Source organism: Leucoraja erinacea, chromosome 38 (genome assembly GCF_028641065.1).
Source record: "Leucoraja erinacea ecotype New England chromosome 38, Leri_hhj_1, whole genome shotgun sequence".
NCBI classification, from domain to species: Eukaryota; Metazoa; Chordata; class Chondrichthyes; order Rajiformes; family Rajidae; genus Leucoraja; species Leucoraja erinaceus.
In genome coordinates, this window is record NC_073414.1 from 3781427 (window position 1) to 3925605 (window position 144179).

Below are 144179 nucleotides of genomic sequence, written 5' to 3' on the forward strand. Positions count from 1 at the left end.
ACTTCATTCTCCACCCCTTGAGCACATGTACAATTGAGCCAGCTCGGTGGCGCAGCGGTAGAGTTGCTGCCTCACAGCACCAGAGACCCGGGTGACTACAGGTGCTGTCTGTACGGAGTTTGTACGTTCTCCTCATGAGTTTTTTCTCTGGGTGCTCTGGTTTCCTCCCACGCTCCAAAGACATGTGGGTTTTTAAGTAAATTGTCCCTAGTGTGTAGGAGAGAACTAGTCTACGGGTGATCAATAATCAGCACGGACTCAGTGGGCCGAATGGCCTGTTTCCACGCTGTATCTCTAAACTAAACCAATCTTGTCATAGAGTGATACAGCATGGAAACAGGCCCTTCGATTCAACTTGCCAACTTGTGCCATCTACACTAGTCCCACCTGCCCGCGTTTGGCCCATATCCCCCCAAACCTGTCCTAAATGTTTCGTAAATGTTGGGATAGCCCGCCCCATATTCAACGACCTCCTCTGGCAGCTCGTTCCATACACCCACTGCCCTTTGTGTGAAGTGGTACCTTGTGTCCAGTGGCATATTGTCCTTGGAGTGTTGATGTAACAAAGGGGTTCACACACGTTAAACCACGTCCCCGCATTTAGACCGGGCCCCTGCGATCTCGCCACGACACGGTTTGTGAAAGCAGAATTGATTGTACAAGAGAGACTTCTCTGGATCAATATTTTCCCTCTCAGTTTGTGAGCACATGCCGTGCCGAGCTTCACTGTCAAACTTGCTTGCACAGACTAGAGGCATTGCTATCTTATTTATCGCCTTCCTAGTTTCCTGTTCTGGGGCTCCAAGTCATAGATAACCAACGACTTTACCTCTGGCCTAGCTAGATAGCGAGGCTTGTGAAAGGGTAAAAGCTACGGACATCCACGTCTCAGTCAACATGATTACGTTTAACTGTTTAGTTAAAAGATACAGCGCGGAAACAGGCCCTTCGGCCCACCGAGTCCACACCGACCAGCGATCCCCGCACACTAACACTATCCTACACACATTAGGGAAAGTTTACCTTTATACCAAGCCAATTAACCTACAAACCATATAACAATTACAGCACGGAAACAGGCCATCTCGGCCCTTCTAGTCCGTGCCGAACACTTATTTTCCCCTAGTCCCATCTACCTGCAGTCAGACCATAACCTTCCATTCCTTTCCCATCCATATACCTATCCAATTTATTTTTAAATGATAAAATCGAACCTGCCTCCACCACTTCCACTGGAAGCTCATTCCACACAGCTACCACTCTCTGAGTAAAGAAGTTCCCCCTCATGTTACCCCTAAACTTCTGTCCATTGATTCTCAAGTCATGTCCTCTTGTTTGAATCTTCCCTACTCTCAAAGGGAAAAGCTTGTCCACATCAACTCTGTCTATCCCTCTCATCATTTTAAAGACCTCTATCAAGTCCCCCCCTTAACCCGTATGTCTTTGGAGTGTGGGAGGAAACCGAAGATCTCGGAGAAAACCCACGCAGGTCACGGGGAGAACGTGCAAACTCCGTATAGACAGCGCCCGTAGTCAGGATCAAACCCGGGTCTCTGGCGCTGTGAGGCAGTAACTTTACCGCTGCACCACTGTATTGTTCCTGCTCTGTTGAAGGGTGGAGATTTGGTCCCAAGAGCATAGAGTGGTACAGCATGGGAACAGGCCCTTTGGCCCATAATGTCGGTGCTAGACACGGCACCAAGACCAACTCTGATCTCTTTAACCTAGTTTATTACGGCCACGTGTACTGAGGGCGGCACAGTGGTGCAGCGGTAAGAGTCTGGACCCGGGTACAGAGACCCGGATTCGGTCCTGACTACGGGTGCTGTCTGTGCAGAGTTTGCATGTTCTCCCTGTGTGGACCGCGTGGATTTTCTCCGGGTGCTCGGGTTTCCTTCACGTTCCTGAGATGTGCGGGTTTATAGGTTAACTGGTTTCGGTAAATTGTCCCTAGGGTGCAGGAAAGTGCTAGTATACGGTTATCGCTGGTGGGAGCGAATCGGAGGGCCGAAGGGCCTCTTTCTGCGCTGTATCTCTAAACTAAACTGTGAACCAAACTGTAATCTCTCCTTTTAAGTGGCTTGTCATCGCACCTGATGCTACATCTTGCAATGTGGGTGGACAAAAATGCTGGAGAAACTCAGCGGGTGCAGCAGCATCTATGGAGCGAAGGAAATAGGCAACGTTTCGGGCCGAAACCCTTGCGGGTTTCGGCCCGAAACGTTACCTATTTCCTAAAACAGGCAACGTTTCGGGCCAACACCCTTCTTCAGACTGAAGAATGTGGGACCTTCTACAAGGCCTGGACAGAGTGGATGTGGAGAGGATGTTTCCACTAGCAGGAGAGTCTAGGACCAGAGGCCATCAGCCTCAGAATAAGAGGATGTACTTTTAGAAAGGAGGAATTTCTTGAGTCAGAGGGTGGTGAATCTGTGGAATTCATTGCCACAGACGGCTGTGGAGGCCATCATTGGTTATTTTTAAGGCGGAGATTGTCAGATTCATAGAAAAATAGAAAATGGGTGCAGGAGTAGGCCATTCGGCCCTTCGAGCCTGCACCTCCATTCATAGAAACATAGAAATTAGGTGCAGGAGTAGGCCATTCGGCCCTTCGAGCCTGCACCGCCATTCAATATGATCATGGCTGATCATCCAACTCAGTATCCCGTACCTGCCTTCTCTCCATACCCTCTGATCCCCTTAGCCAGAAGGGCCACATCTAACTCCCTCTTAAATATAGCCAATGAACTGTGGCCTCAACTACCCTCTGTGGCAGAGAGTTCCAGAGATTCACCACTCTCTGTGTGAAAAATTCAATATGATCATTCATGATTAGTACGGGTGCATGATCATTCCTGATTAGTACGGGTGTCAGGGGTTTTGGGGAGAAGGCAGGAGAATGGGGTTGAGAGACGAAGGTAGATCAGCCATGAATGAATGGCGGAGTAGACTTGATGGGCCGAATGGCCTAATTCTGCCCCCAGAACCTGGAAACACGAATAGTGCCACAAACGTGGGATATGGTGTTGTTCCGGGCGCTATGTCAATGCAATTTGTAGTTGTTGAACGCGGTGTTTGATCTGTCCCCACCCCTGGGGTAGTGTTGAACCAGCCACCGTCTACTATGTTTGACTGGACTTTACCTAGCACTAAACGTTATTCCCTTTATCCTGTATCTGTACACTGCGAATGGCTCGATTGTAATCATGTATAGAGTTTCCTCTGGCTGGTTAGCACGCAACAAAAGCTTTTCACTGTACCTCGGTACACGTGACAATAAACTAAACTGAGACTCGACTCTAATCCCGCATTGCCTCTGCTGCTCACTGCTGTGTGAGGCTGTTTTGTGAGCCGCGCTCTAGACTAATGCTGTCTGTGTGTGTGTGTGTGAGCCAAGCCCGTATATATGCTGTGTTATTTTTAGCGTCTGACTCAGAGGGCAGCTGCTTGCTGTCTCGTGATCTCTCTCCCTCCCTCCCTCTCCCTCTCCTCCCTCCACTTGTCTGCCTCTGTGTCGGGACCTGAGCCTCTGTTCATAAACAAACCGATCGCCACTGGTTCGGCACGCTGCTTGCGGTTTTGGCAGCGCCCACGCCTGCTGAGTCGAAACGCCCTTAAAGACACAGTCCACAGCTACTGAGACACAGCGGGTGGGGAAATGGTGTGGGGGGGGGGGGGGGGGGTCGTCAAGACAGGAGGGGGTCAAGGAGCAGGGGCAACCCATCCCCTTTTGCTGGGGGGGGGAGGGTGTCACTTAGACAGTTACATGCATGGTACACAAAAATGCTGGAGAAACTCAGCGGGTGCAGCAGCATCTATGGAGCGAAGGAAATAGGCAACGTTTCGGGCCGAATCCCGAAGGGGTTCGGCCCGAAACGTTGCCTATTTCCTATTGCCTCTTGCCTATTTCCTTCGCTCCATAGATGCTGCTGCACCCGCTGAGTTTCTCCAGCATTTAGGCAAGAAATAGGCAAGAGGAAATAGGCCAGGAAATAGGCAAGAGGCAATAGGAAATAGACAACGTTGCCTATTTCCTTCGCTCCATAGATGCTGCTGCACCCGCTGAGTTTCTCCAGCATTTTTGTGTACCTTTGATTTTCCAGCATCTGCAGTTCCTTCTGAAACAGTTACATGCATGGGACAGGTTTCACCCCAGGGTGACGAATAAACTGGACTTGACTTGACTTGACCCATGGGTCTAAGCAAGCTAAAGTCGAGGAAGGAACTGCAGATGCTGGTTTTAAAGTGAAGGTAGACACAAAATGCTGGAGTAAGTCAGAGGGACAGGCAGCAACTCAGGAGAGAAGGGATGGGTGATGTTTTCGGTCGAGACCCTTCATCAGTCTGAACTTTCCGTTTTACTACTTCAGACTGAAGAAGGGTCTCGACCCGAAACGTCACCCATTCCTTCTCTCCAGAGATGCTGCCTCTCCCGCTGAGTTACTCCAGCATTTTGTGTCTTTCTTCGGTTTAATCCAGCATCTGCAGTTCCTTCCTACACACGCAGGTAAGAGTTGGTCTTGGCATCATATTCTACACGGATATTGTGGGCCAAATTACCGCTTCCTGTGCTACGCCCTAAGGAACTGCAGATGCTGGAATGTTGAGCAAAACGCAAAGTGCTGGAGGAACTCTTTGGGGGTCAGGCAGCCTCTGTGGTGTGTTTAAGAAGGAACTGCAGATGATGGAAAATCGAAGGTAGACAAAAATGCTGGAGAAACTCAGCGGGTGCAGCAGCATCTATGGAGCGAAGGAAATAGGCAACGTTTCGGGCCAAAACCCTTCTTCAGATTTCATTCCTGTCAGTAAGCTGGAAGTATTTTCAGTGTGAAGAAGGGTTTCGACCCAAACTATCACCCATCTTTTTTCTCCAGGATTGCTGCCCTACTCATTGACTTTGTGTCTAGAGAGAGACAGAGAGACTTGTCAGAGTCTGAAGAAGGGTTTTGGCCTGAAACGTTGCCTATTTCCTTCGCTCCATAGATGCTGCTGCACCCGCTGAGTTTCTCCAGCATTTTTGTGAGCCTCTGTGGAGTGGATGAGCAGACAACGTTTCGTGTGGGGACCCTTCTTCACCTCTTTGTGGACCCCCCCCCCCCCCCCCCACTTCGTCTGATTTTATTTCAGACTTACAGCATCTGCAGCATTTTAGTTTTCAAAATCTGCTCCCAGAACACCACCTGGTGGCCAGAACCAGCAATTGCACTGTCACTGTCGCCACGACCAGCCCATGAATGCTCATGGTGACTTTAAGACACAAAGTTTGAGTTTGGGAAGATGTCATAGTTGCTTAAGGATTGGAAACTGACTACTTACACCAAACACCAGGGCAGCAAGGGTAGAGTTGCTGCCTTACAGCACTTGAAACGTCGGAGACTGCGGTTCGATCCCGACTATTGCCGCTGTCTTTACGGAGTCAGCACGTTTTTCCCTGCGACCTGCGTGGGTTTTCTCCGAGATCTTCGGTTTCCTCCCACACTCCAAAGACGTACAGGTTTTGTAGGTTAATTGGCTTGGTGTGTGTGTCAATTGCCCCTGTGTCTGAAGTAGGGTCTCGACCCGAAACGTCACCTATTCCTTCACTCCATAGATGCTGCCTCAGCCGCTGAGTTTCTCCAGCGTTTTTGGTCCACCTGTGTAGGAAAGAACTGCAGATGCTGGTTTAAATCGAAAGTGGACGGAAACGAGGAAACACTTTTTCTCACAGAGAGTGGTGAGTCTGTGGAATTCTCTGCCTCAGAGGGCGGTGGAGGCCAGTTCTCTGGATGCTTTCAAGAGAGAGCTGGATAGGGCTCTTAAAGGTAGTGGAGTCAGGGGATATGGGGAGAAGGCAGGAACGGGGTACTGATTGGGGATGATCAGCCATGATCACATTGAATGGCGGTGCTGGCTCGAAGGGCCGAATGGCTTCTACTCCTGCACCTATTGTCTATGGACGCAGAATTCTGGAGCGGGCCAGGCAGCATCTCTGGAGAGAAGGAATGGGTGATGTTTCGGGTCGAGACCCTCTTCAGTCAGAAGAACGGTCTCGGGTTGAGACCCAAAACGTCACCCATTCCTTCTCTCCAGAGATGCTGCCTGTCCCGCTGAGTTACTCCACCTTTTTGTGTCAATCTTCGGGTGAAACCAGCATCGCAGTTCCCTCCTACACAAGCGCTTTTCACTGTACCTCAGTGCACGTGGCAATAAATTAAACCGATCCTCTCTCTCGGCGGCAGGTGATGGAGAGGGACCAGCGACATTGGCCCGTCTTGTACTGGATGTTTCTCAACTTCTGCACGCACACCCTGGCCATCTTCCGAGCGCCCCGATGGTGGTGAACTTTCACGGAAGGAGCGGGCGGGCGGGCGCGGCGAGGAGTGGAGTTCGCCGCCCCCCCGCCAGGAACATTTGGGACAAGCCCCGGGATTTCGGGAATGTCTCCTTTCTCGACAAACCTTGGCTCCGCTGGACGGACGCGACAAGGGAGCGGGAAAAAAATTCCCGCTGTTTCGGGACCGGACCTGTGGAATTATTTTGTGTTGTGGGGGGGGGGGGGGGGGGGGTGCCCAGAATCTGGAGGCTGTTGGAACTGTGGACCTCCATGTTCTGGGATTGTGGGAGGGGGGGGGGGGGGGGGGAGATGGATGGGGGGTTAGGGTTGGGGGGGGGGGGGGGGGGGGGGTGGGTGGGTTGAGCCGGTCAGTAGCGATTTCTTCCCCCCATCCTCCCCCTGATGGGACTTTCCCGAGGGTGGGGGACAACTCAGGGTCCAATATCATCACTGCCCTTACACTGAGGGGACTCCACGAGGGGCTTTGAGTAGCTGGGGAGACTTGGAGGGGGGTCGGGGGTGTATTCTTGGCACTGGATGCTCCATGCATTGTTGAATGTGTGTGGAGTTTGGGTTTTGAATCTGGGTACCACCCTTCTAGGGGGGAGAGGAGGTGGGTGGGGGGGAGGAGCAGGGAATCAATGTGTCTGAGATTCGCACTTACATCTTTGCACTGATGGCCGGGGTCTTGTCAGTCGGGGAGCGGGTACATCCATATCTCCCGAGGACGATCAAGAGGGGTCTCCTCCCGGGGACCTCTCTCCTCATGGGAGACAGGAACAGCCTTGACCCGAAAGGTCGCCCTCTCTCCAGAGACGCTGCCTGTCCCGCTGAGTTACTCCAAGCATTTTCTTGTGTCTGTTTTCAGTGTGAACCAGCATCAAACTAGTTCCTTCCCAAACACTTGATCGCTCAAGCTGGTGGAGTCCAACACTCTCGGGAGATGTTCCCATCGACTGAACGAGAATGGCTTCCCTAGGTGGAGGCTTTAGGGGAAAAAGCCTCCTTACCTCTTAGCTCCCTGTACCCCTCCCTCACTCTCTCGTCTCCCACTTCCAACTCCCCCGAAAATGCATTTAGTCTGAAGATTGGAGGGGCAGACAACAAACTGGAACAGGTGATGATAAAAAACAGTTGAGTTGACCACTCCACGGTGCTTCCCCTTGCACTCGAGGCATCTATCTAATCATTTGCAGGTTTAGTAAAGGGATGGGCAGCTAAGGTTGTAGCACTGGGGACCACTTTAACAGACGCAAGCGACTGATGGGGTCCATTGCACCAGGCGTGCCCACTCCTCAGTTTCTTCCCCCCACCACTGCTTGCAGTGTAAAAGTGGCCCCGTGATATTTTCAAACCCAGTTAAGACAAAATGCCTTTTTAATTAATGCAAAAGGTTTTGATAAATGTAGCATTGATGAGTCAGCCAGTCTAATCCAGCTCAGGGCCAAAACCTGGTGGAATCTTTTCGTTCTATGTCTGTGTAATATTTTTTTTAGTGTCACCTGCCATGTGTTCTGTGCTCATTCTGTTTTGAACAGACTGCTATTTATTCTCTGTGCGATTGTTCGGTTTGAGTCCTCGTTTCACTGCTGCCCTCAGCTGAACTGATGAGGCTTTGGGAGAAATTTGGAGGAAATAAATTTAAGGGCGAGTCTGTAGCTGTGACTGACATCCCTTCCCCTCAACCCCTCCCCCCCCCCCCCCCCCCCCCCCCCCCCCCTCCCATCCCCCCACCTCCATCAGACGTGCGATGTTGCCGGTCAATTGGCCCCCCTGCAAATCACCCCCATTGTGTAGGGAGTGGATGGGAGAGTGGGATGATGCGTGTCCCGAAGGGCCTCTTTCCACCCAACCCCTAGTTTTGTACACTCAGCCAACCCCCCCCCAGCATTTAGACCCACTCCTATCCCCCAGAGTTAGAGGGGGGGGGGGGGTGACTGCCGGGGGTGATGGTGTTAATATCCCCCTACTCATTACTGATCTGATGAGACCGTGCGGGATTTGAACCTGCGATCTTTCTGAACTCCCCCATCTCAAACACTAGCTGTGATTCAAGCTGTGACTGAGCCACTAAAGGGAGAGAAAACACTTTCATTTTCCCCCCCCCCCCCCCCCCCCCCCCCCCCCCCCCCCCCCCCCCCCCGATGAGGGCTCCCCTTTAAGGCAAAAGCTACGAGACTGATAATTGCAGAATAATTTGGTCTCAGGAGTAGACGGGAGGTGAAAGATCAGATGACTAGATTACAAATCATTCTGCCCCATATCCTCCACCTCCCATTCCCCAGGTAACACAAAGCCTCCACAACAATCTGACCCCCCCCCTCAATGAAGGCAGTCAACAGTGAAGGGTGAAGAGGGAGGGGGGTGATCTCTGGGACTCTGTACAGTGATGTTTTGTACATAAATGACTTTTGATTTGTAGCTACACTCTTTAGATTTTTCCTTTTTTTTTTAATACATTGTTGTTTTTGGAAGATTCGTTTTTGTAAAATAATTTTCCAATAAAAGTCCACGCAAAGAACAGCGGCCTGTTGTGTTCTGTGGGGGGGAGGGGGTTGACTCCTGCCGACGGGAAGCCAATAAAGTCTGAAGAAGGGTCTCGACCCGAAACATTGCCTATTTCCTTCGCTCCATAGATGTTGCCTCACCCGCTGAGTTTCTACAGCAATTTTGTCTACCTTCGATTTTCCAGCATCTGCAGTTCCTTCTTGAGGCCAACAAATGCAACCCTGATAAAAAAAACTTGCCACAAGAAAGAATTGCGTTTGTAAAGAGCCTTTCTCATCTCTTTAAGGCACACTTTAGACTTTGTGGAGATATAGCACAGAAATAGGCACTTCAGCACACCCAGTCCACGCCGACCAGCGATCACTAGCCTGCACACACTAGGGACAATTTCAGGGAAGAAAGTAAAAAAACTCAAAACAGATCTTCCGACCTTTCTGTCCTGGGCCTCCTCCATGGCCAGAGTCAAAGATCCTATAGCGATAGGGTATTTGGCCAGAGTGAGTACCACTGGAAACTGGAGGAGCAGCACCTCATATTCCGCTTGGGCAGTCTGCACCCTAGCGGCATAAACATTGAATTCTCCAATTTCCGGTAGTCCTTGCTGTCTCCTCGCCTTCTCAGCCCACGGGCTCCTCCTCCTTTCTCCTTTCCTCCCCCACCCCACATCAGTCTGAAGAAGGGTTTTGGCCCGAAACGTTGCCTATTTCCTTCGCTCCATAGATGCTGCTGCACCCGCTGAGTTTCTCCAGCACTTTTGTCTACCTTCGATTTTCCAGCATCTGCAGTTCCTTCTTAAGCACCTAAATCCCAATAATCATCTCCTTTCGAAAGGTACGTCCTTTTATTCTGAGGCTGTGACCTCTGATCCTAGACTCTCTAACTGGTGGAAACACCCTCCCCACATCTACTCTACCCAGGCATTGTGGAAGGTCCCACATTGCAAGATGTTGACAAAGGTGATAACCCAACACCAAACCACATGTGAGGAGAGATTAAAATTAAAAGCACATCTTGAAATGGAAGAAGCAGAGAGATTTAGAGACTGAGTTTCAGTCCGTGGTCTGGGCAATTAGTTTAGTTTAGTTTAGAGATAAATAGTGGAAACAGGCCATTCTACCCATCGGGTCCATGCCAACCCCTGTATACTAGCATTATCCTAATAATAATTATAATAATTTTATTTATAGAGCACTTTAAAAACAAACATAGCTGCAACAAAGTGCTGTACATCACTAATCATTGACAAAAAAGTTAATACACACCAAAAATAACAATCAAAAGAAATAGTAGGAAAAGACATGTAAAATAAAGAAACATCAAAAACACCACAAACAGAAGCAAAGTCTCAGGCATGGTCAAAAGCCAGGGAGTACAAATCCTACACACCAGCGACAATTTACAATACACCCACAAACCTGAACATCTTTGGAGTGTGGGAGGAAACCAGAGCGCCTGGGGAAAACCCACGCAGGTCACGGGGAGAAGTTACAAACTCTGTACAGACAGCAGCTGTAGTCAGGATCGAACCTGGGTGTCTGGCACTATGAGGCAGCAACTCTACCGCTGCCCCACCGTGATGCCCTATAAGGTATATCTTAACGTCTCTCTCTCTCCCACCAGGTTCATATCCTGGTAAATGTTCCCGATGCTGGGGTTAGTCCAGAACTAGGGGTCACACAGTTTAAGAATAAGGGGTGGGCCAGTTAGGACTGAGATGAGGAAAAAACTTTTTCACCCAGAGAATTGTGAATCTGTGGAATTCTCTGCCACAGAAGGCAGTGGAGGCCAATTCTCTGGATGTTTTCAAGAAAGAGTTAAATATAGCTCTCTCAGGGCTAATAGAATGAAGGGATATGGGGAGAAAGCAGGAACGAGGTACAGATTTTGGATGATCAGCTTGGACACGCTAGAGGCAGGAAACATGTTCCCGATGTTGGGGGAGTCCAGAGCCAGGGGCCACACAGGTTAAGAATAAGGGGTAAGCCATTTAGAGCGGAGACGAGGAACCACTTTTTCTCACACAGAGTGGTGAGTCTGTGGAATTCTCTGCCTCAGAGGGCGGTGGAGGCCGGTTCTCTGGATGCTTTCAAGAGAGAGCTAGATAGGGCTCTTAAAAATAGCGGAGTCAGGGGATATGGGGAGAAGGCAGGAACGGGGTACTGATTGGGGATGATCAGCCATGATCACATTGAATGGTGGTGCTGGCTCGAAGGGCCAAATGGCCTCTACTCCTGCACCTGTTGTCTATGTTTCTAAATGGTCATATCGGAGTTTTGTTTGAATAAGCTACTGTAAAAGCCTGATGTGAGTTGTTGAATGGTTGAGGAAGATGAGGTGGGGACTGTGGGCGTTGTGTGTTGTTGAGCTCAAATAGGTTGCGATTATTCTTGGTTATCTTGTGACTTGTTACTGTTCATTGTTGTTACGGAGAGAGCCTCGACCACATGGAGCTGTGCAGCTGAACGTCACCTGATGCCTTGGTACAGAGGGACTTGGTGACGGAGGGGGGGGGTGGGGTGGGGAAGGCAAGTCACAGCTGGGGCTCACAAGACATCGCTCTCACCTCTTGAAGCAGTTGGCGGTTCGCGATGTTCCTGATGTTGGGGGAGTCCAGAACCAGGGGCCACACGCACACAGTTTAAGAATAAGGGGTAAGCCATTTAGAAAGGAGACGAGGAGGAAACACTTTTTCTCACAGAGAGTGGTGAGTCTGTGGAATTCTCTGCCTCAGAGGGCGGTGGAGGCCGGTTCTCCTGGATGCTTTCAAGAGAGAGCTAGATAGGGCTCTTAAAGATAGTGGAGTCAGGGGATATGGGGAGAAGGCTGGAACGGGGTACTGATTGGGGATGATCAGCCATGATCACAGTGAATGGTGGTGCTGGCTCGAAGGGCCGAATGGCCTCTACTCCTGCAACTATTGTCTATTGTCTATTGAGTCCCACTCTGGCAACATGGATAATAAATCTGGGTAGCAGAGGGCCTGTTTCCGCGCTGTGTGAAGATGTGACTCCCCGCTCCACTTTGTCAAGGGGCAGATGAGGATTTAGGAAAAAGACACCTCGTTCTACAGGCAGCCTCAGGAGGCGGTGGAGGCCGGTTCTCTGGATGCTTTCAAGAGAGAGCTAGATAGGGCTCTTAAAGATAGCGGAGTCAGGGTATATGGGGAGAAGGCAGGAACGGGGTACTGATTGTGGAAGATCAGCCATGATCATATTGAATGGCGGTGCTGGCTCGAAGGGCCGAATGGCCTCTACTCCTGCACTTATTGTCTATTGTCTGTTGAGACGGGGCACAAGGTACAGAAGTGTGAAAACGCACACCTCCAGATTCAGGGACTGTTTGTTCCCAGCTGTTATCAGGCAACTGAACCATCCTGCCACAACCAGTGAGTGGTCCTGAACTACTTTCTATATCTGGTGCCTTTGATCTCACTTTATTAGCTTTACCTTGCACTAAACGTCACACCCTTTTCATGTATCTGTACACTGTAAATGGCTGGATTGTAATCGTGTAATTTAGGTCTAGGTTTAGAGATACAGCGGGGAAACAGGCTTTGGCCCACCGAGTCCACACCGACCAGCGATCCCCACACAATAACACTACCCTACACACACTAGGGACAATGTTACGTTTACACAAAGTGAATTAACCTGCATTCTCTACGTCTTTGGAGTGTTGGAGGAATCCGAAGATCTCACAGAAAACCCACGTAAGTCACGGGGAGAACGTACAAACTCCATTCAGACAAGCACCTGTAGTCAGGATCGAACCCGGGTCACTGGCGCTGTGAGGCAGCAACTCTACCGCTGAGCCGACCATTGTCTCCTCAATTGTGTTTCCCTTGACTGGATAGCTACATCTCTTCACCAGATAAAAGCTGTCCAGGATTTGGCCTCCCCAGAGGAACATGGGGTGAAGCTCAACAGACTTGGTACTGGAGTTGGGCGTTTCAACGCCAGCGTGTGGAGATGGGGACTCCCTCCACCAGAGCCCAGCCTGTGAATGTGGAGCAGAACAACACACAGCCAACCATGTCATCTCTGGGTGCCCGCTCTACCACCCACCAAATGGAGCTGTGTCTGTCAGGGCCTTAAGGGGTTGGACAGGCTAGATGCAGGAAGATTATTCCCGATGTTGGGGAAGTCCAGAACAAGGGGCCACACACACAGTTTAAGGATAAGAGGGAAGTCTTTTAGGACCGAGATGAGAAAATCATTGGTGAATCTGTGGAATTCTCTGCCACAGAAGGTAGTTGAGGCCACAGTTCATTGGCTATATTTAAGAGGGAGTTAGATGTGGCCCTTGTGGCTAAAGGGATCAGGGGGTATGGAGTGAAGGCAGGGATGGGATACTGAGTTGGATGATCAGCCATGATCATATCGAATGGCGGTGCAGGCTCGAAGGGCCGAATGGCCTACTCCTGCACCTATATTCTATGATTCTATGGCCTGGCAGATATTGACGCCAACAACCTGGCTGCTCAACACCCGGCTTGAGATCCAACTATTCCTTTAGTTTATTTACGTTTCACTTGCAAGAAGAAGATAGCACGTGACAAAGGCTTGCCACTAAACCTTGGTGCACATGATGAACTGAGACGGGCAGAGAGGGCTCCACCGTGGCACAGGTTCCCACGCTTGCCAACCTCACCACAGCCAGCGGTGACAAGACACCAGCGATCCCCATCATTACAAGACCCATTACGCCATCTAATTACAGCTTCCAAAATAAAAACACACCACACTATGGAAACGTTCTCAAGACTTGACGGTTATTTCTGAATGTGGCGACTGGCTTTGTTTACCCTCAGTAGAGGGAACATCATGATCTGGGGAACATCATGAGCTGGATGGAGTTGGATGTTTTATGGCTCATTTTGTAACAGGTCACAGATGAATGTATCGTTGTGGAGCAGGGGAAGCTTTGTCCTAGAGACACGTGGTGGACACAGGCCCTTTGGCCCTTCATCCCACACCAACCAGCCAGCGATCACCCCATTCACACTAGCTCCATGGACCTACTAGTCCACACCTCTTTGGGAAGTGGGAGGAAAGAGATACAGCGTGGAAACGGGCCCTTCGGCCCACCTGTTCTATACTATTCCGATTGTGCCTGATATGCTATCCTGATTGTGGATGATCAGCCATGATCACATTGAATGGCGGTGCTGGCTCGAAGGGCCAAATGGCCTCTACTCCTGCACCTATTGTCTATTATCCCGCTTTCTCATCAACTCCCTGCACGCTGGGGGCAACTTACAGAGGGCCAATTAACCTACAAACCCGCACGTCTTTGGGAGGTGACAGGAAACCCGGGCACCTGGAGGAAACCCACGCGGTCACAGAGAGAACATGTTGGTAGAGCTTCTGCCTCACAGCACCAGAGATCCAGGTTCAATCCTGACCTTGGGTGCTGCCTATGTGGAGTTTGCACGTTGATTAATCGGCCCTCTGTAAAGTGCCCCTAGTGTGTAGGCAGTGGATGGGAAAGTGAGGTAACATAGACTAGTGTGTACGGGTGATCAATGTTTGGCATGGACTCGAGGGGCCGAATGGCCTGTATCCTTTGCTGTATCTCTAAACCGGTTCAGCTTCTTCCCAACTCTTATCAGACTACTGTACTGTCCACCCAAAAGCTCGGGTGCAGCCCCAATCTTCCAACCTACCCCATTACAGTTATTGATCTTTTTCTCTGTCACTGTCGGTTTGTTTGCCCTCTCGTGTGCTTTTTATTGTTCCCTCTCCCCTGACTCTCAGTCTGAAGAAGGGTCTCGACCCGAAACGTCACCCATTCCTTCTATCCAGGTCCTGCTGAGTAACTCCAGCATTTTGTGTCTATCTTCGGTGTAAACCAGCATCTGTAGTTCCTTCCTGCACATGTAGTTTTTATTTGGAAGCAGTAATTTGATGGCGTAATGGGTCGTGTAATGATGGGGATCGCTGGTGTGTTGTCACCGCTGGTCCTGCTGAGGTTGGTGAGCGTGGGAAACCTTCTCTGCCCATCTCGAAGCTGCCTTTGTGCATCTGTATAGGCATGTGCCTCAGTATGTCTGTGTATGTGTGTGTGAGAGTCAGCCTGTGTGTATTTCTGTGTGTCTGAGTGTGGGTCTCTGTATCTGTGTGTATGTGTGTCTGTGTCCGTGTCTATGCCTCTCTGTACGTGTGTCTGTGTGTATGTGTTCATGCGTGTTTGTGTATGTCTGTGTGCAAGCTGTCTTTGTCCCAAGCCCTCATCTGCCCCTCACTCACGCACAATATGATGTGACCAGATAGCGCACACACACAAACGCGCGCACACACACACAAACGCGCGCACACACACACACGCACACACACACGCGCGCACACACACAAACGCGCGCACACGCACACACGCACACATGGACATACAGACACACACACATACACACACACACACACACACAGACACACACATGCACACATAGACACACACAGGCATGCACACAGACACACAGACGCACACACACTTAGGCACAGACACACACACACATATATACAAACACACACACATATTCAGACACACACAGGCATGCACACACAGACAGACAGACAGACAGACACACACACAATCTCTCTCTGAGCTATCAACTCATCCCCTGCACCCTCCCCAACCTGACAACGTGAAGCAATCTCCATTCTGCCGCCAGGGCTGTTACGGTCAGGCAGAAAGAACATGGAGATTAATAGCCTGTTGGCGGGGAGCCAACAGCCATGAGCCTGTGACCTCGGGTGGGATTGGCAGGGCAGGCGTGACCTACAGACTCCCTCTCTGTGGGGCTGAAGTCACCAGTCGCCCCGACCTGCTTAATTCCCCACACAACCTTGACCCAGGACCTGGTGACACGTAGTGGGCAAGTCCCCAACTCACCCTCTACACTGAGCAGCCCTGCCAACAAAGGTCCCATTGTCTTAATGTTTAAGAAGGAACTGCAGATGCTGGAAAATCGAGGGTAGACAAAAATGCTGGAGAAACTCAGCGGGTGAGGCTGAAACGTTGCCTATTTCCTTCGCTCCATAGATGCTGCCGCACCCGCTGAGTTTCTCCAGCACTTTTGTCTACCTTCAATTTAGTCTGCCTCACTTCGGTTTAGCTTAGCTTAGAGATACAGCGCGGAAACAGGCCCTTCGGCCCACCGAGTCCGCGCTAACACTATCCTACACACGCTAGGGACAATTTTACATTTACACCAATTCATTCGTAACTGTCATGTTGTTACTTGTGGGGCGGAGCACCAAGGCAAATTCCTCGTATGTGAATACTTGGCCAATAAACTTACTTACATATACATTTACACATTTACAGTGTGGGGGGGAAACGGAAGATCTTGGAGAAAACCCACGCAGGTCACTGGGAGAATGTACGAACTCTGTACAAACAAGCACCCGTGGTCAGGATCGAACCCGGGTCTCTGGCGCTGTGAGGCAGCAACTCTACCGCTGCACCACCGTGCCTCCCGTACTGTGTTGTTGAATTATTATTACATGATCTCTATGGTACGGCACAATGGATAATCCGGCAAGGCTCTGGAACAAAGGATGCCGGAAAATCGGTGACGGATCTGTCCTCATAATTATTTATTTAAGAAGGAACTGCAGATGCTGGAAAATCGAAGGTAGACTGACAAAAGTGCTGGAGAAACTCAGTGGGTGCAGCAGCGATGGAAATAGGCAACATTTTGGGCCGAAGAAGGGTTTCGGCCCGAAACGTTGCCTATTTCCTTCGCTCCATAGATGCTGCTGCACCCGCTGAGTTTCTCCAGCACTTTTATCCACCCTCATAATTATCTATATGTTAATAAACAGTGTCGGACAAAACTTTTCGAGGTTCGCTGCTGAACAAAACAAATGCACCTGCCAAGTGATTAGTGAATGGCTCAGGAATTTGAAAGGATCTTCGGAACAAAAGGCAATTGTAAAGTTCTCCGTTTAGTTATTCAATAGTCTCCACTTATCTTTAAACTGTGATTATTGTTACTGGTTTATCCTTGTCACATGTACCGAGATACAGTGAAAAACTTCATTTCCAATCCAAAATAAATCGTGAGTTCAAATGTAACTGGGTCAAGCATTCTTAAAGGAGTACGGAACATGGAACAGTGCAGCAAAAGGAACAGGCCCTTCAGCCCACAATGTCTATGCTGTACATAAAGCCAAGATGAACTAGTCTCCCCTGGATTCTGAAGAAAGGTCATCGAACCATAGACAATAGGTTGAGGAGTAGACCATTCGGCCCTTCGAGCCTGCACCGCCATTCAATATGATCATGGCTAAAGGGATCAGGGGGTATGGAGAGAAGGCAGGTACAGGATACTGAGATGGATGATCAGCCATGATCATATTGAATGGCGGTGCAGGGGGCCGAAGGGCCGAATGGCCTACTCCTGCACCTATTTTCTATGTTTCTGTTTCTATGGCTGATCATCCAACTCAGTATCCCATCCCTGCCTTCTCTCCATACCCCCTGAACCCTTTAGCCACAAGGGTCACATCTAACTCCCTCTTAAATATAGCCAATGAACTGTGGCCTAAACTACCTTCTGTGGCAGAGAATTCCACAGATTCACCACTCTCTGTGTGAAAAATGTTTTTCTCATCTCGGTCCTAAAAGATTTCCCCCTTATCCTTAAATTGTGACCCCTTGTTCTGGACTTCCCCACCATTCGCTTTCTTCACTGCCTGCTGCACCTGCATGCCTACTTTCAATGACTGGTGTACAATGACACCCAAAAAAGTTACCCAGCCTTTTTCTCCAGAGTTGCTGCCAGACCCTCTGAGTTATGCCAGCACTATGTTGATCTGCCTTTACTCATGTTATAGCATCAGAATTAGACCATTCGGCCCATCAAGTCTACCCCGCCATTCAATCATGACTGGTCGACTTTATCTTTCCCTCTCAACCCTATTCTCCTGCCTCAAGACACCGTACTAATCGAGATAGCGGGAGTGCAGAGACGGTTCACCAGACTGATTCCTGGGATGTCAGGACTGTCTTATGAAGAAAGACTGGATAGACTTGGTTTATACTCTCTAGAATTTAGAAGATTGAGAGGGGATCTTATAGAAACTTACAAAATTCTTAAGGGGTTGGACAGGCTAGATGCAGGAAGATTGTTCCCGATGTTGGGGAAGTCCAGGACAAGGGGTCACAGCTTAAGGATAAGGGGGAAATCCTTTAAAACCGAGATGAGAAGAAGAACTTTTTTCACACAGAGAGTGGTGAATCTCTGGAACTCTCTGCCACAGAGGCCAGTAGTTGAGGCCAGTTCATTGGCTATATTTAAGAGGGAGTTAGATGTGGCCCTTGTGGCTAAGGGGATCAGGGGGTATGGAGAGAAGGCAGGTACGGGATACTGAGTTGGATGATCAGCCATGATCATATTGAATGGCGGTGCAGGCTCGAAGGGCCGAATGGCCTACTCCTGCACCTATTGTCTATGTTTCTATGAGAGTCTGAAAATCCTTGCCTTAAAAATATCAATTGACAGCCCCCACAGCTGTCTGTGGCAATGAATTCCAGATTCACCACCCTCCGACTAAAGAAATCCCTCTGTTCTATAGCCCAGATATGAGCTTTAAAAACCACATCCAGCATTTGGAAAAGAAAATATAAGCTCTGTATGATTGATTGAGCAAATAAAAAGAATATTTTTTCTCAGAATGCTTTTAGGAATGCTTACAGCCACAGAAGGCTGTGGAGGCCAAGTCAATGGATATTTTAAGGCAGAGATAGATAAGATTCTTGATTAGTACGGGTGTCAGGGGTTAATGGGGAGAAGGCAGGAGAATGGGGTTGAGAGGGAAAGATAGATCAGCCATGATAGAATGGCGGAGTGGACTTGATGGGCCGAATGGCTTAATTCTGCTCCTATCATTTAGAAACATGTTTGTGTTTTATTCATTGACAACCCAGGCCCCCAGTCCCTTGGTAATTTGGACAGCAGCTTCTAATGGCCTGTTTGTGTGCTCTAATTACCATGGAATCATTTCACCCCCTGCCATCGGGAAGATAACTCCCCATTTATTCTAAGTCTGTGTGGCCCCTGGTTCTGGACTCGCCCCACATTGGGAACATTTTTCCTGCATCTAGCTTGTCTAGTCCTTTAATAATTTTTTTATGTTTCTATAAGAAAACCCCTCATCCTTCTAAACTCCAGTGAATACAATCCAGTGATAATATTAGCACCAAACAACTTGAGGTTCTCAACCATTGATGCTGACTGGGGATTGATCTGGTGAGGAGATGAACAGATGTCTTTATTTTCAAAGCTAATGAGGGCATAATTCACACTTTCATATCACGGAAAAATCAATGGGGCATTTTTAATTCTCAGAAGGGGTGGGATGAGCCGCCCCTTTATTCTAAGACTGTGGCCCCCGGTTCTGGACTCGCCCCACATTGGGAACATTTTTCCTGCATCCAGTCCTTTGTCCAAACGTTGCCTATTTCCTTCGCTCCATAGATGCTGCTGCACCCGCTGAGCATTTTTGTCTTCCTTCGATTTTCCAGCATCTGCAGTTCCTTCTTGAACAAGGGGTTAAGTCTGCCGGGCTGTGCTGCACAGTAAACAGTGACTGACGCAAGGCAGGGAGGGAGCACTTTTATTTCGGAGAGCTGTTTACTTTTGCAAGGAGACAAGCCACAAGACTAGCGATGAGCTGATATGGCCTCGTTGTGTTTGTACCGCGTCTCATGGCAACGGTTCCGTGCGCTTTCGAACCAAAACAAGGCACGGTGCGGAGAAACCACTAGCAAAAACAAAAAAAACCTGTTCCAGACAAATTCCTACAAGGAAGTGCAGCTTGAGATAAAAATAAACCACGAGCCGCAATAAGCTGAATATTCACAACAAAAGGATTTAAGTATAAGAGCAGGGAGGTTCTACTGCAGTTGTACAGGGTCTTGGTGAGACCACACCTGGAGTATTGCGTACAGTTTTGAGAAAAATCATTCTTGCCATAGAGTGAGTACAGAGAAGGTTCACCAGACTGATTCCTGGGATGGCAGGACTTTCATATGAAAAAAGACTGGATAGACTCGGCTTGTACTCGCTAGAATTTAGAAGATTGAGGGGGGATCTTATAGAAACTTACAAAATTCTTAAGGGGTTGGACAGTCTAGATGCAGGAAGATTGTTCCCGATGTTGGGGAAGTCCAAAACAAGGGGTCACAGTTTAAGGATAAAGGGGAAGTCTTTTAGGACCGAGATGAGAAAATCATTTTTTTTACACAGAGAGTGGTGAATCTGTGGAATTCTCTGCCACAGAAGGTAGTTGAGGCCACACAGTTCATTGGCTATATTTAAGAAGGAGTTAGATGTGACCCTTGTGACTAAAGGGTTCAGGGGGTATGGAGAGAAGGCAGGGATGGGATGCTGAGTTGGATGATCAGCCATGATCATATTGAATGGCGGTGCAGGCTCGAAGGGCCGAATGGCCTACTCCTGCACCTAATGTCTATGTTTCTAAGCCTCTGAAACAATAAATAACTCCTCACCTATTCCTTTGCTCCATAGATGCTGCCTCACCCGTTGAGTTTCTCCAGCATTTTTGTCTACCTCCCATTTTCTGAAGAAAGGTCTCGATCCGAGTCTAACGAAGGGTCTCGACCCATTCCTTCTCTCCAGAGTCACTGCCCTTCCCGCTGAATTACTCCAGTATTTTGTGTCTTTTTTCGGTTTAAACCAGCATCTGCAGTTCCTTTTTCTATCCCATCCTTTCATGACATTTCAAAGTGCTTCTTAGCCGTGAAGTACTTTAGAAGTGCAATCAGTATATTAATGTGGGGAAATGCAACTTAAGCTCCCACAAAGATCAATGATAACACAATTGCATCATCTGTTTAATGATATTCATTAGTTCTACGAGCAGAATTAGGCCGTTCAGCCCATCGAGTCTACTCTGCTATTCAATCATGGCTGATCGAATGGGGTTAATTGAAGAAATCAATATTGATACCCAAGGTTGTAAGCTAACAAAGGCGAGATATGTTGCTCCTCCAATTTGCGTTTGGCCTCACTCCGACAATGGAGGAGGCCCAGGACAGAAAGGTCGGTGTGGGAATGGGAAGGGGAATTAAAGTATCCCGCAACCAAGGGATCAGGTGGGTCCAGGACGGACTGAGCGAAGGTGTTCAGCGAAACGACCGTCCAGTCTGCGTTTGATCTCGCCGATGTATAAGAGTCCACACCTTGAACAACGGATACAGTAGATGAGGCTGGAGGAGCTGCAAGTGAACCTCTGCCTTACCTGAAAGGGACTGTCAGGGTCTCTGGACAGAGTCGAGAGAGGAGACAATAGACAATAGACAATAGGTGCAGGAGTAGGCCATTCGACCCTTCGAGCCATTCAATGTGATCATGGCTGATCATCCCCAATCAGTACCCCGTTCCTGCCTTCTCCCCATATCCACTGACTCCGCTATTTTTAAGAGCCCTTTCTAGCTCTCTCTTGAAAGCATCCAGAGAACCTGCCTCCACCGCCCTCTGAGGCAGAGAATTCCACAGACTCACCACTCTCTGTGAGAAAAAGTGTTTCCTCGTAGGTATCATTCCTTTGCAGGTATCAGGAGGGATCATACCGCTGGGTTGTAAGTTGCCCAAGGGTTTGTCCAGGTTGAATTGATCGATGATTGACACAGGACTCTAGTTGAATAAGTGAGGTTGTCTGAAGATCAAGCAGAGTGAGGTAACAGGGAACAGCACTCAGATTCACTCTCTGCACAACCCAAAACCTTACAGAGGCTTAAATGAATACAGGTCAGGGCAAGAAATGGAGTTTTAAATTAAACTTTTATTTACAGAGCAAAGACTGCCCTGCAGAATTACAAAACTTAAAAAACAACCAAGCAAAACCTTGGGAGACTGACAAAATTATCCCTGAACTCAAAACTGCCGAAGGAACAATTTGTTGTATGGGGAGAAGGTGGAAGAGTTGAGATTCATTTTGGGGGAAAAACTTCTTGCGATTTTTTCGGCGACTGTCATAGTCGCAGCAGGTGGCCGAACATTTTCAACGTGTTGAAAACCCAGCGGTGACCAAAAAAAGATACAACTCTTTGGGCGACTACTCACGACCATACAGGCGTCACCATGGCACGTGGCGCCTGTATGGTCGGGAGAAGTCGACCAAAGAGTCGAACTTTTTTCTGGTCGGCGTTAGTTTTTCAACTCGTTGAAAATCTTCGGCCACCTGCTGCGACAATGTCGAGTGCCGGCAAGTTGCCGAAAAAAATCACGCAAGTGGGACAGCCCCTTAAGAACGGCAATGTTACATACTATTCCCCTCTAATGGTTCTGCGCAGTGGACAGATGCAATGGGCTAGAATGTAAAGCCTGTATTTAATAACTGGCAAGGTGACCAAAGAGTAACACATTTAGTCCACAGTTTCATGACAAGTGGTAATCGCATTATTTGCACATTGGAGATTACTTCACCACAGCTGAGCAACGGAGTCATCAAGCCCATTATGCCCAAATAATTTCACTTTCTTTTAAACGGTAATGCTGCTTTGGGCATGTTAAGTGTTACTGTTTGCTGGCGGTCCTGTTAGAGGCAGTGAAGGTCGCCTGTCCTGGGATCACGTTCCACACCTGATCTTCCTCTGGCTTCCCTCATTTAGACGTGATGCAGTCCACGATCCCAATGCTCTTCAGTCCGTCGAAGAAGAAGAAGTTGTTGTGTGGAGGGTCTCGCTGGGACAGGGCCTGTGAAGGAGACACACGGTCACCGTGACCCGCTGGGAAGAGCAGCAAGGAGGCTTTGCGTCCCGCGCCACGACCCGCGGCCCTGGCGCACGGTGGGTGGGTGCGGGGAGACGAGGGGACGGCGCGATTGCGGGTCGATCCTGACGGTGGAGGCGGGGAGGGCCGCTTGGGAACCTGCAGTAGCCGGGAGTTCGATTGGACGGGGCGCCACTGGAGGCCAAGCGCGCGGAGTGACAATAGACAATAGACAATAGACAATAGGTGCAGGAGTAGACCATTCAGCCCTTCGGGCCAGCACCGCCATTCAATGTGATCAGGGACGACAGATGGCGCAATGGGCTAAGTGTTCGGCTGGCGACCGGAAGGTAGCCGGTTCGAATCCCGCTTGGAGTGCATACTGTTGTTGGGGCAAGACACTTCACCCACCTTTGCCTGTGTGTAAAATGTAATGTAATTATGTGAAGCACTTTGGGGTCAATGCAAGTTGACTAAAAATGTGCTATATAAATAAGATTATTAATATATTATTATTAATAATATTAATGGCTGATCATCCCCAATCAGTACCCCATTCCTGCCTTCTCCCCATATCTCCTGACTCCGCTATTTTTAAGAGCCCTATCTAGCTCTCTCTTGAAAACATCCAGAGAACCTGCCTCCACCGCCCTCTGAGGCAGAGAATTCCACAGACTCACCACTCTCCTTGAGAAAAAGTGTTTCCTCGTCTCCGTTCTAAATAGCTTACCCCTTATTCTTAAACTGTGTGTGTGGCCCCTGGTTCTGGACTCCCTGGTTTTCTCCGGGTGCTCCGGTTTCCTCCAACACTGCAAAGTGTTCACATTGAATGGCGGTGCAGGCTCGAAGGGTCGAATGGCCTACTCCTGCACCTATTGTCTATTGAGTGTGGGAGGAAACCGAAGATCTCGGAGAAAACCCACGCGGTCACGGGGAGAAGATACAAACTGCGTACAGACAGCACCCGTAGTCGGGGGGCAAACTCGGGACTCCGGCGCTGCAGGCACTGTAAGGGAACAACTCTACCGCTGCGCCAACATGCTGCCCCAGTGGGTTAAACGTTTGCTGGTGAGCAGTTTAGGGACTGACGTACCTTCACAATCTCCTGGCTGAGTACTCCTCCCACAACAGCACAGACCGGAGCCAACTCCGAGAAACAGGTGCTGAGGAACCAGAGGCAAGATTTAGACATTAACCACAGAGAATCATCTCATTGCAAATCAGCTCAATGTTGTTCTTTAACAATTAAAAATAACCTTTGTTTTTTATTTCTCTTCCCGCTTGTCTTTATGAGATCCTACATATAGGAGCAGAATTAGGCCATTTGGCCCATCAAGTCTACTCTGCCACTCAATCATGGCTGATCTATCTCTCCTTCTCAACCCCATTCTCCTGCCTTCTCCCCATAACTCCTGACACCCATACTAATCCAAGAATCTTGGCAGTGACCAAGCTTGTCACTGTACCTTGGTTCACGAGATAATTTAGTCTACTTTAGTTTAGTTTAAAAATACAGTGCGGAAACAGGCCCTTTGGCCCACCGAGTCCGCACCGACCAGTGATCCCCGCACACTAACACTATCCCACACACACACACACACACACACTAGGGGCAATTTACATTTACACCAAGCCAATTAACCTGGAAACCTGTACGTCTTTGCAGTGGGGGAGGAGACCGAAGATTTTGGAGAAAACCCACACGGTCACGGGGAGAACGTGCAAACTCCGTACAGACAGCGCCCGTAGTCGGGATCGAACCTGGGTCACTGGTGCTGTAAGGCAGCAGCTCTGCCGCTGCATCTGTACAATAATAAGCCTGAGATCTGGTCAGATAAGGACGTTGGAAGGAACAGGTACAAAACACTTCCTCCTGGTCATCGTAACTGAGGGCACTCGGCCGCAGTGAGTCGAGTGACGGAAGACCTGACTTACCTGGTAAACTCATCCGTCAGCAGGTCACTCTTCACTCCCAAGGAATCCAGCACATCGTTCCGCATTTGGAGCAACAGTTCAGAATCATCCGCGTAGCTGTCAGGAGACGGATCGCGGGCCTTCACAGTCCGGAACTTCAACAGAACTGCCGGAGAAAACAGCACAGTTCTTGCTTAGAGATACAGCGTGGAAACAGGCCCTTCATCCCACCAAAGCTGGAGTAACTCAGCGGGTCGGGCAGCATCTCTGGAGAAAAGGAATAGGTGACGTTTCAGGGGAACGACCTGACCCAAAACATCGTCTCATCAGAACCTGCCTGACGTGCTGAGCTCCTCCAGCACTTTTATTTTTTTGCTCTTCGGGTGGCACGGTGGCGCAGTGGTAGTGTTGCTGCCTTACAGCACCAGAGACCCAGGTTCGATCCTGACTACGGGTGCTGCCAGTATGTAGTTTGTATGTTCTGACCGTGTGGGTTTTTCTCCGGGTGCTCCGGTTTCATCCCACATTCTGTCAACGTACAGGTTTGCAGGTTAACCGGCCCAGTAAAACTGTGTAGCATAGCGCTAGTGCACGTAAGGCGGGAGGCCACAACCGCTGGAGGACAAAAAAGGGAAGAGATTGAACTTTTGTTTCGCCTTCCATCACAGTGAGGAATGTGGAGGGGTCACTGTGGTGGATGTTTTTGTTAAAATGTATTTTGTGTGTTTGTGCTTCTTATCAAAGATCCTATAGCAAGATAGACCACTCCTGCTAAATGCAATGGGCTGATGTGTAATACGCAACGGAGCGGAACGTGGGCCTTTTTTCCATCCATTTCAGTAACCCGACCCGACCCGACCCGCAGTGTAATCAACGTTGCGGGGGAACAGTTTGTGTTAATAAATTAAAATTCTGAAAATTAGAAGATTTTTACCAAAGAACTTTGATTTTTACGAGGATGTTTCCATAACCAGCTTCCGTCTCCGCACTAGTATCTTTGCTCCACTACGGGATCTATGGTGCGGAGACGGAAGCCGGTTACGGAAATGGGGCTGAAAATTACCCACGGATCTGCCCATGAGCGTACTACGTCTTTTTCGTCGAGTGGACTATCTTGCTCGCTGTAGGATCTTTGCGTTTTATTAGTATGACTGTATGGCAAATCAAATTCCTCGTATGTTGCAAAAGATACTTTGCTAATAATGTAAGTAAGAGGAGGAGTATAATGTGAGCAGAAACTCCGTGAATAAGGGACAGTTTCACTGGCATTGCTCCAAGCAGCTGTGTCTCCAGTTGCAATTGTAGTTTTGTCTCCCTGCGTCTCCTTGACTCTGGGGGTGGAACCCAAAGTCATTGGAGACAAGGGAGAGCCGAGTTCACTTTGAGTACAAAGTGACTGGTGTTACATTTGCCCTGGAGTGAAGGGACAGGTCTAACAGGTAACGAACGGCAGTCACACTCAATGCAAATGCAACTACAGTGAAGTGCATTATCTGATTAACGGTAGAGGATGATTCAAACACACCACCGCTCAACCCTGAGATTCCTTAAGCGTTTTCTTTTGTTGTTTATTTAAAGGGTGTTGAAGTCACTGGCAGGATTTGGACCAGTGGTAACAATGAAAAGACCAGTACATCGAGAACCAGTATAGGTTTAAGGTTTAGGGAAAGATTGAATAGAAACCTAAGTTCATTAGTTCATAAGTTATAGGAGCAGAATTAGGCCATTCGGCCCATCCAGTCTACTCCGCCATTCAATCATGGCTGATCTATCTTACCCTCTCAACGCCATTCTCCTGACACCCGTACTAATCAAGAATCTATCTCTCCCTCCACTGAAAATATCCATTGACGTGGCCTCCACAGCCTTCGGTGGCAATGAATTCCACAGACTCACCACCCTCTGACTAAAGAAATTCCTCCTCATCCCCTTCCTGAAGGAACTCCCTTTAATTTGGAGGCTGTGAGCTCTGGTCCTAGACTCTCCCACTAGTGGAAACATCCTCTCCACATCCACTCTATGTCAGGGTACAAAATGGCAATGTTCATTCCGTCCTCATTTAATGCCCTTTCCACAGGAAATTAATGAACACACGTTGCCATTCAATGTACCTCCTCATCTTTTCATTTAGTTTGGAAATACAGCGTGGAAACAGGCACTTCAGCGCACCGGTTCCATGCCAACCATCGATCCCCGCACATTAACACTATCCCACATAGCCTAGGGACAATTTATATTTATACCAAGCCAATTAACCTACAAACCTGTACGTCTTTGGAGTGTGGATGGAAACTGAAGACCACGCAGATCACGCACGGGGAAACATAGAAACATAGAAATTAGGTGCAGGAGTAGGCCATTCGGCCCTTCGAGCCTGCACCGCCATTCAATATGATCATGGCTGATCATCCAACTCAGTATCCTGTACCTGCCTTCTCTCCATACCCTCGATCCCCTTGGCCACAAGGGCCACATCTAACTCCCTCTTAAATATAGCCAATGAACTGGCCTCAACTACCCTCTGTGGCAGAGAGTTCCAGAGGTTCACCACTCTCTGTGTGAAAAAAGTTCTCCTCATCTCGATTTTAAAAGATTTCCCCCTTATCCTTAAGCTGTGACCCCTTGTCCTGGACTTCCCCAACATCGGGAACAATCTTCCTGCATCTAGCCTGTCCAACCCCTTAAGAATTTTGTAATCTTCTATAAGAGCCCCTCTCAATCTCCTAATTATAGAGAGTATAAACCAAGTCTATCCAGTCTTTCTTCATAAGACAGTCCTGACATCCCAGGAATCAGTCTGGTGAACCTTCTCTGCACTCCCTCTATGGCAATAATGTCCTTCCTCAGATTTGGAGACCAAAACTGCACGCAATACTCCAGGTGTGGTCTCACCAAGACGCTGTACAACTGCAGTAGAACCTCCCTGCTCCTATACTCAAATCCTCTTGCTATGAAAGCCAACATGCCATTCGCTTTCGTACGTACGCGAACGTACAAACTCCGTACAGATGGCACCCGTGGTCAGGATCAAACCCGGGACCCTAGCGCTGTGAGGTAGCACCTCTACCGCTGCGCCACTGTGCCGTCCTAAGGGAGCAAGAGCAAGAGTGCAGAACGAGACGGTCGGTAGGACCCCTACACCATGGAAGGAGGAGTGGTGAAAGCACGCAAGGTCACTCTTACAATAACAAAAAGATTAATTCTATTCAGGATTCTGCATGTGAGGATTACATGGACAATACATGTCAAATACTGATCACAGCACAATCGTTAATCTTTCAATGAAGCACACCAACTGCATGAGGTGGCTGGCAGACACACTTGCCAACAGATACTAAAATGCAAACAAATAACAACTGGGCAGGTCTCTTCTGTGGCATTGTATCTCAACAGGGGCAGCACGGTGGGGCAGCGGTTTTTACTCTGGCGCTGTAAGGCAGTAGCTCTCCGCTACGCCACCATGCCACCCGTTTTGTTCCGCCTACAACATAAACCAGCATCTGCTGTTCCCTTCCCTTCATACTCATGGTTAGCTCTCTTGTCCAGCTTTTCCCCACTGCCTCCTCAATCAGTCTGAAGAAGTGTCCTGACTTGCCCATCCCCTGCCAAGATGCTGCCCGGTATCCTCAATAAGGATTGTATCATAATTGTATAATAGTTTATTATTTATATATGTTTGTATTGTATTTATGGCGGTGGGTTCTGGCTTGTTTTATTGTAGTGTAAATATTATTTTTTAATAATTGAATAAATTTTTTGATTAAAAAAAAAAAAAAAAAAAAAAAATGCTGCCCGAACCACCGAGTTCCTCCACAGCACTTGTTCTTGTGTCTTGTTCATGGTCACCACCATGTTTATTGGTTGAGAGCGGAGAGGCCCGGCAGCAGCCTGAGGCTCGACTGGATGGGGCCTCCCCTATACGAAAGGCCGAGGGAGTGGACAGGACGAGGCAGCTGCACGGAACGGTGGAACACTTAACAACAACGGCGACTTGAAAATAGCGCCAAATCTGTCGACACTGTATACTGCCTCAGTGCAGTACTGTGATACACATATTATAGACAATAGGTGCAGGAGTAGTCCATTTGGCCCTTCGAGCCAGCACTGCTATTCAACGTGATCATGGCACATCATCCCCAATCAATACCCCACCCCGTTCCTGCCTTCTCCCCATATCCCCTGACTCCGCTATCTTTAAGAGCCCTATCTAGCTCTCTCTTGAAAGTATCCAGAGAACCTGCCTCCACAGAGTCTGAGGCAGAGAATTCCACAGACTCACCACTCTCTGTGAGAAAAAGTGTTTCCTCGTCTCCGTTCTAAATGGCTTACTGCTTATTCTTAAACTGTGTGTGACCCCTGGTTCTGGACTCCCCCAACACCGGGAACATGTTTCCTGCCTCTAGTGTGTCCAAGCCCATAACAATCTTATACGTTTCAAATCTGGGATGCTTATCTGCGAATCTTATCTAAGATGTATCTAAGTGCTTATCTATAGTGATACTTGTACTGAACTGTATACAAAAATGAATGTCACTGTACCTAGGCACATCTGACAACAGAGTGCCATTGATCCATTGAACAATAAGGCAGGTCTTGCAACACACGACACGCTACTCATTTCTCACTGGTCAGCTCAAAAGACCCAGCAAATCGCTACATCTTTTCTGCACCACTTTCCTGTGACTCAGTTGTAAAAAAAATGTTCTCACTTCTCAATCGTGGAAACAAGGCGTTTATCGGTTGAATCAGCAGTAAGGGTTTAGGAAAGTTTCACACATCTGCACTATCATTGTTGATTTCCTGTACAGTGCTTCATGCTGCCACCGAGCAGAAGGATCTGTTCTTGTTTGGTGTCAGGTTGTCACGAGGTTTTATTTTCCATTCCGGGCGGGCAGTGTCATTTCTAAAATTGGTAATTTGGTGAGAAAAAGTAGGGTCACTGCTAGTTCAGCCCACATTTCATCATCCGCTCTTCACGAAGAGCGAGGAAGTCACGGCATCGAATTTTGGGTCGGGCCGCATTTGGGGTACAGTGCGCAGTTCCGCCCGCCACATTGCAGGAAGGATGTGGAGGCTTTGGAGAGGGCGCAGAGAAGGTTTACCTGAACGCTGCCTGGATTTGGGGGTATTAGCTACAGATACCTCCAGACTCAGGAACAGCTTCATTCCCAGGGCTATAGCGGCTCTGAACCGGCCCTGCTGAGTTCCCCCCACCCCCACGGACTGTCTCCCTCAGATGGTCACGTCACACAGACACATCTGCACTTTAGTCTGCTTGAACTGTTTTGACTATTTTACTGTTCTTTTTACAATCCATGTTCTCGGGGTATCTAAATCTAAATTTTATTAGTTACTTAAATTATGACATCGGATGGAAGCTGCATACCAAATCTCGTTGCACTTCTATGCAATGACAATAAAATATATTATTATTATTATTATTATTATTATTATTATTATATGAAGATTATTTTTTGGTTTAGTTAAGTTTTAGTGTAACTTTAAGAGAGAGCTAGAACTTTCAAGAGAGAGCTAAGAACGGAGACAGGAAACACTTTTTCTCACAGAGTCTGTGGAATTCTCTGCCTCAGAGGGCGGTGGAGGCCGGTTCTCTGGAGGCTTTCAAGAGAGAGCTATAGAGGGCTCTTAAAAATAGCGGAGTCAGGGGATATGGGGAGAAGGCAGGAACGGGGTACTGATTGAGGATGATCAGCCATGATCACATTGAATGGCGGTGCTGGCTCGAAGGGCCGAATGGCCTACTCCTGCACTATTGTCTATTGTCTAAGATGTCGTAGGTCAGGCAGCATCTGTGGAGGGAAGTAAACCGACATTTTGAAGAAAGGTCACCACCCAAAACGTTTGCCAGTCCTTTTCCCATCCCAGATGCTGCCTGACCAGCTGAGATTTTCCAGCACTTTGTGTTTTGCTGAGTTCCCAAGTTGTGGGACAAATGTTTCGCTGTTTCTTTCTGTAATATAACTTTAGTGTCCTGAAAAGGAATCGAAAGAAACAGGTGATATGAACTTTTCTTTTTAAAGAACACTTTAAAAGATCACAAAAAGCTGGAGTAACACAGCGGGTCAGGTAGAACTTATGGAGAAATGGAATTAGTGACGTTTTGGTTTGAGAACCTTCAGTCACCCGTTCCTTCTCTCCAGAGATGCTGCCTGTCCCGCTGAGTTACTCCAGGATTCTGTGTCTATCTTCGGTGTGAGCCAGCATCTGCAGTTCCTTCCTACACATTTTTAAAAGATCACTTTGGTAGAAGCAGTCAACAAAGGTTTAAATAAAACACTTTCTGAATTGAAAATGTTTAATACACATCTTAGTGGGCACACGAATGTAAATAAGCTGAACAAAAGAACTTGCCTTGATGAATTGGACTTTAACCTTGGGAGTTTCGAGGGAACTATATCCTCCTTTCTCAGAGCAAATAGTAAATGAGTCAGTATTCAATGAGATAGTTTTAGTTTAGAGATAAGGCACGGAAACAGGCCCTTTGGACACCGAGTCCGCATCGACCAGCGATCCCCGCACATTAACACTCTCCTACATTCGGGACAATTTTTACATTTATATCAAGTCAATTAACCTACAAACCTGTGCGTCTTTGGAGTGTGGGAAGAGACCGAGGTTCTCTGAGAAAACCCACGCAGGTCACAGGGAGAATGTACAAACTCTGTACACACAGCACCTGTAGTCAGGATCGAACCTGGGTCTCTGACGCTGTAAGCCCTGTAAGGCAGCAACTCTGCCACTGCGCTACCATGCTGCCCGAGGTCATAGGGAAAAGTATTACTTTATTACTGTGGAGCTAAATCTAATATTAAAAAAACAGTCGGGTAAATTTGGGTTACAGAGAAGATGATCATGTTTTCACTTTTAATAGGTCTGTAACAGTTAAATCTGAACATCCAAACAAACCCATAACTGACCACCACGTTGACTGTAGTGAATAACTCACCACGGGCTAGCTGTTTCAATAACATACGAGCGTTGTGGTTGTCTATCTAGCTAGTATTGGTGACAGGGTCATGATGCCTTCAGTGAACTAATGCACCTTTATGAAATACCAGGATTGACACAAAATGCTGGAGTAACTCAGCGGGTCAGGCAGCATCTCTGGAGAAACGGAATTGGGCAGCACAGTGGCGCAGCGGTAGAGTTGCTGCCTTACAGCGCTTGCAGCATCGGAGACCCAGGTTCGATCCCGACTATGGGTGCTTTTCTGTATGGAGTTTGTACATTCTCCCCGTGAGTTTTCTCCGAGATCTACGTTTTCCTCCCACACACCAAAGACGTAGAGGTATGTAGGTTAAAGATAGACACGAAATGCTGGAGTAACTCAGCGGGACAGGCCGCAAGCATCTCTGCAGAGAAGGAATGGGTGGCGTAAACTAAATAGGTGACATTTCGGGTCGGGACCCTTCTTCGGACGTCTTGAGTTCAAGTGACATGGGCTAAATGGAGGCAAATGGGACCAGCGCGGTGGTTTTTGAGGATATATAAGGAACAGTCGGATATTTTTGCAAAACATCTGTAACGTACGTTATGAGCAGTGGCGGACTGGCCAGGGTGTCAGCTTGCCCGATGGCAAGTGGGCCCCTGATGAAGTGGGCCCCTTATATCAAGTGGGCCCCCTATATCAAGTGGGCCCCTTATATCAAGTGGGCCCCCTTTATCAAGTGGGCCCCTGATGAAGTGGGCCCCTTATATCAAGTGGGCCCCCTTTATCAAGTGGGCCCCTTATATCACGTGGGCCCCTTAAATCAAGTGGGCCCCTGATGAAGTGGGCCCCTTTGTCTCCCGGCAACCAATATTTTTAGACCCAGTCCGCTACTGGTTATGAGACAACTGATAGTGTTTGATGCAGTGATTTGGCCTGTGATCGCTGAACCAGCAACCAGAGGGCTTCTGGGAATGGAAAACTATTTTGCAATGTTTTCCAGCTATATTCGTTCTGTGTCAGTTTATTCTACAGATTAAGATTGCTCTAAGCTGTCTGAGCTATGACGGTTTTGCAAACATTGACCTTTACTGTCTGCCGGAGTTCACGTGATGCGGGAGGCTGAAAAGATTGGTGTTTTTAAAAAAAATAAAATAATTTTAATCCTCGTAAACAAAAACAGCACAGTACTGGGTCTGTAAAATATACTTCACGACAGACACATCGCATTTCAGCCCCATCAGCTGCAGGCAAACTGGCCCGCTGCCAAAGTTATATATTATTACTTTACAAAATCATTATTGGATTAATAAATACCATTGAATGGAAATATGCTCAAAAACAGAAATATATTTTTGAGGCATGTTTATAGAAAAGAGGTGCGTAGAGTAGGCCATTCAGCCCTTCGAGCCTGCACCACCATTCAATATGATGATGGCTGATCATCCAAATCAATATTCTATACCTGCCTTCTCTCCATACCATCTGATCCCTTTAGCCACAAGGGCCACATCTAACTCCCTCTTAAATCCAGCCAATGAACTGTGGCCTCAACTACATTCTGTGGCAGAGAATTCCACAGATTCACCACTCTCTGTGTATAAAATGATTTTCTCATCTCGGTCCTAAAAGACTTCCCTCTTATCCTTAAACTGTGTGACCCCTTGTTCTGGACTTCCCCAACATCGGGAATAATCTTCCTGCATCTAGCCTGTCCAACCCCTTAAGAATTTTGTAAGTTTCTATAAGATCCCCCCTCAATCTTCTAAATTCTAGCGAGTACAAGCCGAGTGAAATATTGAATATCAGTTCGATAAGGTCACCATCTAATTATTTCTGAGGCACTTATATTCAAAATTAATACAACAGCAAGGACAAAAGCGGGGGATGGGCAACCTTGTTCTGCATAGGGGCCAGGACCCATGTCTGTGAGTGGGTGGCGGGCCACATCTATCGCCATGGTTACTAAATGGAGGTACTAGTAATACATACTAACTATACATTGACATATTTATATATTTAAGCAATATTATGTCTACTGAACATAGCAGTTAGTTTGAGACACTGGTATTGAAACCACCCTCACCCCCTCTGTCTGCCTGCGCTTGTTCTCGGATTCTAGATGATGGAAGTCCTCAGAAATGGGCCGGATGATTTTGGGTTGCCCGACCCCAGGACTAAAGTCTTCTGATAAATAAAAGTAAGGAGTAACTTACTTTTGTGTTTACCTTTGGTGTAAACTAGCATCTGCAGTTCTTTCCTAGACATTAAAGTCTTCTGGTTGGTATTGAACTTAATTTTAAAACTACAAGTGATTTAAAAATGTTCTTCCAAATACAATTCATCTCACTTCCCAATGAGAATGGATGGCGGTATATACGCATGTCTGAAGAAGGGTCCCGACCTGAAACGTTACCTATCCATATCCTCCAGAGGCGCAGCCTGACCCGCTGAGTTACTTGAGTGCTTTATGTTCTGCATGGGTCCTTATGTTTGCTGGTACACACTTCCTGGCAGAGATCAGGGTAGCACGGTAATGGAGTTGCTGCCTTACAGCTTCAGAGACCCAGGTTCGATCCCGACTGCGGGTGCTGTCTGTACGGAGTTTGTACGTTCTCCCCGTGACCTGCGTGGCTTTTCCCCGTGTGCTCCCACACTCCAAAGACGTGCAGGTTTGTAGGTTGACACAAAATGCTGGAGTAACTCAGCTGGTGAGGCAGCAATTCCATCATTGCCAATTCCTTCTCTCCATAGATGCTGCCTCACCTGCTGAGTTACTCCAGCATTTTGTGTCTACCTTCGATTTACCAGCATCTGCAGTTCCTTCTTAAACAGGTTTGTAGGTTAATGGGCTTCAGTAAAATTGTAAATTGTGTGTAGGAGGGTGTCGATGTGCGGGGATCGCTGGTCAGTACAGGCTCATTGGGCCGAAAGGGCCTGTTTCGTCGCTGTATCTCTAAACTATCTTAAAAATGAAATGGCTTGTGATATAAAGTTGAATAAAAACAAGCTGAGAAAGGCAAGCATTGGGTCATACCTAAGCAAACAATTCTGCTGCCCAAGGTTGAATAAATATTTAGTAGTTATCACAGTTTCCTTTACATTGAATCACGGTTCAAGGCCACTCCCTGCAAACTACTCTTTTGTATTGTGGAGGTCTGGATCGCAGTTTGAAAGAGGAAATCATTTAGTCCTTTGACCATTTCCTGCCATTCACTGTGACCAGTGCTGATCTTGACCCAGTTTCATGACCCTTTACCCCATAACAACAAGAATCTTAGCAATCTCAAATTTAAAATAAAATACAGACCTAACATCGCCACGACTCGAGGGTCTGAGCTACAGGGAGAGGTTGAGAATGATGGGACTCTATTCCTTGCAGCGCAGGAGGATGAGGGGTGATCTTATAGAGATGTATATAATCATGAGAGGAATAGATCGGGTAGATGCACAGTCCCTTGTCCAGAGTAGGTGAATCGAGGACCAGAGGACATCATCAGGTGAAGTGGAAAAAGTTTCATACTAATTTGAGGGGTAACTTTTTCACACAAAGGGTGGTGTGTGTTTGGAAGAAGCTTCCGAAGGAGGTAGTTGAGGCAGGGACTATCCCAACGTTTAAGAAACAGTTGGACAGGTACATGGATAGGATGGGTTTGGAGGGATATGGGCCAAACGCGGGCAGGTGGGACTAGTGTAGCTGGAACATGTTGGCCAGTGTGGGCAAGTTGGGCCGAAGGGCCTCACTATTTCCACGCTGTATCACTCCATGACTCTAACATCAATTACTACTGAGAAAGAGTTTCATAATTCTATCTTCCGCCACTGAAACCCTGCGGGTCCAATGTTTATGAATTATTGAGTATGAAGGAACAGCAGATGCTGGTTTTAACCAAAGATAGGCAAAAAATGTCTCAACTCAGCGGGACAGGCAGCATCTCTTATTATTGGGAACAGTTGAGTGAAAAAAGGGAAACTCTTAAAAATACACAGGTCCCTGAGGATCTGAGAAAGATGAATGTAATCTTTGGGTTGTCAGCTTAGATTCCAATTAGCGTGACTCCTTATTTTGTTCCAGGTTCCACAATGCTGAGTGTAGCTTCAATAAAGATCAGAGCTTTGGTCTGTCAGCACCAGCTAGTTACTCCTTAATTAGCCTTTATCACTTACTCCACCCGCCTGTCAAAAGAACCCCTCTCCTCTGTATCCACCTATCACCTGTGTAGGAAGGAACTGCAGATGCTGGTTTATACTGGAGGGAGAAACATAGAATATAGGTGCAGGAGTAGGCCATTCGGCCCTTCAAGCCAGCACTGCCATTCAATATGATCATGGCTGATTATCCAAAATCTGTACCCCGTTTCTGCTTTTCCCCCCCATATCCCTTGATTCGTTAGTCCTAAGAGCTAGATCTAATTCTCTCTTGAAAACATCCAGTGAATTTGTCTCCACTGCCTTCTGCGGCAGAGAATTCCACAGATTCACAACTCTCTGGGTGAAAAGGTTTCTCCCCATCTCAGTCCTAAATGGTCTACCCCTTATTCTTAAACTGTGACCCCTAGTTCTGGACTCCCCCAACATCGGGAACATAGATACAAAATGTTGGGAAAAGTTGGAAGAAGGATCTCGACCCTAAACGTCACCCATTCCTTCTCTCCAGAGATGCTGCCTGTCCCGCTGAGTTACTCCAGCATTTTGCGTCTATCTTCCACCCATCACTTGCCCAGGATAGACCCAAAATATTGTAGTAACTCAGCGGGCCAGGCAGCATCACTGGTGAAAAGGAATAGGTGACGTTTCGGGTTGAGACCCCACTTGCTAGGGTCTGATCTGGCCCCGACTCTTTTCCAGCTTCCTCCCTCCAAATCCATCAGTCTGAAGGGTCCTGACCTGAAACATCATCTATATATTCCGTATAGATGCTGCCTGACCCACTGAGTTCCTCCAGCACCCTGTGCTTTGCTCTCAAGATACCAACGTCTTCAGTTCCTTGAGTCTCTGCTTAAATTGATCCATCGATTATTATTATTATCATGTTATATATGTATTGTTGTGTTAACTGGCCGGTTACACTGTAGATATAGATGACAATGAAGCACTCGATACATTCTTGACAGCATTAAAAATGCCCACAAGAAAGATTTAGGACACCGATCATAATGCCCGCTTTACAGGGTTGTAACGTGACTTAAGAAGACAAATGGCAGCATAATGATGCCACAACAGGAGCCTCTTTGGACCAAACAGTCAGAGGGTGGTGAATCTGTGGAATTCATTGCCACAAGACGGCTGTGGAGGATAAGTCATTGGGCATTTTTAAAGTAGAGATTTACAGATTCTTGATTATTAAGGGTGTCAAAGGTTATGGGGAGAAGGCAGGAGAATGGGGGCTGAGTGGGAAAGATAGATTGAGTGGCAGGGTAGACTTGATGGGCTGAATGGCCTAATTCTTCCCTTTTGAGTTTGTCAACTTATGTCTCCAGTTATTGACTCTGAATTGTTCACATATTAAAGCAAGACTAAAGATAATTAAAAAAATGCAACATCTTGTGTTAAATTCAAGCTCCATAGCACAGAAACGTGCTTTTTCAGTTGAACTGGTGTACATAGGTGATTATACCCCACGCTGTTCCCGTCCCATTGCTCATCATTTGTTTATCCACTGTCCTACATAAACATTGGCACTGTTCACTTGGAAAAACTCCCTGAGCGAGCATCTTCTAAATTCTCACTGTAAAATCCTTCCCTTGCATTTTCACAGTAATTAATGCCCATCGAATGTTTACATTTACATCCAAAAATAACACAAAGTGCTGGAGATACTGAATAAAGGGAATAGCGTTTGGTGCAGGGTAAAGTCCGATTGAAGCACTTTGGTTCAAATACTGGTTTTGTTGAAAAGTGCTATATAAATAAACATTATTATTATTATTATAGTCCGATGAGGTAGATCAGGGGTGTCAGAGTCGCAGCCGGCGAAGGGGTCCCATCCGGCCCGCGGGATGATTTCCCCGAAGCCAGAGTGGGCTGCAGCTGTCCGCGGTGCCGGGTTGGACTGCTTTCGTGCCGTGATCCGGCACGCATGAAGCCACATTTCGCCCCGTGAACGAAAATGAGTTTGACACCCCTGAGGTAGATGGTTTAGGTAATTGGTGGTAGGATGGCTCAGTTGCTTGATACCAGCTAGGAAACCGTCCCTGAATCGGGAGGTTGGCGGCTTATCAGGCTTCTGACGGTTCTTCCATGATCTTGGTTCCTGACCAATTCACCTCTACCCCAATGTAGACATTGGACTTGGTCAACGGAACTGATACGCTATAATGCTGAGAACTATATGCTATACACTCTGTGACATCCCCTTCACTCCACCTATTGTACTTGAGTTTGACTTGATTGTACTAGAGCATAGTATTTTCTGAGCTGTTTGGACAGAAGGCAAAACACGTGACAATACTAAACCTGAACCCTGCACGGATGGTTCAAGGTGGCTCAACGGTAGAGTTGCTGCCTTACAGCGTTTACAGTGCCAGAGACCCGGGTTCGATCCCGACTACGGGTGCTGTCTGTACGGAGTTTGTACGTTCTCCCCGTGAGTTTTCTCCAAGACCTTCGGTTTCCTCCCACACTCCAAAGACGTGCAGGTTTGTAGGTTAATTGGCTTGGGTTTGACTTGGTATAAGTGTAACTTGTCCCTAGTGTGTGTAGGCTTGTGTTAATGTGCGGGGATCGCTGGTCGGTGCGGACTCGGCGGGCTGAAGGGCCCGTTTCCACGCTGTATTGCTAAACTAAATGAGGCAAGGAACAGCAGAAGAATTATAAGGCAGTAGTCTTTTGTAAGGAGTCCAAATGCAAATGGAAACATTTACTCTTTGTGGGAGGATTGGTGGCAATTGTCCATTGTCATTTTCTGTTAACAAAACTCTCTGTGCAGCGGCATCACATGCCAATGACAAGCACAATCTCATTTGCAACTTATTTAAATTGTAAATAAATCATTAAGAATGATGAAAAGCTGGTTTGGGGATGTAAAATTACTCCATTGTTCATTATTTTGTAGCTGCACTCTCTGCCTGCCATGGCAAAACAAGACCACATTGTTCAGTTGTAGCTTCTTATACAACATCAGTCATAAAGGTAAAACACTGAAGGTGCTGGAAATCTGAACAGAAATACAACAGAAAGCATCTTAGCTGCCAGCACATTGGCCTTCATCAGTCTGAGTATTGACCAAAGACCCTACAGCGAGCAAGATCGTCCACTCGACGAAAAAGACGTGGTAGGGTCATGGGCAGATTCATGGGTCATTTTCGGCCCCATTTCCGTAACCGGCTTCCGTCTCCGCACCAAAGATCCCGTAGCGGAGCAAAGATACTAGTGCGGAGACGGAAGCCGGTTACGGAAACATCCTCGTAAAAATCAAAGTTCTTTGGTAAAAATCTTCTCCTCATTTTCAGAATTTTAATTTATTAACACAAACTGTTTCCCCGCAACGTTGATTACACTGCGAGTCGGGTCGGGTCGGGTTACGGAAATGGATGAAAAAAAGGCCCACATTCGGTTCCGTTGCGAACTACACGTCAGCCCATTGCATTTAGCAGGAGTGGTCTATCTTGCTCCACTGTAGGATCTTTGGCATTGACAGAGTATAGAAGTTGCTCCCATCAGGCGAAAGGTATAGAAGTGTGAAAACGCACACCTCCAGATTCAGGGACAGTTTCTTCCCAGCTGTTATCGGGCAACTGAATCTACCACATCATACCACAACCAGAGAGCAGTGCAGAACTTCTATCTACCTCATTGGTGACCCTCATATTATCCTAGATTGGAATTCTGGCTTTACCTTGCACTAAATGTTATTCCCTTATCCTGTATCTGTACACTGTGGACGGCTCGATTGTAATCATGTTTTGTCTTTCTGCTGACTGGTTAGCGCGCAACAGAAGCGTTTCACTGTACCTCGGTACACGTGACAATAAACTAAACTGAACTGAAAGGTTATGCTGCAGTTATATAAGACGTTGGCGAGGACACATTCACGAGTATCGTGTAAAGGGGCTGTCCCACTTACGCAACTTTATCGGCATCTTGCCGGCACCCGTCATAGTCGCAGCAGGTCGCCAAAAATTCTCAGCGTGTTGAAAATCAAACGGCTTCAGAAAAAGGTACGACTCTTTGGGCAACTAGTCACGACCATACAGGCGTCTGACGCCTGTGTGGTCGTGAGTAGTCGCCCAAAGAGTCGTACCTTTTTCTGGTCGCCACTGGATTTTCAACGTTGAAAATCTTCGGCCACCTGCTTCGACTATTGCGGGTGTCGGCTAGTCGCCGAAACAATCACGCAGGTGGGACAGGCCCTTTACGGTGTACAGATACAGGACAAGGGAACAGCTTTCAGAGCAAGGTAGAGACAGTAAAGTCTGATCAAAGATAGTCTGGGGGTCCCTGATGAACTAGATAAGGTTTGGCTGCAGCTCCTAGACTGTGAACAGCATCCCTCTTCCCATCAGAACTGCCACCTCCATCGACTCCATTGACTAAGTCGAGACTAAAAACTCATCTCTACTCCCAAGCCTTTCCTGACGTCCTCTGAGCGAGGGCTATATGTATGTAGTGATGTTTGTATTTAATCTATGAACCAATGTTGTTTGTTATACTATTCTTATACCAATGTAAAGCACTTTGGCCAAGAGAGTTGTTTTTTAAATGTGCTACATAAATAAAAGTGACTTGACTTGACTTGGTAGGATTTTTGACAGTGGGAACATGAAATGTTCATATATTTTCAGTATCTTTCTCCAGGTCCAAGCTACTTCTCGAGGCTTCTAGTGTAGAAGAGCTGCAGTTGTGGAGGGGAGCTAGCTGAGGTGATGAATGAAGTTGCTCACACGACAAACACATAACACACATTAAAGGATGTTGGCTAAAGTGAAATTTTCCGATTGCGTGTTTGGGGCAACATAGAAACCAAAAAAACCACAGCTGAATCCACCCGTTACAGCCAGGCACCATGCACGTCTCAGCATTCTCAACCAGCAAACAGCAATGGGAAGAAGCCACCGCCACAAACATAACATAGAAACATAGAAAGTAGGTGCAGGAGTAGGCCATTCGGCCCTTCGAGCCTGCACCGCCATTCAATATGATCATGGCTGATCATCCAACTCAGTATCCCATCCCTGCCTTCTCTCCATACCCCCGATCCCTTTAGCCACAAGGGCCACATCTAACTCCCTCTTAAATATAGCCAATGAACTGGCCTCAACTACCTTCTGCGGCAGAGAATTCCACAGATTCACCACTCTCTGTGTGAAAAAAGTTTTCCTCATCTCGGTCCTAAAAGATTTCCCCTTTATCCTTAAACTGTGACTCCTGAAAGGAAGGAGGTGTTGTAATTTCCAAAATCCTCTGCAGCTCAGGATCAGTGATGACCTGCTTTGCAGCCAGGTCAGATAGTGGACGATACATCAATGAATAATAAATCTTATTTGTGATCACACGCTTTCTGCAAATTTAGATAACGATCCAAGTAACTGCTTGAAACAATGCTTAGTCTGTACAAATGGAAAGTGATGCAAATTAGGAAAGTTGGCTATGAATAAATAGGATAATTAAATTAATATGCCTAATCCGGCACTATTAAAAATTAGCCTTGCACTCAAATGCACTATTTTGGTTCAGTAGATGCACAATGAGCGGCAGATGCTAGAATCGTGTGAACACAAACTTCTGGAATAACTCAGCGGGTCAGGCAGCATCTGTGGGGGATCAGGGAGAGGCAACGTTTCGGGTCAGGACTTGTGTTACTCCACCTGTTGCAGCAGACTGCTGTTCCCAGAAAAGACTAGGGTAAGTCGAAAAACGTTGCCTATCTCCTTCGCTCCATAGATGCTGCTGCACCCGCTGAGTTTCTCCAGCATTTTTGGGTACCTACGGTAAGTACCTTGTGTTTAAGAAGGAACTGCAGATGCTGGAAAATTGAAGGTACACAAAAATGCTGGAGAAACTCAGCGGGTGCAGCAGCATCTATGGAGCGAAGGAAATAGGCAACGTTTCGGGCCGAAACCCTTCTTCAAGGTTCAGAGAGTTAGATAGAGCTAGGGGACTCAACTTGAGTCTGAAGAATGGCGGCACGGTGGCGCAGCGCCAGAGAACCGGGTTCGATCTTGGCAACCGGTGCTGTCCATGCGGAGTTTGTACGTTCTCCGGGGTGACCGTGTGGGTTTCCTCTGGGTGCTCAGGGTACTCCAAAGACGTGCAGATTTGTAGTTTAATTGGCCCCTGTAAATTGTTCCTAGTGCGTCAGATGCAAAACTGTGATACCATATGGTCTGCGCAGACTCGGAGGGCCGAAAGGCCCGTTTCCCTGCTGTATCTCTAAACAAGTAAAGTACCCCACCCAAAACGTCGCCCATCCATATCCTCCAGAGATGCTGCTAATCCACTGAGTTACTCCAGCACTTTGTTTTTTTGCTCAAGATTCCAACATCAGCAGTTTTCTTGTGCCTTTTGTTTTTTTTTTAATGGCTCATGAGATAAAATGTAATCAAAACAAGCTGAGAAAGTCAAGTATCAAACAGCACGACTGCCTTGGTACAGTGTGTTCTTGGTAATTTGGCATAATGCGAGGCAGGAAAGCTTTCCGACTATGGAGAGGGAGGGTTTAGAGGGCTGCGGTCAAATGAAGACAAATGGGACTGGGCAGCATGGACAAGGTGGGCTGAATGGCCTGTTTCCGTGCTGTACCATTCCATGGCCATGACTACACGTGGTTAAAGATGACAGCCCTGTAGGTTAATTGGCTTCTGGAAAATTGCTTCTATTTTGTAGTTGCAAAAGTGGGATAACAGGACTAGTGTCCGCCCTGGTGTGCAGAGTTTGAACCGGCCCGTTCACGGAGCTCGGATTCAGCCGCGGGACTTACCAGCATCGAAAGCCTGGATCGCCTCAACGCAGCGGGAGAACAAGGAAGGAAGAGATAAATACTTTAAGACTTTTGCCTTCCACCACAGTGAGGAGGTGCCTGGTAGACTCACTGTGGTGGATGTTAAACTGTGTTCATTATGTGGTCTGTTATTTTATGGAAGATGGAAAAATGGCTGCCGGAAGTGAGAATGAACGCTGGCGTGACTAACAGCTGCTGCTCTCTCTCCGAATGATGTATTATTGCTGTATTTATATATTTGTGATTTGCTTGTTTTTGACTGAAAGGTGTCCTTGAGTGTTCTGAAAGGCGCTCATAAATAAAATGCATTATTATTATTATTAGTGAACGTGCAGGTTTGTAGGGTAATTGGCTTCTGTAAATTCATAAGTGATAGGAGCAGAATTAGGCCATTCGGCCCATCAGGTCTATACCGCCATTCAATCACGGCTGATCTATCTTTCCCTCTTAACCCCGTTCCCCTGCCTTCTCCCCATGACCCCTGAGGCCCGCACTAACCGAATAGTTCCCTGTATGTAGGATGCAACAGTAGGATAACATAGAACTGGTGTGAATGGGTGATCGATGGTTGGCGTGGACTCTTGTGGGGCTGGAGTGGTCTGTTTCCATGCTGTGTCTCCAAACTCAACTCAACTAATTAGAATTTCGTCAGATCAGGGAGTCAGAGGCACATAGAAATTCCTGGGGAACGTGAGGAGATGATGGAGAAGAGACTGCAGATTCTGGAATCTCGATCAAAAAAACTGCTGGAAGAATTCAGTGGGTCAAGCAGCATCTAAGGAGGAAAACGGCATGTGTCGATAATTTGTGAACACAAAGTACCTGTGAGAAGCAACACAGATTAACGAAAGATGTCAACGCTTGAGTTCGTGCGATGTACACCAGATGGCTATCTCAAGTAGCATCTCAAGACAACAGCGTCTTGGCACGGTTGCAAGGAAATGCAGGACGATTAGACGACACACTGTGCTGCAGCTGATAATGACCTTCACAGCCGTTGAGGATACAAAAATCTACTTCACCAGCTGACTTCTCCTAGGCATTTACAGCTACTGATTCTCAAAGATAGACACAGAATGCTGTAGTAACTCAGTGGGTCAAACAGCATCTCTAGAGAAAAGGAATAGGCTATGTTTCGGGTCGAGACTCTTCTTCAGACCCGAAACATCACCTATTCCTTTTCTCTAGAGATGCTGCCTGTCCCGCTGAGTTACTCCAGCATTTTGTGTTTATCTTTGGTTTAAATCAGCATCTGCAATTCCTTCCTATACATTCTCAAACCCTGTTGAACTGGTCTTGTGTTGCTGAGATGAAATGTGTCGGAAGGAACTGCAGATGCTGATTTATACTGAAGATAGACACTAAATGCTGGAGTAACTCAGCGGGTCAGGCAGCATCGTTACGTTTCGGGTCGGAACCATTTTTCAGACTTAGCAATTTCTGAGTTCCAGCCACGAAAAGGCACCTATTCCTTTTCTCCAGAGATGCTGCCATCCGCTGAGTTACTCCAGCACTTTGTGTCTATGGGCGAACAACTGGATATTGGACTAAGCAGAGATTGGGAATAAACAGATCTTTCTTAGGTTGGGAGATTACGATTAGTGGGGGACTGCAGAGATTAGCGCTGGGGGCCCAGTTATATCAAAGAAGACCAAATGTCTCTTTTACAAGTTTGGTGTTGATAAAAAAAACACTATGTGGAATTTTGACTGGGGGATGGGGGGAGGAGAGGGGGGGGATGTTCAGAGGTTTCAAGAGGACATAAACAAGCTGTGCGAGTGGGCAAGATGGAACATGATATGAAGTTATCAGCTTGGTGCACTAAATGGAAAAATACAGTATTTTTGTTAAAGATAGGAGAATGGGTAATGTTGATTCTTAAAAGGATCTAGGTGTCCTTGTACATAAGTTACTGAAAGTCAACATGCAGGTGCTGCAAGGAATTATGAAGGCAAATGTATTTTATTGCATGGATCTCAGTACAAGAGTCATAGTGTTATACAGGACAAACACATGCTCTTTGGCCCAGTATGCCCATGCCGGCTAAGATGCCCCATCTACACTAGCCTCAAAGATAAGACACAAAATGTTTTCTGTACAAAAATTCTGGAACGAAATATTTGAAATATTTACAAAATTATTTAAAACAAAACTTCTACCTAGAGTAGAATGGATCATTTTTGGAATATCAGAAGCTAACCCTGAATTAAATATGTTTCAAAAGAACTTACTTAATTATGGGCTAATAATCGGAAAAAAGCTTATACTTAAATTTTGGAAAAATGCTCCAATACCAACAACAAAAATGTGGATTTCAAACATGTTCGAAACATTACACTTGGAAGAGATGAGACTCCTCCTAGCAGGTAAAGCAGATCACTTCCAAAAGACGTGGTCTGCATTTATGGAACTATTACAAGCTAAGGTGCAATAATAAGTTAAAATATAAAGGCTACCAGGACCGGGTAATGGGGGGTATAAAATACATTTTTAATAAAAACATGGTTGGTAGATCCTTTTTTTGCAGAGTTTTGTGTTACAATAGAGCGACTGATTTTCCTTTTTTCCTTTTTTTTCCTTTCTTTCTAGGGTCTTAATTATTTTCTTTGCTTCCTTCTCTAATTCCTTCCCTAAGGGGTTCTTTTCTCCCAACACTTTCCTGCACCTTCACGATTCTTGCTTACTTTTCTTACTTCTTTTATTTCTTTCTCTTTTAAAGCTCAAAAAACGAAGTGGTACAACATAATGTAATAAGATATATGCGATGTATTAATGTGATTTACTGTACTGCTAATAAAAATAAAATTAAAAAAAAAGATAAGACACAAAATGCTGGAGTAACTTAGCGGGACAGGCAGCATATCTGGAGAGATGGAATGAGAGAAGGAGTAGCTAGTCTAAAGAAAGGTCTCTACCCGAAACACCACCCATTCCTTCTCTCCAGGGATGCTGCCTGACCCGCTGAGTTACTCCAGCATTTTGTCTATCTTCGGTTTTCGGCCCGAAAACCAGCATCTGCAGTTCCTTGCTGCACTGGTCCCACTTGCCAGCATTTGGTTCCTATCCCTCTAAACCGTCCCTATCCATGTACCTGACCTAGTGTCTTTTAAATGTTCTTACAGTACCTGCCCCACCCAAGTTGTTGTTCCAGTTTCCAAGTTGCCTTGTCGAGTCTCATTGTCTGTAACTCATTTTCATCTAGCCCACAGCTAACAACGGCCTGTTTCCTTGATCATCGTTGCTTGTCTGCACATCTTTCATTCGTTTGTTTTATATCTCCCTAATATCACCGTCTATATCTCCTGTTTCCCTTTCCCCTGACTCTCAGTCTGAAGAAGGGTCTCGACCCGAAACGCTACCTTTTCTCCAGAGAAGCTGCCCGACCCGCTGAGTTACTCCAGCATTTTGTGAGTATCTTCGGATTAAGCAGGCATCTGCAGTTCGTTCCTGCACATTACGTCAACTACTACAGATGTCCCTGTCATTTCCCCGCCTTGTCAGTGGATTCATCAGCTATGGGAGGATATCACACATTGTCTTCTATGTGAGCAAACTCATTTTATAGAATAAAAGTGCAGCAGAGATCTCCTTGTCCACACTGACCGTGATGCCCGTCTATAATAAATAATAATAACTTTATTTGTTAAGCACCTTAAAAACAACCAAAGCTGACCAAAGTGCTGTACAGAAAAAAGAAAACAAGCAAGACATCATAAAACAGGCAGAACAACAGAACATACAACTAACACGAGGCGCATAAATTACATACGAAAATCCAAACAATAAATTAAAAAAACATAAAACACGAGTACGAACAACGCAGCAAAACCAATCAAATAAAGTTAATAAACAATTCAACACCTCACTGGTCTACAAAGGCCACGGAGAATAGATATGTCTTCAGGAGTGACTTAAAAACAGCTAGAGAAGGGGCCTGTTTAACGTGCAGAGGCAATTCATTCCACAATCTCGGAGCCGACACAGCAAAGGCACGGTCCCCTCTGAGCTTCCGCTTAGTCTTTGGCTCAATCAGGAGCAGCTGATCATCTGACCTGAGAGAGCGGGAGGGCGAATAAGGGTGAAGAAGCTCAAATAGGTAGGACGGGGCAAGACCACTTAGGGATTTAAAAGTAAATAAAATAATTTTAAAACGAATCCTATACTGAATAGGCAGCCAGTGGAGAGAGGCCAAAAGGTGTGAAACATGATCATGCTTTCGTGTGCCAGTCAAGAGACAAACAGCTGCATTCTGTACCATCTGGAGACGGGCGATGGAGGACCGACTAACCCCCAAATACAGTGCATTAACCTAATTTGCTCCCACTTGGCCCATATCCCTTCTACCCCTTCCCCATCCAAGTATCTGCCCAAATGGGCAGCATGTAGGCACAGCGGTAGAGTTACTACCTTACAGCACCAGCGACCCGGGTTTGATCATGATAAAGGGTGCTTGTCTGTATGGAGTTCTCCCGTGATCTGCGTGGGTTTTTCCCCTCAGAGATCGTCAGTTACCTCCCACACTCCAAAGACGTACAGGTTTGTAGGTTCATTGGCTTGGCATAACCATAAAATTGTCATTAGTGCGTGTCGGGTAGTGTTAATGTGCAGGGATCGCTGGTCAATCGGTGGGCCTGTTTCCGTGCTGTATCTCAAAAATAAACTTCTACACTTTGTTTTTGCTGCAAGGCACACAGGGGGTTAAACAGCGACATCATGGAACAACGAGAAGTGCCAGAGAGTTGCGTTTAGATGCCAATCACAATCTTGCTCCTCCACTCAGCTTCCAAACGATACATCACCTAACCCAGGCTGGTTACCTGCAATAGACACAGAATGCTGGAGTAAGTCAGCAAGACTGTAACTCAGCATCTCGGGATAGTAGGAATGGGTGACGTTTCGGATCTAGACCCTTCTTCAGACCGACCCGAAACGTCACCCATTCCATCTCTCCAGAGATGGTGTGCCTGTCCCGCTGAGTTACTCCTGCAATTTGTTTCTATCGTCAGTGTAAACCAGCATCTGCAGTTCCTTCCTACACACTGGTTTCCTGTAGACAGCCGTGTACCTCAAACCTTGAAGCTGTTAGCTGCAACACCCACTGCTTTTTCCACAGGACATCATGCAAACACCAGTGTTACTGCTTCATCATTATTGATACAGTTAATGCCAGTGTCTGTATTGCTGCCATCAGTCCCTCAAATCATCTCACTTACAGATTTAGCTCAGTTTAGTTTAGAGATACAGCGTGGAAACAGGCCCTTCGGCCCACTGAGTCCACGCTGACCAATGATCCCCGCGGACTAACATTAGGGACAACATTAGGGACAATTTAACCAGGCCAATTAGCTTATAAACCTGTACGTCTTTGGAGTTTAGTTTTGTTTTCAGCTTAGGGATACAGAGCGGAAACATAGAAACATAGAAAATAGGGGCAGGAGTAGGCCATTCGGCCCTTCGAGCCTCCACCGCCATTCAATATGATCATGGCTGATCAACTCAGTATCCCAACTATGATCAACTCAGTATCCCATCCTGCCTTCTCTCCATACCCCCTGATCCCTTTAGCCACAAGGGCCACATCTAACTCCCTCTTAAATATAGCCAATGAACTGTGGCCTCAACTACCTTCTGTGGCAGAGAATTCCACAGATTCACCACTCTCTGCGTGAAAAATGTTTTTCTCATCTAGGTCCTAAAAGACTTCCCTCATATCCTTAAACTGTGACCCCTTGTTCTGGACTTCCCCAACATCGGGAACAATCTTCCAACCAGTCCAGTAATCATCTCTAAACATCCTGCTGGTCTTTTCTGGATCAATTCCATAAAAGGGGGCTGATATACCAAAAATAAAATAAAATGACAATAACAATGTTCTCAAATTACAGCCGCAAAAATGCAACAATCAGTATTGATGCTGTTACAAAACTTGTATACTTGCTGAGCAGAAAGTCGAAGCACACGGATGGTAGCTTTCGAATTTGGAAGCTTCCACGCATGTGTTTCGACTTTCTGCTCAGCGAGTGTTCAGTATACAAGTTTTGTCTACATGCCCTTGGCTCAGGGCCACTAGCATTGCTTCAGTCCATATCATGATACACAGAGTCTTTCAATAGTCAGTCCATCTGGTCTTTTGTGCTGCTCCCCTTGCCCTCGCTCCTGGCTGCTTCTCTGCCTCACATGTCTGGGCAAGAACTCCAGTGGCAGCTCGATGGGGCCGGGGCATTGTCACGTCCCTTTATCCTGCCGGGCGCTGACAATAAGATGACTTGGAGAACACTAGAGTCCCCCATGGACGACACAACACCCTTTGTGCTCTGGTGGTCTACACAATGCCCAAGATCAAAACACGATATCTTTAAACCACTTACGGATTGAATCAGATTATATTTGCTCGACAAAGGCTCAGGGTTACTTGTTTATTAAGTGACATTGTTCAGTTTGGCCCTTCGCTTCAGAGCGGTGCGTTTTCCCAACCCTCTGCCAACTCTTGGCGGGCGGCACGGTGGAAAACGTACAAACTGTGCAGATAAACAACCGTGGTCAGGATCGAACTTGGGTATCTGCCGCTGTGAAGCAGCAACTCAACCCCATGAAGATATACTTTCAATCAGCTACAGGGCAATCCACAATGGAGCAAGCAACTTGGCCCTTGGCCATCACAGTGGAAGTCATTAAGGCACACGCCCAGAGAAAGTGCGATGTTCACCCAATCATCGTGCGAAATATCACAGCAAGGAAGGCAGCTGTGTAAACTCGACCAAAATGAAAAAATAAGCCCAAGGACTCGCAAAATGCTGTTTTTGTTGAAACCTCATCTTTATTCTCGATTATACAGGTGGTGTTTTGGTCGGACTGATTGGGAAGTTGTTTTGGAGGCATTGTGCGGAGGGAAGCAGTGGGGTTGAACTGACACAGGTGGGGTGACGGGTGCGCAGTCCGCAGCCTCTGTCCAACGGAATAACCAAACGGCACGGACAATGGGAAGCTAAAGGCTGCAGCAGGAAACTGGGCTTCAGTCATTTAGAATTAATTCTGTCGAGCCAGGATTGAAAATAAGCCGAGGCGTTTGGAACAGAATATTGCGGAAATTAACTGCTTTCCATGCAAACACTTTGGTAGAAGGCGTGAGGAAAAGCAAAGATAGATGCAGATAGGACCACATACGCTGAATGCAGAGTGTGGCCATCGGCCCACCAACCAGTTCGAAGGGGAAAAAAAACAATTACATCTTAAAATAAATGAAGCATTTCATTCATTCATGCTAATGCTGTTTATTCTGACCGCACGCAAACCTGGTACTTAAGAGCCTGTGCCACTGTACGAGGCAATTCACGAGTTCACCCCTGATTCGAGCTCGTGTAATGTACGTAGCGGCTCGTACGAGTAACGGTAGGTGCTCGGGAAATCCGGTAAACTCGTGACCTTTTTTCAACACTGTGAAAAATGTCCACGAGTAAAAAAAATACTCGTGATAAAAATAATTGTTACTTTTTACTCGTACGAGCCGCTAGGTGACATCCACGAACTCCTACGTACCCGCTACGTACATTACACGAGCTCGAATCAGGGGAAAACTAGTAGTATTTGCATCTATCTCAATAATTACGTTAGGCTTTTCACTGGTTCTCGATGCACGTGACAGTAAACTAAACTGAACTGAAAAGCATTGAAGATTAATTGAAACCCTCTGCCCAGTTACACTCTGCGTACGCTGTTCCTTTACCTTGAAGGAGGAAATAATCGCTGGGGGTTCGTTTCAAGGAGGAGTCTTTCTCGTTGCTCCAGTCCACTTCCAGAGCTTCTTTGAGGTGGCAAAAGTTCACCGTCTGCATAGAGAGAAAGCAGAAATCAAGCCCATGCCCAGATAGACAAACTGCCACTACCAACAGCACCAATAGTGAGCCCAACAGCTCCAGGGGCCCGAGTTCAAGCCTGATCTGTGAAGCCAAGATGGCGGCAGTGGAAGGTAAAAGATGAAAGGCGAAGGAGAACGTTAGTGGCTATGAACTGTCCACCAACTCCCCTCCCGAAACCTCGGAAAAGCCCTAACGATCCGTCGAGGACTTATTCACCTTGGCACGCGCTTTGCGGTGGTCGTGGGTGGTGGTGTTGGTGGGGGCAGCCACTGGAGGCCATACAGCAGCCGGGAAAGCGAGCGGATTGAGCGCAGCCTGCGGCAGCTGCACGGAGCGGCGGCGGAAGTTGCTGACGGCATCGCGCTGGGCCAAGCCGACCCCAACACCATCCATCCAGTGCCACCACCATGCCTTAAACGTGAGAAATGCATGGATTCCAAGTCTCCCTGAGACCAAGATCAGACACTGCAGCGATTTGAAAATGACCAAACGCCACCGGAACGTGACGACTCTCTGCATGCTCTTCCGGTAAAAGATCTATTGTACTCATGTATGGAATGATTTGATGGATAACATGCAGAACAAGCATTTCACCTCATCTCTGTACATGTGACGATAAATAAACCATTGAATTAACCAATGGAAGAGGTGAGTGAGTTTAACAACATGATACATGCGTGGGTGGGAGGCATTTTTAGCCCCAAATGCTGGTTTAGTTTAGTTTAATTTAGCGATACAGTACGGAAACAGGCCCTTCGGCCCCCCTGAGTCCGCGCTGACCAGCGACCCCCATCCCTAGACAATAGCACTAACCTGCGCACTAGGGACAATTTCCAATCTATACTGATGGCAAATAACCTACAAACCTGAAGCTAGGCACAAAATGTTGGAGTAACTCAGCAGGACTCGACTGGAAACGTCACCCATTCCTTCTCTCCAGAGATGCTGCCTGTCCCGCTGAGTTACTCCAGCATTTTGTGTCTGTCGTCAGTGTAAACCTGCATCTGCAGTTCCTTCCCACACAAATCCTCATCTGGGACTGCGGTAGAGTGCTGCCACATTCCAGCGCCATTTTGAAACGTCCAAATACTGTACACTGACAATGACAATTAAAATTGAATCTGAATCTGAATCTGAAATCTCTGAAATATCCTATCTAGGCCGAGAGAGACATATCTCTGGAAGAGAGGTGAATCTGTGGAATTCTCTGCCACAGAAGGTAGTTGAGGCCACAGTTCGTTGGCTATATTTAAGAGGGAGTTAGATGTGGCCCTTGTGGCTAAAGGGATCAGGGGGTATGGAGAGAAGGCAGGAACAGGATACTGAGTTGGATGATCAGCCATGATCATATTGAATGGCGGTGCAGGCTCGAAGGGCCAAACGGCCTACTCCTGCACCTATTTTCTATGCTTCTATCATTTTTTGGAAGAAAACCTGAAATCTGCATTTTTAGTTTGTAATTTGCCTCCTACACTTGTGGATCAGGCCTCGTGCACCAGCCTAGAATTAATTGAATGTTACTTGAGGTTATTCAGAAATACAGAGAGAGTATCTTGATTCTAATCTTACAGCTCTCTGCAGGTGTGTTAAGTAGCTTTTCTGTTTACCCTGCACTAATTAACACTAGTTACACACAACAGCGAGTCTGTGAAAACCTCTGGTGCACAGCCCAGCTGCTACCAGGGACACCTTAATGAAAATTAAATTCAGTCTTCCCGGACAGGAAAGTCTGCATAAACAGATGAAGCGTTGCAAAATGTATTTGAAAATTGAGATAACGCAAACAGCCAAGGGTTTCTTTGTGCCAATGAGGACACATATTCTCAGCTCAGCTTAAAGCTTAGCAAACAGTTAAAATTTAGAAATACAGCGTGTAAACAGGCCCTTTGGCCGTCGAGTCCATGCCAACCAGCGATCACCCCGTGCGTTAACTCTAGACTACACACCAGGCACAATTTTACCAACGCCAATGAACCTACAATCCTGTACGTCTTTGGAGTGTGAGAGGAAACCGGAGCACCTGGAGAAAACCCACGTGGTCACAGGGAGAACGCACAAACTCTGTACAGACAGCGGCCATAGTCAGGATTGAACCGAGGTCTCTGGCGCTGTAAGGCAGCAACTCTACCACTGAGCCGCCCTTATGTTAGGTCAGATGGGAATAAGTGGAGGGAGTCAGGTGGACTAGACTGCCCTGTGGGAGCTTGCATAGACCCGATGTGCTGAATGACCTTCAGTCTGACAAACGTCACCTGTCCATGTTCTCCAGAGATGCTGCCTGACCCACTGAGTTACTCTAGCGCTTTCTGTGTGTCTTTAGTGAATCATGAATGGTCCATGGCGATATATTCCACTTTTAACCCTCTTGGGATTATATTAGGGTTCACTAGGGTGCTGGCATTTCCCACTGCTAGCAAAAAGAAAAACAAAGTTAAACGGAAATAAATGGCGCTAATCTGAAGGTTATAATCCCGTCGAGCCCTGAGCCCCTCTCCTCATGCACAGAACATTATCTGCACGCCTCCATCAAATTCATCTTCTCTGAAAACAGTTGTGCTGCTTAAAAGATATGGGGAATACAGGTGGATCACAGTTGCACTGAAACCTACTGCAGGTACTGACACAAACCAGGGAGGGAATTCTACAGATTTCGTGTCAGCATTTGTGTTAAATGGGAAAACCAAGGAGTGGTCGTCAACCTGTAACATAATCTGAGCTGGTACGGCTGTTGTGAGCTTTGCTGCCTGCTATTTAGGTCATCGTTTTAATCTCTCAATCAGATGTTGTGTTCTAACCATCTCTGTGGGAGTATTATTCAACTACAGAGTCCTTAGACTTCAGAGATACAGCTTCGAAACAGGACCTTCGGCCCACCGAGTCTGCGCCGACCAGTGATCCCTGTATCTAAAGCAAATGTTATTTGTGCTATGCCCTTTACCATGTATCTGTACACTGTGGACGGCTCGATTGTAAGCATGTATAGTCTTTCCACTGACTGGTTGGCACGCCACATTAGCTTTTCACTGTACCTCGGTACATGTGATAATAAACACAACTAGCACTAACCTTATTGTTCGGTATAAAATAATTCATATAAAATAAATCTGATTATACAGAAGTTAAATTACAGAAAGCTATTATTGTTATGTATTACCGACTGAAAACTCATTCACAGTACACTCTTCAGCAATGACGTTAATCATAATCAGATCAGATCAGACCACAGTGTAATATCATTGAATTTTCAAACTTACAATAACCAACTTTTATCTTGGATGTTGTTATTCATTTTTAATATGTTCAGTTCTGATGGCAGAATTCCATCTATGTCTGGTGCTATTTCTTTTTTATCAGAGTCAGAGGGTGATGAATCTGTGGAATTCATTGCCACAGAAGGGTGTGTGGAGGCCATGTCAATGGATGTATTTAAGGCAGAGATAGATTCTTGATTAGTGCGGGTGTCAGGGGTTAAGGGGAGAAGGCAGGAGAATGGGGTTGAGAGGGAAAGATAGATCAGCACTGATTGAATGGCTTGTCCCCCACCTACATCAAAAATCTTCTTACGCACCATACCACCTCCAGGTCCCTCAGATCGGCCGACATGGAGTTACTGACCATCCCGCGGTCTAGGCATAAGCTCAGGGGCGACCGCGCTTTTGTGGTTGCAGCACCTAGACTGTGGAACAGCATCCCCCTTCCCATCAGAACTGCCCCCTCCATCGACTCCTTTAAGTTGAGACTTAAAACTTAATTCTACTCTCAAGCCTTTCTTATACAACTCCAGAGCAAACAAAATCATGAGAGACCTCTTCCACCCCTGCAACGGACTGTTCCAGCCGCTACGGTCAGGCAAACGCCTCCGTTGCCATGCGGTGAGAACGGAGAGGTTGAGAAGGAGTTTCTTCTCAGAGGCAATTCGGACTGTAAACGCCTTTCTCACCAGGGACTAACTGTACAGAACGTTTTTCCTTCTATTATTTATTATGTAAAATAATATGTGTGTTATGATTGTGTTTATAATTTGTTTGGTTGTTTTGTTGTTCCGCGAGCATTGCCACTTTCATTTCACTGCACATCTCGTATGTGTATGTGACAAATAAACTTGACTTGACTTGACTTGACTTGACTTCTTGTGGCCCTCTGAAGAAGCGCTGTATGTATGTATTTATGTATGTATTGTCGATCTATGTACCACTGTTTGTAGCAAGTTAGTAACTGCACTAGTAAAGCACTTTGGTCAACGAGAGTTGTTTTTAAATGTGCTATAGAAATAACATTGACTTGACTGACTTGACCTCTCCCCAGAGATGCTGCTTGACCCACTGAGTTACTCCAGCATTTTGTGTCTACCTTCGATTTTACCAGCATCTGCAGTTCTTTCTTACTATCAAACTAGATCCATGTTTTATCAGTGTTTAAGAAGGAACTGCAGATGCTGGAGAATCGAAGTTACACAAAAAAAGCTGGAGAAACTCAGCGGGTGCAGCAGCATCTATGGAGCGAAAGAAATAGGCAACGTTTCAGGCCGAAACCCTTCTAGTCTGAAGAAGATTTTCAGCCCGAAACGTTGCCCATTTCCTTCGCTCCATAGATGCTGCTGCACCCGCTGAGTTTCTCCAGCTTTTTTGTGTACCTTCCATGTTTTATCAACTTGGATCCATATTTTAAAGCTGTGGTATGCAGCAGCAAAGTGTGTAGATTTGTGAACAGTAATGGCTACCACTGAGCCTTGAAGAATTAGTATTTTGCAGACTTCAACGCTTGATTTATGGACTCAGCCTCTGTGCCCAGCGTAGTCACGAGTATTAGAGTCTTCGGCCACTCATTAGTGAAGCAACAGTCCTGCTTTTGTGCCTGAACCGTTTCAGACGGCTGGCAAGCATTATAAAGCACTATTGACTGATGCCTCAAGGCTATAACTGACCCTGTATCTTGTACCAACTCCACTGGTTAGACTGATCCCTTGAACATTATTCCCTGCATCAATGTCCACACCTAAAAAATACATTTAAAGTCAAAATAACTGCAGATGGACACAAAAAAGTTGGGGTAACTCAGCGGGTCAGGCAGGGTCTCTTGAGAAAAGGAATAGGTGACGGTTCGGGTCGAGACCCTTCTTCACACTGAGAGTCAGGGGATGTGGGAGGAAACTGGGGCAGCGAGTGGAAAACCCTCAGTCACAGGGAGAACGTGCAAACTCCACAGAGACTGCGCCAGAGGCCAGAACTGACCCGAAACGTCACCTATTCCTCATCTACAGAGATGCTGCCCGTCCCGCTGAGATACTCCAGCATTTTGTGTGCATCTTCAGTGTAAACCAGCAACCACATTAAAAAAAACAACTGCAGATTGAATCAGAGTTATACAGCACGGAAACAGGCCATTCGGCCCAACTTATCCATGCCGACCAAGATGCCCCATCCAAACTAGTCCTATTTGCCCATAACCTTTTAGACCTGTGTTTAGTCCATAGCCTTTTAAACTTTTCCTATCTATGCAGTGGTCCAAATGCTGAAAATGCCATATAAAAAAATGAAACTTTTGGAAACCCTTAGCAGGTCAGGCAGCAACTCAGGGAAGAGATACGCTTGACGTATTAAGGAAAGACTGGTATACCAATTAAAGACACAAAATGCTGGAGTAACTCTGCGGGTCAGGCAGCATACCGTCCCTGGATAACTTGGATAGCTGATATTTCAGGTCGGGACCTTTCTTCAGACTGAGGAAGGGGTCCTGATCTAAAACGTCACCCATCCATGTTCTCCAGGGATGCTGCCTGACCTGCCGAGTTACTCCAGCATTTTGTGTCTTTAATTGGTATACCAGTATCTGCAGTTCCTTGCTTCTACAGATAATGTATCAGTCAAGGATACCTTTTGGGTTGTAGACCTGTTTGTCACTCCACAAATGCTGCCTGACCTGCAGAGTGTTTCAAGCAGAGACAGATAGAGACACTTTTCTAGCACTTCATTTCTTGTTTCTAGCATTAAAAAGTTTATAGCACATTGATTTTAGTTTAGTTTAGTTTGGTATAGTTTAGAGATACAGCGCGGAAAGAGGCCCTTCAGCCCACCGAGTCGACGCCGACCAGCGATCCCCGCACTCCAACATTATCCTACACACACTAGGGACAATTTACAATTTTACTAAGCCAATTAGCTGACAAATCTGCATGTCTTTGGTGTGGGAGGAAACCGGAGCACCTGGAGAAAACCCACACAGGTCACGGGGAGAACGTACAAACACCGTACAGACAGCACCCGTAGACAGGATCGAAACCGGGTCTCCGGCGCTGAAAGGCAGCAACTACCCGCTGCACCACCATGACGGTTTTTTTTTCGCCTCAAACGCACTTTGGTGACTGTAAAGTGGATTGGGACACTGATGTTGTGAAAGTCTCTACAGAAATGACACATCTTTCCTTTCACTTGCATTATCCAATGATGTGGAATTTATTAAATCTTGAGCATCGACAAATCAATTAACTATACAAAATAAACATTAACACAGAAGGACTCGGGCCAGATACGCTATCGTCTGCAATCTATTTGTTTAATTTTCATTGAAACGTGAAGCAGTCGACTCAGATAAGAGGTTCATTTGATTAACACACAGTAAGCAAAATAGTAACCATAAAAACAACACCGACTACTGGTAGAAGCTGAAAAAAACCCAGTAAAATAATAATGTGTAGGATGGAACTGCAGTTGCTGGTTTACAAAGAAGATGGACAGAAAGTGATCCTCAGGCTATCCTTGATCGGACTTTGCTGGCTTTACCGTGCACTAAACGTTATTCCCTTATCAAGTATCTATATGCTGTAAATGGCTCGATTGTAATCATGCATTGCCTTTCTGCTGACTGGATAGCACGCAACAAAAGCATTTCACTGTCCAAGTGACAATAAACTAAACTGAAGTGCTGGAGTAACTCAGCGGGTCAGGCAGCATCTGTGGGGAGAAGGAACGGGTGATGTTTTGGGTCGGGTTTGAAGAAGGGTCTCGGCCCGAAATGACACCCATTCCTTCTCTCCAGTGATGCGGCCTGTCCCGCTGAGTTATGACCCTGTCCCACTGTACGAGTTCACAAGAGCTCTCCCGAGTTTTAAAAATCAAACTCGTGGTAAGCACGTTGAATGAATGTAGCGGGTACGTCGGAGCTCGGGGACGTCGCTTACCGGCTCGTAACACTAACGGCAGGTAGTCGGGAAGACTGGTGAAGATTTTTCAACATGATGAAAAATGTCCACGAGAGCCCCGAGTACTTAAGTCAAGTCAAGTGAGTTTATTGTCATGTGTCCCTGATAGGACAATGAAATTCTTGCTTTGCTTCAGCACAACAGAACATAGTAGGCATTGACTACAAAACAGATCAGTGTGTCCATACACCGTAATATAAATATATACACACATGAATAAATAAACTGATAAAGTGCAAATAACAGATAATGGGTTATTATAATCAGAGTTTTGTCCGAGCCAGGACTGTGGGGAAGTAGCTATTCCTGAACCTGGTTGTTGCAGTCTTCAGGCTCCTGTACCTTCTACCTGAAATTACGAGCGGTTATTACTCAGAGAGTGGTGAATCTGTGGAACTCTCTGCCACAGAGGGTAGTTGAGGCCAGTACATTGGCTGTATTTAAGAGGGAGTTAGATGTGGCCCTTGTGGCTAAGGGGATCAGGGGGTATGGAGAGAAGGCAGGTACCGGATACTGAGTTGGATGATCAGCCATGATCATATTGAATGGCGGTGCAGGCTCGAAGGGCCGAACGGCCTACTCCTGCACCTAATTTCTATGTTTCTATGTAAATCTCCGAGTTCGAATCAGGGGAAACTCGGGAGAACTCTTGAATGAACTCGTACAGTGGGACAGGGCTTTGACTCCGATATTTTGAAGGCGGATTCTTGATTCCCTGTTCTCTGCTACAACTGTATAGGTATTTTTCCATAGCAGATAGAAAATTAATACAGAATGCACAGTAATAACAGGTACTGCGTGCTACAGTAAACGCAAGCACAATGGGGAAAGCTGTTAATCATCTCTCTCAAGCTCTGTCACTTTATATTTCACAGAGCTCCTGGCACGGCAGCAAAACAACTTTGTTCCACAGAGTAACTGCTCATAAATTAATTGCTAAGCTTGGGGCTGGTACAAGCATAAATCACGAGTTTATAAAGACCTATTAAAGTGACATTTATTTCGAATTGATAAACAATGCAACTTAACATTGGCTATCATTTGACTGGAATGTCACAATGAACTGCACAGACATACACTGTGACACTCAGAAACAAACATTTTCATAGATCTGTCTAGGAAAGAACTGCAGATGCTGGTTTAAATCGAAGATGGACACAAAATGCCGGAGTAACTCAGCAGGGCAGGCAACATCTCTGGAGAGAAGGAATGGGTGACGCTTCTGAAGAACGGTCTCGAGCAAAAGTCTGAAGGGTTTTGGCCTGAAACGTTGCCTATTTCCTTCGCTCCATAGATGCTGCTGCACCCGCTGAGTTTCTCCAGCACTTTTGTCTACCGTCTAGTCTCGAGCAAAGAGGTCCTTCTGCGGTTGTACAGAGCCCTAGTGAGACCACACCTGGAGTATTGTGTGCAGTTTTGCTCCCCTAATTTGAGGAAGGACATTCTTGCTATTGAGGGAGTGCAGCGTAGGTTTACAAGGTTAATTCCCAGGATGGCAGGACTGTCATATGTTGAGGGAATGAAGCAGCTGGGCTTGTACACTCTGGAGTTTAGAAGGATGGGAGGATATCTTATTGAAACATATAAGATTGTTAAGGGTTTGGACGCACTAGTGGCAGGAAACATGTTCACGATGTTGGGGGGGTGTCCAGAACCAGGGAAATGTAGGAATAGAGCTGGCAAAGTTGACAAAAATGTAAACTTTATGCAGGAGCACAGTCAGGCTGGTCGGAGAACTAGGGTGTGGGAGGGATGGAGAGAATGGGAAAGCAAGGGTGACTTGAAGTTAGAGAGATGAATATTCATACCGTTGGGTTATGGGCTAACATGGTGCAGTTTCAAATTGCCAAACTCCCTTTGCCAATTGTGCTTTGTTTCCCCAAAATAACCACCCATGTTATTTAACTCTCAGGTGGTTCTGGCAGTGACCCAAAGACACTCGAGTTAGTCTAAATCATCAGATAGTAACAGTGGGACCTGTAAATCATTCAGTTCCACGGTCAGTAGCCACTCTGTCCACGTTATTTTTGGAGCACTATTTAGAGATTTGATCCCTTTAACACATTTGATGGTAACCCAGATTTATTACATGGGTATGAAAACAAAGTTGACAAGACCTACATCAAATGATAAGAAATAAAGGGAGAGGGAGAGGGGGGGGGCAGAGAAAGGGCGAGAGGGTGAGAGAGGGAGAGGGGGGGATGGAGGGGGGGGGGGGAGGGTAGGGGGGGAGGGGGGGGGGGGGAGAGAGGGAGGGGGGGGGGGAGGGGGGGGGGAGAATGAGAGAGAGAGAGAGATAGACAGACAGAGACAGAGCCACAGACAGAGACAGACAGAGAGAGAGAGAGATAGAGAGAGAGTGAGAGGGAGACAGAGAGAGAGACAGAGAGAGAGAGAGAGAGAGAGAGAGAGAGAGAGACAGACAGAGAGAGAGACAGAGAGAGAGACAGACAGAGAGACAGAGAGAGAGAGACAGAGACAGAGAGAGAGACAGAGAGAGAGAGAGAGAGAGAGAGAGAGAGAGAGAGAGACAGAGAGAGAGAGAGAGAGACAGAGAGAGAGACAGAGAGAGAGAGAGAGAGAGAGAGAGAGAGAGAGAGAGACTGAGAGAGAGAGAGAGAGGGAGGAGAGAGAGAGAGAGAGAGAGAGAGAGAGAGAGAGAGAGAGAGAGAGAGAGAGAGAGAGAGAGAACACACAGTTCTAGATTTTCAGATAAGCATATAATCTTGTCTGAAAGGAGTACGATCCACAAAAACCACATTTCATGGAAAATGAACCCACTTGTGGACACACCTCACAATGGTCTTTGCACGAATAATACCACAAGATATTCCATTCTGTACGGCAGCATGGCTTCTATTGGTCTATATAAGCTAGGTAATAGAATAACAAAAATAATCTAAACCACACACAGGTCTCTGGTAGCTTTCTGAGCCTCGGCACTAGTCTAAATGACAAATCAAATCAGACAGCTACACTGCAGAAAATAGCTATGGACACAAGTTGAGAGAACTGTGAACAAACGTGAGAAAAACATCTTGCATCACCAACATTGGCAAACTCTCTTCTGGCTCACCTTCATTATCCTCATCTCCATAAATCACTCAGATTGTGAAAAATATTGGCAACATATCAAATTAGCAGACAACATTAAAATGGGGAAGGCAGTGTATTGGTTAGCATCTTATAATTGTATTGGGGCGGCACGGTGGCGCAGCGGTAGAGTTGCTGCCTCTCAGCGCCAGAGAGCCGAGTTCCATCCTGATGATGGGCGCCGTCTGTACGGAGATCATACGTTCTCCCCGTGGGGTTTCTCCGGGATCTTCAGTTTCCTCCCACACTCCAAAGACGTACAGGTTTGTAGGTTAATTGGCATTGGTGTAAATGTAAAATTGTCCCTAGTGTGTGTGCGTGTGTGTGTGTGTAGGGCGGTGTTAATGTGCGGGGATCGCTGGTCGGTGGGTCAAAGAGACTACTTCCGTGCTGTACCTCTAAACCAGCGATTCCCAACTTGAGGCCATGGCAAATTTCAGGAGGGCCACAGAAAAATTTGGGGGTTAAGGGGGCACAGGTTTAATGAAGAGCTACCACCCTGTTGCCTCCTAAATTTCAGTTCTAATAAATTTAAATCTATGTAGTTTAAATATTTCTGATGTTTGTGGAATAGAATAAAAGAGAATTAATAGACACTGATATTTTTATGGAAGGTATTATAATATTGAAGTTATTTTTTTCCGCTAATAATGTCAGGGGAGGGTGGGGCCACAGAAAAATTAAAAGATCCCAAGGGGGCCATGAGCTAAAAAAGGTTGGGAACCACTGGTCTAAACTAAACTAATCTAAGAAAGAAAGTTTAAAGATGTGCGTGACAAGTTTTCTTTTTTAAACACAAAGAGTGGTAGGTGCTAGGAACATGCTGCCAGGAGTGGTGGGGAATACAGATACGATATTGGCATCGAAGAGACTTTTAGATGGGCACATGGATATGCAGAGATTGTACTCGCTAGAATTTAGAAGATTGAGGGGGGATCTTATAGAAATTTACAAAATTCTTAAGGGGTTGGACAGGCTAGATGCAGGAAGATTGTTCCCGATGTTGGGGAAGTCCAGAACAAGGGGTCACACAGTTTAAGGATGAAGGGGAAATCCTTTTGGACCGAGATTTTTACACAGAGAGTGGTGAATCTCTGGAATACTCTGCCACAGAAGGTAGTTGAGGCCACAGTTCATTGGCTATATTTAAGAGGGAGTTAGATGTGGCTAAAGGGATCAGGGGGTATGAAGAGAGGCAGGTACAGGATACTGTGTTGGATGATCAGCCATGATCATATTGAATGGCGGTGTAGGCTCAAAGGGCCGAATGGCCTACTCCTGCACCTATTTTCTATGTTTCTATGTTTCTAGAATGGACCATTCCAAATACATTAGAATTGAATGCCATTCAATGCCACGAGGCACAATTCATTTACAATGGGCCTGGTGGGTGAACAACCTGGTTCCATGACATATCACTAAATTAAAACTGAAAATTAAATTAAATTAAAATTTAAACCCTTTGGAACAATCCCGGAGAAATTATGGTATAAAATCATGAGAGGAATAGATCGGGTAGATGCACAGTGTCTCTTGCCCAGAGTGGGTGAATCGAGGACCAGAGGACATAAGTTTAAGGTGAAGGGGAAAAGATTGAATAGGAATCTGAGAGATAATTTTTTGACATAAAGGGTGGTGGGTGTATGGAACGAGCTGCCAGAGGAGGTAGTTGAGGCTGGGACTATCCCAACATTTAAGGAACAATTAGATAGGTATATGGTTTGGAGGGAACAAAATTGCTGGAGAAACTTAGCGGGTGCAGCAGCATCTATGGAGCGAAGGAAATAGGCAACGTTTCGTCCCGAAACGTTGCCTATTTCCTTCGCTCCATAGATGCTGCTGCACCCGCTGAGTTTCTCCAGCAATTTTGTTTAACTACGATTTTCAAGCATTTGCAGTTCCTTCTTAAACAGGTTTGGAGGGATGTGGGCCAAACGCAGGCAGGTGGGACCAGTGTAGCTGGGACATGTTGGCCGGTGTGGGCTAAGTTGGGCCGAAGGGTTCACTCTGTGACTCTAAATGTGCTACAAGCCATTCCGTATTACACCAGTAGCAATGGCGTTTAATTTCAAATGGGAATTAGTGAGCTTGATTGCAGAAAGACGTCTCTACAGCACCATAGTAGATTCTTTGACTAAACAGTCAACGCAGAATTTAGTCACCAGAAGCCTTGCCGTTCTTTGAACTGTAACCCACAAGAAGGCAATAGCCTCAAGCAAAGGTAGAGCGTGTGTTTGCTTTAAAGTTTGTAGAGAGGTCATTCGAGGGTGATGAATCAACAATATTAATTCAAAATGAACAAGGCATCAATGCGTGGTTTCTGAAGCTCCAGGTCAGGGCCAAGACTCAGATTCAGATTCAGATTCAATTTTAATTGTCATTGTCAGTGTACAGTACAGAGACAACAAAATGCATTAATTTTAATTGTCATTGTCAGTGTACAGTACAGAGACAACGAAAAGCATTGAATCATTGAAGGGGTTTTGGGACTGAGTGTGTAGGAAGGAACTGCAGATGGAGTAACTCGGCGGGACAAGCAGCATTTCTAGCTATTCAGACCCTAGCAAGTGAGGTCTCGACCCGAAACGTCACCTATTCCTTTTCTCCAGAGATGCTGCTTGGCCCGCTGAGTTACTCCAACATTTTGGGTCTATCCTGGGCAAGTGATGGGTGGAAGATAGATGTAAAATGCTGGAGTAACTCAGCGGGACGGGCAGCATCTCTGGAGAGAAGGAATGGGTGACGTTTCGGGTCGGGACCCTTCTTCAGAATGACAGTCAGGGGAGAGGGAGTCAAGAGACATTGAGGGGTATGGCGTGGGGTGGAAGATTGCAACCTTCACGTGGTCCGCCCTGCCTCGATTAACGCACGTGCACAAACGGAAGGTCAAATAGAACAAGTTGTCCAACAACTTTAGGCTGTGCACGCCACACAAAAGTAGAAGAAGAAGAAGCATGGTGTGAAAACGTCAGATCACAGCAGACGATGGTAAAGAACCATTCCACATTTCCTCAGCAGCGTCTGCTTTGATCTGAGGAAGCAGAAACTCTTCACTACTTGACAGATTTATGCTCCCTCACATCCGTGCGCTAACAACACTGCATTTAGCTGGTGCTAATCGAGGAAGAGTTGAGGAGGGGGGTGGGGGTGGGTTCAACACAGCAGGGGAATTCCACAGTGGCCTCTGAACATGCTGACAAAAGACAGCAGATTCCTTGGATACCATTAACCTCGCATAATACACAAAGGAATGGGATTCCCCCCCCCAATACATTAGCATTGAGTGCCACAATGTACTACAATGCCCGTAACACAGATGTCTGGTACCTCAGTCATTAACAACCTGCTTTAAGGGATAACATAGACACTAAATGCTGGAGTAACTCAGCGGGTCAGGCAGCATCTCTGGAGAAGAGGACTAGGTGACGTTTCGAGTCGAGACCCTTCTTTGAGTCTGAGTTACTCCAGCTTTTGTGTCTACATTCGGTTTAAACCAGCATCTGCAGTTCTTCCGACACACTAAAAGATAACGTTATCTTCCATCTGGCATTTCTACTCCGATCTCTTCCTAAAGTTGCGAGGAACTTTTGAGAATAATTTTGCAATTGAAGGTATTTTGCAGTGGCTTGTCTTACCAACCACAAGGCAAACTTGTGGCTTCAGCAATATGTCAAAGGCCCTGTACAAAACGCCCCATAAAAATGTGTTTCCCAACAGATAGATACTGTCAGAGGTTTTACACTTAGCTCAGTCAGCTTTGGGACCATTGGAACATCCATGACACCACTGTAAGCCATAATGCAAGGAGTACGACCATGTTCACAAGGATGAGATGCGCCCACACAGATTAGATGTATAATGGTGTACAACGACGCATGGGTTCTGTGAATGGACGAGTCGTAAAATACCTCCAGCCACAGATGCTGACGATGAACATGCATTTAATGGGGAGGTGGTTCTGGGATGCAAGAACTAACTGTTGAGCCATTCCCGAGGTAGAAATATAGAAAATAGGTGCAGGAGGAGGCCATTCGGCCCTTCGAGCCAGGTGCCGTGGGCTGAACTCAACGAAACACCAATGAAGGGAGCTACCTACACGTACCATGCAAACCCAGTTACCATTCCATTCACATTTATTTAAGGACCAGGAGATAGAGTCAAGTACATTCATACTGTAGGAACCAGGCCCTTCAGCCCAACTCATCTATACCAACAAAGTAGTCATCTGAGTTAGTCCCATTTGCCCGCATTTCATGTATGTTCCTCTAAACCTTTCCTATCTATTGAAAATAGTGGCGTATGAATTGAAACAGGCCCCCTTCACACCCAAATAGCCCATTTTGCCACATGTGGTCCACTTGAGCCCCCTCCAAACTTTTCATACCACAATCTATCTAAATAAGGCATCACGGTGGTGCAGGGTTAGAGTTGCTGCCTAACAGTGCCAGAGACTCCGGTTCGATCCTGACTACGGGTGCTGTCTGTACAGAGTTTGTATGTTCTCCCCGTAACCTGCGTGGGTATTCTCTGGGTGCTCCGGTTTCCTCCCACACTCCAAAGACGTGCAGGTTTGTAGGTTAATAGGCTTGGCATCATTGTAAATTGTGCAGGATAGTGTTAGTGTGCGGGGATCGCTGGTTGGCGCGGACTCGGTGGGCCGAAGAACCCGTTTCCGCGCTGTATCTCTTGAGAAAACTCTCCATGCCTTTCTCTGTCAAGTGCTTTTCTCCCAGTTGCTTGCCCAGCCAGCCCTCACCTGCTTCAGTCACTCTCTGCTGGAGCGAGTTCCACATTCTCACCACTCTTTGCATAAGTCATTTTTGTCAAGAATTCCTTCTTGGATTTCTTGCCGAATACCTTGCTCGCGCTCTAACCCGTACACTGGCACTTTCTCCCTGTCCATCCTACGCAAATACTTCATGATGTTGCAGTCCGCCGTCGGATCAGTTTTCAGCTTTCCCTTCTCATTGGAAAAGAGACACCGTGCCTAATGCGAGCAAGAATCCGAAACCTCTTCAAACATGTCAGTGGTATTGTCCCCATCAATCACTTTATAATGCAGAAGTTTCTGAATGCCAAACATTAATAGCATCCTCCAGGCGACAACTGAGGCCAGACGCTAATATTCTGATGGTGAGGAAAAGGTGGCAAACAGCCAGAAGTATAGCCACATGGCATCTTACTGAGCAACTGGGGTGGCATGCTGGTGCACCAGTAGAGTTGCTGCCTTACAGCGCCAGGCACCCGGGTTCCATCCTGACTACGGGAGTTTGTATGTGCTCCCCATGACTGCGTGGGTTTCTCCAGGTGCTCCGGTTTCCTCCCGCATATATAACATGTGCAATTTTATAGGTTAATTGACTTCTGTAAATTACCCCCTAGTGTGTAGAAACATAGAAATTAGGTGCAGGAGTAGGCCATTCGGCCCTTTTGAGCCTGCACCGCCATTCAATATGATCATGGCTGATCATCCAACTCAGTATCCTGTACCTGCCTTCTCTCCATACCCCCTGATCCCCTTAGCCACAAGGGCCACATCTAACTCCCTCTTAAATATAGCCAATGAACTGGCCTCAACTACCCTCTGTGGCAGAGAGTTCCACAGATTCACCACTCTCTGTGTGAAAAAAGTTCTTCTCATCTCGGTTTTAAAGGATTTCCCCTTTATCCTTAAGCTGTGACCCCTTGTCCTGGACTTCCCTAACATCGGGGACAATCTTCCTGCATCTAGCCTGTCCAACCCCTTAAGTAGGTTGCAAAAATGGGATGCGTGGGTTTTCCCCGGGTGCTCCGGTTTCCATCCACACCCCAAAGACGTACGGGTCTGTAAGTGAATTGGCTTCGGTATAATAGCAAATTGTCCCCAGTGTGAGTAGGATAGCATCAGTGTGCGGGGATTGCTGGTCGGCGGGGACTAGGTGGGCCGAAGGGCCTGTTTCCGCGCTGCATCTCTAAACTAAACTGCATCTCAGTTCAGCATCAGTTTAGTTTATTGTCACTTGTACAAGGAAAAGCTTTTTGTTGCGTGCTATCCAGTCAGCAGAAAGACAAAACACGATTACAATCAGGCATAGATATATGATAAGGGAATAACATTTAGTGCAAGTCAGCAAAGTCCGTTCAAGGATAGTCCGAGGGTCACCAAAGAGGTAGATAGCAGTTTAGGACTGTTCTCTCGATCGGAAGGTCGTAGCAGACTAGAAATATCAGCAAGACCTCCAAACAAGGCAGCTGAACACAAACACCGCTCACTCCCTACTGCTGCTGCACTCATTTGTGTCAGTCAGGTACAAATCTAATCAGCATCCACTGAAAGATTACAGTAAGTACTTGGTAAACAGGCAGCTCTGTTTTCAACCTTTGTGGGTCAGATCCAGAAAAACATTATGTGTAATAATTGAATTGTAAAAATGTGAATTCTGTCTGCAAGCAGGCAGAACTGTAAAGCAGAGCTGCCATCTGTTGGTCGAGTTGGATCCAGCCCTTGGTCTCCCGTTCCACCTGATGTGTGGAGAGTGTAATTGGATGCCGAGTGCAGTGAGTCCACAGCCACACTCGGCGTGTTCCAGTGCCCAGCCTTGTCCTCACACGCCCGACACCGGGCACCTCACACAGACAGACTCTTTCCCCCCAGCTCCATCGCGGGGAGAGATCACCGAGAGGGCAAAGGAAACTTTCCAAGAATGCTTGCGTGCCGTTTCAAAGAAATGCCGCAACCCCAGTTTGACCCGTTTATACGTTCTCCCCGTGACTGCGCGGGTCTTCTCCTGTTTCCCCCTACAGTGGCACAGCGGTAGAGTTCCTGCCTCACAGCGAACGCAGCGCCGGAGACCCGTGTTTGACCCCGATTACGGGTGCCGTCTTGTACGTTCTCCCCGTGACATGCGTGGGTTTTCTCCGACATCTTCAGTTTCCTCCCACACTCCAAAGACATACAGGTTTGTAGGTTACACAAAAAAGCTGGAGAAACTCAGCGGGTGCAGCAGCATCTATGGAGCGAAGGAAATAGGCAACGTTTCGTCCCGAAACCCTTCAGGAAGGAAATAGGTAACGTTTCGAGCCGAAACCCGGAAGGGTTTCGGCCCGAAACGTTGCCTATTTCCTTCGCTCCATAGATCCTGCTACACCCGCTGAGTTTCTCCAGCTTTTTTGTGTAACCTTCGATTCTCCAGCATCTGCAGTTCCTTCTTAAACACAGGTTTGTAGGTTAATTGGCTTGGTAAATGTAACAATTGTCTCTAGTGGGTGTAAGATGTGCGGGGATCGCTGGTCGGCGCGGACCTGGTGGGCCGAAGGGCCTGTTTCCGCGCTGTATCTCTAATATTAATAAACTAAAACCAAAACCAGGCAACTAGTTTCCATACCTTTTTGATCATTGTGGTTTCATTTGGATCAATCTTGACTTTTTTAGTTTTAGGTCCATCTTCATCACCTGTTCCAACTTTGACCACCTTTTGCTTCTCTCTGGAAATTTAATTACAGATTAAAATGATGTTATATATGTGACAGCTTCAACCGTTTACCACAGTAATGTAATCCCACGATCTACCAGACATTTACTGCTTTGGCGTCCAAAATCTGGGTGACATTGTGCATAGAAGTTGGGAGGTCATGCCACAGTTGTATAAGGCAGGAGAATGGGGTTGAGAGGGAAAGATAGATCAGCCATGATTGAATGGCGGAGTAGACTTGATGGGCCGAATGTCCTAATTCTGCTCTTACAACTTAGGAAGACATTGATGAGGCCACATTTAGAGCAGTTTTGGTCACCCTGATTTAGGATGTTGGAAAGGGAGAAAGGACTTACGAGGATGTTGCCAGGACAGGAGGGCCTGAGTTATCGGGAAAGGTTGAGCAGGCTAGGACTTTATTCCTTGTAGAGCAGAAGGATAGAGGTGTATACGATCATGTGGAAATAGATAAGTTAGATGCACAACGTCATTTACCCAGAGTTGGGGAAACCAAAGAACCAGTGGACATACGTTTAAGATGATTAGATTTAATAGGAACCTGAGGGGCAACTTTTTTTTTTTACACAAAGGGTGATAGCTATATGGAATGAGCTAGACAAAAATGCTGGAGAAACTCAGCGGGTGCAGCAGCATCTATGGAGCGAAGGAAATAGGCAAAGTTTCGGCCCAAAACGTTGCCTATTTCCTTCGCTCCATAGATGCTGCCCCACCCGCTGAGTTTCTCCAGCATTTAGTCTACCTTCTACTGAGATGCTGCCTGACCTGAAATGGCCCCAATTCATGGTCTCCAGAGATGCTGCCTGACCCACTGAGTGACTCCAGTGCTTTGGGTCTTTATCAAATTTTGTATAATTGATTATTATGTATTCATCAGTGTGTTTTTGTGTTTACAGGCCTGCAATCCTGCAGCATCACCAATGGTCACCAGGAAAGTCCCGACCCGAAATGTCACCTATACATGTTCTCTGGAGATGCCCGAGTTATTCCAGCACCGCGCGTCTTTTTTAAGGGAAAGGAAGATACAGGCGAGTCTGAAGAAGGACCCCTACCCAAAACGTCACCTATCCATGTTAACATAGAAATATAGAAAATAGGTGCAGGAGGAGGCCATTCGGCCCTTCGAGCCAGCACCACCATTCATTGTTCACGGCTGATCATCCCCGATCAATAACCCGTGCCTGCCTTCTCCCCATATCCCTTGACTCCACTAGCCCCTAGAGCTCTATTTAACTTTCTACAGAGATGCTGCCTGACCCGCTGAGTTACTCCAGCACTTTGTGCCTTTAATGTTAACGCACAAGCTGGAAAAGCCATTCAACCCTTGAAACTTACTCCACAAATTCGTGTTCTCCCAAATCAGCAAACATGTAACCGTGGTAACCAAAGATATCTCCAGCAAAGAATTTGATATTGTGCGTTCTGCAGAAGTGATCAGTTCGGACCATCACGTCACGTGGGCAACACGTCAGACACACCTGCAGGAGGGAATAAATACGACCGATTGGCAATCAACCACATCTTAATTATAACAGTCACTGAACCTAGTTTTGGCGTCTGCAAAATAAAAATGGGAGCATGCGTGGGTTGTGGGTAGGAGGTATCGAGAGCCTGCACATGGTTAGTAGGTGGAAGTGAAAGGTTAAATGTATTTGGAAGTGTGCAAGCAAGCGTGAGAGCGAGAAAGAAGAGATAGACAATGAAGACAAGAGGACACGACTTCAGAATGAAGGGACAGAAGTTTAGGGGTAACATGAGGGGGAACTTCTTTACTCAGAGAGTGGTAGCGGTGTGGAATGAGCTTCTAGTGGAAGTGGTGGAGGCAGGTTCGTTGGTATCATTTAAAAATAAATTGGATAGGCATATGGATGAGAAGGGAATGGAGGGTTATGGTATGAGTGCAGGCAGGTGGGACTAAGGGAAAAAAAGTTGTTCGGCACGGACTTGTAGGGCCGAGATGGCCTGTTTCCATGCTGTAATTGTTATATGGTTATATGGTTAACAAAAATAATGGTTTAAAATGAGTAGGCTAGATGCAGGAGGATTTGGACAGGCTAGATGCAGGTAGAATGGACAGGCTAGATGCAGGAGGATTTGGACAGGCTAGATGCAGGTAGAATGGACAGGCTAGATGCAGGTAGAATGGACAGGCTAGATGCAGGTAGAATGGACAGGCTAGATGCAGGAAGATTTGGGCAGGCTAGATGCATGAAGATTGGTCCCGATGTTGGGGAAGTCCAGAACAAAGGGGTCACAGTTTAGGGATAAGGGGGAAATATTTTAGGACTGAGATGAGAAAAATATTTTTCACACAGAGAGTGGTGAATCTGTGGAATTCTCTGCCACAGAAGGTAGTTGAGGCCAGTTCATTGGCTATATTTAAGAGGGTTAGATGTGGCCCTTGTGGCCAAAGGGATCAGGGGGTATGGAGAGAAGGCAGGTACGGGATACTGAGTTGGATGATCAGCCATGATCATATTGAATGGCGGTGCAGGCTCGAAGGGCTGAATGGCCTACTCCTGTACCTATTTTCTATGTTTCTATACAGAGTGCGAAAGATAGTTCTCATCATTGCAGCGCATCAGTTATATAGACAATGTCGAATGTCATCAATGGGGTCTAATGCAGTCAGATCGGGGGGAGTACCCCCCGCCACGGGTACCATGTAATCCCGTGCTACCTGCTCCATGGTCGGATAGTCAGCGACCAAACCGTCTCCCCCACCTGGTTTGCCAGGTGAGGAGGGGGCTGTGGACCCCCAGCAGGACCAAACACAAGACCTGGCAAAGGCGAGCCAACGGCCATCCACACTTCAGTAGAAGTTGCGATCACTGTCGTACGTAGCATTGTAAGGAATGATGATAAAGATACACACACACACACACACACACACACACACACACACACACACACACACACACACACACACACACACACACACACACACACACACACACACACACACACACACACACACACACACACACACACACACACACACACACACACACACACACACACACACACACACACACACACACCCCCCTATACTTCCAGTGGTGGAAGTCCGCAGGAACTGGAGGACAGAGATGTGTGGTGCGTCCGTCACCATTCCCGTTGGAGACCAGCACCACTGCGTCGCTAATGTTTTCAACGATGATGAATGAATGAATCTAATGCAGTACACGAGTTCCCATGAATACAGTTCTAGGGATCATATTACTAGGTGTCATCTTCGTCACAACATAACACGCTTCAGTCATTCCAACTCTCACCAACTTCTACAGATGCGCTTAAGACAGCATTTTATCACAGCATGGTTTGGGAACAGCTCCATCCGAGCCCGCAAGAAATTGCAGAGAATCGTGGACCATCACACAAGACCGTGATTGACTCCATCTACACTTCACGCTGCCTCGGCAAGGCCAGCAGCATAATCAAGCACCAGGTTCGCCCCAGTCACTCCCTCTTCTCTCCTCGCCCATCAGGCAAGAGGTACAGAAGTGTGAAAACGCATACCTCCAGATTCAGGGACAGTTCCTTCCCAGATGTTATCAGGCAACTGAACCATCCCATCACCAACTAGAGCAGTCCAGAGCTACTATGGATGCTGCTGCACCCGCTGAGTTTCTCCAGCTTTTTTGTGTACCTTCGATTTTCCAGCATCTGCAGTTCCTTCTTAAACACTGAGCTACTATCTACCTCCTTGGAAACCAAAATATCATTGATCGGACTTTGTTTAAGAAAGGACTGCAGATGCTGGTACTCCAGCTTTTTGTGGCTATCTTTGGTTTAAAGCAGCATCTGCAGTTCCTTCCTACACAATTCAAAACTGGGATACTGTGTGTAAGGGACATGTGTTCTCGTGTCAGATTTCCCTCTTGTTGCTTCCTATCAAGCTCAAACATCACAGTGCCAGTGATTTTAACATCCCGACGACATTAGCTTCTGAATAATCACCTACTTGCTTTAAATCTGACATTCAACATCTGGTACGAGTCCCATCTCCGCCAGAACAGGGGGATTTCCAAACCCATCCATGCACGACTTCAGAAACAAGGGAGGCGTCACGCCGTGAAATATTGCCTTAGACCTTTAATGACCGGTCAAGCGAAAAGCTTTAAAAGTCAGTCCGCAAGGGGCAGAGGGGGAAGGGAGGGGCAGCGGCAACAGAGAACAAACCAGACCCGCTCCATCACAGTTCAATTGCAACCAGGTCAAACTAATTTTCAATTATGTGAAATTCTGGAATTGTCAGCACTCCTCCAGTACATTTTCTGCTTCAAAGATAGACACAAAATGCTGGAGTAACTCAGCGGGACAGTCAAAATATTTCGCTTGGGCAGCTTACATTGTATTTGTAGCGTGGGAGGAAACCGGAGCACCAGGAGAAAACCCACGCGGGTCACGGGGAGAAAGTACAAATTCCATACAGGCAGCACCTGTAGTCAGGATCAAACCTGGGTCTCTGGAGCTGTAAGGCAGCAACTCTACCGCTGCTTCACCTAATCACCCACAGCTTCTGAATGGATCTTCCATAAGCTGGGGTACTGTTCGATTCACCTCTACCCCATTGATGACATTGGACATTGTCTATATAACTGATGCGCTGCAATGATGAGAACTATCTTTCGCACTCTGTATAGAAACATAGAAAATAGGTGCAGGAGTAGGCCATTCAGCCCTTGGAGCCTGCACCGCCATTCAATATGATCATGACTGATCATCCAACTCAGTATCCCGTACCTGCCTTCTCTCCATACCCCTTTATCCAGATCCCTTTAGCCACAAGGGCCACATCTAACTCCCTCTTAAATATAGCCAATGAACTGTGGCCTCAACTACCTTCTGTGGCAGAGAATTCCACAGATTCACCACTCTCTGTGTGAATTTTTTTTGAGTGGTGAATCTCTGGAATTCTCTGGCACAGAAGGTAGTTGAGGCCACAGTTCATTGGCTATATTTAAGAGGGAGTTAGATGTGGCCCTTGTGGCTAAAGGGATCAGGGGGTATGGAGAGAAGGCAGGTACGGGATACTGAGTTGGATGCTCAGCCATGATCATATCGAATGGCGGTGCAGGCTCGAAGGGCCGAATGGCCTACTCCTGCACCTATTTTCTATGTTTCTCATCTCGGTCCGAAGATGTCCCCCTTATCCTCAAACTGTGACCCCTTGTTCTGGACTTTCCCAACATCGGGAACAATCTTCCTGCATCTAGCCTGTATCCCGCATTGCTCCATCTCTTGTACTCGAGTTTGATTTGATGCTATTTATTGCATGGTATACCTGATTTGACTGGATAGCATGCAATACAAAGCCCTTAACTGCGCACAACCTCAGCACATGTGAAATAGTAAACATAAACCAAACCTTCCACTATATACAAAGCACCAAGGTTATTACATGCATGAATGAATACTGTGAAAACAGTTGGGATTCAGGGACTTACCCAAGTATCATTAATAGTCTTTTGATATTTTGACCTTTTTACTGTTAGCTGATCTTTATGCTGCATTTTCATGACCTTTGTTCAATCACTTTTTTTTCCCCCGCACTTTTTTAAAATTCTGCATTTAGCCAGAGATTCACAACTAACTTAAGCAAAATAAAACATTTTAATAAAGGCATTTTGAAAGCACGTTGAAAGTAGGCAGAGCATCTGTGCTTGTAATAGGAAGGAACGACAAATGCTGGTTTACACCGAAGATAGCCACAAAATGCTGGAGTATCTCAGCGGGACAGGCAGCATCTCTGGAGAGAGGGGATGGGTGATGTTTCGGATGGATCCAAAACATCACCCATTCCTTCTCCCCAGAGATGCTGCCTGTCCCGCTGAGTTACTCCAGCATTTTGTGGCTATCTGTGCTTGTAGAATTGTTATGCATTTGGTTGCTAATGGCATTTTATTTTCAATACAAGGACCTACACTGGGTGCGTGCGGGGGAGGGTAAATAACATCTGAAGAACTCTGTGACTTGCTGAGAGTTGTGAGCATTTCTAGACTTACGAGGAAACAGATGGAGCGTGCAGTTAGAGGAAACCATCCCACATTTTATGAACTCAGTAATCCGCTCCGAGGTTTGCAACTGTGTGGCGGTGAGGGCTCGAGGACAGAACTTTCAATCAGTATCCTGGCCAGATCCTTGTTAAAATGTCACAGCCAAAAGCCTCAAGACTTAAAGGTACACAAAAAAGCTGGAGAAACTCAGCGAGTGCAGCAGCATCTATGGAGCGAAGGAAATAGGCAACGTTTCGGGCCAAAACCCTTCTTCAGACTTCAGCCTCAAGACTTAGTTTAGTTTAGAGATACAGCACGTAAACAGGCCCTTCAGCCCATTGAATCTGCACCGACCAGCAATCCCCACACATGAATGCTATCCTCCACACTCTGGGTACAATTATCAATTATACCAAGCCAATTACGTTGCCTATCGCCATCACTCCATAGATGCTGCTGCACCCGCTGAGTTTCTCCAGCATTTTTGTGTACCTTCGATTTTCCAGCATCTGCAGTTCCTTCTTAAACAACCTACAAACCTGTACGTCTTTGGAGTGTGGGAGGAAACCGGAGATCACGGGAAAAAACCCACGCTAGTCACAGAGGAGAATGTGCAAACTCCACACAGACAAGCACCGGTTGTCAGGATCGAACCTGGGTCTCTGGTGCTGTAAGGCAGCAGCTCCACCGCTGCGCCACCGCGCCACCCTAAATCTTCTCATCTTAATTTCTGGAAACTGTGTTGGAAGGAACTGCAGATGCTGGTTTAAAATCAAAGAGAGATACAAAATGCTGGAGTAACTCCGGGGGACAGGCACCATCTCTGGAGAGTAATATTGTACAGATCCACCACCGATTTTCTAGCAGACAAAATCACGAGCACCGCTGAAATCTCCCCTTGGAAGTTCCCCGCAAATGAGGAGCCTGGGCCGGGTAAAGTGGCCGATCTCAACCTCACCGGGACTTCCGCGGCTGATCAGGGGGTCAAATTTGCCCCGAGTGTCCGGGTCTCTGGAACTCCTGCCCGGCACGAGCTGGCAGATTGGCTCCCACAGCTGATTTCCAAGGCTGACTTTACAGGCCAGTATCTTGGTCCCTCGCAACCTAGGCAGACCATTAGACCCCACTCGGAGGCCATGGTCTCTGTTGGTCTGGAAAAATGGATAATCTAGCAAGTCTCTGGAATTAAGGGTGCTGGAAAATCAGTGGTGGACCTGCAGTGAATTTTACAGTGCATTGTACTGAGTACAGTTGAACAGGCCATTCAGACCATCAAGATTATACTGGCTCACTTGAATACCAATCTAATTAGAGTTAGTGAAAAACACAAGGAACAGCAGTCCAAAAATAGACTGGAGTAATTCAGCAGGTCAGGCAACATCTTTGAAGATCATGGATTGGTAACGTTTCAGGTCGGGACCCTTCTTTAGCCTGATTGTAGTATGGGGAGAGAGCTAAAAGAGGTGGGGGGTGGGGGTGAACAAAGCCTGGCAAGGTATTTCTACTGTAGACAAAAGTGCTGGAGAAACTCAGCGGGTGCAGCAGCATCTATGGAGCGAGGGGAAAAAAAGGTATTTCTACTATTATAAGTCTTTCCATAACACAGTTGATTAATTATGGAATACTATTTGCATTGCTTGAACCTAAGTGGTTATAATACGATTTCGATTGGGAATTAGAGAATAACTTGGAAAATTGACAAGCAGAAAAAAAGATGTCTTGGGGGAAAAAAAATCTGTTTCCAAAAAAAAAGCTGTTTCCGTGTAACCTCCCTGCAGTAATCAAACCCCAATGTCTCTTAGCACCTCGGTTCACCAGCGGGTAGCCAATGGAATTGACAAGTGATTGCCTCTATTGACAAAAGGGGAGAAGGCAGAAGAATCGGGTTCGGAGGGAGAGATAGATCAGCCATAATTGAATGGTGGAGTAGACTTGATGGGCCGAATGGCCTAATTCTGCTCCTGTCACTTACGACCTTATGAATGTGTGCTGGTGCTGAGTCACGAGCATAAGGTGATTGTGTTACCAAGGAAGAGAGGAAGAAAAAAACACAAGCATTATTTCAGCGCGTGTATGCTCACATGTGTGAGCCCATACAAAACATTCTTCACATTAGGGTGATTAGATAATGCTAAACCCCAAGAGTGAAGTGTGCAGTTTCTAAACAGTCAACTCAAGCATAAGATTCCAGTCTCAAAACTGCCGGGGGCTATTGTTTTTTTTTTTAATCATACTACCTGAAGTCACGCAATTTGAGCAAAAGAATCATCCATGCACTGTTAATGAGAACAGAGCACTGATAAACAATGTCAAAACAGTAAACATTTGTGCCACTGGTTATTAAACTAAAAGCTTCAGACTGTGCACCATTTTACAAGCCTAATGTGACTTTGTTTTCACATTTTAATCTTCATTTTATATTCCCAAGAAACTTATCGTTGCTCACAGAATTCTGTTTCATTTTGGTTTGGGTCGATTTAAGTCATTAGATTGCAATGAAACTGGAAAAGCAGCACTCCGAGCCAACTTCAAATCTCTCACAAGGGGGGAGTTTACAGAGGCCTCAACTTCCCCCTCTCTTCCATCACGTGGAAGGTACAAAAACCTGAAAGCACTTGCCACCAGATTCGGGTAAAATGTCCAAAACAAGGAACTGCAGATCAGAGAGGTTGAAGAAGGGTTTTGGCCAGAAACTTTGCCTATTTCCTTCACTCCATAGATGCTGCTGCACCTGCTGAGTTTCTCCAGCACTTTTGTCTACCTAGGAACTGCAGATGCTGGTTTACCAAGGAAAAGACACTAAATGCTGGAATAACTCAGTGGTCAGGCAGCATCACTGGAGAACAGGGATAGGTGATGTCTCGGGTTGGGACCCTTCTCTTGAAAAGTCACTTATCCATGTTCTCCAGAGATGCTGCCTGCCCCGCTGATTAATCCAGCACTTTAATGTTTTTCCACCAGATTCAGGAACAGCTTCTTCCCCATTGAGAAACAGAGTGCATAGCATTTGATCCTGACTACGGGTGCTGTCTGTATAGAGTTTGTATGTTCTCCCTGTGACCATGTGGCTTTTCTCCGGGTGCTTAACTTTCATGTTAAGGGTGTAGTCACGATCTTCCAACCCACCTCATTGCACCCCTTACTTTTTTCATCTGCACTTCCTCTCTAACTGTAACATTATACCTCTATATTTGGCACTCTAGCATTTTTCTCTTTGCACTACCTGTTGTACTTGCTTATAGAATCTTGGTTCACATCACAAAAGTAAACCCATATCAATTCCAATGCCAACCCTTCAAAAAATCCATGGCCACATAGCTACATGGTAAGAATCAAATACAAACAGGTCTAGGTTCATCCTCTGGTTGTTCAGCATATAAACAAGGTTCACAGTTAGATTTGATACTCTGGGTTTAGTTTAGAGCTGCAGGGTGGAAACAGGGCTTAATGTTTTCAGAAGTCTTTCGATTGGAAACCTAACAATCTCTGATCACTTCTGGGACAAGATGGTTTGTTTCTTTAGCTGCAATGTTTACACAATGGTCGGAAATCTTAAAAAACACACAATGGGAAGAGTGCCAATATTTTTGGACATGCGACACGGCAAAATGGAAAACAAGTCACAGCGCAAGGTATAAGTTTTATAGCCACGCTCTTGCAATCTGAAATACCACAGAACCTCAAGTTAGGGTTCTGCAGTTACAAATATTTATAGATATTTTAGTTTTAGTTTTAAGGGCCTGTCCCACTGAAGCGATTTTTTGGTGACTGCTGGCACCCGTCATAGTCGCAGTAGGTCGCCGAAAATTTTCATCCTAGCCACACACTCCTAGCCACACACTCATCTCTCCGCTGCCTTCAGGTAGGAGGTACAGGAACCTGAAATCTGGTACATCTAGGTTCAGGAATAGCTACTTCCCCACAGCCATCAGACTATTAAATTCAACTCAAACAAAATCTGAACTTTAATTAGCCTATTGCATTTTATATGCTTATTTATGTGTATATATATATATACACATATATATGTACATATTCAATGGTATGTGGACACGCTGATCTGTTCTGTATTTATTTATGCCTGCAATATTCTGTTGTGCTGAAGCAAAGCAAGAATGTCATTGTCCTATCTGGGACACATGACAATAAACTCCCCTGAATCTTGAATCCACATAGACCTGGATGGAACCCTTGTCTCTGATGCTGATCCACCCCTACATGGTCAACACCAGCTGTACACTTTGCTTGACATGCAACTGCCATCATCACAGGCTAAAATAAATAAACTATCCCTAGCCTTTTGAAGACACAAGGGATTGCCGATGCTGGAATCTTGAGCAAAACACCAAGTGCTGGATGAATTCAGCAAGTTAGACTACATCTGTGGTGGGAAATGAATGGACGACTTTTTAAGGTTGGGAATTATTTTTCAGACTGATAGGCTTGGGTGGGAGGGGGGGGGGGGGGAAGGGAGAAAGCGGGAAAATAGAGGCAGGGCGGGATATAGCCTGACAAAATGATGGATCAAGTGACGAAGACTAGAGGTGAAGAGAAAAGGATGTCAGATAAGAAAGAGGAGAAGTGAAAGGTAAAGCCAGAGGGAGGGATGTGGATGAAAAGGTGCAGGGTGATGGGAATTAAAAAGGGGGATAAAAGGGAAATACGGGACTCGGGATGAAAGAGGTGCATGCACAGGAAGGGAAATGAGAAGGGTGATGGGAAATAGGAGATGGCAGGAGAAATGTGTGTGCATCTGGATGAGGGGGGAGTGTGCAGAGGAAAAAGATTATGGAGGTGAGTATTACTTGAAATTGGAGCATCCAATGTTTGTACCATTATTTCCAGAATAGACTTTAAGTTAAGTTTTTGTTTAGAGATACAATGCGGAAACAGGCCCTTCGGCCCACCGAATCCGTGCCGACCAGTGATCCGTGTACACTAGCACTATACCACACACTGGGGACAATTTACAATTTTTATCAAAGCCAAATAACCTACAAACCTGCACGTCTTTGGAGTGTGGGAGGAAACCGGTGCACCTGGAGAAAAGCCACACGGTCATAGGGAGAACATACAAACTCGTAGTCAGGATCAAATGCTATGTACTCTGCTTCTCAATTCCCCTAGTCTAGGCAAGAAGCTTGTGTGGTTTACATTTTGTTCAATCTACTTCAGACTTTGATCAGTCAGAGGGTGGTGAATCTGTGGAACTCACTGCCACAGAAGGTCGTGGGGGCCAAGCCAATGGATATTTTGATGGCAGAGAGAGATGGATTCCTGATTAATACGGGTGTCAGGGGTTATGGGGGGGGAGACAGGAGAATGGGGTTCAGAGGAGAAAGATAAGATTGTCTGTGTACAGTCAGGCATGATTGAATGGTGGAGTAGACTTGATGGGCAAAATGGTCTAATTCTGCTCCTATCACTTATGATTTATGAACATGATTTGGTCACGGCAGAGATTGCAATCTGCAGAACCAGTGTCGCTATGTGAAGTTCACTTCTGCCACCTAGTGTCACTAGAGAACTGTGGCACTTTGCTAGCATTGCGTGGGGGCCATGCAAGTCCTGCATCAACAAGCACACTGCAGGAGAAACCCATCGAAAGTGAGACACCATCTGAACATGCTCCTTCAACATTGGCACTGTGCACTCGGCACGTACTTCAGAGTACGTTCCTCATCGCCAGCCAACAATGTAAAGATACTGAATGGAAACAGGCCCTTCGGCCCACCGACCATCCATCACCCGTTCCCGTTCTATGTTATCCTACTTTTGCATGCACTCCCCACACACCAAGAACAATTTACAGAGGACAATTAAACTACAAACGCACACGTCTTTGAGATAAACCCATGCAGTCATAGTGAGAATGTGCAAAGTGCATACAGACTGGGTATGATCCTGACTACGACTGCTGTCTGTACGGTGTTTGTACGTTCTCCCCATGTCCTGTGCGGGATCTCTCCAGGATTTCCGGTACCCTCTCACACAGCGGGTTTGTAGGCTAATTGGCTTGGTATAAATGTAAATTGTCCCTTGTGTGTAGGATGGTGTGCGGGGATTGCAGATCGGCCCGGACTCAGTGGGCCAAAGGGCCTGGTTCCATGCTGTATTCCCAACTAAACTAAAAGGCCTGTCCCACTGAGGCGATTTTTTGGGCGACTATGCTATCATCACATGGTTGCCGGGGTGTCGCCTGTACGGTCGAGAGTCGTCTCCTCAGTCGCCCAAAGAATCGTAGCGTTTTTCTGTTTGCCACTGGATTTTAAAATGTTCAAAACTTTTTGGCACCAGTCGTAGGTGCTGTCGTAGGTTGTTGCCAGAATGATGTAGGTTATCGGCGGTGCTGACTTCCATTGTCGTAGTCGCCGGCAGCCATCTAAAACAAATCACCTGGTGGGACAAGCCCTTAAAGCACCCGAGGTCAAGATTGAATCCCGCTGTGAGGCAGCAGCTCTACCACTGCGCCGCCCAAGGTTTATGACTGTACGCTTTAACTGTAAAGTCTAACAGAAATGAACTGGAACAAGCTAAAGCAAGATAAAATGGTCTTGTGCACACAGAAGACCAAAGGATACTCACAGCATCGTACTGGGTGAGGAACTCCTGGGGCTTGTCTTTGATGTTCTCCGTGTCGACTTTCACCTCCACCATCGGGTTCAGGTTCTGGGCACGTTCCAGCGACGCTTCCGCCCGATTTTTTCCCGAAGAACCAGTAGGGATGAGGAACTGAGATCTTGCATCGTCTGGGGTAGTCTGCAGTCGACATGAGTTTGTTAAATGAGGAAAATCATTTGAAAGGTGTCAATTTGTTTCGCTTGCCGAACATGTTGCCACGACTTGAGGATCTGAGCTATAGGCTAGCACTCCATTTAGTTTAGAGATACAGCGCAGAAACAGGCCCTTCGGCCCACTGAGTCCGCTCTGACCAGTGATCCCCGCACACTAGCACTAAACTACACACATTGAACACAATTTACAATTATACCAAGCCAATTAGCCTACAGACCTGTAGGTCTTTGGAGGAAACCGGAGATCCCAGAGAAAACCTGCACAGATCACGGGGAGAATGTACAAACGCTCGAGTCTCGGGCACTGGAAGGCAGTAATATGGAACTGCAGACGTGGTTTAAACCAAAGAAAGACACAAAGTGCTGGAGTAACTCAGCAGCTCAGGCAGCATCCCTGGAGAAGAAGGGTCTCGACCCGAAATGTCACCTATTCCATTTCTCCAGAGAGGCTGCCTGACCCGCTAAGTTACTCCAGCATTTTGTGTCTGTCCTCAGTTTAAACTAGCATCTGCAGTTCCTTCCTACACATCCCTGGAGAACATGGACAGGTGACACTTCGGGACAGGACCCTTCTTCAGGCTGAGTGCAGGGGAGCGGGAAAGACAGCCTGGGTACCAGGCACTGCTCCAGGCCAGGAGCTCCACACTGCCAAATCCATCAACAGCACAGGGTCCTCTAATGTAATCACTAATACACCGATAGTAGACACAAAAAGGCTGGAGTAACTTAATGGGACAGGCAGCATCTCTGGATAGAAGGAAAGGGTGATGTTTTGGGCTGGGAATTCAGGGAGAGAGAGACACAGAGATAAGGATGGGTAAGGTGTGAAAACAAGACATCAAAGAAATGGGGATTAAGAGGGAACTGCAGATGCTGGAGAATCGAAGGTTACACAAAAAAGCTGGAGAAACTCAGCGGGTGCAGCAGCATCTATGGAGCGAAGGAAATAGGCAACGTTTCGGGCCGAAACCCTTCTTCAGACTGATCGGGGATCCCGATCAGTCTGAAGAAATTTCCTTCGCTGTAGATTAGTTTCTCCAGGTGACTGCTAGGAGAAAGTGACAACAAACAGAGACAAAATGTAATTAGGGACTGTAAGACTAGTCGGAGAACAGGAAAGGGGGAGGGATGGAGTGCGAGGAAAAGCAAGTGTTACTTGAAGTTAGAGAAGTCAATATTCATTCAGCTGGGGTGTAATCTTCCCAAACGAAATATGAGGTGCTGTTCCTCCAATTTGCGCTGGGCCTCACTCTGGCAGTGGAGGAGGCCCAGGACGGAAAGGTTATTGTGTGAATGGGGGGGGGGGTTAATTTGTTTAATTTGTGTTTATTGTATGTTTTGTTTTTATTGGTTCTGTGTATGACTGCAGGCAACATAATTTCGTTCAGATCGAAAGGTCTGAATGACAATAAAGGAATCTAATCTAATCTAATCTAAAGTGTTTAGCAACCGGTAGATCAGGTAGGTTTGGGCAGCCTGAGCGGGGGTGTTCTGTGAAACGATCGCCGAGCCTGCGCTTGGTCTCACCGATACATAGGAGTGTCCACACCTGGAGCAGCGGAGGCTGGAGGTGGTGCGAGTGAACCCCTACCTTAGCTGAACACTTGTGAACCAACCCAAATCATCCCCAACCATGAAGGTGAAAAACTTTGCCAGAATACCTGTTGATGATCGAGTAGGGTCAGTGCTTTGACGCCGGCCAGAATGAGGTTTTTGGCCACTTCAGCTCCAAGACCCTTCATCCCCACCAACAGCACACGCGAGCCACGGAGCCTGTAAAACAGCAACCACTCTTGAGCGACTTGCAGCAGAGCTGGTTGGACAGCATAGAAACAAGGTGGCAGCAGCAAGGTTGAATGAAAAAAAAAAAAAAAAAGCAGATGCTGGAAATCAGAAATTAAAAACAACAGAAAATGCTGGAATAATTCAGCAGGTCAGGCAACATCTGAGGGAAATATCCTTTATGTTTTTAAATTTAATGATCATTCAGAAACACCTGGGTGGCATGGTGGGAACCATCCATAGCACAGATACATGATAACTTCTGTGACTAGCATACAGTATTGCTACCTTACAGCACCGGGTACCTGGGTTCAATCCTGCTTACGGCTGCTGTCTGCAGCTAAGATCCTATCGCTATAAGATCTTTGGTCTGCAGAGTTTGCACGTTCTTCCGTGACCTTGTGGGTTTTCTCCGGGTGCTCTGGTTTCCTCCCACACTCGAGACTGCTGGTGTTCATCTGTGGGGTCATGGTCCCACTCTGAAGGAAGGTCTCTACCCAAAATGTCACCTATTCCTTTTCTCAAGAGGCTACTTGACCCGCTGAGTTACTCCAGCCTTTTGTGTCTACCTTTGGTTTAAACCAGCATCTGCAGTTCCTTTGCTGGTGCTGGCTCGAAGGGCCGAATGGCCTCCTCCTGCACCTATTTTCTATGTTTCTATGTCTTTAAGAAGGAACTGCAGATGCTGGAAAATCGAAGGTAGACAAAAATGCTGGAGAAACTCAGCGGGTGCAGCAGCATCTATGGAGCGAAGGAAATAGGCAACGTTTCGGGCCGAAACCCTTCTTCAGTCTGAAACCTGTTTCTGTGTTTCCTGCACGTGGATAGGACAGGTTTGGAGGGAGATGGACCAAACGCAGGCAGGTGGGACTAGGGTAGCTGGGACAGTAATTGTTATATGGTTATATTGCAGGTAGATGGGACTAGGGGAGAATACGTGTTCGGCACGGACTAGAAGGACCGAGATGGCCTGTTTCCGTGCTGTAATAGTTATATGGTTATATGTTGGCCGATGCGGGCAAGGTGGGCCGAAGGGCCTGTTTCTACACTGTATCACTCTATGACTCTATATCAACATTTAACCATTTGGCAAAATTGAACAAATCGGCTAAATTCTTCTTCTTCTTCTTCTTCTTCTTCTTCTTCTTCTATATAGTGTTTTTTGGCGGTTGGCAAACAACATTTTTGGTGCATTACCACCACCAACTGGCATGTAGTGTGGATCAAACAACACCATTACATATTCTAATAACCTATATCCTTCCGAACAAATTGGTTACCCTAAGAAAAAGCATCAGGATTTGATAGCACTTATTTGAACTCCCTTGCAAAATATCTACCAAATCAAATTGTACTCCTTCTTTTCTGAACTGCTCGCTCATCCGTTCTCTCTCCTCCTCATACCTCTCACAATGTACAATGACATGTTCTATCGTTTCCTCTTGTATTCACATCTGCCTGTATTATGCTTGCCCATTACCGGCTAAATTATGTTTAAGAGGGAACTGCAGATGCTGGAGAATCGAAGGTTACACAAAAAAGCTGGAGAAACTCAGCGGGTGCAGCAGCATCTATGGAGCGAAGGAAATAGGCAACGTTTCGGCCCGAAACCCTTCCGGGTTTCGGCCCGAAACGTTGCCTATTTCCAGAAGGGTTTCGGCCCGAAACGTTGCCTATTTCCTTCGCTCCATAGATGCTGCTGCACCCGCTGAGTTTCTCCAGCTTTTTTGTGTAACCGGCTAAATTATAATGAGTGCCAGCCCCTTTAACCCGTGGGCCTGCCCCTTTAAGGGGGCCATGGATGCCGTTGGCCTCACAGCGAGCGGCGCTCACCGACACCCAGCGCCTTCCCGCCGCCGCCGGCGCCGCCGTAGTCACCGTTTCTGCGCCTCCAGCCCCCACAGGCGGATCTGCCGGTCGTACTGAGCCGCCTCCTCCTCGCTGATCACCGCTTCTTCGTTCTCCACCATGGCGCCGCCTGTCCGTCTGCCCGCCCGTCCGTCCGCACGCTCACCGCCCTCTCGCCCGACGCGCTGACGTCGTCGTTGCTGGGGCGCCCGACGCGCTAACGTCGTCGTTGCTGGAGCGCCCGACGCACTAACGTCACCATCTCTCGGGCGCCCGACGCGCTGACGTCGTCGTCTCCCGGGCGCCCGACGCGCTGACGTCGTCGATGCCCGGGCGCCCGACGCACTAACGTCGTCGTCTCCCGGGCGCCCGACGCGCTAACGTCGTCGATGTTCGGGCGCCCGACGCGCTGACGTCCTCGTTTTCCGTTGGCCTCCGACGCGATTGTGTCAAACGCTGTGTTCGCGTCACATGACCCGGCACGCCCCTCGCCGTGACGTCATGGTGCCATTCATTCATTACGGCCTGGCGCCACTTTGTTGCCATGCGGCCTGACGTCACGCCATTCATCCATCCATCCATTCATTCATTCATTGAGGGCGCTCCCCTTGAGGCAGAAACTCAACAGGAACACACACACATATCAATGCCCACATCCGAGATGTTCTCATTCTTTAGAAACATAGAAAAATAGAAAATAGGTGCAGGAGGAGGCCATTCGGCCCTTTGAGCCAGGCCCTCTCCCATCATAGAGGCAGCCCTCACTCGTGTCTCCTCGGTACCCCGCAGGTCCGCCCTTGTTCCCCCTCCCCCTAGTCGCAACAGGGACACAGCCCCCCTAGTCCTTACCTTCCACCCCGTCAGCCGTCGCATACAACACTTAATCCTCCACAATATCCCCCACCTCCCGTTTCGGGTCGAGACCCTTCTTCAGACTGAGAGTCAGGGGGGAAATGGAAACAAGAGATAGAGACAGTGATGTATAGAGATATAGAACAAATGGACGAAAGAAAGGCAAAAAAGTAACGATGATAAAGGAAACAGGCCATCCATCGTCAGTTGTTTGTTAGTTGAGACTCAACGCGCCAACTTTGAAGCTGTATTTTTGCCTATCTTTGGTTTAAACCAACATCTGCTGGTTTATGCTGGATGCAATCTCGCTGGCCCTCCACTCCGCACTGGACCACTTGGACAACAAAAAACTCATATGTCAGGCTGTTATTCATTGATTACAGTTCGGCATTTAACACAAGCATCCCCTCCAAACTGGTTACCAAACTCGCAGAACTGGGTCTCTGCACATCCCTCTACAACTGGATCCTCAACTACTTCATCCACAGACCACAGTCTGTTCATATTGGTGGAAATGTGTCAGCCTCGATAACAATCAGCACGGGAGCACCTCAAGGCTGCGTGCTCACCCCCTGCTGAACTCACTCTATACTCATGACTGCGTAGCCAACCACAGTGCGAACTCCATCATCAAGTTCGCTGACGACACCACTATTGTGGGGCGTATCACTGATGGGGATGTCAGAATATAGAAGAGAGATCGAGCAACTGTCCATATGGTGCCAGCGCAATAACCTGGCCCTCAACACCAGCAAAACCAAGGAACTGATTGTGGACTTTGGAAGGAGTAGGAGGGGGAACCACAGCCCCATTTATATCAACGGGTCGATGGTTGAAAGGGTCAAGAACTTCAAATTCCTGGGTGTGCACATCTCTGAAGATCTTTCCTGGTCCGAGAACACTAACGCAATTATCAAAACAGCTCATCAGCGCCTCTACTTCCTGAGAAGATTACAGAGAGTCGGATTGTCAAGGAGGACTCTCTCTAACTTCTACAGGTGCACAGTCAAGAGCATGCTGACCAGTTACATCGTGGCTTGGTTTGGCAATTTGAGCACCCTGGAGAGGAAAAAACTACAAAAAGTAGCAAACACTGCCCAGTCCATCATCGGCTCTGACCTTCCTTCCATCGAGGGGATTTATCGCAGTCGCTGCCTCAAAAAGGCTGGCAGTATCATCAGGGACCCACACCATCCTGGCCACACACTCATCTCCCTGCTACCTTCAGGTAGAAGGTACAGGAGCCTGAAGACTGCAACAACCAGGTTCAGGAATAGCTGCTTCCCCACAGCCATCAGGCTATTAAACCTGGCTCGGACAAAACTCTGATTATTAATAACCACTTTCTGTTATTTGCACTTTACCAGTTTATTTATTCATGTGTGTATATATTTATATCATGGTATATGGACACATTTATCTGTTTTGTAGTAAATGCCTACTATTTTTCTGTGTGCTCAAAGCAAGAATTTCATTGTCCTATACAGGGAAACATGACAATAAACTCACTTGAACTTGAACTTCCACAGTTCCTTCCTGCGACCTTCATTGCAAGGTGGTCTCAAGAGTTTAGAGTCAAGAGGGTTTTGTTGGCATGTGGCCTGTAATGGAACAACTAAATTCTTACTTGCAACAGCATAGGCAGCAGAACAGGTTTGTGGAAACAATACTCAGTAGGTAACACAGCAAACAATTAAAAAGATGTTCAATAAATTAAATAAAACAATAGAGTTCAAAAACAAAAGACAGGCCAGAGTCCTTGGTGCAATCCAAGCAGTTCACAGTTCGGAGTTTAGTTGCAGTTCGTAGTGTTGGGATGAAGATGTTCCTGGGATCATTCTCGTAAACCTCCTCTGGACCCTCTCCAGTGCCAGCACATCCTTCCTCAGATATGGGGGCCCCAACGGTTGCTGACGACACTCCAAATGCGGCCCGACCAGCGCCTTAAAGAGCCTCAGCCTTGTGTCGATCCAGGTAAACTAACGCTGGCCTCTGGTATGAGACGTTTCGATGAGGTGGGGGAGACCATCACTGTTCGACACATCGAGACACATTGGACCTGTCGTTTCCATCTCCGTGGGAGGGGTAGATGACCTTGGATCACAAGCTGTGGACAAAAGAAAGGACCATCTTTAGTTGCTCAGAAGTTTTAAACTTATTTTATTTTCTTATATCGTTTGTTCTCTATTTTTCTCCATTTTCTCTCTTTGATTTTCCTTTTATCTCTTCTTCAGGTTTGACATTTCTACGGGTCTCTTTTGATCACTTTCTCACGCCCTTACTACCTATCTAACTTTCTCTACTTTCCTTCTTTCTAAGGTTTAAAATATATAAAATGTTATTTTTGGCTTATATCGCTATATAATGTACATTACTTCTAATATTACAAAAAAAAAAAAAAAAAAAAAAGTTTTAAACTGACTTTGGATGGCTGGGACATTGTAGATATCCAGAATTAGGTCTTGCACAAGCAGGCTGAGGAACAGCTTTTCGAATAACACCATTACACTGCTGAACTCACAGTCCCGATGCTAGCTATCTTTTATACTCTCCCATCAGTATACATTTATTTGCCTATGTACCAGTTTAATTCATCCACAGTCCACATATTGTTTAACCAGTATTTTTATTTCTACTATCTTGCACTCTGACCAGACGCTAAACTGCATTTTGTTGTACCTGTGCTCATATTTGTGCAATGACAATAAAATTGAATCAAATCAAATCAAATCAATTGACAAGCTGATTATTCTTAAGAATAAATATCGGCAGCGAGTTGTCCTGGACTAGGCACATCGAAGCATTGGGCAATAAATCGCACCAACGCCTTTACTTTCTTAGGAGGCTTAGGTAGTTCAGGATGTCCCCAGCAAGCATCGACAACATCTACAGATGTGCCGTGGAAGGCATTCCAACCAACCATAGACTGTTTACCCTCCTGCCATCCGGGAGGCGCTACAGGTCTCTCTGTTGCCGGACCAGCAGGTCCAGGGACAGCTTCTTCCCTGTGGCTGTTACACTATTCAACAATGTACCTCGGTGATTGTCAAACCCCCCCCCCCCCCACCCCCCCCCCCCGACACTCCTTCCACCAGGAAAAAAACTACTATGACAGAGATAGGTTGAATAAGTTAGGTCTTTATTCTCTGGAGCACAGAAGGTTAAGGGGGGACTTGATAGAGGTCTTTAAAATGATGAGAGGGATAGACAGAGTTGATGTGGACAAGCTTTTCCCTTTGAGAATAGGGAGGATTCAAACAAGAGGACATGACTTCAGAATTAAGGGACAGAAGTTTAGGGGTAATATGAGGGGGAACTTCTTTACTCAGAGAGTGGTAGTGGTGTGGAATGAGCTTCCAGTGGAAGTGGTGGAGGCAGGTTCATTGGTATCATTTAAAAATAAATTGGATAGGCATATGGATGAGAAGGGAATGGAGGGTTATGGTATGAGTGCAGGCAGGTGGGACTAAGGGAAAAAAAATTTGTTCGGCACGGACTTGTAGGGCCGAGATGGCCTGTTTCCGTGCTGTAATTGTTATATGGTTATATGGTTATATGGTATGCACGTAAATAGATTTATTTATTGCTCATATTCTATGTCGCTCTTCTAGGGAGATGCTAACTGCATTTCGTTGTCTCTGTACTGTACACTGCACAATGACAATACATTTGAATCTGAATCTGAATTTTGTTGGGATGCATCACCACTGTGCAACTGGTGAAAGGAGATTGAAGTGCCTTTTCTCTTACTCACCACATCCGTGACCAGCTCCATCCAAGACCGCTAGAAATCGCAGCGAATTGTGGACGCAGCCCAGACCATCACACAAACCAACCTCCCTTCCATTGGACAACATCATCGACACTTCACCCTCCCGCTGCAAGGCCACCAACATAATCAAGGACCACTCTCATCCCAGTCACTCCATCCTCTCCCTTCTCCCTTCTCCCCTCTCCCATTAGGCAAGAGGTACAGAAGTGTGAAAACGCACACCTCGAGATCCAGATTCAGGGACAGTTTTCTCCCTAGCTGTTATCAGGCAACTGGACTTTGAACCTGGATGCATTCTTGCAGTGCACACACACACACCCTGTTTAATTTTAGTTTAGTTTCGAGATAAAGCGAGCACACTGATCAGCGATCCCCATACTCTACAACTATCTCACACATGAGAGATAATTTACAATTTTTACCGAAGCCAATCAACCTACAGGACCATGGGTCTCCTCCATGGCCACAGTGAGCAGCACCGGAAATTGGAGGAACAGCACCTCATATTCCGTTTGGGGAGTCTGCACCCCGGGGGCATGAACATCGAATTCTCCCAATTTTGTTAGTCCTTGCTGTCTCCTCCCCTTCCTCAGCCCCCCTGCTGTCTCCTCCCATCCCCCAGCCTTCTGGCTACAATCAGTCTTTTCGCCCGAAACGTTGCCTATCAACCTACAGGACCCTCGATTCTATGTTCTTTTGTGTGTGGGGTCGAAACCGAAGATTTCGGAGAAAACACATGCTTTTTCGGGTTGAGATGAGCTGTCTGAAGAAGGGTCTCGACCCGAAACGTCACCCATTCCTTCTCTCCAGAGATGCTGCCTGTCCCGCTGAGTTACTCCAGCAGCTTGTGTCTATCTTGGTTTAAAACAACATCTACAGATTCTTCTTAAACTAAACCATGTCTGACCGGCCGACTGTTTTCTGTATTTATTTCCATCGACAGCAGTGTTCATTCAACTTCCTAACTATTGGAGAGGAACATTCTGATCTGATCCAAGATCCACTTCGGAAACATCTGTGATAATCAGACACCATCTTTTCCTGGGTTGGTTCTGGAATGGTCTTAATGGCTTTCTGTCACTATTATGTGGGGTGTGGTATGAATAATGAACTTGTAGAGTTCTTGCATAAACACCAGCCACAGTTTGTTGCTCTTGGCTCAGTTTCAGAGAAGCTCGGATCAGTTTAGAGACATGGCACGGAAACAGGCCCTTCAGCCCACTGAGGCCACGCCAGCAATCGGCCACTAGTTCTCCATTATCCCACATTCTCATCCACTCACTAGGGGGAAATGGAAAAAGGACCAATTACCCTACCAACCCGCACGTCTTTGGGGTGTGGGAAGAATCCGGAGCACCCGGAGGAAACCCACGCTGTCACGGGGGGAGCATGCAAACTCCACACAAGTGGCACAGCGGCAGAGTTGCTGCCTTACAGAGAATGCAGCGCGGGAGACCAGGGTTCGATCCCTACTATGGGTGCTGTCTGTGTGGAGTTTATACGTTCTCCCCGTGACTGAAATATTTGCTGTTATCCTCTCCATGGATGCTGCCTGACCTGCTGGGTATTGCCAGGACTGGTGGAAAGATCTTTGCTCAAGTTTACACTGGGCATTGCAGGAGCATCTACATAGGTCGGGTAGGAGAGAGACGAGTTCAAGTTCAAGTTCAAGTGAGTTTATTGTCATGTGTCCCTGATAGGACAATGAAATTCTTGCTTTGCTTCAGCACAACAGAACATAGTAGGCATTTACTACAAAACAGATCAGTGTGTCCATATACCATAATATAAATATATACACACATGAATAAATAAACTGATAAAGTGCAAATAACAGATAACGGGCTACTAATGTTCAGAGTTTTGTCCGAGCCTGATGGTTGTGGGGAAGTAGCTATTCCTGAACCTGGTCGTTGCAGTCTTCAGGCTCCTGTACCTTCTACCTGGAAGTAGCAGGGAGATGAGTGTGTGGCCAGGATGGTGTGGGTCTTTGATGAGATGAGAGTATGAGTTTGTGTACAAGGACTGTAAACAAACAGGGGTTGTAAAGTGGCCATTGCCTGTCAACGGTTCATAGTTCTACGAGCAGAAATAGGCCATTCGGCCCATCAAGTCTACCCCGCCATTCAATCATGGCTGATCTATCTCTCCCTCTCAACCCCATTCTCCTGCCCTCTCCCCATAACCCCAGACAATTAAGAACCAAGTACTAATCAAGAATCTATCTATCTCCACCTTAAAAATAATTATTTAATTCACACCAATTAAATAAGCATTGCCCGTGGCAGTGAATTGCACAGTCCCTGCCCTGTGAGTGAAGAAATTCCTGCTCAACACCTTCCTAAAGGTAAGTCTTTTTATTCTGTGGTGACGGCCACTGGTCCTAGACTCTCCCACTAGTGTGGGTGGAACAGCGGTAGAGTTGCTGCCCTGCAGTGCCAGAGACCCGGGTTCGATCCCAACTGGCTCCAGGGGTCATCGAATGGCTCCATTCTGCTCCTGTGCCTTATGGTCTGTTAAGAAAACAGAGTCTGCAGAATTTATTCAGGGGGACCATTTATCTGTTTATTTGTTCCAACTTGTTTCTTATTGATGAGGCAGGATGCAGCACATTGCTAAGAATTAATTTGTTCCATTTTTTACTTTGACTCATTATACCACAACACCATTAAATACTAAGGTACACCCGTCTGAAGAAGGGTTTCGGCCCGAAACGTCGCCTATTTCCTTCGCTCCATAGATGCTGCTGCACCCGCTGAGTTTCTCCAGCATTTTTGTCTACCTTCGATTTTCCAGCATCTGCAGTTCCTTCTTGAACACCATTAAATGCTATCATGTTCCAACAGGATTGAAACACATCTGATATAGAATATAGATACATAGAACTGAACAGCAAAAGAACAGGCCCTTGGGTAAAAAATGTTTTCTCCAGTTGCACCGGTTTCCTTTCACACGCCAAAGATTTTTAGTTTAGTTTAGTTTAGAGATAAAGCATGGAAACAGGCCCTTCGGTCCACCGAGTCCGTGCCGACCAGCAATCCCCGCACACTTACATTATCCTACATACACTCGGAACAAATTACAATTCTACCAAGCCAATTAACATAACCTACAAATATTTAAGAAGGAACTGCAGATGCTGGAAAATCGAAGGTTGACAAAAATGCTGGAGAAACTCAGCGGGTGCAGCAGCATCTGTGGAGGGAAGGAAATAGGCAACGTTTCGGGTCGTAGCTTCGCTCCATAGATGCAGCCTCACCCACTGAGTTTCTCCAGCATTTGTGTCTAACCTACAAATATGTACGTCTTTGGTGCGTGGGAGGGAACCGGAGCACCCGGAGACAACCCACGCAAGTCACGGGGAGAGCATGCAAACTCCACACAGGCATCACCCGTAGTCAGGATTGAACATGGGTCATTGGGGGTTGTAAGACAGCAACTTCTCCGCTGCGCGACTGTGGGCGTACAGGTTTGATGGTTAATTGACTTCTATAAATTGTACATTGTAAATTATCCCCAGTGTGTGGAGGATGGTGCTAGTGGGCCGAAGGGCCTGTTTCCATGTGGTATCTCTAAAGAAGAATAAACAGTAAAGCAGCCAGGACATAGAAACATAGAAACATAGACAATAGGTGCAGGAGTAGAGGCCATTCGGCCCTTCGATCCTGCACCGCCATTCAATATGATCATGGCTGATCATCCAACTCAGTATCCCGTACCTGCCTTCTCTCCATACCCCCTGATCCCTTTAGCCACAAGGGCCACATCTAACTCCCTCTTAAATATAGCCAATGAACTGTGACCTCAACTACCTTCTGTGGCAGAGAATTCCACAGATTCACCACTCTCTGTGTAAAATATGATTTTCTCATCTCGGTCCTAAAATATTTCCCTCTTATCCTTAAACTGTGTGTGTGATCCCTTGTCCTGGACTTCCCCAACATCGGGAACAATCTTCCTGCATATAGCCTGCCCAACCCCTTGAGAATTTTGTAACCATATGTTCAGGCCCGGAGGCAATGGCATATTCCCAACACCAATAATTCATTTTACCGGGGGGAAAAAGAATGACATGACAATGTGGACTTACTCTGAACCGACGTGCAGGGTCCCGTTTTCGTTCCGGGACGATCCTTCTCTTCACTGAGCACAAGAGTCCCCGGAAGATCCACCATCTTGCGTTAGGGAATGGAACCTGTGATCCATACCAACCTCCGAGTCACAAAGCCACTGCAGTTCCGTGCTGGATGCCGGTCAAATAATTATGAAGGGACAGATGAACTGGTTTTGATACTGCAGTAATGTTTCCAGTCTTTGGAAGAAAGTACTTGCAGACTCCTCGTTGTAGATTTCACATTGCTGGCAGCCACTGGTTGCGTTCTGAGAGGGATAACACGGAACAATGACTTATAGACTCGGCTTGTACTCGCTAGAATTTAGAAGATTGAAGGGGGAGCTTAAGGATAGAAACTTTAAAACGAGATGAGAAGAACTTTTTTCACACAGAGAGTGGTGAATCTCTGCCACAGAGGGTAGTTGAGGCCAGTTCATTGGCTATATTTAAGAGGGAGTTAGATGTGGCCCTTGTGGCTAAGGGGATCAGGGGGTATGGAGAGACGGCAGGTACGGGACACTGAGTTGGTGATCAGCCATGATCATATTGAATGGCGGTGCAGGCTCGAAGGGCCGAATGGCCTACTCCTGCACCTAATTTCTATGTTTCTATGTTTCTATGTTTCTATCCATTTTGGTGGCAAAAACGGGAAAGCAGACTATTATCTAAATGGTGGCCGATTGGGAAAGAGGGAGATGCAGCGAGACCTGGGTGTCATGGGTACACCAGTCATTGAAGGTAGGCATGCAGGTGCAGCAGGCAGTAAAGAAAGCGAATGGTATGTTGGCTTTCATAGCAAAAGGATTTGAGTTTAGGAGCAGGGAGGTTCTACTGCAGTTGTACAGGGTCTTGGTGAGACCACACCTAGAGTATTGCGTACAGTTTTGGTCTCCAAATCTGAGGAAGGACATTATTGCCATAGAGGGAGTGCAGAGAAGGTTCACCAGACTGATTCCTGGGATGTCAGGACTGTCTTATGAAGAAAGACTGGATAGACTTGGTTTATACTCTCTAGAATTTAGGAGATTGAGAGGGGATCTTATAGAAACTTACAAAATTCTTAAGGGGTTGGACAGGCTAGATGCAGGAAGATTGTTCCCGATGTTGTGGAAGTCCAGGACAAGGGGTCACAGCTTAAGGATAAGGGGGAAATCCTTTAAAACCGAGATGAGGAGAACTTTTTTCACACAGAGAGTGGTGAATCTCTGGAAGTCTCTGCCACAGAGGGTAGTTGAGGCCAGTTCATTGGCTATATTTAAGAGGGAGTTAGATGTGGCCCTTGTGGCCAATGGGATCAGAGGGTATGTAGAGAAGGCAGGTACGGGATACTGAGTTGGATGATCAGCCATGATCATATTGAATGGCGGTGCAGGCTCGAAGGGCCGAATGGCCTACTCCTGCACCTAATTACTATGTTTCTATGTTTCTATCTTTCTATCTGAATGGTGGCCAATTAGGAAAAGTGGAGATGCAACGAGACCTGGGTGTCATGGTACACCAGTTATTGAAAGTAGGCATGCAGGTGCAGCAGGCAGTGGTATTTTATTGTCACATGTACTGAGGTGCAACCAAATTATTTTTTGTACCGTCCATCGATTCCCCACACGTTAACACTAGGGACAATTTACACTTACACCAAGCCAATTAACCGACAACCCTGATGGGCTTTGGAGTGTGGAAGGAAACCGAAGATCTTGGAGAAAACCCACGCAGGTCACGGGGAGAACGTACAAACTCCGTGCAGGCAGCACCCGTAGTCGGGATCGAACCCGGGTCTCTGGCGCTGTGAGGCAGCAACTCTACCGCTGCGCCACTTTTAGCTGTAACATTATATTTTGAACTCTGTTTTGTTTTCCTTTTTTGCAGACCTGCTCATCTCGTGCATGGTTAAAGCGCGAAATAATATTTTTCACCGTATCTGAGTAAACATAACAATAATGCACCATTTACCAACACGGATGTCAAAAGCTCTTGGCTGGTGTTTGCAATTATTTATTTCCATAGAGTCCAGAACCAGGGGCCACAGTATTAGAATAAAGGGGAGGCCATTTAAGACTGTGGTGAGAAAAAAAACGTTTTCTCCCAGGGAGTTGTGAATTTGTGGAATTCCCTGCCGCAGAGGGCGGTGGAGGCCAAGTCACTGGATGGATTTAAGAGAGTGTTAGATAGAGCTCTAGGGGCTAGTGGAGTCGAGGGATATGGGGAGAAGGCAGGCACGGGTTATTGATTGGGGCCGATCAGCCATGATCACAATGAATGGCGGTGCTGGCTCGAAGGGCCGAATGGCCTCCTCCCGCGCCTATTTTCTATGTTTCTACAAGCCTCTAATCTTTTAGATTACACCAGTCACATATCAGTTGCAGAGCTGGGACTATTTTCACTTACCCCTGCAAGTTAACAAATGATCGTATCATTAATGGATATAAAACTTGGCTTGAAATGTTGGACATTATTCAAGGCACAGAACAAACTCGCTGAACTGTGTTGCCCAGCCAAACAATATCTTTAAACAATGTGTAGGAAGGAACTGGAGATGCTGGTTGACACAAAATGCTGCAGTAACTCAGCGGGACAGGCAGCATTTCTGGAGAGAAGGAATGGGTGGTGTTTCGGGTCAAGACCCTTCTTCAGACTGAGCCATCAAATATAGAGATATCTTTATATGCCTAGTTGTCACCTTTCCCGAGCTAACAATGACCTATTCATTTTCTTTGGAAACTTTGATATCTTGTTTTCACACCGTACCCTTCCTTGTCTCCGTGTCTCCCTCGCCCCCGATTCTCAGTCTGAAGAAGGGTCTTGACCCTAAACATCACCCATTCCTTCCCGCTGAGTTACTCCAGCACTTTGTGTCTTTGTTCAAAGAATTGTCTTTTCTCCAAAACAATTCTGGGAAAATGAAGTGTTGGGAATGAACTCACTAAAACCACAAACGGTCTCTGTCATGATGGCTTCAGCTTACAGTTAAAGTTACAGGTTTAGATTGTTGTCACGTGTACTGAGGTACAGTGAAAAGCTTTTTGTTGCGTGCTATCCACTCAACGGAAAGACAACACATGATTACAATCGAGCCATTTGCAGTGTACAGATGCATGATAAGGGAATAAAATTTAGTTTAGTTTGGAGATAGAGGGCGGAAACAGGCCCTTCGGCCCACGAGCGCGGGAAGAAACCGAAGATGTCGGAGTAAAACATAGAAACATAGAAACATAGAAATTAGGTGCAGGAGTAGAGGCCATTCGGCCCTTCGAGCCTGCACCGCCATTCAATATGATCATGGCTGATCATCCAACTCAGTATCCCGTACCTGCCTTCTCTCCATTACCCCTGATCCCCTTAGCCACAAGGGCCACATCTAACTCCCTCTTAAATATAGCCAATGAAGTGGCCTCAACTACCCTCTGTGGCAGAGAGTTCCAGAGATTCACCACTCTCTGCGTGAAAAAAGTTCTTCTCATCTCGGTTTTAAAGGATTTCCCCTTTAGCCTTAAGCTGTGACCCCTTGTCCTGGACTTCCCCAACATCGGGAACAATCTTCCTGCATCTAGCCTGTCCAACCCCTTAAGAATTTTGTAAGTTTCTATAAGATCCCCTCTCAATCTTCTAAATTCTAGAGAGTATAAACCAAGTCTATCCAGTCTTTCTTCATAAGACAGTCCTGACATCCCAGGAATCAGTCTGGGAACCCACAGAGGTCACGGGCAGAACTCCGTACAGACTCTGTCTATGCTGCTGGAGGGGCTGTAGAGTGCCTGTCCCACGAGCATGCGACTACATGCGGCACGCCCGACCAAACCGGAAGCGGGGGCTGCGCGGAGGCCGAGTGAGTGACGTGAAGTTCGAGCGAAGTCCGCGGGAAATCCGCGCGTGACGTACGGTATCGCGGCGGCGGCAGGCCGTTGCCGTGCGGAATATTTGAACACGGTCAGTTTTTCGGAGCCCCGTCCCCGCGATGTCGGGACCAGCTCCGCACAACTCCATACGGCTCCAGCGATCGAAGTGGGACTGGCCCCGCGAGGCCGTACGGCTCAAGCGACCACGTTAGGTCGCGCTTGCCGCATGGAGTCGCGTGCAAGTGAGACCGGCCCTTAAGGCAGCATCTCCACCGCTGAGCCACTGTGACATCCATTTAGTGCAAGGTAAAGCCAGCAAAACACGTTAAGAGATGTTGACATCAACAAGAACTTGTGGACAGATACCTACCAGTTGTGAAATAATGAATTCAATACTAAAGTTTAGGCTGAATAATCTGTCAGATGCGGTCTGTTTCAACATCCCATCAAATTCAAAGTCCAAAACAGAGAGTTCATTCTGAAAGCATTCTAGTGTCTCTTTCCCGCACTCCTGCAACAAGACAGACATCATGACATTTGTATTAGCGAAAAGGAAATGGAAAGCTGCAAGGAGAAGCTAGTGTTATAGACAATAAACAATGAACAATAGGTGCAGGAGTTGGCCATTTGGCCCTTCGAGCCAGCACCGCTATTCAATGTGATCATCCCCAATCAGTACCCCCATTCCTGCCTTCTCCCCATATCCCCTGAAAACCCACAAAGGTCACGGGGAGAGCGTGCAAACCCCACACAGACAGCATCCGTAGTCAGGATTGAATCTGGCGCCGCACGCACAGTATAACCCTTGTCCCACTTAGGAAACCTGAACGGAAACCTCTGGAGACTTTGCGCCCCACCCAAGGTTTCCGTGCGGTTCCCGGAGGTTGCAGGTGGTTGCCGGAGGTTGCAGGTAGTGGAAGGTACACAAAAGGCTGGAGAAACTCAGCGGGTGCAGCAGCATCTATGGAGCAAAGGAAATAGGCAAACTTTTCGGGCCGAAACCCTTCTTCAGACGTGGGAAGCAGGTAGGGAGACTGACAAAAACCTCCGGGAACCACACGGAAACCTTGGGTGGGGTGCAAAGTCTCCAGAGGTTAACGTTCAGGTTTAATAAGTGGGACAGGGCAGCAACTCTAGCCCTAAGGCACTGAGCCACCTTGAGAGTGACAAGAGAGATCTCGCCAGGAGATGAGACAAGATCTTCCTGACATGGGTGAGACAGTGTACAAGTAAAAATACAGGAGTGAGTGGTACACAAGTTATTTGGCAGTCATTGAACTTACATTCAAGTCGTCTAGATCAGGGGAGTACAGGCTAATGTCACTTGTCGCATCCTGAAAGGCAAGAATATTTCTCATGTTTAAAACAGAAAATGTTGCAAAAATACTCACCAAGTCGGGCAGCATCTGCGGAAAGAGAAGCACCCAACAGTCCAAGTCGAATCCCCGTCACCAGATCTCAATACCTAGATTTTGATTTTAGTTCAGAGATACAGCGGGGGGGGGGAAACAGGCCCTTCAACCCACCTATAACCGACCAGCCCGTACACGAGCACTGTCCCACACACACACGGGACCATTTACAGAAGCCAAGTAACCCGCAAACCCTCACGCCTTTGGAATGTGGGAGGAAACCGGATCACACGGGGGAACCCCATGCAGGTCATAGAAACATAGAAACATAGAAAATAGGTGCAGGAGTAGGCCATTCGGCCCTTCGAGCCTGCACCACCATTCAATATGATCACAGCTGATCATCCAACTCAGTATCCTGTACCTGCCTTCTCTCCATACCCCCTGATCCCTTTAGCCACAAGGGCCACATCTAACTCCCTCTTAAATATAGCCAATGAACTGTGGCCTCAACTACCTTCTGTGGCAGAGAATTCCACAGATTCACCACTCTCTGTGTGTGAAAAATGTTTTCCTCATCTCGGTCCTAAAAGATTTCTCCCTTATCTTTAAACTGTGTGACCCCCTGTTCTGGACTTCCCCAACATCGGGAACAATCTTCCTGCATCTAGCCTGTCCAACCCCTTAAGAATTGTGTAAGTTTCTATAAGATCCCCCCTCAATCTTCTAAATTCTAGTGAGTACAAGCCGAGTCTATCCAGTCTTTCTTCATATGAAAGTCCTGACATCCCAGGAATCAGTCTGGTGAACCTTCAGTCTGGGTCACGGGGAGAACGTGCAAACTCCGCACAGACAGCACCCCTGGTCGGGATCGAACCCGGAGTCTCTGGCAGCAACTCTACCGCTGCGCCACCGTGCCGTCCCCCCCCCAACCCCATTTATTTTGCATATCTGTTCCTCATCCCCCTATCCAGTTCCTTTGAAATGCACCACATCTGAGCTCTACTGACGGATGTGGCGAGGATGAGAAAAGGCACTTCAATAGAGTTGCTGCCTCACAGCGCCAGAGTCCCGGGTTCGATCCCGACTACGGGTGCTGTCTGTACGGAGTTTGCACGTTATCCCCGTGACCTGCGTGGGTTTTCTCCGAAATCTTCGGTTTCTTCCCACACTCCAAAAACGTACAGTTTTGTAGGTTAATTGGCTTGGTAAGTATGTGTAGGGTAGTGTTAATGTGCAGGGATCGCTGGTCTGTTGCCAAAGGGCCTGACCCTCAGATTCCAATTGTATCTTTTCCACTTCTTCTTAGCGTCATAGAGTTATAGAGTGATACAGTGTGGAAATAGGCCCTTCGGCCCAACTTTCCCACACTGGCCAACATGTCCCAGCTACACTAGTCCCACCTGCCTGCGCTTGGTCCATGTTCCTTCAAACATGTCAAGTCAAGTCAAGTCAAGTTTATTTGGCACATACACATACGAGATGTGCAGTGAAATGAAAGTGGCAATGCTCGCGGACTTTTGTACAAAAGACAAACAACAAAACAACCAAACAAATTATAAACACAATCATAACACACATATTCTTTTACATAATAAATAGTGGAAGGAAAAACGTTCAGTAGAGTTAGTCCCTGGTGAGATAGGTGTTTACAGTCCGAATTGCCTCTGGGAAGAAACTCCTTCTCAACCTCTCCGTTCTCACCGCATGGCAACGGAGGCGTTTGCCTGACCGTAGCAGCTGGAACAGTCCGTTGCAGGGGTGGAAGGGGTCTCCCATGATTTTATTTGCTCTGGAGTTGCACCTCCTGTTGTATAGTTCCTGCAGGGGGGCGAGTGAAGTTCCCATAGTGCGTTCGGCCGAACGCACTACTCTCTGCAGAGCCTTCTTGTCCTTGGCAAAGCAATTCCCAAACCAGATGGTAATGTTCCCGGACAAGATGCTTTCCACCGCCGCTGCGTAGAAGCACTGGAGGATCCTCGGAGACACTCTGAATTTCCTCAATTGCCTGAGGTGGTAAAGGCGCTGTCCTATCCATGTACCTGTCTAATTATTTCTTAAACGTTGGGATAGTCCCAGCCTCAACTACCTCTTCTGGCAGCTAGTTCCATACACCCACCACCCTTTGTGTGAAAAAGTTACCCCTCAGATTCCTATTAAATCTTTTCCCCTTTACCTTAAACCAATGTCCTGTAGTCCTCGATTCACCTACTCTGGGCAAGAGACTCTGTGCATCGACCTCATCTATTCCTCTCATGATTTTATACACGTCTGTAAGATGAGACGTGGGGACACAGTGAATTGGCGGTCTCTTACCACAATTTCGCAAAGTACATTCAAGTCGGTGATGGCGTGTTGCAGGCAGCCCACCTGGCACTGCGCCATCGCCATGATGACACACAGCAACAGGCAGCAGTAGTAACGGCTCCTCATCTCCGGCCTTGCTTCAGAGCTGGACCACGACGGTGGGCACAGGCTGGCGGGAGGTAACTCTGCCCCAAACAATCGCACGGGACCCGACCACCAGGGTCATCATCTTCTGAAAAGCAAACCAGTCAGTCCGCTCACCCACAGTACACTTGTACAACCTCAGTAGCATTCCTTGGCAACATGCCTGATGTCCTCAAACCGCTCAGGAAGTCAAGGTGCTATTTCCGTCCCTCCCCCACCCTAGTTCTCCAACTTGTTCCGTGACCTGATTAATTCTACCGTTTGTATACCTTGTTGTCATCTCGGCCAACGTGTGTCCTTGATCATCGATACACAAAAATGCTGGAGAAACTCAGCGGGTGCAGCAGCATCTACGGAGCGAAGGAAATGGGCATCCCTTCCTTAATCATCGCCTGTTTTGATCTGTGTAGGAATTGACTGCAGATGCTGGTTTACACCGAAGATAGACACAAAATGCTGGAGTAACTCAGCGGGACAGGCAGCATCTCTGGAGAGAAGGAATGGGTGACGTTTCGGGTCGAGACCCTTCTTCCGAACTTGATCTGGCCTTTTCATACCTTACCTGTCCATATCTCTTGTCTCCCTCTCCCTTGACTCTCAGTCCAAAGAAGGGTCTTGACCCGAAATGTTACCTATTCCTTCTCTCCGGAGCTGCTGCTGCCCCGCTGAGTTACTCCAGCATTTTGTATCCATCTTCAGTGTGAACCAGCATCTCCAGCTCCATCCTATGCATTGTTTGAATATCTGGTATTGCTGGACTATCGGATTAAAACTCATTGGGTTCCTTCTCTGCTTTGAATAACGTCCAACATTTCATGCCAGGTTTTGATAAGAGCATTTAATGATAAGCCGACACAAAGTGTCAGAGTAACTCAGCGGGTCAGACAGCATCTCGGGAGAAATGGAATAGGTGACGTTTCGGATCGAGACCCTTCTTCAGACTGAGAGTCAGGGGAAAGGGAAACAAGAGATATAGATGGTGGTACAGAGGGATATAGAAGAAATGAATGAAAGAAATGCAAAAAAGTAAAGATGATAAAAGGAAACAGGCCATTGTTAGATGGAAATGAGTTAAAGACAATGAGACTCAACAAGACTGATTTGAAGCGAGTGCAACGACTTGGGGGCAGGAGGGACGGAGAGAGGGGAGGGGGGATGCAAGGGTTATTTGAAGTTAGAGAAATCAATGTTCAGACCCCTGGGTTGTAAGCCATCCATGTGAAATATGAGCTGGGGTCCCTCCAATTTGCATTTGGCCTCAGTATTTAGTGAGCTGTCCTTCTTCTTGCATCAATTTTCTGGGACCAGACCAAGTGGTATTAAGTGCATTTGTTGGCAGAATGTTGGATTCAATGTCGAGCCCTGGGATTCAAGACAATCCTTTCCACATTTTGCCAAAGTAAATATTCCGTGACTTTGGAGAACAAACTCAATGTTAGCATTTATTTCAAGAGGGCTTGTATACAAAAAACAGGGATGTACTGCTGAGGCTCCACACGGCGCTGGTAAGGCCATATGTGGAATATTGTGAGCAATTCTGGGAACCATATCTGAAGAAGGATGTGCTGGCTCTGGAGAGGGTCCAGAGGAGGTTGACAAGAATGATCCCAGGGATGAGTAGGTTAACTTATGATGAGCGTTTGTCGGCACTGGGCCCGTACTCGCTGGAGTTTAGAAGGATGAGAGGGGACCTCATTGAAACATACAGAACAGTGAAAGGCTTGGGTGGAGTGGATGTGGAGAGGATGTTTCTACTAGTGGGAGAGTCTAGGACTAGAGGTCACACTCAGAAATTAAAGGACGATCTTTCAGGAAGGAGATTAGGAAAAATATCTTTAGTGAGAGGGTGGTGAATCTGTGGAATTCTTTGCCACACGAGGCTGTAGAGGCCAAGTCAATGGATTTTTTTTTTTTGTTTATTGGATATTTTTAAGGCAGAGATAGATAGATTCTTGGTTAGTATGGGTGTCAGAGGTTATGGGGAGAAGGCAGGAGAATGGGGTTAGGAGGGAGAGATAGATCAGTCATGATTGAATGGCGGAGTAGGCTTGATGGGCCGAATGGCCTAACACTACTTCTACTCTGTAGATAGTCACAAAATGCTGGAGTAACTCAACGCGACAGGCAGCATCTCTGGAGAGAAGGAATGGGTGACGTTTCGAGTCGTGACCCTTTCTTCAAAACAAAAGCCCAAAGTCTCAAGGGCTAGAGTCCAAAGTCACTAGTGCAGCCAAGTTTGTAGTTTAGTTGGTGTTTATAGTGTTCAAGAGCCTGATGGTTGTTGGGAAGAAGCTGTTCCTGAACCTGGAGGTCACGGTTTTCAGGCTCCTGTACCTTCTTCCCGATGGCATGAGTGGAATGAATGCACAGAACAGGGTGGTGTGGGTCCTCATGATTCTGGCTGTCTTTTAGAGACAGCTCTTCCTGTAGATACCTTTGATAGCCGCTTGGGCAACTTATAACCAACCCAGTGGTATGAATATTGATCTCTCTGCAGCTGCTGGTTTAAATCGAAGGTAGACACAAGTTGGTGAGACCACACCTGGAGTATTGCGTACAGTTTTGGTCTCCTAATCTGAGGAAAGACATTCTTGCCATAGAGGGAGTACAGAGAAGGTTCACCAGACTGATTCCTGGAATGTCAGGACTTTCATATGAAGAAAGACTGCATAGACTCGGTTTGTACTCGCTAGAATTTAGAAGATTGAGGGGGGATCTTATAGAAACTTACAAAATTCTTAAGGGGTTGGACAGGCTAGATGCAGGAAGATTGTTCCCGATGTTGGGGAAGTCCAGAACAAGGGGTCACAGTTTAAGGATAAGGGGGAAATCTTTTAGGACCGAGATGAGGAAAACATTTTTTCACACAGAGAGTGGTGAATCTCTGGAATTCTCTGCCGCAGAAGGTAATATAGCCACAGTTCATTGGCTATATTTAAGAGGGAGTTAGATGTGGCCCTTGTGGCTAAAGGGATCAGAGGGGTATGGAGAGAAGGCAGGGATGGGATACTGAGTTGGATGATCAGCCATGATCATATTGAATGGCGGTGCAGGCTCGAAGGGCCGAATGGCCTACTCCTGCACCTATTTTCTATGTTTCTATGTTTCTATGTCCTCATGATGCTGGCTGTCTTTTAGAGACAGCGCTTCCTATAGATACCTTTGATGGTCGCTTGGGCAACATAACCAACCCAGTGGTATGAATATTGATCTCTCTGCAGGTGATGGTTTAAATCGAAGGTAGACACAAAATGCTGGAGTAACTCAGCAGGACAGGCAGTAACCCTCTCTCTCCATCCCTCCCCCACCCAAGTTGCACCAGCTTCTCGTTCTCACCCAGCAAACAGCTCACAATGGCCCGTTTCCTTTGTCGTTGTTACTTTTTTTCCATATCTTTCATTCATTGTTCTATATTTCTCCACATCACTGTCTATATCTCTCGTTGCCCTTTCCCCTGACTCTCAGTCTGGAGCAGGGTCTCGCCCCGAAACGTCACCCATTCCTTCTCTCCAGAGATGCTGCCTGTGCCGCTGAGTTACTCCAGAATTTTGTGTCTATCCCAAGTTTGCAGGATGGAAATTACTGCTTGGAAATTATCCCTAGTGCGTGTAGTGTGTGTCCTAATGCGCGGGGGGTCGCTGGTTGGTCCGGACTCGATGGGCCGAAGGGCCTGTTTCCGCGCTGTATCTCTAAACTAAAACCAAACTACAAGCTTATATCTGAAGAAAGGTATCGACCCAAAACGTCACCCATTCCTTCTCTCCAGAGATGCTGTGTGTAGTTCATCTCTTTCCCAAGCTTATCTTCCACACATTAAGTAACAAGACTAGCCTTCCCACACTCTTCCAATTCCTTAACCTCCTCTAAAAGGGATTATTTTACAAGCGATTAAACGCTTTGACTTCGTGCCGACTTTACGGTAGTGGATTTTCACACTGTTAAAAAAAAACGCCTCGTGAATTGGTGAAAAAATAGTTGCAGAGTTGATGGGACGCTGGCCAAATCTCTTTCCCAAGAAACTCTGTAATATCAACAAACTCCTTTCAATAAATGCTCTTGGCAGCGAGGATATCGGTGGCCACCGCCGGAAAACCTCACACCCACACCCAGATTTCCTTCATGCTCTGAGAGAAGTGAACACTTGGACTTAATTGGAGGAATGATATACTCTGCATTTTTCTGACAGCTATCATCTGTACCATCATGCTGTTTTGGATACTTCAGTTGTTGCCATGGAAGTGGGGACCATGTTGTGTCTCTGGTGACCATGAGGTTCTGCTGTTGAACAATTCACTGTCTCTGCTGGTGACGAGACCCGCTTTGGTTTGGAAAGAACTGCAGGTGCTGGTTTAAATCCAAGGTGGATACAAAATGCTGGAGTAACCCAGCGGGACAGGCAGCATCCCTGGAGAGATGGAATGGGTGACTTTCCTTCAGTCTGTAGAAGGGTTTCGACCTGAAACGTTGCCTATTTCCTTCGCTTCATAGATGCTGCTGCACCCGCTGAGTTTCTCCAGCACTTTTGTCTACCTTCTTCAGACTAGTTCAGTTTAGTTTATTGTCACGTGTACCGAGGTACAGTGGCAAGTGTCGCCTTATCCAGCGGAGATATGCTTACAATTAAGCCATCAACAGTTCTGCATATCTATCATCGTTACTTTTTTTTTGCATATCTCTTATTCATTAATTTGTCCTATATATCTCTGTATTTCACTGTCTATATCTCTCGTTTCCCTTTCCATATAACCATATAACCATATAACATATAACAATTACAGCACGGAAACAGGCCATCTCGGCCCTACAAGTCCATGCCGAACAATTTTTTTCCCCTTAGTCCCACCTGCCTGCACTCGTACCATAACCCTCCATTCCCTTCTCATCCATATGCCTATCCAATTTATTTTTAAATGATACCAATGAACCTGCCTCCACCACTTCCACTGGGAGATCATTCCACACCGCTACCACTCTCTGCGTAAAGAAGTTCCCCCTCATATTACCCCTAAACTTCTGTCCCTTAATTCTGAAGTCATGTCCTCTTGTTTGAATCTTCCCTATTCTCAAAGGGAAAAGCTTGTCCACATCAACTCTGTCGTTACTTTTTTTTTGTGCAAAACTCTTATTCATTAATTTGTCCTATATATCTCTGTATTTCACTGTCTATATCTCTCGTTTCCCTTTCCCCCTGACCCTCAGTCTGAAGAAGGGTCTCGACCCGAAACGTCGCCAATTCCTTTGGCTCATTAGCTGGGACCAAACCCATGGTAATGGGGGTAGCAGCAAGATAACCCCCGCGGGCGAGTGGCCGCACGGATCAATAAGTTACCCTCTCCCAAAAGAGACATTCGCGGTGAAACATTCATCCCCAGGTCTCCAAACCAAATATCTTTGCTCCAAACAAACTTCCTCCAGTTGCATTTCGCGACCGCATACCCAAAAATCTACTTGATAAAAAAAGCTACGCAAAGCGAGATTTGGACTTACAGCGTGCGTTAGTTCTGGACCTCAGTCCTGGAAGCGTCAAACATCGACTGCAGTAGAAGCGAGAGAGGCTCTGGAGAACTGGCTGACTGCTCCTGGAGACAGCGTCTAAATGGAGCTGCTAGCAACTAAAGTTCCCTCTGTATAATGGTGAGCTGGAAACGTCCCAACCCGCATCTGCAGTATTCACCCTCCCCTCTCACTCTCTCCAAAGACACCTCCCATCCCCGACGTAGGAAGTTGGCACGCCAACAGCAGAGTGAAATCGCACACAGCGTGGCCCCTTCGCAACAGGCCCTTCAGCCCAAATTGACCACCCCAACAAAAAACGTCCCATTTGCATTAGCCCCACCTGCCTGCACTCACCTCCCTGCTACCTTCGGAAACCTCTGGAGACTTTGCGCCCCACCCAAGGTTTCCGTGCGGTTCCCGGAGGTTGCAGGTGATTGCAGGAGGTTGCAGGTAGTGGAAGCAGGTAGGGAGACTGACGAAAACCTCCGGGAACCGCACGGAAACCTTGGGTGGGGCACAAAGTCTCCAGAGGTTTCCGTTCAGGTTTCCTAAGTGGGACAGGGGCATTAGATTTAGCACTCAGGGCAAAGAGAAAGAAGGGATATGGTACCAGGAATGGGATACTGATTTTGGATGATCAGCCATGATCATATTGAATGGCGGTGCAGGCTCGAAGGGCCGAATGGCCTACTCTTGCACCTATTTTCTTTGTTTCTATGTTTCTATGTTTCTATGTCAGGGTGAATAGGTCAGGAAGACACATTATTGGCAACAGAGGTGATTTGGGAGGTTTCCTTCAAGAGTGACTGCCAACTCTAATCACTACAAACTCCCACAGGCCAAATTGTTCATCTCATTCCTCACGATACAACATAACTTTATTTATGTATACACAGGAACTGCAGAAGCTGGTTTAAACCGAAGACAGACACAAAAAGTTGGAGTGACTCAGCGGGACAGGCAGCATCTCTGGAGAGAAGGAATGGGTGATGTTTCGGGTCGAGACCCTTCTACAAAGGAGGGAAATTGATCTGCCAACGGTCGTAAAACACACCAAGATACTCAAAACAATAAATTCAAGTGATAAGCGGAAAGTCCAGGATCGGGGATATGCAAAGTTTGGGGGAGGTGGCAGTCAGTCTCTGCAGATTGTGTGCAGTTTTGGACCTCTGTGTGCAGTTTTGGTCCCCTAATTTGAGGAAGGACATTCTTGCTATTGAGGGAGTGCAGCGTAGGTTTACAAGGTTAATTCCCGGGATGGCGGGACTGTCATGTGCTGAGAGAATGGAGCAGCTGGGCTTGTACACTCTGGAGTTTAGAAGGATGAGAGGAGATCTCATTGAAACATATACAATTGTTAAGGGCTTGGACACGCTAGAGGCAGGAAACATGTTCCCGATGTTGGGGGAGTCCAGAACCAGGGACCACACACACAGTTTAAGAATAAGGAGTAAGCCATTTAAAACGGAGACGAGGAAACACTTTTTCTCACAGAGAGTGGTGAGTCTGTGGAATTCTCTGCCTCTGAAGGCGGTGGAGGCAGGTTCTCTGGATGCTTTCAAGAGAGAGCTAGATAGGGTTCTTAAAAATAGCGGAGTCAGGGGATATGGGGAGAAGGCAGGAACGGGGTACTGATTGGGGATGATCCGCTGAGGGGAACTTTGCAAATCTGTGGAATTCTCTGCCACAGAAGGCAGTGGAGGCCAATTTACTGGGTATTTTCAAGAGAGAGTTAGATTTAGCTCTTAGGGCTAACGGAATCAAGGGATATATTGGGAGAAAGCAGGAACGGGGTACTGAGTTGGATGATCAGCCATGATCATATTCAATGGTGGTGCTGGCTCGGAGGGCCGAATGGCCTACTCCTGCACCTATTTTCAACATGTCTATGTTTCTATGGTTTCTAGGTAAGGAATGGGTGATGTTTCGTGTCGAGGCCCTTCTTCATTCTGTAGAAATGTCTGTGGACGGGTCTCAACCTGAAACGTCAGTCATTCCTTCTCTCCAGAGATGCTGCCTGTCCCGCTGAGTTACTCCAGCATTTTGTGTTCAATTTGACTCCGCTGTCCTGGGAGTCCTGCCTAATGCACGGCCTCTCAGATAACGTTGCGATTGGTGCTGGCGGCTGCAGCTTTCCGAGCTGAGTAGCCGGCCTGGTGGACCTTGTTTCTCTGCTCGGCCTCCTGGTAGCCTCTCTTCATTGTGCTGGTCAGGTAGTTAAACAGGCACTGTGCAAGCAAAGGCATAAAGTCAGTGATAGAGTGATAGAAACATAGAAAATAGGTGCAGGAGTAGGCCATTCGGCCCTTCGAGCCAGCACCACCATTCAATATGATCATGACTGATCATCCAACTCAGTATCCCATCCCTGCCTTTTCTCCATACCCCCTGATCCCTTTAGCCACAAGGGCCACATCTAACTCCCTCTTAAATATAGCCAATGAACTGTGGCCTCAACTACCTTCTGTGGCAGAGAATTCTACAGATTCTGTGTAAAAAATGATTTTCTCATCTCGGTCTTAAAAGTCTTCCTTAAACTGTGACTTCAGGACTTCCCCAACATCTAGAATAATCTAGCCTGTCCAACCCCTTAAGAATTTTGTAAGTTTCTATAAGATCCCCCCTCAGTCTTCTGAATTCCAATGTGTACAAGCCGAGTCTATCCAGTCTTTCCTCATATGAAAGTCATGCCATCCCAGGAATCAGTCTGGTGAACCTTCTCTGTACTCCCTCTATGGCAAGAATGTCTTTCCTCAGATTAGGGTGGAAACAGGCCCTTCGGCCTAGCCTGCCCACACCGGCCAACATGTCCCAGCTACACTAGCCCCAATTGCCTATGCTTGGCCCATAACCCTCCAAACTGGTGTTTAAGGAGGAACTGCAGATGCTGGAAAATCGAAGGTAGACTAAAGTGCTGGAGAAACTCAGCGGGTGCAGCAGCATCTATGGAGCGAAGGAAATAGGCAACGTTTCGGGACGAAACCCGAAAGGGTTTCGGCCCGAAACGTTGCCTATTTCCTAAAACAGTTCCTATTCGGCCCGAAATGTTGCCTATTTCCTTCGCTCCATAGATGCTGCTGCACTCGCTGAGTTTCTCCGGCATTTTTGTGTACCTTCCAAACCGGTCCTATCCATGTGCCTGTCTAACTGTTTCTTAAACGTTGGGATAGTCCCAGCCTCAACTACCTCATCTGGCAGCTCGTTCCATACACCCACCACTCTTTGTGTGAAAAGAGGCTGGAGTAATGGTCCGGTCCCACTTAGGAAACCTGAACGGAAACCTCTGCAGACTTTGCGCCCCACCCAAGGTTTCCATGCGGTTCCCGGAGGTTGCAGGTGGTTGCCGGAGGTTGCAGGTAGTGGAAGTAGGTAGGGAGACTGACAAAAACCTCCGGGGACCGCACGGAAACCTTGGGTGGGGCCCAAAGTCTCCAGAGGTTTCCGTTCAGGTTTCCTAAGTGGGACAGGGGCATAATTCTACACGCACTCCCAGGATCGACCCTCTTCTCCCCCCCCCACTCCCGTAACGTTCTCCCTCATATCCCTCCTCCCCCCTTCTCGTAACTCCCTCCCTCATCTCATTCACTCTCTCCACGTCCCGTAACACCCACCCCCCTCACTCACTTCGCCCCCTGGTTTAATCCCTCTCCATTTCATTAAATGGGGTAGCACGTCTGAGAGGGGCTGAGTGGTCCCGCCCTACTCCTGTTGCCCATGTTCCTGTTCAAAGCCTACCTCCCATGCATCCTCCACTTCCGCTGTCCATTGCTCCTTCAGTATTGGTTTGACCACCGCGATGAACTGCGCCCCGATGTACTGAGGAGAGACAGGAGGACAAGGCCGTTACTTAACCTGTCCCGTCCCGATAAAAAATGGCATGTTGGCCTTCATAACAAGAGGAGTTGGGTACAGGAGCAAAGAGCTCCTTGTACAGTTGTACAGGGCCCTGGTGAGACCACACATGGAGTATTGTGTGCAGTTTATGTCTCCAAATGTGTGGGAGGACCCGCTGAGTTACTCCGGCATGTGTAGCATATATAATAGCGTACATAATGGTAACTGTCACTTTACGAACTGAGTGCCAGCATGGAATGAGTCGTGTTATTATCTAATCTGTCTCGTTAATACGTGAAGTAAGTGCAGTGTGCTTTTGTAATAAATAAAGATGGCTAACCCTGGCAACAGCGTGAACTGAAAGTTGTTTCCAACTGCCTGCTAAAGGGCCTGTCCCACTTGGCTGGCATTTGCGTGTCACGCAGGTGGTGTGCGAAGATTTTGTACATCACTTCTTTTTCGTTTGTGTGGCGTGCACAGCCTAAAGTCGTTGGACAACTTGTTCTATTTGATCTTCCGTTTGTGCAAGTCGAGTTGATTGCATTAGTCGAAACAGTGAAGGTTGCAATCTTCCATCCCCTTGTACAACACAAAACCTTGCGACTGCCAGTGGCATCGCACACCATTCGTGTGCAATGCGCGTATCATGTGCGTGTCACATCGAGACGCGTAAATGATGTCACGTAAATTACACGCAACTGACAGCTAAGTGGGACAGGCCCTTAACGCCCAAATATCTTCCGCCCCGGTTCTGTATTTTTTTAAAATTATTTAAAAAATAAATATTTTTATTAGAAGCAAACATGTTATGGTAAATATAGTTACATATTATAGTAAGAACTTTTCATGTACATAAATCAAACATTATTAAAATTTTCAATTGAGGATTGTTTCTGCTTCTACTTTTTTTTATATAGATAGAAAGAGAGAGGGGAAAAAAAGAATTACAAATGTCAAAAAAGAATAAAAGGTGGAATGAATGACTAATAATAGGTCATTGATGATATGATATGCCATTTATTGTCACTATACATGTACAGTGAAATTGAAAGCTGCTCGTACTCAGTGCATACATATAATTTAGTACAAAAAAACAAGAAACAGAAAAACAAAAAACAGAAGGGAGAAAGGGGGGGGGGGGGGGGGGGGGGGGGGGGGAATAGGTGCACAATTCTGCGGCGCTATATACATATATACAGATGGAAGTCCGGGTGTTGGGCTGTGAAGTCAGTGCATGTGTGAATTTGAATTAAGAGTAGTTATAATTTTCGGAAAGCAACTATTTCTGAGTCTATTTGTCCTGGATTTGATGCACCTATAGCGCCTTCCAGAGGGCAGCAGGTCGAACAGTCCAAACGCAGGATGGGAGCTGTCTTTGATGATATTCTTTGCCCTGCTAAGGCAACGGGAGGTGTAGATATCCATCAGGGAGGGGAGAGGGCAACCAATGATCTTCTGCGCTGTCCTAGTTACCCTCTGAAGCCTCTCCCTGTCTGCCATGGGGCAGCTGCCCATAGGTTCGTAGATTATAACTTTTCATCTAATCCTGAGTTCAAGCTTCAGTTGGGTTTCTGTGCCGAGACAATCTATCCCTTCAAATAGTTAATGAATGGGGACCATATTTTAACAAAAAAGTTCTGTGGTTTTTAACACCGACCAGACTTACCGGGTAGTATTTGGGTGGGGCATTGTAACGGCAATGGCTGCACCCAAGGTGAAAGGCAAGCTGCTCCAACTTGTCTTCCTGATCCAGTCGTGCCACACTCTTCTCAATGAAGGACATCACCCTGCATCAGGAGAGGCAAGGTACATGTAACAAACCCACCCCCTCAATCTCCAACCTTCCCCCCCCCCCCCCATCTCTTCCCTGTCACCCACCTGAATTCTCTGCCTCAGAAGGTAGTTGAGGCCACAGTTCATTGGCTATATTTAAGAGGGAGTTAGATGTGGCTAAAGGGATCAGGGGGTATGGAGAGAAGGCAGGTACAGGATACTGAGTTGGATGATCATATTGCCGTGATCATATTGAACGGCGGTGCAGGCTCGAAGGGCCGAATGGCCTCCTCCTGCACCTATTTTCTATGTTTCTATGTAATACACCCTTCCCCCTCCCTCTCCCACATGTCTCACTGCCCCCTTCCTCCCCCTCTCTTCCCTCAGCTTTGGACTGTTCGACCTGCTGCCCTCTGGAAGGCGCTATAGGTGCATCAAATCCAGGACAAATAGACTCAGAAATAGTTGCTTTCCGAGAATTATAACTACTCTTAATTCAAATTCACACATGCACTGACTCCACTGCCCAACACCCGGACTTCCATCTGTATATATGTATATATGTATGTAGCGCCGCAGAATTGTGCACCTATCCCCCCCCCCCCCTTCTCCCTTCTGTTTTTGTTTTTCTATTTCTTGTTTTTTGTGCTAAATTGTATGTATGCACTGAGTACGAGCAGCTTTCAGTTTCACTGTACATGTATAGTGACAATAAATAGCATATGTATATCTATTAATTCACACCGACTTTTTCTCCCCCACCCTCCCTCTCCCCCCCCCCCCCCCCCCCCCACCACCCCCCACTAGTGTAGAATGGGGCATGTTTGTCAGTGTGGGCAACACTGTATGTATGACTATAAGCCAGTCTCCACTAATCAGTTCAAGAAGGAACTGCAGATGCTGGAAAATCGAAGGTAGGCAAAAGTGCTGGAGAGACTCAGCAGGTGAGGCAGCATCCATGGAGCGAAGGAAATAGGCAACGTTTCGTCCCGAAACGTTGCCTATTTCCTTCGCTCCATGGATGCTGCCCCACCCGCTGAGTTTCTCCAGCATTTTTGTCCACTAATCAGTTCTATGCAACAGAAGGGACATAAAATGCTGGAGTAACTCAGCGGGTTAGGCAACATCTTTGGAGAACATGGATTAGTGATGTTTCGGGGCGGGACCCTTCTTTGGCCTTCAGTCTGAAGAAGGCACCTGACCCAAAACGTCATCTACCTGTGTTCTCCAGAGTTGATGTGTTACTCCCAGCATTTTGCGTCTATTTTTTGTTGTTACATAGAAACTAGGTGCAGGAGTAGGCCATTCGGCCCTTTGAGCCAGCACCGGCATTCATTGTGTTCATGGCTGATCGTCCCTACCAATAACCCGTGCCTGCCTTCTCCCCATATCCCTTGACTCCACCAGCCCCTAGAGCTCTATCTAACTCTCTCTTAAATCCATCCAGTGACTTGGCCTCCACTGCCCTCTGTGGCAGGGAATTCCATAAATTCACAACTCTCTGGGTGAAAAAGTTTTTTTTCACCTCAGTCTTAAATGACCATTTATTCTAAGACTGTGTGGCCCCTGGTTCTGGACTCGCCCAACATTGGGAACATTTGTCCTGCATCGAGCTTGTCCAGTCCTTTTATAATTTAATATGTTTCTATAAGATCCCCCCAGTGGCCTCACCCGCTGAGTTTCTCCAGCATTTTTATCTATCACCCATTGCAAGTATTGAGAAATGAAGGTTGTTTAGAAAAGACAGTCATACCTGATTGACATTAATGTATTTACTGCAATTCCAGGAAGGATTAGCGTAGTGAAACTTGGAACGGGTTTTTCTAGAGTCTACAGTGTGGAAACAGGCTTTTCGACCCAACTTGCCCACGCCAACCAACATGCCCCATCTACACTAGTCCCACCTGCTCGCGTTTGGTCTATGGTTTGGTCTCTAAACTTGTCCTATCCATGAATCTGTCTAAATGTTTCATAAACCTTGTGATAGTCTCTACCTCCTCCGGCAGCTCGTTCCATACACCCACCACCCTTGTGAGTGTTTGGAACCTTCCTAGAGACATGGAGCATGGATAGAGGCCCTTTGGCCCAACAGCCCAGCTAACCATACTATCCCGCCCCTACCAACCCCTCCCCGCCTGCTCCCCCTCCCCCCCCCCCACTCCCCCTTCTCCCCACCCCTCTCCCTTCCCCCCACCCCTCCCCCTTCCCCCCACCCCTCCCCCTTCTCCCCACCCCTCCCCCCTTCTCCCCCTCCCCTCCCCCCCCTTCTCCCCACCCCTCCCCCTTCTCCCCCTCCCCTCCCCCTTCTCCCCACCCCTCCCCCTTCTCCCCCCCCCCCCCCCCCCCCCCCCCCCCCCCCCCCCCCCCCCCCCCCCCCCCCCCCCCCCCCCCCCCCCCCCCCTCCCCCCCCCCCCCCCCCCTCCCCCCCCCCCCCCCCCCCCCCCCCCCCACCCCCCCCCCCCCCCCCCCCCCCCCCCCCCCCCCCCCCCCCCCCCCCCCCTCCCCCTCCCCCCCCCCTCCCCCTTCCCCCCCCCCCTCCCCCTTCTCCCCACCCCCTCCCCCTTCCTCTCCCCACCCCTCCCCCTTCTTCCCACCCCTCCCCCTTCTCTCCACCCCCCCCCCCCTTCTCCCCCCCCCCTCCCCCTTCCCCCCCCCCTCCCCCCTTCTCCCCACCCCCTCCCCTCTCTCCCCCACCCCTCCCCCTTCTCTCCACCCCTCTCCCTCTTCTCCCCCTCCCTCCCCTTCTACCCCCACTGCTCCACCCTTCTCTCTCCTTACCCCTGTGTTCCCCCTCCTCTCCCCCTCCCCCCCCCTCCCCCCATCTCCCCATCCCCCCCCCCCCTCTCACCGCAGCCCGTGTGATTGCAGCTCCTTGCTCATCTTCAGCTGTTGCAGATCATCGATGTCGCTGAACAGGAAGAAGACGTCCTTGCACTCGGGGTGGGTCTCAAACAGCCTGCAGGGGGGCAGGGGGCAAGGGTCAGGGTCAGGGTCCAAGTCCGCCCCCAGCCAGTCCCATAACTGGTTACCACTGTTACCCCTGCCCAGCCCGGGTGTTGCCCCAACCCCAGTGAGAGTACCTCCTCCGTGCCCCCCCCCCCCCCCCCCGGCAGCCTCGGGCACTGATCCCCATTGCCCCCTCCCCCCCCCCCCCCCCCCCATACCCCAGGCACTGTTGCCCCTGTGCCCCGCATTCTGCCTCCAGTGTGGGAGGAAACCGGAGCACCCGGAGAAAACCCACGCAGGTCACGGGGAGAACGTGCAAACTCCGTACCGACAGGGCCCGTAGTCAGGATCGAACTTGGATCTCGGGCGCTGCTAACGCTATAAGGCAGCATCTCTACCTATTGCCGCCAATCTTTTCAAAGCCATAATTGTACCGGGTTCTGACTGAAGAAGGGTCTCGACCCGAAACGTCACCCATTCCTTCTCTCCAGAGATGCTGCCTGTCCCGCTGAGTTACTCCAGCATCTTCGGTTTAAACCAGCATCTGCAGTTCCTTCCCCCACATTGTACCTGATTCCATAGTTTCCCCTGGCAGATATTCTCTGCATGAACAATTTGCATCTGGTGGCAGTCAAATCTCTATCCACTCACCTTAAACCTGTGCCCTCTAGTTTTAGAATCCTCTCGCCTGGAAAATAAACCGCGATCGTTCACTTGATCCAAGCCCCTCGCGATCTTATACACTTGAGGGCATTTCTAGCTTCAGGTTCCTGGGAGTCAACATCTCCGATGACCTCTCTTGGACCCACAATACCTGTACTCTGATCAAGAAGGCTCATCAGCGTCTCTTCTTCCTGAGGAGACTGAAGAAGGTCCATCTGTCTCCTCAGATCCTGGTGAACTTCTACCGCTGCACCATCGAGAGCATCCTTACCAACTGCATCACAGTATGGTATGGCAACTGCTCTGTCTCCGACCGGAAGGCATTGCAGAGGGTGGTGAAAATTGCCCAACGCATCACCGGTTCCTCGCTCTCCTCCATTGAGTCTGTCCAAAGCAAGCGCTGTCTGCGGAGGGCGCTCAGCATCGCCAAGGACTGCTCTCACCCCAACCATGGACTGTTTACCCTACTACCATCCGGGAGGCGCTACAGGTCTCTCCGTTGCCGAACCAGCAGGTCCAGGAACAGCTTCTTCCCGGCGACTGTCACTCTACTCAACAACGTACCTCGGTGACTGCCAATCACCACCCCCCCCGGACACTTATTATTATTTATTCAAATCATTTGCTATGTCGCTCTTCCAGGGAGATGCTAAATGCATTTCGTTGTCTCTGTACTGTACACTGACAATGACAATTAAAATTGAATCTGAATCTGAATCTCTCAGCCTCCTCTGCTCCAAAGAAGCAAGTCCCAACATCTCCCTATAACTCAGGCCCAGGCAACGTCTGGATAAGTTCTTCTGAACCCTTTCCAAATTACCGTCGTCCTTCCTGTAACCATAACTGCTCACAGTTCTCCAAATGTTTAAGAAGGAACTGCAGATGCTGGAAAATCGAAGGTAGACAAAAATTCTGGAGAAACTCAGCGGGTGCAGCAGCATCTATGGAGCGAAGGAATGGGCGACGTTTCGGGTCGAGACCCTTCCTCAGGCAGAACATGGTACAATTGTGACTCCTTCAGGCTGATGTGAGGGTTTGGGGGGGGGGGGGGTGTGGGAAGAAGAAAGGAAGATGTGGAGACAGTGGGCTGAGGGAGAGCTGGGAAGGGGAGGAGAAAGCAAGGACTACCTGAAATTGGAGAAGTCAATGTTCATGCCACTAGGGTGCAGACTGCCCAAGCGGAATATGAGGTGCTGCTCCTCCAATTTACGGTGGTCCTCTCTCTGACCATGGAGGAGGCCCAGGACAGAAAGGTCGGATTCGGAGGGGGAGTTGAAGTGCTGAGCCACCGGGAGATCAGGTTGGTTATTGTGGACCGAGCGGAGGTGTTGGGCGAAGTGATCGCCAAGCCTACGCTTGGTCTCACCGATGTAGAGCAGCTGACATCTAGAGCAGCCGATGCAATAGATGAGGTTGGAGGAGGTGCAGGTGAACCTCTGTCGCACCTGGGAAGACTCCAAATGTTGGCTCACCAGTGACTTGTACAGAAGCATCATGGACTCCCAACTGTTGCACTGAGTACCCTTCCTAATTAAGGCAAATAGACCAGTTCTGGTCTCTTCCCATCGCCAGTTCACCAGCCCCCCCCCCCCCCCCCCCCCCCCCCCCCTACTCTCAGTCTGAAGAAGAGTTCCGACCCTTCCCAAAGAGTTGTGAATTTGTGGAATTCCCTGCCGCAGAGGGCAGTGGAGGCCAAGTCACTGGATGGATTTAAGAGAGAGTTAGATAGAGCTCTAGGGGCTAGTGGAATCAAGAGATATGGGGAGAAGGCAGGCACGGGTTATTGATAGGGGATGATCAATGAATGGCGGTGCTGGCTCGAAGGGCCGAATGGCCTCCTCCTGAACCTATTTTCTATGTTTCTATGTTTCTATGTTTCTATGACCCGAAACGTCACCCATTCCTTCTCTCCAGACAGAGACACTCCCTGACCCGCTGAGTTACTCCAGCACTTTGCGTCCTTCCTCAGTATAAACCAGCATCTGCGGTTCCTTCCCACAGCAACGGAACAGGCCCTTCAGCCCACAATGTCTGTGCCGAACACGGTGACAAGATAAACGGATCTCCACTGTCTGCTCTTGGTCCATATCCCACATTCATTCACTGGATGGAAAATGATAATTCAAACTGGAAAACCGTGGCAGAAAATAAGATGACAGTTTGAAGGACAAAATTATGTTTTAGTATTTAGTTTAGTTTAAAGATACAGCGCGTAAACAGGCCCTTCGGCCCACATAGTCCGGACTAACCAGCGATCCCCGCACACTAACACTATCCTACACACACTAGGGACAATTTGCATTTATACCAAGCCATTAACCTACAAATCTGTTCGTCTTTGGAGCATGAGAGGAAACCGGAGCACCCGGAGAGAACCCACACAGGTCACGGGGAGAACGTATAAACTCCGTCCAGACAGCACCCGTGGTCAGGATCGAACCCGGGTCTCTGGCGCTGTAAGATATCGCTCTATCGCTATGCCACCGTGCCGCCCCAAATGTGATATATCGGCATTGTAAAAGTGGTGACAAAGGGAACTGCAGATGCTGGGTTATGTCGAAGATGGTCACAAAATTAATAGAGTAACTCAGCGGTTCAGGCAGCATCTCTGGAGAAAAGGAATAGGTGACGTTTCGGGTCGGGACCCTTCTTCACACTGAGTTTGAGTTTGGTGTATTGTCACGTGTACCGAGGTACAATGAAAAGCGTTGGTTGTATGCTAACCAGTCAGCGGAAAGACAACACATGATTTCTATCATTTTACAGTGTATAGATATATGACAAAAAAAAACGTTTAGTACAAGGTAAAGCCAGCAAAGTCCAATCCCAGATAGTCCGAGGGTCACCAAAGAGGTAGATTTCCAAAACCAGGGGCCACACACACAGTTTAAGAATAAGGGGTAACCCATTTAGAACGGAGACGAGGAAACATTTTTTTCTCACAGAGAGTGGTGAGTCTGTGGAATTCTCTGCCTCGGAGGGCGGTGGAGGCCGGTTCTCTGGATGCTTTACTTTAGATATACAGCCTGGTAACAGGCCCTTCGACCCATCAGTTCGATCCTGACTACGGGTGCTGTCTGTATGGAGTTGGCACGTTCTCCCTGTAACTACATGGGTTTTTCCCGGGTGCTCCGGTTTCATCCCACACTCCAAAAATGTACTGGTTTGTGGGTTACTGCAGAAGTTTGTGGGTTACTGTACTGGAGGCAGGTTCTCTGGATGCTTTCAAGAGAGAGCTAGATAGGGCTCTTAAAAATAGCGGAGTCAGGGGATATGGGGGAGAAGGCAGGAACGGGGTACTGATTGGGGATGATCAGCCATGATCACATTGAATGGCGGTGCTGGCTCGAAGGGCCAAATGGTCTACTCCTGCACCTATTGTCTATTGTCTATTGTCTATTGTCTATAGCAGCCCAGCAGTGCTCTCTAGTTATGGTAGGATGGTTCAGTTGCCGGATGCCCCCGTAGCAGTCACGGGGGGGCTGGAAACTGGAAGTATCACGAGCTAATTCTGCTACCACCATCATCTATTGCAACAAGTGATGGCTCCCACTGATGACAGAGAGGCCAACATTTGTAACATGGAAGGTGGACTCGAAAAGATGATAAAGGGGAGAGAGAACCGGGACCATTGTTGCTTTCTGCATATCTTGCCTTCATTTGTGTCTATGTACCGTCTATATCTCTGGTTCCCCTGCCCCCTGACTCTCAGTCTGAAGAAGGGTCGAAACATCACCCATTCCTTCTCTCCAGCGATGTTGCCTGTCCCGCTGAGTTACTACAGCTTTATTGTGGCTGCCTTCATAATTTCCAATGTTTGCAGGAGGTATAAATATTTATAAACATGTTATAAATACATATAATTTTTTTATGATAAGTTATAAATATGTTATAAATATTTCCCCAGTATTAATGCCAAGGATAAACATTTTATTTTGGATCCCGACCAAGTTTCTGTGCAAACCCTAGTTGTACTCACAAATTATGCGGGGAAGGTTTGTTATCTTTCATTCCGGTTTCGAGATTCGCAGAAGGCGATTAATGATTTGTGACATGTTGCTTCACCAGACACTCGAATTAAGAGCCGACAACTGAATTATGGAAAGGTTTATCGGGGCAATCAGTGTCACCGTTTATAGTAAATGTTATTGTGCGCAGCGGTAGAGTTGCTGCCTTACAGCGCTTGCAGCGCCGGAGACCCGGACTTCATCCCGACTATGGGTGGGGGGTGAGGGACATGGGGAGGGGGGTGGGGGAGATGAGTGGGGAGACGGCAGGGGGGTTTAAAGTGGGGTGAGTGGAGGGGAGGATGAGGAGGAGGGGGGTGGGGTGGGGAGAGGGAGGGGGGGGGGTGGAGGAGGGTGGGGGAGGGGGCGGAGATGGGGAGAGGGAAATGGGGGAGGGGGGTTGGGGAGAGGGGTGGGGGGAGGGGGTAGAGAGAGGGGCGGGGGGATGGGGGAGGAGGAATGGGGAGAGAAGTGGGAGAGAGAGGGGTGGGGGAGATGGGGAGAGGAGTGGGGAGAGGGGTAGGGGAGATGGGAGGGGTTGGGTTTAAAGTGGGGTGAGGGAGGGGGCGGATGAGGAGGGAGGGGGTGGGGGGAGGGATGGGGAGAGGGGAGGGGCGGAGATGGGGGAGAGGGAAATGGGGAGAGGGGTGGGGGAGAGAGTGGGGAGAGAGGGGTTAAAGGGAGAGGGAGGGGAGGATGAGAGGGGTAGAGAGAGAGGAGAGGGGGATGGGGGAGAGAGGGGTGGGGACATGGGGAGATAGGGGGGTGGGGAGATGGGGGGGTGGGATGGGAGAGGAGGGGGATGGGGGGAGTGGGGGAGAGGAGGTGAGGGGATGGGGGAGAGGAGTGGGTGAGAGAGGGGAGGGAGATGGGGAGAGAAGTGGGGAGAGAAGTGGGGACGGGGGTGGGGAGAGGGAGATGGAGAGAGGGGACGGGGAAAGGGGTTGGAGAGAGGGGTAGGGGAGATGGGGGAGGTTGGGGAGGGGTGGGGAGACGGCAGGAGGGGGATGGGGAAAGGTGGGGAGAGAGGGGTGAGGGGATGGGGGAGAGAGTGGGGGACGGCAGGGGGTTTAAAGTGGGGTGAGGAGGGGGGGGGATGAGGAGGAGGGAGGGGGGGGGGGGTGCCGAGTGGCGCCGGTACCTGATGAACATGATCACTCCAACCCTGGCGATGTCTTGTTGAAGGACGTCCCAGGACGCCCGGAGCAGCTGCTTCTGCCGCCCGCTGAGCCCCGGGACCTCGGCCGGCCCCGACCCCCTCCCCAAGCTCCAGGACCCCGGCCCCGGGACTGCCCGCCCCGTCCCCCGCCCCGGACAGCGCGCAACCCATCCTCCCCGAGCCCACTGCCGGAGCCCCACCGACCATCCACCGCCCCTCCCCGGGACCCGCACCCTCCCTGTCTCTCCTTCTCCCCCTCCCTCTGTCCCCCTCTCTGTCTCTCTGTCACCCTCTCTGTCACCCCTCTCTGTCTCTCCCTCCTTGTCTCTCCCTCCTTGTCTCTCCCTCTCTGTCACCCTCTCTGTCACCTTCTCTGTCTCTCCCTCCTTGTCTCTCCCTCCTTGTCTCTCCCACCTTGTCTCTCCCTCTCTGTCACCCTCTCTGTCACCTCTCTGTCTCTCTCTCTGTCTCTTCCTCTCTCTCTACCTCTGTCTCTCCCTCTCTCTCCCTCTCTGTCACCCTCTCCCTCTCTCCCCTCTCCCTCCCTTGTCTCTCCCTCTCTGTCTCTCCCACTCTCTCTACCTCTGTCCCCCTCTCTCTACCTCTGTCCCGCCCGCTAAGGTCGCGGCTCCTGGACTGGGTGCCGGCGCTCGGTAGCGCGGAGACTGAGAGCAGTAGCATCAGCACCAGAGCAGGGAGGAAGGGGGGGGGGGGGGGGGGGGCGGCGAGGGGAAAGAGGGGGAGAGGGAGGGGGGGGGATAGAGAGAGAGCGGAGAGGCTGAGATGGACAGAGAGGGAGGGGGAGAGGGAGGGATGGAGAGAAGGAGGGAGGGGAGATGGAGGGAGAGAGGGAGGGTGAGAGGGACAGAGAGGGAGAGAGGGAGGGTGAGAGGGACAGAGAGAGAGGGAGAGATGGAGAGAAGGAGAGAAGGAGAGAGATGGAGATGGGGAGAGAGGGAGAGAAGGAGAGAGACGGAGTTAGGGAGAGAGAGGGAGAGATGGAGAGAAGAAGGGAGGGAGGGAGAAGGTTGTGGAGCTAAAGCCAGTGGATATATTTAAGACCGAGATAGATAGATTCTTGATCAGTGCAGGTGTCACAGGTTATGGGGAGGAGGCAGGAGAATGGGGTTAGGAGGGAGAGATAGATCAGCCATGATTGAATGGCAGAGTAGACTTGATGGGCCGAGTGGCCTAATTCTACGCCTATTCCTTATGATCTAATGGGGTTCTCACTGACAATATTACTGAGAAGAGGAGACTGTGACTGTTCTGGCCAGGAGGTCATTGTCTGAAAAACTCCTGTTGTTTACTAGATTATCCATTGGGTGTGAACCATGTGGGTGGCACGGTGGCCCAGCGGTAGAGTTGCTGCCTCACAGAGCCAGAGACCCGGGTTCGATCCTGACCTCCTGTGCTGTCTGTACGGGGAATACCCACTTAGGAAACCTGAACGGAAACCTCTGGAGACTTTGCGCCCGAACTCGGGTGCTGTCTGTGTGGAGTTTGCATGTACTCACTGTGACCGTCTGGGTTTTCTCCAGGTGCTCCACATCCCAAAGACATGCAGGTTTGTAGGTTAATCGCCCTTTCTAAAGGATAGACCGCCTCAATAAGATCACCTCTATACCATAATATGTATCCCTCCATTCCCTGCATATTTAAGATTCAAGATTTAAGAGTTTATTGGCATGTGTCCCAGATAGGACAGTGAATTTCTTGCTTTGCTTCAGCACAATGAGGGGGAAAGAAAAAAAGTAGGCACAAATAAATACAGAAGAGAACTGACCACTGTTGTATAACGTTAGTACCTCCACCAATGTCTCCTAATCTGAGGAAATGGTCTCCTAATCTGAGGAAATACATTCTTGCCGAAGAGGGAGTACAGAGAAGGTTCACCAGACTGATTCCTGGGATGTCAGGACTTTCATATGAAGAAAGTCTGGATAGACTCGGCTTGTACTCGCTAGAATTTAGAAGATTGAGGGGGGATCTTATAGAAACTTACAAACTTCTTAAGGGGTTGGACAGGCTAGATGCAGGAAGATTGTTCCCGATGTTGGGGAAGTCCAGAACAAGGGGTCACACAGTTTAAGGATAAAGGGGAAGTCTTTTCGGACCGAGATGAGAATTTTTTTTCACACAGAGAGTGGTGAATCTGTGGAATTCTCTGCCACAGAAGGTAGTCGAGGCCACAGTTCATTGGCTATATTTAAGAGGGAGTTAGATGTGGCCCTTGTGGCTAAAGGGATCAGGGGGTATGGAGAGAAGGCAGGTACAGGATACTGAGTTGGATGATCAGCCATGATCATATTGAATGGCGGTGCAGGCTCGAAGGGCCGAATGGCCTCCTCCTGCACCTATTGTCTATGTTTCTAATGTAAAACACTTTGACCAACGAGGGATGTTTTTTAAATGTGCTGTGTAAATAAAAGTGACTTGACTTAACTTGACTTGATCAGTGTGACCATATGCCGATGAATATCTATATATATATATACACACACACACATAAATAAACAGATGAAGTGCAATGGGCTATTGATGATCAGAGTTTTGTTTGAGTTGAGTTTAATAGTCTGATGGCTGTGGGGAAGCGGCTATTCCTGAACCTGGACGTTGCTGGATTTCAGGCTCCTGTACCTTCTACCTGAAGGCAGCGGGGAGATAGATGAGTGGTTGGTCCAAATGCCTATCCAAGGTTACACAAAAAAGCTGGAGACAGTCAGCGGGTGCAGCAGCATCTATGGAGCGAAGGAAATAGGCAACGTTTCGGGCCGAAACCCTTCTTCAGACCTATCCAAAATGGGCTTAAATCTCTGTAGCTGGGAGGCAGTGGCTCTGCCCGGCCGCAGCGCCACAGTGGATCACGCCAGGCTGCAGCAGGGGCTGCCATCTCTTTGTTGTGATAGAATCACCCCCGCACATCCATCGACAGAAGATGACGATGGGACAGGGAGTAATTTGGCAGACAGACAGACAGCCTGGGGAGGATGGTAGGACGGTAGACGGAGCCAGCCACTCAGTAGAAGAAAATGAAATTCCCTATGACAAGGGACATCGAAATGAATCACAGAATGACTTGTGAGATGAAACGGGCTGAGAGACCGCCACTGTGGAGGAAGGAACTGGTTTACACCGAAGATGTACACAACAAGCTGGGGTAACTCAGCGGGACAGGCAGCATCTCTGGAGGGAAAGAAGGGTCTCGACCCGAAACGTCACCCATTCCTTCTCTCCACAGATGCTGCATGCTGCACAGAGTTGACGTGGAAAAGCTTTTCCCACTGAGAGTAGGGAAGATTCAAACAAGGGGACATGACATGAGAATTAAGGGACTGAAGTTTAGGGGTAACATGAGGGGGAACTTCTTTACTCAGAGAGTGGTAGCTGTGTGGAATGAGCTTCCAGTGAAGGTGGTGGAGGCAGGTTCGTTTTTATCATTTAAAAATAAATTGGATATTTATATGGATGGGAAGGGAATGGAGGGTTATGGTCTGAGCGCAGTTATATGGGACTAGAGGAGATTATGTGTTCGGCACGGACTAGAAGGGTCGAGATGGCCTGTTTCCGTGCTGTAATTGTTATATGGTTATATAGTTATATGTCCCGCTGAGTTACTCCAGCTTTTTGCGCCTGTCTTCTGAGAGACTGTCACTAATGATGTTATCTGCGTTTTACAGCGAAACCCTTCTGGAGTCATAACCATAAAATAAAAAGCTGCCTTCATCTTCTGGAACATCAACAAGGCAATTAAGATAACGAGGTCTAGCTGTTTGCGAGTATTGAGTTTTATTTTTGTTAAACCGCTCTCCAAAGAGCAGCAAACGCTGTTGATTTTTTGATTTTGGTTTCAGTATTTGTTTTGGAGATACAGGCCCTTCGGCCCACCGAGTCCGCGCCGACCCCCGCACGCCAGCACCATCCTACGCCCACTGGGGATAATTTACGATTTTTTAAAAACCAAAACTAATTAACCTCGGCAAACCTGTACGTCTTTGGAGTGTGGGGGGGAAACCGGAGCACCCGGAGAAAAACCTCGCGGTCACTGGGAGAATGTACAAACTCCGTACATACAGCGCCCGTAGTCAGGATCGAACGCGGGTCTTTGGCGCTGTGAGGCAGCAACTCTACCGCTGAGCCACCCCTGATTCTGTCTCCTGTTGTGGTGATGTAGGTCTGACTGAGGGAGGGGGGTCTGTTCTGGGCTGGGGGGGGGGGGGGGGGGGGGGAGATATTGACGTTATTCGCGAGGGCCATAAGTGATAGGAGCAGAATTAGGCCATTCGGCCCATCAGGTCTACTCCGCCATTCAACCATGGCTGATCTATCTCTCCCTCCTAACCCCATTCTCCTGCCTTCTCCCCATAACCCCTGACACCCGCACTAATCAACAATCTATCTATCTCTGCCTTAAAAAATACCCATTACCTTGGCCTCTACAGCCGTCTGTGGCAATTAATTCCACAGATTCACAGGGACGGGATAGTTCCCCGAACTAAACATCGGCATAAACCGGGAGTGGGGCCGTCACATTGTCTTGAGGTGGGACCGAGCTCACACTGAATCACCTGCCGACCTTGTCAAGTCCCAGTCTAAACCTCCACACAGATCCACTCAGAAGCATTGAGAGCAACAAGTGCAAAAATTAAACTGCAATTTACTTGCGTTCCGCAGGAATAATGGGATTTTATTTTTGCCTTGAGGTGATTTCATTTTTCTGCCGAGTTTTTAAAATCCATAATCCTTCGAAATTACTTTCATCAGCCACCAGAATAAGCCCTTGGAATGGAGTGTTGGCTCCAATACTAATTGAGGTCACATCTCAAAACACACGACTCACTCGCTGCCCCGAGTCCAGTAACATGTGATCACATGTTCAGTAACAAATTTCAAATTCAAATTTCAAATTCAAATTTCAAATTTAAATTCAAATTCAAATTTCAAATTTCAAATTTCAAATTCTCATTTATTGTCTCATGCTCCCGTGTCCAGTAACATGTGATCGCATGTCCATTAACACGCTATCCCATGTCCAGTAACATGTGATCACATGTTACTAGAGTTTAGAAGGATGAGGGGGCATCTTATAGAAACATATAAAATTATAAAAGGACTGGACAAGCTAGATGCAGGAAAAATGTTCCCAATGTTGGGCGAGTCCAGAACCAGGGGCCACACACAGTCTTAGAATAAAGGGGAGGTCATTTAAGACTGAGGTGAGAAAAAACGTTTTCACCCAGAGAGTTGTGAATTTGTGGAATTCCCTGCCACAGAGGGCAGTGGAGGCCAAGTCACTGGATGGATTTAAGAGAGAGTTAGATAGAGCTCTAGGGGCTAGTGGAGTCAAGGAATATGGGGAGAAGGCAGGCACAGGTTATTGATAGGGGACGATCAGCCACGATCATAATGAATGGCAGTGCTGGCTCGAAGGGCCGAATGGCCTCCTCCTGCACATATTTTCTATGTTTCGATGTATAGAATAGAATAGAATGCCTTTAATTGTCATTCAAACAGCTTGGTTTGAACGAAACTGCATTTCGTTCAAACCAAGGGGTTGCTGGTCGGGCCTTGGTGGGCCGAAGGGCCTGTTTCCGTGCTGTATCTTGACACCACGCTCGCCAAACTCACCCTGACCAGCGGCGACAACACGGCAACAATCCCCATCTATAAAAGTTTTTCATTGTACCTCGGTACACGTAACAATAATCTAAACTGCACTAAAACCTGGTGACTCAATCACATTTTAGTTTAGAGATGCAGCGCAGAATAAGTTTCTTGGCACACTAACGCTATCCTACATACACAAAACTGTAAGTACTTTGTCTTTTTCGCGGTGATAAAGGAGGGGGGGAGGTTCGAGTCTCAGGGCGACTGTTCAAACCAAAGATCCTATAGCAGAGCTATATAAGATCTTTGGTTCAAACGATTCTGTTCCAGACAAATTGCTCAGTCATTTCATTCCACAGAGGGTGTATTCTGCAGTTACATCAAACAACTTCCCAACTGCTGCCCGAGGGTGTGTGGTGCTGCCGTTTAAGATACCGTGCCCACACATTACACCGAGTCACACTCTACAGCAGGTGGGATTTGAATCCACGATATTACCATTCGCAGAGATATTCTTCAGATCAATCAGAGTTATTTGGCAGAAATGGGATTTATTTACACAATATCTGTGCCTCTCTCCAGGGGGAGAGAGATGACCACATCTATCTCTCCATTACACTCTAGTGTCGATATTGTTAACCCGTTGCCAGTGGTAGAGTTGCTGCCTCACAGCGCCAGAGACCCGGGTTCGATCCTGACTACGGGTGCTGTCTGTGTGGAGTTTGCATGTTCTCCCCGTGACCTACGTGGGTTTTCTCCGGGTGCTCCGGTTTCCTCCCACACGCCAAAGACGTACTCTAAAACTGTAGGTTCATTGGCTTGGTATAATTGTGTAGGATAGTGTTAATGTGCGGGGAGGGCTGGTCGCCACGGACTTGGTGGGCCGAAGGGCCTGTTTCCAAGCTGTATCTCTGAACTAAACACGAAACTAAACGAAGTTGGTATTTAATTCCTCAATATTACCACACGGCCATTTGCAGAAGCATATTCTTCAGATCAATCAGAGTTGTTTCATATGAAGTAAGGATTTCATTGTCCTATCTGGGACACAGGACAATAAACTCTCTTGAATCTTGAGTTGTTGGGCAGTAATGACAATAGGTGCAGGAAACATAGAAACATAGAAATTAGGTGCAGGAGTAGGCCATTCGAGCCTGCACCGCCATTTAATATGATCATGGCTGATCATCCAACTCAGTATCCCGTACCTGCCTTCTCTCCATACCCTCTGATCCCCTTGGCCACAAGGGCCACATCTAACTCCCTCTTAAATATAGCCAATGAACTGGCCTCAACTACCCTCTGTGGCAGAGAGTTCCACAGATTCACCACTCTCTGTGTGAAAAAAGTTCTCCTCATCTCGGTTTTAAAGGATTTCTCCCTTATCCTTAAGCTGTGACCCCTTGTCCTGGACTTCCCCAACATCAGGAACAATCTTCCTGCATCTAGCCTGTCCAACCCCTTAAGAATGTTGTAAATTTCTATAAGATCCCCTCTCAATCTCCTAAATTCTAGAGAGTATAAACCAAATCTATCCAGTCTTTCTTCATAAGACAGTCCTGACATCCCAGGAATCAGTCTGGTGAACCTTCTCTGCACTCCCTCTATGGCAATTAATGTCCTTCCTCAGATTTGGAGACTTCCCCAACATCGGGAACAATCTTCCTGCATCCAAGGAAGGACATTATTGCCATAGAGGGAGTGCAGAGACGGTTCACCAGACTGGTTCCTGGGATGTCAGGACTGTCTTATGAAGAAAGACTGGATAGACTTGGTTTATACTCTCTAGAATTTAGAAGATTGAGAGGGGATCTTATAGAAACTTACAAAATTCTTAAGGGGTTGGACAGGCTAGATGCAGGAAGATTGTTCCCGATGTTAGGGAAGTCCAGGACAAGGGGTCACAGCTTAAGGATAAAGGGGAAATCCTTTAAAACCGAGATGAGAAGAACTTTTTTCACGCAGAGAGTGGTGAATCTCTGGAACTCTCTGCCACAGAGGGTAGTTGAGGCCACTTCATTGGCTATATTTAAGAGGGAGTTAGATGTGGCCCTTGTGGCTAAGGGGATCAGGGGGTATGGAGAGAAGGCAGGTACGGGATACTGAGTTGGATGATCAGCCATGATCATATTGAATGGCGGTGCAGGCTCGAAGGGCCGAATGGCCTACTCCTGCACCTAATTTCTATGTTTCTATGTTTCTATGTTAGCCTGTCCAAGCCAGGAGTAGGCCATTCGGCCCTTCGAGCCAGCACCGCCATTCAATGTGATGATGGCTGATCATCCCCAATCAGTACCCCGATCCTGCCTTCTCCCCATATCCCCTGACTCCGCTATCTTTAAGAGCCCTATCTAGCTCTCTCTTGAAAGTATCCAGAGAACCGGCCTCCACCGCCCTCTGAGGCAGAGAATTCCACAGACTCACAACTCTCTGTGAGAAAAAGTGTTTCCTCGCCTCCGTTCTCAATGGCTTACTCCTTATTCTTAAACTGTGGGCTGCATGGGATTTAGTTACACGATATCTGTACACTAACCGCACACTAACACTATCCTGCACACACTAGGGACAATTTTACATTTACACCAAGCCAATTAACCTACAAACCTGAAGGTCTTTGGAGTGTGGGAGGAAACTGAAGATGTCGGAGAAAACCCACGCAGATCACGGGGAGAATGTACAAACTCCGTACAGGCAGCACCGGTAATCGGGATTGAACCCGGGTCTCCGGCGCTGTAAGGCAGCAACTCTACCGCTGCGCCACCGTGCCTTCGCGCCTGCCTACATTTATTTCAAATTGCTTACCCTGGGGCCAGTAATCACCACAATAAAGTGTATTAACTGCCCGAGACCAGGGTGTTTAATGCAACTGATGATCTGTTTGCCTGGAAGCACAGCTGCCAATTCATTATGCAAACACGGTGAGATGAAACAAATGTGTTTGTGCTTTTATGTTAACCAACCAACCAACATTAGATTTCAGAACGAAATCCCCTTTCTCTGTTGAAGCTGGAGGAGTTACTGGGACAAACAGCGCGCTGAATCAAATCAAAACCGTCGCAATATAGACTAAAATAGCTGGAGTAATCAGCAGGTCAGGCAGCATCTCTGGAGAATAGGAATAGGTCACGTTTTGGTCCAAAGCCCCTTTTTAGACTCGGGGGGAAAGAGTCTACACTACACACACTAGGGACAACTTACATTTATACCAAGCCAAATAGCCTACAAACCTGCACGTCTTTGGAGTGTGGGAGGAAACCGGAGCTCTCGGAGAAAACCCACGCAGGTCACGGGGCAGAACGTACAAACTCCGTACAGACAGCAGCTGTAGTCGGGATCGAACCCGGGTCTCTGGCGCGCTGCTGCGTACCATGTCCCACTTAGGAAACCTGAACGGAAACCTCTGGAGACTTTGCGGCCCACCCAAGGTTTCCGTGCGGTTCCCGGAGGTTGCAGGTGATTGCCGGAGGTTGCAGGTAGTGGAAGCAGGTGGGGAGACTGACAAAAACCTCACGGAAACCTTGGGTGGGGCACAAAGTCTCCAGAGGTTTCCGTTCAGGTTTCCTAAGTGGGACAGGGGTAGCTCTACCGCCGCGCTGTAGGGAAGGAACTGTAGATGCTGGTTTACACCGAAGATAGACACAGAGTGCTGGAATAACTCAGCGGGTCAGGCAGCATCTGTGGAGAAATGGAACGAGGGTCGAGGCCCTTCTTCAGACTAACTTCTCTTCACTGGGTTTGAAAGTGGGAAGTGTTGTAGCTCTCCTCTGCAAAGTAGAATGATTGAATTGCCTTCACTGGTGTGATGGGAACAGGCTTTAATTGAAACAGTTGAATACAAATTGGGAGTTAGACGGAGTTCAAGTAGGCAACGCAGATAAACACAATCATGCTGTGATATTTACAAAAATCTGTCCCGTCTTTTTTGAGTGTTTTATCATAAAAAATAATAGATATTATAGGGGGCACGTCGCGGTTAACAAAAATATTAAAAACACGGACTCTGAGTCTTTGACCCTGTGGTATGTGAGGTCGTTCCCTGTTCCCTCCATTGCGCCTCCTCTTGTTCAGGCCACTCCTGGATTCCGGACTATCCCTCCAGACCGGATCGCTCTTCTCAGACACTCGCCTCCAGACTGGACTACTCCTTCTGGTATGGGAGAGAGGGAGAGCGAGGAGAGAGAGAGAGGGTGGGCTGGTGATTGGTGGCAGCACCCTTGGGTGCCCATGGAAGTGGGTGTCAGCACCCATAGGTGCCCGGGGCAGCGGCGGGCGAGCCAGGCTCGCGTGGTGGGCAGCACCCTAGGGTGCCCACGGGAAGAGGCGGTCGTGCTGTTCCCTTGGGTGCCCGGGGCAGAGGTGAATGTCAGCACCCTTGGGTGCTTGTGCGGACATGGGCAAGTCAGGGTGGAGGAGGGTGTCAGCATCCACTAGCGCCCATGGCGGAGACGGGCAAGGCCGGGCATAGGCGGGTATCAGCACCCTTGGGTGCCCAGGGCAGTGGCGGGTGAGCCTGGGCTCACATGATGGGTGGCAACCTTGGGTGCCTGGGGCAGAGGTGGGTGAGCAGCACCCTTGGGTGCCCGAGGCAGACGTGGGCGAGGCCTGGTGGAGCGCCCCCAAGTGTCCAGGCAGAGGCAGATGTCAGCACCCTTGGGTGCCCGAAGCAGACGTGGGCGAGGCCTGGTGGAGCGCCCTCAAGTGTCCAGGCGGAGGCAGGTGTCAGCACCCTTGGGTGCCCGAGGTAGACGCTGGGTGAGTCTGGGCGAGACGGTGTCGGTACCTCCAGGCAGAGGGAGGTGGCAGAGCACCCTTGGGTGCCCGGGGCAGTGGCGGGTGAGGCTGGGCTCACGTGGCGGGCAGCTGGGCGCTACCGGTCACCCTGCGGGGGCTGGGGGAGCAGGCGGGCGAGGGCAGGAAGCTCTGGGTCAAGCTGACCTGTGCCCTGCTAATGGTGGCAGAGCGCCCGTCAATCTGCAGGCTGAGTGAGGTGGAGTAGCTGAGCCTCCCGCCTGCCCGCTGGGCACCCACACCCCCCCGCTGGGCACTGGGTGCTTGGAGCCCAGTGGGTGACCCTGGAATTTGTACCCTGGGGTCGGGAGAAGCCTCTGGTTCGGGCGTCACGAACCTCTTGCCCTCTGGGTGGCAGGGGCTGAGCAATGGGCTGCTGCAGGGTGCAGAGTCACCCTTGGGTGCTGGGTCTCTGTATGTCCGGGTGGCAGGGTTGCTGCAGGGTGTAGCAGCACCCTTGGGTGCAGGGTGCTCTTGAGTGTCACGACTACCACAGGGTGTATGATCACCCTTTGGTGCGTGGTCTCGGCTGCTACAAGGCGTATGATCACCCTTGGGTGCTGGGTCTCTGTATGTCCGGGTATCAGGGTTGCTGCAGGTTGTAGCAGCACCCTTGGGTGCTGGGTCTCCGTACGCCCGTATGTCAGGGCCGTTGGTGGACGTTCGATCACCCTTGGGTGCTGGGTGCTCTCGAGCGGCAGGACTGGCACAAGGTGTATGATCACCCTGGGGTGCTGGCTCTGGGGTGCCACAGGGCGTATGAACACCCTTGGGTGCTGGGTCTCTGTACGCCTGGGTGTCAGGGTTGCTGCAGGGTGTAGCTGCACCCTTGGGTGCTGGGTCTGGGCTGCCACAGGGCATAGGCCCACCCTCGGGTGCCGGGTCGGCCCATGTGTCGGGGCTGGAGCCTGCGGGTGCCTCCTTGCCCTGTGGGTGGGGGGTGCTGGGCGATGGGGAGAGTGCGGGACCACTGCCCGGGGTCTCCCCGAACCCCCGCGTGCAGCCGCCCCCCACCCTGGGGTGCAGTCTGGGCCGCCGGGCGTGGGGTCTGGCCCCCTCCCACAGACGCAGGGAGCAGGGCCGCGGGGGAGGGGATGAGCTGGAGTAGGTGGCAGGGTGGGGGTGGGGGAGTGAGAGGGGGAAGGGGAGTCCGTGTCAGCTGATGGGAGAGGCCTGGGGGGGGTGACAGCGAATAGCTGTCAGAGGGTGGGGCGGGGGAGGGGTGGTGGCCTAGGCATGGGGAGGGGCTGGGGGGGTGCGGGCTGCACCCTAGGGGTGGGGGCGGCCCAAGGGGGAGGAGAGCCAAGTGGGTGACGAATGTACCCTGGGGGGGGCTGAGGCGATGGGGAGGGGGGGTGGGGGACCCTTGGGGGGTAGGGGGGAGAGGGGGGAGGGGGAGAGCAGGGGTGGTGGGCGCCCCCCACACCCTGGGTGTGGGGGAGGGGGGCAGGGTGAGGGCGGGGTGGGTGGGTGACGAATCCCACAGAAGGGGAGCAGGGAGGGGGAGAGGAGAGGGAGAGGGAGGAAAGGCAGGGGGGGAGGAGGCAGGGAGAGGCGGAGAGGGGAGAGAGGGGAAGAGGGGAGAGGAGAGAGAGGGGGAGGAGGAGGGAGAGGGAGAAGAGGGGAGGAGAGAGAGAAAGGGAGGGGGAGAGAGAGAGGAGGAGAGAAAGGGGAGAGGGGGGAAGGGGAGAGGGGAGAAGAGGAGACGAGGAGGGAGAGAGGAAGAGGGAGAGAGGGGGAGGGGGTAGGGGAGAGGAGAGGAAGAGAGGGAGGAGGGGGGAAAGAGAGGAGAGAAGGGAGAGGAGGAGAGAGGGAGGAGAGAGAGGGGGAGGGTGAGAGAGAGAGAGAGAGAGAGAGGGAGAGAGAGAGAGAGAGGAGTGGGAGAGAGAGAGAGGGAGAATGGGATAAGAGGGAGAGAGCAACTTTTGGGGGGAGGGAGGAGAGAGAGGGAGAGAGGGGGAGAGAGAGAGGGGGAGAGAGAGAGTGGAGAGAGAGGGGCGGGGGGTGGGGAGGGGGGGGGGGGAGAGAGGGGGAGAGGAGAGAGGGAGAGAGAGAGGAGAGGAGAGGAGGGGAGAGGAGAGGAGAGGAGAGGAGAGAGAGGAGGAGAGAGGAGGGGAGAGAGAGAGGGAGGAGATGAGAGGAGAGAAGAGGAGAGGAGAGGGGAGGGGGAGGGGAGGGAGGGAGAGAAGGGGAGAGAGGGGAGAGGGAGGGAGAGAGAGAGAGAGGGAGAGGGAGGGAGAGAGAGAGAGAGAGAGAGAGAGAGAGAGGGAGAGAGAGGGGGAGAGAGAGAAGGGGAGGGTGGGGAGAGAGGGGAGGAGAGAAAGAGAGAGGGGAGAGGGGAGAGAGAGGGGAGGGAAGGAGAAGGGAGGAGGGGGAGAGGGAGGGGAGTAGAGAAGGAGAGAGGGGAGAGGAGGGGGAGAGGGAGTGGGAGGGGGAGAGAAGGAGGGGGGAGAAGAGAGAGAGAGGGGGAGAGAGGAGGAGAGGGGGGAGGGGAGGGGGGAGAGGAGAGAGGAATAGCGGAGAGAGGAAGAGAGGAGTGGGGAGGAGAGAGGGAGAGAGAGGAGGGGAGAGAGGGAGGGTGGAAGAGGGGGGAGGGGGTGAGGGAGGAGAGAGGGGAGGGAGGGAGGAGGGGGGAGAGAGAGAGGGGGGAGGGAGGAGGAGGGAGGGAGAGAGAGAGAGAGGAGGGAGGAGAGGGAGAGGGAGAGAGAGGAGGAGAGAGAGAGGGAGGAGAGAGAGGAGAGAGAGAGGAGAGAGGAGGAGAGGAGGAGAGAGAGAGTGGGAGGGAAGAGGGGAAGAGGAAAGGAGAGGGAGAGGGAGAGGAGAAAGAGAGAGAGGGAAGGAAGGAGAGGGAGAGAAGGAGAGAGGGGAGGGGAGAGGAAGAGAGAGGGGGGAGAGAGAGAGAGGAGGAGAGAAAGAGGGAGAGAGAGAAGGGAGCGCGGCGGGAGAGAGAGGGGGGAGAGGAGGAGAGGGGAAGAGGGGGAGGGAGAGGGGCTGGGGGAGAGGGAGAGGGGAAGAGGGGAAAGGAAAAGGTGGGGAGAGGCAGAGGGGGAGGAGGAGAGGAGGAGCAGCAGGGAGGAGAGAGAGAAGGGGGACAAAGAGGGGGCAGCAGAGCGAGGAGGGGGGGAGGGGTAAGAGAGGGGGGGTGGGACAATGGGGCAGAGGGGGAGGATGGGATGGGGGGGTGGGCCAGCGGAGGGGGGAGAGGGTGAGATGGGTTGGGGAGAGGTGGGGGGGGGCGGGGCCTGCGCTGAAGGGGAGACGCGAGAAGGGAGGGGCAGGAGAACCCAGAGGGAATGGGGGAAGGAGGGGTGGGGGGGGTGGGGGGGGGGGCAGGGGTTGAATCCGGAGAGAGCCGGGGCTGGGAGCTGGGGGTGGGGATCAGCGAGACGGAAGACTGGGGTGGGGGTGAGGGGGAGAGGACAGAGGGGACCAAACCCGACCACAGAGCTCCAGACCAGTACTGGAGTGGGAGGGGGTGGAGAGGAGAGAGGGGTGGGAGGAGGGGGGGAGGAGAGAGGGGGGGGGGAGAGGAGGGGGGATGAGGAGAGATTAATGAGGGGGTCACACTAGGGACAGGGAGACTACTATAAAACAGAAGACCCCCCCCCCCCCCCCCCACTCATCCTCATCCCTCCTGGGGAAGGGACCCCCCCAGGAGGGGTGAAGCAACTGGGATGAGAGGAAGGGGGTATGAGGGGGGGGAAATAGAGGGGGTGGTTAGGGTGGGCGAGGGGGGGGTTGAGTGGGTGAGGGGGGCAAGCGGGCGTGGGTGAGGAGCAAAGCTGGCGGAGGGGGGCTCAGAGCGGGCGAGGGTTGGGTGGGTGAGGGGGGGGTTTGAGTGGGTGAGGAGCAAGGCTGGCCGGACAAGGGGCAGAGCTGGGTGCTCTGGGCGGGTGACGGATGGGTGGGTGATGGGGGGGCAGAGTGGGCATGGGTGAGCTCTCTCTGTCCGGTTCGGGGCAGGGATGGGCCGGTGAGAACTCTACACCTGAGTTGGGTGAAGAGCGTTTACCCAGGAAGGGCGAGGACTGGATCTTGGGGCCGGGCAAAGCACAGGGCTGGGTGGAAGGGTTGGGTGGGTGATGGGTGGGCAGTGTGGGCACCTCGGGGCTGCCTCATCCACTGCTCCAGCTGCCTGATGGCAGAGGGGGAGGGGGATTGCCCCCGCAGTGACACCCAGCTGGGCAGGGGGCAGCACAGCTCGGACGGGGTGCACAATGACAGGGCACCCATGGGTGGGGGGCTGGCAGCCAGCGGGGGGGGTGAGGGTGCCCTGGGTCGGGGCAGGTCGGCGGGGGGGCGGGCCTGCGCTGCTGGACACGCCCTCCACCGGGTGCAGGGCACCCCAGGGTGCTGGCACGGGGTGGGTGGGGCCACTGGGGCGGGCGGGCAGCTGAATCCGGAGAGCCCCCGGCTGGACGCTGGTCTCCTGGACATAGACGGCTGGGCTGGGGTCTCGGACAATGAGGTGACCAAACCCGACCACAGGCTCCAGACCATGTACTGAGTCTGTGGGGGGAGAGAGTGGGGGGGAGAGAGGGGGACAGAGAGGGTGAGAGGGAGGAGGAGAGGGAGAGGGGGAGAGAGAGGGGGAGATAGAGGGGGAGATAGGGGAGATAGAGGGGGAGAGAAAGAGAGGATTAATGATTTGCAATAATCACACATAACATCAACATTCCCACTAAACGACAAACCCCCCCCCCCTCCTCCACCCCCCCAGCGGGTACAGCAGCATCTATGGAGCGAAGGAAATAGGCAACGTTTCGGGCCGAAACCCGAAATCCAATTTTCAATTGGAGGAGCAGCACCTCATATTCCACTTGGGCAGTCTGAACCCTAGCGGCATAAACATTGAATTCTCCAATTTCCGGTAGCCCTTGATGTCTCCTCCCCTCCTCAGCTCTTCCTCAGCCCTCAGGCTCTTCTTCTTCTCCCCCCCCCCCCCCACCTCACATCAGTCTGAAGAAGGGGTTCGGCCTGAAACGTTGCCTATTTCCTTCGCTCCACAGGTGCTGCTGCACCCGCTGAGTTTCTCCAGCACTTTTGTCTACCTTCGATTACCCAGCATCTGCAGTTCCTTCTTACCCAATACTGATTTTGGATGATCAGCCATGATCATATTGAATGGTGGTGCTGGCTCAAAGGGCTGAATGGCCTCCTCCAGCACCTATTGTCTATTGTCTATTGAATGGAGGTGCTGGCTCGAAGGGCTGAATGGCCTCGTCCAGCACCTATTTTTCAATGTTTCTATGTTTACCCACCGTAGGTGTGGATGTGCTGGCACTCCAGTGCCCTGGACAGATGCGCCGGCCTCCTGCGTCGCTGCTTCAGCTGCATTGGACGTGGCTCCCACACCTGCCGCTGCGTGGGGGCTTTCTTCCTGGCGATCCTCTGGCTGTACATCTTAGCCAGCACCTGCACCTTATTCATGATCTTCTCCGAGTTGTGGAGGAGGCAGGCATCGGAGCCGGGGCACAAGGACCGCTGCCCGTGGCAGCACAACGCGTGGTCAGCGGGTTCTCCTCCCCCCTCCGCACGTCTACGCCCGGGGGCCGGGGAGTCGCCGGGAGGGCGGAGATCGGAGTCTTCCACGATGACCAGCGGCTCGCCGGACGTCGCGGCTGCTCGCGGCGGTGGTTTCTTCAGCCTGTCGTAGTCGCCCCAGAAGTGAGCCGCCTTCTCCATCTCCCGCCAAACCTTGATGATCTCGGCGCAAGACCTGAACTCGGTCTCCGTCTCCGTCTCCGGGCTGGCCAGCCCGTTGCAGGCCGGCAGGGAGAGGGGAGCGGGGGGAGGATAGAGACTGGGGGACTCCGGGCCGGGGATGTGTGGCAGTGGGATTGGCGCGGCCACATTCTCCCCACCGCGTTCGCCCACGTTCTCCGCGCCGCCCGCCTTGCCACCGTGCGTCTCCTCGATGTGCGCTAGCCGGCAGTTGAAGCGCAAGACAGAATCTCTCACCACCCCCGTGGGGATGAACGACACGCTCTCCCGCTGCTGGAGGTAGAACGCATCGCCCGACATCTCCGCTGCCTCGTAGTAGTTCTTGATCTTCTCGATCAGCAACCGATCATCTTCGGTCCGCGAAGAATCCTTGTTGCCAACTCTTCCCTTCTCTTGTCCATCATCAGGGTTGGAGATCAGACCCTGCTCCATGGGAACCATCTCTTCCACAGCCTGGTCCTCCACCTCCATCTCATGGCCGTTGGTGGTGGCACTGTCCTCTCCAATGGTTGATGCATCATCCACACCGTCCCGAGTCCAGCCATCCTTGGCCATCAGTAATAGACTTTGGCCAATACCAGCATTGTCCATGCTTCTGGGTCCACCGCTAACACAGTGACCGCCATCCTCCGGAACATGTTGATCCCTTTCCTCCAACTCTCCCGAGTTCTCCAGGTTCCTCAAAGAGGGAATTCTACTTTCTTTGCGGGGACCGCCGTCTTCGGAAGATCCGCTGTTGCAGGGTCCACTCTCCTCGACCTTGATGGATGAGGAGATGTCCACCAGTGGTGGACCTTCTACATCCAGCACATCCACCAGGGTGTCCTCCACACCAGGGAGTCTGCACTGCCCCGGGTTCTCCTCCACGATGGCGTGGAGGTCATCGCAAGCCCTCTTCTGCAAACACTCCATCCCAGCGAATATCTGCACCAGGAGAGAAAGGAAGAGTGAATTTATGTGGCTATTTCAATACACAATAGACAATAGGTGCAGGAGTAGGCCATTTGGCCCTTGGAGCCGGTACTGCCATTCATAGGAACATAGAAACATAGAAAATAGGTACAGGAGTAGGCCATTCGGCCCTTCGAGCCTGCACCATTCAATATGATCATGGCTGATCATCCAACTCAGTATCCTGTACCTGCCTTCTCTCCATACCCCCATGATCCCTTTAGCCACAAGGGCCACATCTAATTCCCTCTTAAATATAGCCAATGAACTGGCCTCAACTGCTTTCTGTGGTAGAGAATTCCATAGATTTACCACTCTGTTTTTCTCAACTCGGTCCTAAAAGACTTCCCCCTTATCCTTAAACTGTGACCCCTTGTTCTGGATTTCCCCAACATTGGGAATAATCTTCCTGCATCTAGACTGTCCAACCCCTTAAGAATTTTGTAAGTTTCAATATGATCATGGCTGATCATCCACAATCAGTACCCCGTTCCTGCCTTCTCCCCATATCCCCTGACTCCGCTATCTTTAAGACACCGACCCACCGTACTAAACCGAGACCACGCTAAGCATTGATCAATGCTGCTCCTTGTACCTGTTCCATCTCCAGGTCGATGTTTCCAATGCCACAGAACTCAGGTTCATCGTACTGATTGGGATCTTGCTGCTCCGTGTCCTGGCGCTGGCTCTGGCCGCTGGTCCGGGCCGGGTCCCCACCGGGGGGCAGCTCCAGTGAAACTGACTCGGTGGGCTCGGCATCAAGCTCGAGGACACTGGATGCCAGCGTGCTGGCACTGCCCAGCAGGCTCAGGGTCTCCATGTTAGACAGAAGGTCATCCTCACTACCTGCATACTGAGGTGGGACAAAAGCAGAGGAGGTGTTGTCTCCACTTGATGCATGGTAACACACAAGAGAAAACTAAACACCAAAGGTGGCGCAGCGGTAGAGTTGCTGCCTCACAGCGCCAGAGACCTGAGTTCGATCCTGACTGGGGGGTGCACTCTGTACAGGGTTTGTGTTCTCACACACGCACACACTCACACAGACCCAGACTGGCACTCACACACACACACACACACACCCACACACACACACACACACACACACACACACACACACACACACACACACACACACACACACACACACACACACACACAGACCCACACACACACACACACACACACACACACACACACACACACACACACACACACACACACACACACACACACACACACACACACACACACACACACACACACACATAGACACACACACACACACACACACACACACACGCAGACCCAGACTGGCACTCACACAGAGACACACACACACACTCACACACACAGACACTCACACAAACACACACACACACTCACACAGATAGACACACTCACACACACTTGGCCTCACTTGGTTTTAGACACAGTAAAAGACAAGAGAAACAAAACACTGCAGGGTGGCACGATGGTGCAGCGGTAGAGTTGCTGCCTCACAGCGCCAGAGTCCCGGGTCCAATCCTGACTACGGGTGCTGTCTGTATGGAGTTTGCATGTTCTCCCCGTGATCACGTGGGTTTGTAGGTTAATTGGCTCCGGTAAAGATTGTAAATTGCCCCTCGTGTGTGTGTGTAGGATAGTGCTGGTGTGCGGGGGAGGGTCGCTGGTCGGCGCGGACTCAGTGGGCCAAAGGGCGCTGTGTATCTAAACGAAACACTGGCCCCTTCCAAAGGCGGATTCCCTCTCCCTAGGGAATTCTCATCGAGGGACGGCAGCAACGTTTCCTTACCTTCAGCGACGATCCTGAATGTGTCGGGAAGAGGCAGCAACAGAGGAAACACAAAAGGAAAAAGTGTTGTTAGCGTCTGCTTTGTGGCTCGCTTGTTCAAGCTCATTACTCAAACATTCCTTCTGAAGGAGCCGTTCCCTCTGCTTCGAAATCCGCTATTCTCACGCACCATTCACATAAATAGACAATAGACAACAGGTGCAGGAGTAGGCCATTCGGCCCTTCGAACCTGCACCACCATTCAAAGTAATCATGGCTGATCATCCCCAATCAGTACCCCGTTCCTGCCTTCTCCCCATATCCCCTGACTCTGCTATTTTAAGTGCCCTATCTAGCTCTCTGTGTGTGCAAGTCATTCATTCATTTCTTCTCTATCTCTCTCAACATCACCGTCTGTATCTCAATAGACAATAGACAATAGGTGCAGGAGTAGGCCATTTGGCCCTTCGAGCCAGCACCGCCATTCAATGGCTGATCATCCCCAATCAGTACCCTGTTCCTGCCTTCTCCCCATATCCCCTGACTCTGCTATTTTAAGTGCCCTATCTAGCTCTCTCTTGAAAGCATCCAGAGAACCTGCCTCCACCACCCTCTGAGACAGAGAATTCCACAGACTCACCACTCTCTGTGAGAAAAAGTGTTTTGATGTCTCCGTTCTAAATGGCTTACCCCTTATTCTTAAACTGTGTGGCCCCTGGTTCTGGACTCCCCCAACATCGGGAACATGTTTCCTGCCTCTAGCGTGTCCAAGCCTCAAACAATCCTCCAACATGGATTTGTACGTTTATACAGCACATTTTGCATCAATTTCAGGACATCCAAACCAATGGATGATGTGTTTGCTCAGCAGTCGATCGTGTGTGTGTGTGTGTGTGGAGTTTGCACGTTCTCCCTGTGACCGCGTGGGTTTCCTCCGGGCGCTCCGGTTTCCTCCCACATCCCAAAGACGTGCGGGTCTGCAGTGTAATTGGCCCGCTGCAAATTGCCCCTAGCGTGTTGGCAGTGGGCGAGACAGTGGGATAACTTAGAACTAGTGTGAACAGGTGATCAAGTCACAGTCACGGTGGCGCAGCGGTAGAGTTGCTGCCTTACCGCGAATGCAGCGCCGGAGACCCGGGTTCGATCCCGACTACGGGTGCTGTCTGTACGGAGTTTGTACGTTCTCCCCGTGACCTGCGTGGGTTTTCTCCGGGATCTCCGGTTTCCTCCCACACTCCCACAAAGGCGTACAGGTTTGTAGGTTAATTGGCTTGGCGTATGTGTAAATTGTCCCTGGTGGGTGTAGGATTGTGTAAGTGTGCGGGGATCGCTGGTCGGTGCGGACCCGGTGGGCAGAAGGACCCGTCTCCGCGCTGTATCTCTAAAGTTCTCTAAGTATCTCTAAACTCTAAGAAACGGCATTTCATTTGGACCTCAAGGGGTCCAAATGACAATTAAATTTATCTTGTATCTTGTATTGTATCTTGTATTGTATCTAGCGGAGTCAGGGGATAACGGGGGTGAAGGCAGGAACGGGGTACTGATTGTGGATGATCAGCTATGATCACATTGAATGGCGGTGCTGGCTCGAAGGGCCGAATGGCCTACTCCTACACCCATTGTCTATTGTCTAACTAGACAAAACTAAACACAACAGATATGTAAACATGTGTGTGAAAGAACAGCAGATGCTGGATAAAATCAAAGGTGGACACAAAATTCTGGAGTAACTCAGCGGGTGAGGCAGCATCTAGGAGTGAAGGAATGGGTGACGTTTCGAGTAATAGTACTCTGTAAATAGAGGGAGATTGGCCGAACACGGGAATGGGACTGGCTTAGATGGCAAATTGAACTGGCTTTGATGGGGGCATCTTGGCCAACATGGACCTGGTGGGATGAAGGGCCTGTTTCCCGTGCTTTTTAACTCTCTGACAAGGTTGAGAAGACACAGATGATGCCGTGAAGGAAATTAATTTCAGCAGCTGATGTGCAGAGTTTCACATCAGAAGGCCCTGCAGTTGACAGCAAAAGCCAACCCCACTTTAAAGGGATGATCAAAACTATCAAAGGTTGCTCAGGATTGGCGTATGTGTAAACTCACCCTAATGGGTGACAACATCAATGAAGAATAATGCATTGGGGGGATGAGCTGGCGAGCGGACCCGGTGTCAGAATCACCGCTCCGTGCTGTATCTCTAAATTAGCGGAGTCAGGGAATAACGGGGGGAGAGAAGGCAGGAACGGGGTACTGATTGTGGGATGATCAGCCATGATCACATTGAATGGCGGTGCTGGCTCGAAGGCTGAATGGCCTACTCCTACACCTATTGTCTATTGTCTAACTAGACAAAACTAAACACAACAGATATGTAAACATGTGTTTAAAGAAACAGCAGATGCTGGATAAAATCAAAGATGGGCACAAAATTCTGGAGTAACTCAGCGGGACAGGCAGCATCTCTGGAGAGAAGGAATGGGTGAATGTGAGGACGGGATTTAAAATGAAGGGGAGGTGGGGGGAGCGGGTGAGGCAGCATCTACGGAGTGAAGGAATGGGTGATGTTTTGGGTAATAGTACTCTGTAAATAGAGGGAGATTGGCCGAACACGGGAATGGGACTGGCTTAGATGGCAAATGGAACTGGCTTTGATGGGGCATCTTGGCCAACATGGACCTGGTGGGATGAAGGGCCTGTTTCTGTGCTTTTTAACTCTCTGACAAGGTTGAGAAGACACAGATGATGCAGTGAAGGAAATTAATTTCAGCAGCTGATGTGCAGAGTTTCACATCAGAAGGCCCTGCAGTTGACAGCAAAAGCCAACCCCACTTTAAAGGCATGATCGAAACTATCAAAGAGTTGCTCGGGATTGGCCACATGAACTCACCACTAATGAGGACAACATCAATGAAGAATAATGCATTGGGAAATGAGCAGAGAGCGCTCCCAGTCACATCACAGCTGCCTTTCATCTCCTCCAATTGCCATTATAGAATTACTTTTCTCTTGATTTTTGTAAATTGCTAAAACCATTTATAATATTATAACCCTCTCGGGGTTAGGCACGGTTAGAGCTGCTGCCTTACAGCGGAGACCCGGGTTCGATCCCGACTACGGGTGCTGTCTGCATGGAGTTTGGACGTTCTTATAGAAACTTATGCTCTTATAGAAACTTACAAAATTCTTAAGGGGTTGGACAGTGAATTTCCTTCACTGCATCATCTGTGTCATCTCAACCTTGGACAGGCTAGATGCAGGAAGATTGTTCCCGATGTTGGGGAAGTCCAGGACAAGGGGTCACAGCTTAAGGATAAGGGGGAAGTCTTTTAAGACCAAGATGAGATTAAAAAAAATCACACAGAGAGTGGTGAATCTCTGGAACTCTCTGCCACAGAGGGTAGTTGAGGCCACAGTTCATTGGCTATATTTAAGAGGGAGTTAGATGTGGCCCTTGTGGCTACAGGGATCAGGGGGTATAGAGAGAAGGCAGGGATAGGATACTGAGTTGGATGATCAGCCATGATCATATTGAATGGCGGTGCAGGCTCGAAGGGCCGAATGGCCTCTACTCCTGCACCTATTTTCTATGTTTCTATGTATCTATGTTCCTCCCCCCGTGACCTGCGTGGGTGTTCGCCGAGATCTTTTCGCCGGTTTCCTCCCACAGGTTGTAGGTTATAGAAACATAGACAATAGGTCCAGGAGGAGGCCATTCGGCCCTTCGAGCCAGCACCGCCATTCATTGTGATCATGGCTGATTGTACCCTATCAATCACCCGTGCCTGCTTTCTCCCCATATCCCTTGACTCCACTAGCCCCTAGAGCTCTATCTAACTCTCTCTTAAATATTTGGCTTGGTAAATGTAAAAATTGTCCCCAGGCAAGTCAAGTCAAGTTTATTGGTCACATACACAAACGAGATGTGGCAGTGAAATGAAAAGTGGCGATGCTCGCGGACTTTGTGCAAAAAGACAAACAAACAAACTACAAACCCAATTATAGGAAGGATGTCAACAAAATAGAGAGAGTACAGAGGAAATTTACTAGAATGTTGCCTGGGTTTCAACAACTAAGTTACAGAGATAGGTTGAATAACTTAGGTCTTTATTCTCTGGAGCGCAGAAGGTTAAGGGGAGACCTGATAGAGGTCTTTAAAATGATGAGAGGGATAGACAGAGTTGATGTGGACAAGCTTTTCCCTTTGAGAATAGGGAAGATTCAAACAAGAGGACATGACTTCAGAATTAAGGGACAGAAGTTTAGGGGTAATATGAGGGGGAACTTCTTTACGCAGAGAGTGGTAGCGGTGTGGAATGAGCTCCCAGTGGAAGTGGTGGAGGCAGGTTCATTGGTATCATTTAAAAATAAATTGGATAGGCATATGGATGAGAAGGGAATGGAGGGTTATGGTATGAGTGCAGGCAGGTGGGACTAAGGGGAAAAAAATTTGTTCGGCATGGACTTGTAGGGCCGAGATGGCCTGTTTCCGTGCTGTAATTGTTATATGGTTATATGGTTAAACAGAATGGAACAGAATCACACATTCTTTTCCATATTAAATATTATGGGCAGAAGGAAAAAGGGAAACAAACTAATTAAAAAAAAAAGCAGTAGAGTGGTACGGTAAAGTTAGCCCCTGGTGAGATAGGAGTTTACAGTCCTAGTGGGTGTGTAGGATAGTGTTG

The 144179-nt window shown here is 48.4% G+C and overlaps 4 protein-coding genes across 6 annotated transcripts in view; 1 reads left to right on the top strand and 3 right to left on the bottom strand.

Moving 5' to 3' along the window:
* LOC129714204 (uncharacterized) overlaps positions 1-6516 on the top strand; it is a 13112-nt gene extending 6596 nt beyond the window's left edge. The window contains exon 2 of one of the 2 annotated variants that reach the window (XM_055663728.1): positions 1-1359. This exon is cut by the window's left edge and continues 1765 nt beyond it. Coding sequence is in view for 1 of the 2 variants with exons in the window: in XM_055663729.1 (XP_055519704.1) it covers positions 6219-6320 (102 nt within the window). In the remaining variant the exon portion in view is untranslated. Of the gene's footprint in view, positions 1360-6218 lie in introns of those variants that run through there. The other variant, XM_055663729.1, reaches the window with a different exon arrangement.
* A 15094-nt stretch (positions 6517-21610) lies between these two features.
* sae1 (SUMO1 activating enzyme subunit 1) lies at positions 21611-84593 on the bottom strand. Of its 2 annotated transcripts, none has more exons than XM_055663651.1 (9): positions 84431-84593; positions 82432-82543; positions 80562-80735; positions 69313-69455; positions 67873-67972; positions 50085-50187; positions 24495-24639; positions 23653-23722; positions 21611-22544 (listed from the first exon to the last, which is right to left on the bottom strand). In XM_055663651.1, the coding sequence occupies exons 1-9, from the start codon at positions 84520-84522 to the stop codon at positions 22452-22454; spliced, it is 1032 nt and encodes a 343-aa protein (XP_055519626.1). In that variant the 5' UTR covers positions 84523-84593; the 3' UTR covers positions 21611-22451. The 2 variants fall into 2 exon arrangements, with proteins under 2 accessions (XP_055519626.1, XP_055519627.1); XM_055663652.1 differs by having other exon boundaries at positions 84386-84527.
* Positions 84594-107085: 22492 nt separating this feature from the next.
* LOC129714052 (neuroglobin-like) lies at positions 107086-121333 on the bottom strand. Its single transcript, XM_055663510.1, has 6 exons — positions 121255-121333; positions 120635-120782; positions 114726-114833; positions 111771-111891; positions 110006-110086; positions 107086-108498 (listed from the first exon to the last, which is right to left on the bottom strand). The coding sequence occupies exons 1-6, from the start codon at positions 121331-121333 to the stop codon at positions 108367-108369; spliced, it is 669 nt and encodes a 222-aa protein (XP_055519485.1). The 3' UTR covers positions 107086-108366.
* Positions 121334-134966: 13633 nt separating this feature from the next.
* The window catches only part of LOC129714155 (pleckstrin homology domain-containing family G member 3-like), a 64878-nt gene continuing 55665 nt past the window's right edge, over positions 134967-144179 (bottom strand). The window contains exons 16-19 of the mRNA XM_055663653.1: positions 139518-139531; positions 138318-138575; positions 136309-137695; positions 134967-135556 (exon numbers count right to left, since the gene is read on the bottom strand). Of these exons, the coding sequence (XP_055519628.1) occupies positions 135030-135556; positions 136309-137695; positions 138318-138575; positions 139518-139531 (2186 nt within the window). The 3' untranslated portion in view covers positions 134967-135029. The remainder of the gene's footprint in view (positions 135557-136308; positions 137696-138317; positions 138576-139517; positions 139532-144179) is intronic.

Bases quoted from the DNA above. Each gene is read 5' to 3' on its own strand.
- LOC129714052 (XM_055663510.1), bottom strand. From the start codon at position 121,333: ATGCTACTGCTCTCAGTCTCCGCGCTACCGAGCGCCGGCACCCAGTCC. The intron at 110,087-111,770 runs GTAAGTCTGGTC...GTCTCTCCTCAG, and splicing joins CCCCACCCAAATACTACCCG to TACATCGGGGCGCAGTTCAT. The intron at 108,499-110,005 runs GTAGGCTTTGAA...TTGCTTGCACAG, and splicing joins AAGTGGAGGATGCATGGGAG to TGCCTGTTTAACTACCTGAC.
- sae1 (XM_055663651.1), bottom strand. From the start codon at position 84,522: ATGGTGGAGAACGAAGAAGCGGTGATCAGCGAGGAGGAGGCGGCTCAG. The intron at 80,736-82,431 runs GTATTCTGGCAA...TGTCGACTGCAG, and splicing joins CCCTACTCGATCATCAACAG to ACTACCCCAGACGATGCAAG. The intron at 22,545-23,652 runs GTACGTCAGTCC...TCTCCTTCACAG, and splicing joins TCAGCCAGGAGATTGTGAAG to GCCCTGTCCCAGCGAGACCC.